Source organism: Rhipicephalus microplus, chromosome X (assembly GCF_043290135.1).
Source record: "Rhipicephalus microplus isolate Deutch F79 chromosome X, USDA_Rmic, whole genome shotgun sequence".
Lineage (NCBI taxonomy): Eukaryota > Metazoa > Arthropoda > Arachnida > Ixodida > Ixodidae > Rhipicephalus > Rhipicephalus microplus.
Window position 1 is genome coordinate 280,703,770 of NC_134710.1, and position 144,179 is coordinate 280,847,948.

Below are 144,179 nucleotides of genomic sequence, written 5' to 3' on the forward strand. Positions count from 1 at the left end.
GAACAGACGGACGGACGTACGCAAGGGCGGAAGGGTGGAAGGACGCACGCACTGGTGTACGGACGCACGGAAGCAAGAACGAACTGATGGAGAGGCTGAAGGCCGCTTCACCCCGCTCATCCTTACTTATTCCGTGAATATACTGTGATTTTTTTAATTCAAACCAAACGAAGGGTATAGTGTGCACGTACACACATGTCACGTGGTTCAATTAACTGAAAAGAAGACCAGGAATGAGAATTGCATGATACATTTTGTCTGGCCCTTTTTTCACGCCGAAATTTTGGAGTGTAAGGTCAAAAATTCAAAAAAGGATTTCTTTTCGTGTTTTCGAAGCGTTCGCCCAATGAAAATTTTGGAAACTTCGTATGCTGGCTTTAGACACCCACAGATGACAAGGCAATTCATTTTTATCAGTTAGCAAAAATGTACGACTCAGCAGTTTACGTGATTGTTTACTAATTCGCAAAAAATATCTTATCCTATAGTGTGTATTAGAGAATGAAACTGTACAACCAGACGAGTTTCAAGCTTACTAAAAGTAAAGCAGTGGCTTCAGTTAGAGCTTTACTATCGCACGCTAACAGTCAGTATGCAAGTGAGCCAATAAATTTCAACTCTAAACAGCTTTTATTCAACCACACAAATTTCATAACGACACAAATCATCTGAATTAATACATAAAAAAACGAAACAACATCGCTGCAGTTATATCCGTGCGAAGTTGCCGTTAGAGGGAATGATCTTCTCGTGGATTGTAGCATAAATTAGAGCTCGCAGCGCACACGAAGTACGTCCTAAACCAATCTAGGCCTTGGTAAGGCACCCTTTGACAAATAAAGGCCCAAAACCTTCTAGCCCCCAGTTGGCGAAGTGACCGCGCAGCCGATGGTGTCGATGCACATGGCGCCCGCCACGACAATGGACGAGAGAACAGCATTCACATGTCGCCATGCAAAGGTAAGTGCCCTAGCTACAGTGAAAAAAAAACAATTGGCTCTGGTGAGCCGCAGTACCTCCGGCGGTGGAGAGGTCAGCCTCATAGCGGTGCTGCACGACTTGCCGTCCGGATGCGGTGTTCTGCACATGCTCCGCCATCGTGCATGCCGGATTTTGCCTCGGCTTCCTGGAGAAATAAAAGGAGAGGTATTTCGTTTAGCCGGGCATGTAGCGCGTAGACAGGATAACCGCTGGTCGTTAAGGCTAACTAACTGGATTCCCAGAGAAGGAAAGTGGGTAAGGGGGAGACAGAAGGTTAGGTGGGCAGATGAGGTTATGAAGTTTAAGGTATATATTGGCAGCAGCAAGCACAGGACCGGGTTAACTGGCGAAACATGGGAGAGGCCTTTGTCCTGCAGTGGATGTAGTCAGGCTGACGACGATGATGATGATTTTGTTTAGAACCGAGAGATGAGTACAACCAAAAGCGCCAGCTTTATGTGTTAGTAAATGATAAACTTTTCTTAGCGAATGAAAAGCCATCCGGCTGTCTCAAACTTTCTTGCCTTTTCATGAAGTATATAGACTTATTGATACCCTTTCCACAATTGTGCCGACATTACTTCTGCATTGACTCCTAATGGCTGCTCAAGGGGAATCGTGAATTTTCGCGCAAGCAGAAGTATAGTTGAAGCGGCATTCGTTGTAGCGAAGTTTCACTGTAGTCAAATCCCGTACTAGTATAAATTTCCATCGGTAATACTTGCTCGCGGAGTGGAGTGGAGTGATCGGTTTCTACAAAAGCAGTTTCCTTAAGGTTACAATTGATGAAAATAATTCCGAACGGTCAAAATAGGCAGTGTGTAACCTTTTAAAGTCAATGCCCAGTGCGACCGTTAAAACTAAGTGATGTGCCAGACAGACAGACAGACAATGAACTTCATTTGATCCAGAGGAGCTTTCGCGGGAACCCCTATTGGGGACCCGAGGAAGCCGCTGGCGGCGTCCAAGTCGGGGCTGGGACACCGTGATGTTGAGCCCTTTCTTGGGCCTCTGGATTGCCTGGATTTGTGCTTGAAGCGATGGGCTCCGGAGTGCTTCTTCCCAGTCGGCGTCGCTGGATAGAGGGCCATTAGGTAACGCGGGGCATTGCCAAAGCATGTGCGCTTAGGAACAATAAATTTCATTACATTCCGGACAACTTGAGTCAACTCAACGTCTGTGAAGATACGACTAAGAAGGCCCCGCGAGGGGAACGAGCCCGTCTGGAGCATTCTAAGTGTAATTGACTGAGACCTATCTAACTTCAGGTGAGGAAGAGGATATGCTCTTCTCCTTGGCCGATAGTGAGATGTGATTTCAATAAACGTAAGGAGTGGATCGTTATGCTGGATTTTATCTTGACCCCATAAGGCCTCTATGCCGCCGCGGCGCTTTAGATCTCGCGCACGGTCATGGACAAGCTCGTTGAGGTTAGGTACGTGCTGATGAACGTCCGCACTCTAGAATGGAGGCCGCCTACCGCGCTATGTTACCCGACTCAAAAGCTTTGATGGCTGCTCGCGAGTCTGTTAACATGGTGGTGTGTGAGCGGTCGGTCATGGCCAGGGCTATGGCGACCTGTTCTGCAACTGCGCTCGTAGCAAACTTGACCGAGGCTGAGGAGCGTAATTCCCCGTTGCTGTCAATGACTGCCAGCTCGAATGTGCTAGAGTTGCCGTACTGAGCCGCGCCGACAAAGACAGTCGATTCTCGATTCTCGGTGGCGTTCTGTAATATCGCCCGTGCTCCGGCTTTTCGCCTGCCTACTTTGTGTTGCGGGTGCATATTCCGAGGGAATGGGCTGACCACAAAGGTTTCCCGGACCTCCCGGGATAAGGTGATTTCCCGTTCAGCAAGCATTCTGGGAGCCATGCCAGCCTTGTCCAGGGTGCGTCTTCCTGCCCTGGTTTACAAGAGCGTGACCACCCGGGCGGTGACCTGCGTTTCGATCACTTCATCAATCTCGTTCTGCATACCGAGTAGGCTTAATTTGTCAGGGCATGTGGTTACTGGTAACTCTAGCACCTTTTTGATGCTCTTACGGATGAGAGTGTATAGCTTATTTTTTTTTGTTCTAGTCTAGGTAAGCACCGATGCTACATAATTAATGTGGCTCATTAGGAAGGCTTGATGGATCCGAAGTAGGTTGGCTTCCCTTAGTCTCTTTCTGCGTCCAGATACTCTAGCAACAAGTCTCAGCATGCTTTCGGTTTTGGCCGTGATGTGCATCAGGATTTGGCATTACACCCTCTCCAATCAGTAGTCCTAGGATTCTGACTGAATCTACTCGTGGAATGCGCTGTCCATTTCTTGCAAAAAGGGAGATGGGAATTTGGTCGAGGTGTGGAAATCTCCTAACGTCTTGTCTGGCTGGCCTGTACAGTAACATTTCTGATTTGTTTGGAGAGATTTGGAGGCCTGTGCCTTCTAGGTAGGATTCCGTTTCATCTAGGGCTGATTACAGCACGTTTTCTACTTGTGCGAGTGATCCTTCCGGGTACCAGATCGTGATATCGTCCGCTTAAAGCGAGTGGCCTATATTGGGCAGGGATCTGAGCCTCTCCGATAGGCCCTTCATGACTATATTGAATAACAAGGGGGAGATGACCGCCCCTTGGGGAGTGCCTCTGTCTCCTAAGGCGAACTCGTCTGACTTGTGTTGAGCGATCCTTATAGTAGCCGTTCTATTCATCAGGAATGGCCTAACAAAGGCCTAAAACTTTGCTCCCAGACCTAGGCTGTCCGTGGCCTGCAAGACAAAGCGATGAGATACGATGTCAAAGGCCTTGGTCAGGTTAAGGGCTAAGATCCCCCTAACATCCCTAGTGCTGTTATCAAAAATGTGCTTCTTAGGAAGTACCATTACATCTTGTGTGGAAAGGCCAGGCCTGAAGCCGATTATGTTGTGTGGGAATAGTTCCTTGCGTTCTATGTAGTTCGAGATCCTATTGAGGATCGCATGTTCCGCTACCTTGCCTACACATGAGGTTAGCGATATCGGCCTTAGGTTGTCAAGATTTAAGGGCTTACCTGGTTTCGGAATGAGCACAATCGAGGCCACTTTCCACTCTGCCGGCACGCTTCCACTCTCCCAAGTCTTGTTGACCTCTTTCGTTAGCATCTCAATTGACTTGTCATCCAGGTTCCTTAACAGTCTATTTGAGATGCCGTCTGGTCCTGAGGCTGACCAGCTATTCAAGTTGTGAAACGCGGTCCTAATTTCAGACTCCGTGAAGGGGCCATCGAGCTCTTTTACCGTGTCACATTCCATTTCAGGATACCCTTCTGAGCATTCTGCCCCTAGCGGGAGATATCTATTCGCTACCTCGTCTAAGAGCGTTTCTTCCGTTCCAACCTCTTGTCTGTGCTTGTGAATTAGGCGGAACAGTGTCTGTCTTTGATTGCCTTTGGCCTGCGGGTCATCTAGCATGTGTTTAAGAAGGTTCCATTTCCCCCCTGTACGCATGCGTCCATCGACTGCTGAACAGATCTCATCCCATTGTAGCCGAGCTAACTAGGTGCAGTACTGTTCGATCTCTCTATTAAGTTCCGCAACCCTTTTTCGTAACCGTCGGTAAAGCCTGTGTGTTTTCCATCGCCTCAAATTGGAGGCTTTGGCTTCCAAGAGATGTGCGAGGTGCGGATCCATCCTGGGAACATCTAGCTCGGTTTGAATAGTTTTTGTGGCCTTTACAACGTCTGCTCTTAGTGTCTGAATGAGTTCGCTGAAGCTGTCGTATCCGCCCGTGTCCTCGTTGCTGAGCTTTCGGAAAGCATCCCAGTCCGTCACTTTATTTTCCCTGGCCTGGGGGGGGGGGGCTCTGACCTGAATGGTAACACTAATGATGAAGTGATCGCTGCCCAGGTTTTCTTGCTTGTTATCCCAGGTTGTTTGCTGTAAATTTTTCATAAACGCGAGATTAGGGGTTGTGTCTTTGGCCACCGACGTGCCCAGTCTCATGAAAAACCGGGGATGGGTTATGACTGTTAGCGTTAGGTCATCGACTGCCCGCGCTAGATTTATGCCCTTAGCCGTTTGCCTGATGTACCCTAATGCGTTATGTGGGGCGTTGAAGTCTTCCGCGATTACTAACGGTGACTGTATAGCGAGTGTAGCGGCCTTCGTAAACAGGGAGTGGAAGGACTGTCTCTGATCGGATGGTGGGCTGTAAACATTTAGAATGAACACGCTTTGTTTAAGCCACCTGTTAGGAATAACCTCAATGAAAAGCGCCTCCATTCTGCCACGACCTGGCTTAATGTCATGTACAGCAAATGCGAGCTTTTTGCTCACAAGCATAGCTATACCTTTCTTGAACTCCCCCCTTGCCGCCACCGATTTGTAACCAGCGAAGGTTGGTGTGTCGCACATTCTTTCCTGTAGCAAAATTACCTGGGCCCTTTCTGCCTGAGCCGTAACTCACTGTTGCAGTGAAGTCTTGCGCCTTTGAAAGCTAGCGCAATTCCAGTGCCAAATTACTAGATTATTTTGAGTGCCAGCCATTTTGCTAGTTTTAGTTATATTGAACCTGCGGGGTCGCCCGCGCATCATCATTAACTGCAGCTTGTGTACGAACCTTTGGCCTGGTCTTAATAGCCATTTTATCCTCAAGTGCGACTACTTTATTTTCTATGTCTCCTCTTTACTCTCAAGTGCTCCCATGCGCAGCGCGAGTTGATTAATGCTTAACTGATTTTCTTTGGGAATCTTAAGTAACTCTTCTAGCATCTTGTTCTGCGAGCTTTCCACTTGCATCTCCGAGTCACTCTCATCCTATGGAGGTGGAGCTTTACGCTTGGCCTAGTTGACCTCGACTTTGGGTTCCTGCGTGCTTTTATGCACGGCGTTATCCGCCACGTTCGCGCCCTCGACTGTGCTGGAAATGGCCTGCGCAGCTGTATGCTTGCGTAGCTCTGCTTTGAGACTAGCAATCTCCTAACGTAACTGTTCAATCTCACTCTTTTCATGATGCTCCGGCGATGCCGACTGCATTAACGTTTTGGGCTTGGGCGTCTCCTCCTTGACTCAATCTGCCCATGTGAGTTCCTCCTGAATTCTCCTTCTAGACGCCGAACACCCTCTGGAACGCGAGCGGCTGTTGCACAGCTGCGCAGCTGGCATGACGGAGTGGCCTCTCCGGGGTGTGCCGGAGACACTAGGTGAGACGCTGGAGTCACGGGACTGCATTCCTAGGGCCATCTGCTTCTTCTCGGAGCGCCGGTGGCGTTGGCGTCGTCTCCTTCTGACGATGTAGGGGACTTGAAATCTGTCTTTGCATGCTCTTGCTGCAGTGGGATGTGGGCCTCCGCATAGCGAACACTTTGGAGTGCAATGATGATCCTCCGTTGGTGATTTCTGTCCGCACGTGCGGCACCACTTGCTGTTTGGATTAGGGCAAACGTCAGCACGGTGTCCCAAACCTCCGCAGCCGTAGCAGACCTCCGTGTGTCTCCTGTATAGTGTGCAGCGAAGGTGCCCAATTATGTGCCACAGGACACATAATTGGGCACCTTCATACCCTTGAACAATACTACCACAGCTGTGGTGTTCTTAATTCTTTTAACCTCGATGGCTCCTGGGTTGCGGTGGTTCACAATTCGTGCTTGGAGCTGAGCCTCACTGATATCCACGTCGACACCCCTTATTACACATTCGCACATGATATCGAGGGGAGCCAGGTACACGGAGACGTGGTACGTGCAATCGCCCAATCGAACTTCCTGCGCCTTTACGTACGAGCACGCATTCTTCTCCTGAGGAATACACACCACATAACTGTTTTGAGTGCGATTGGGACAAATGATGTCCTCTTCCATTTCGGCTGGAGCCAGGGCCGCCGCCATGGCCAGGGCTTGCTCGAAACGTATTTGACTGACCTTGGCCACATTCAGACCGTCCCTTGGTCTTACGTTGATGCGATCCGTGTCCCCCGGAAGTTGAGGGAGCCTCGAGGTGGCGACGATGCGTTGGTACGCGTTCCGTGGGGTGGCGGTGCGGCCACCGCCCTTTCGTCCGCCACGCGTTGGTGTGCGTTCGCGGGTAGTAGTCACCGTTCCCATTTCCTTGCTGTTCTTGCGGCCATATGCCGTCATCCAGCCGGGGCTGCTTGCTTCGTCCTGAGAGATTTCTTCTCCCTCCATGATCTCCACCTTAGGCTAAGGCGCCCGTGGTGGCAAGGTTAGGCCTAGGCCTACCTGCGCTGCCTCGCCGAGGTTAGGCTTACTGCGTTAGGGTTAGCTGTGCCATGGCGTGGTTGGAGCTGCACACACTTATAAAGGTGAAAAAGTCACCCACCGTAGAAAGGCGGGTGTTGGTCAAGTCCTCGCAACGCACTGCGTCGTTCAACACGTAATGTACTCGGTTTCGACGAAAGAAACCAACCGAAACATTGAAAAAAGCAGGAGCCGACATCAGCGCGTCCGCACTAGTTGGCGCTCCCTGGCGGTCCTCAAGCGCTGTGCCAAGTTTTTTTTTTCTTTTGGGGGAGGGGGGGTTTGGTTAACTATTTAGATACAGTATGCAAGATCTCCTAGGAGACAAGATAAGACAAGATACAGTATGGACTTGTGCCATTAGCTGCTGTGTCTTTTTTATTTGGCCATGATTCCAGAGGCATCGTATACGACGATCGGCGATTATGCTCCTGCAGGAGTAGTGTTGTTTTTCTTTCGTGAGACGCAGCCATGCTCCGAAAGTTTTCGGTTACTCAAACATTTCCACTTTAAAAACACTATAGTGGATGGAAGTCATTGACAAATTTACTTTATATTTTAAAACACGGAATAGTTTCAAGCTGCCTCTGCCCTATGTTTGGTCGAAGCTCGCGTGCTACTGCTGAGGCACCTAAATGAATAAGCGATTAGAGAAATATTCTTCCTTAAGGTATACCCTCGCCCTTTTTTAGGCTGAATGTGCCACCACCGACCTTATGAATACTACTTTTCATGCACTTCGTAGTTTTCCGATACTCTAACTGAAGATAAACTGCCGCATAAGTTGCGATCAGCTTAAGGCGACTACTGTGAAACGGGCTACAGCATTACCGCAACGAGCGAGGAAACAGTAACTGTGCTATCCACACTTTTTTTTATTCATATCGCATAACAGCACGAACAAGTTTTCGTAATTGAGCGGTGCCATCGATCAAAACCTTTTTATCGCCCGCTGCTGTATAAATATTCGTGCATGTGATGAAGTCGTTGAATGTACACAGTGGGTCACCACTTAGAGAACCCTTCTACTTTTTCCCCAAAGGATAAAGGAAACGCAGACAGTACGCAACTGCACGTATCCCTGAAACGAGTGGTCTCAAATGTCGCAAAATGAAAATATTGAAAATGGCTCATTCAAAAGGCGCCCTACGGAGTTAAACAATAGCGAACTTGTTTTGTTGTTGTTATTGATATGTACACACTTATTATAATTCATAATGCCACAACGTGTAAAAAAAGCTCTCTACACCTAATTGTAAAACACAGTATGCTCAAAATAACACGATTATCTTCATCCCTGTGGATGTACAGCGGTGCTCAACACCGCCATGTCATACCGGACTCCTCGCGTAATGCTGGTGTTGCGAAGTGTGCAGCATTGGCTCGATGTTTTCTTCCCGCCCGCATGGACGATGAGGTCGAAAACGACGTCGTCACTGGACATATCAGTGTGCGCGTAGAACACGTCGTCTTCAGCCTCGTCCTCACTGGCATCGAATGGCACTAAGGAAGCGTCCTTGTGAGATGGCAATTTTTCTGAGAAGGTGGGGGCACTACTGTTGAAGATACATTGGATATTGATGCCAGTTGGTGTACCAGTTCCCGTGGCTAGTATTGACAGGTGAACTTAGCTTACGAGGACGCGAAGAGCGTTGGAAGCCGGAGTCGCACGAGATGAGCGTGCGAACGGATGAAAATGACGATTAATCTTGCAGTGCAACCTGAAGGTGTTGATGATGATAAACTATACGTATAGCTCACGTCATCACCGGGGGGTTCGTCAAAAACAAATATTTAGGAAGTAGGGATTGCATATTTTTTATTCTATATATAATGCGTTTTAAAATGGTTAGAAGAAATTATTTAAGTAAATATGATATGTAAGATCAAACCGCCCTGATTCGATTAAGAACTTTTCTACAGCGGGACAGATATCTCGTTGACCACTTCCTAATGATTGGTTGGTTTGCTCCTCACTATCTCAGTGAAACCCACTGTGGGGGATAGGCCACGGATCAAACGGTGCCAGGTTCATAAATCTAATGCACTTATTGATGTGATAGTGTGAAAGTGTTGGTCATTCATTGCAGGTTTATTATGTAAGCCCGAAGAGGCTGCCAAGAAAATACAGGTGTCATTCTTTTGTTTTGATATCCCAATTTTTATAGCGTTGGCGCTTTCGTGAGTCGTCGACACTTAGCCATAATTATTATTCTTTTCAGCTATCTATGAAACTGTATTGTGAAACCACAGAGACACGATAACTATAAAAATTTTATTTGCCGCCTCTAGTAATATCTTATGGAGTTGGTGTCCATCAGAAATAGACGCCATCTTTTTGTGAAAAATCACCTAGAAATCATAAAACTGTTCTGGGTCAGTAAAAAATGTACCCCCTTCGAGTTGTGGCAAAGGTCGCCAATCTATACACTTCACCGTGTATCTAAAATATACCCGATCACATCATTTTTCTCTCTTAAGCTTTCTCTCTCCTTGGGTTGTCCTCCTCAGAACCCTTATAACTTTATAGATCATCCCTCTTTTTCCCCACCCCCATATATACATGCTATACTGTTCAAAACTGTGCCATGCTCTATTAACGTGCCTGTAAAGCCGAGAGCTTAGAAAGCTCAACTTCAGAACGGGGTGTCGCGTCTTCGACTGTCACTTACCCAAAAAACATTTATTTCAAGAATATTGGTTTCTTTTTATTTCTCTCTTTTCCTTTCTTCGGAGTTACTGCATTCTTCATCGCACAAATCTACACACGTCGCTTGGAAGCGAAGCAGAAGAGGAAGAAGGCGATGATGAAGCATCGCCACTTTCCGCGGTTTGTTTGTTTCTCAGCCTTACACAATATAACCGAACCCCCCAGTGGGTATGTGCCATATTCAGTAAACCTCAAAACAACAAAAACCATTTAAGACCAGCTGTTCAAAAAAAACTATTACCTAAGACTGCATGAATAAAACAGAGAACTTGCATCTTTTTTTTCAGTGTTATCTGCGTACTCGTTTGCTTGTAATGTCGTCTTTTTTCCCTCAACCTCCATTGTAATGACCTTCGCCGTGGACATAGAGTTTCATATATTATTAACTGGAGAGGAAACCGGAGTTGCAATCGTTCACCTTGATAGGAATTGTGGGAAGTACAGGCTTTGAATTGGATAGTGTTAATTAGCGAACTGTCTACGGACTTTTTTCTACAGTGTCAGTTTTCTTTTCCACGCAGTGTGTGTAGTGGGGCGCATTGAAAAAAGCTGAAGCAGTGCTTTTGCTGTACGAAAAGGCTGTCGACTGCAAGATTTTCAGATTTTCTGTGACTTTGAATCTTTACGAGTCGTATTTCACAGTTTAAACGAAGCGTCGTCTACTCAACTTGTCGCAAAGATGTAGCGTCTCATGCCAGAGCAGGATATTGCATAGAGTTCATGTTTTTTTTCACGAGCATGTCTTGCCTGAACTCACTTTAAATCGAGTGCAAAATAACGAGGAAACTAAGTAGATGCAGCGTCACGCCCCACTGACTCGACTTCACAACAAACCAGAGGTGCGTGATACAGACCACTGGTACTACTGGGACCGACGCAGCTTGCGTCGCAGAAGACAAAACGATAAGTGTTTCACACTTCATACTGTAGTGTTATTTCCAAGAACAGATAATGCATACTTTCTAGAGAAAAACAAGCATGTTGCTTTACAAAGGCTGTGAAAAATTCATTTATTCTTGACGCCAAATTCGGAACGCAATGACACAGCGATGCCTACCCTGGTGGTTGAATTTGCCTAACTTTCACTTTTGCCGCAAGGTCGAGAAAACTTTGTAATAAAATTTGCGCACAAATATTTGAAGCAAATTTAACATAAGTATAACTTCATATCCCTTTGTTTTACACTCACAAAAGAAGCGTGACGAATCTCAAGAATGTCATCTATATAAAACGGATCCGAAGCCTGAATTTCCTCTAATTCCCATGGGGGTACAAGTGCTGCTGAAGGAGCCGCAGTAGACACTAGCACCAGATTCCGCTCTAGGTAATATTTCATGAAACTCTATGGCCGAGGGTATCAATTATTGAACCGAAATGAAACGAGAATGCGTGTCGATGCTTGATAAAGTATCTGGGAACCTTTAAGCTTCACCCTTCAGAGTTGAAACACGATAGCGATATCTTGTCTCCAGTTCCTACTGTCTTCAAAATGGTCACTGTCATTGAAGCTTTAGCAAGCGGCTGCATTCTGGGCAATGGGTCATCATCTATAAAATCATCATCATCATCATCCTGACTACACCCAGTGCAGGGCCAAGGCCTCTCCCGTGGTGCGCCAATCAACCCGGTCTTGTTCCTTCCGTTGCCACGTTACACCTGCGAACTTTTTAATCTCATCGGCCCACATATCTTTTTATCTCCCTTTCGTACGTTTGCCTTTTTGGAAATCCAGCCAGTTACACTTAATGACTAGCAGTTATCCTTCCTGTGTGCTACGTGAAAGGCCCATGTGCAGTAATATTTCATGATTTCAACAAAGATATTTTTATCTCCGGTATGTTCTCTGACCCACTCTACTCTCTTCTTGTCTCTTAGACTAAATCTATCATTTCCTTTTCATCGCTTGCTGCATCGTCTTCTATTTAATTTGAACCATCTTTGTAAGCCACCAGGTTTATGGTCTGCAGATATGTACTGGCAAGATGCAGCTGTTATATGCTCTCCTCGTAAGGGTTAGTGGCAGATTACCATTCATAATTTGAGAAGGCTTGTGGATTGTGATCCACTCCATTATTTTATTTTAGCTTCTTCGCTCTCATGGTTCAGATTCGCATTTATTTTCTGTCTCAAGTAGGCCTATACCTTTACAAATTCCAGCATCTCTCAACTTATCTCAAAATTCTGTTTTCTGCTGAGACTGTTGCAAAGTACTTTAGTTTTGTGCGTTCTAATTTTCTGACTTAATTTGCTGCTTTGCATGTCCAGTTAAATAATTAAGAGCTTTAATTGGTCCATTCAGTTACTCATTAAGGCAATGTCATCAGTGAATCACAGGTTACCAACAAACTCTCCATTAACTCTTTTTTCTAACTATTCCCAATGCAGAGTCCTGAAAATGTCCTGTAAACGCGCGGTGAAAAGCACTGGAAAGATCATGTTTCCCTACCTTACACTCTTCTGTATTGAGATTTTGTCGCCTTTTTAAGGACAGCTATGGTGGCTGGAGATTCAATGTAGATTTCTTGAAGTATGTTTATATAGGGACATGAGCATTACTGCTCATGTCTCGACTGGGTCAAACGCCTTCTCATATTCTATGAATGATATGTATAGGGTTGGTTGCATTCCGCGCAGTTCTCTATAACCTGATTGATAGTAAGAATATAGTCTATGGTGGAGTAGCCTTTAGAAAGTCCTGCGTAGTCGTTTGGTTGATTGAACTCTAATGCCGCTTCAATTCTATTAGCTATATTTTTGTAGATAGCTTGTAGAAAACGGACAGTAAGCTCATCGGCCTGTAGTTTTCAACTCGGTGACGTAACCTTTCTTTTAAATTATGACGATGTTGGCGTTCATCCAAGATTGTAGTAACCTTCCTTTCAAGAGCCACTTTATGTATAAGCTAGCCAGTTTTTCTAGCACAATTTCTTCGCCATCTTTTAGGTGCTCTATGTTAGGTTTTTCTTAGGTTCCTAGGTTTCTAAGAGGAAAAACCTAGAAAGCCAAACCTAGGAAACCTAGGACTTTAGGTTCTAGGTTTCCTAGGTAACGTTTTCTAGGTTTTTCCTCTTTGCATTCTTTGTAAGCTTTTCCTACTTGCCCTGTCGTATACTGGTAGGATGTCGAATTCTTCTGAAATAATATTGTTTCTCACAGTATGATCCTGATTGCTTTGGCTTCTGTACAGTTTTCTGTACATTTCGCCGTTTTAACATTTTCCGAACCAGTGGTTTTTCCTCTTTGAATTCTTTCTAGGGCTTTTCCTACTTTCCTGTCGTATACTTTGAGGATATCGAGTTCTTCTGAGATAATATTGTTTTTCACGATATGATCCTGATTGTTTTGGCTTCTGTACAGCTCCCTGTAGACTTCTTCATTTTAATCCTCTCCTCACCAGCGATTTTTCTTCTTTGCATTCTTTCTAGGGCTTTCTTTACCTGCCCTGTCGTATACTGGTAGGATGTCGAATTCTTCTGAAGTAATATTGTTTCTCACGGTATGATCCTAGTTGTTTTGGCTTCTGTACAGCTTTCTGTAGACTTCTGCACTACCTTGGCTATTCTAGCCAGATTTGTTATGAAATACCTTCTTGTTCAGCAATGCCTACATCCAATTTTTGTCTATGCACAAGTTTGCCTTTGTAGTCTTCAGGATTGTGCAACTTTCTACAGCCTGCTTGATTCTCCTCATTATGTACTTTCTGAGTTTCGCTAAAAACGCCCTTTTATTTACTTCGATACCTCCACTAGCTCAATTTGTTTGTTGCCTTTGGAGCTATAACGCTTCGTCGTCTCTTAATAAGTTTTTTTTCGTTTCCTGGGTTATTTTGCAATTGTCCTTTCCAGAGAGCGTACCTTCAACTTCCATTGCACAAATTTGATGATACTAGTAAGATTATCGTTCATTCTGCCATTGCCATTGTAGGTTACCTCGTTTGCTGCCTCGAATCAATTTTGAAGCGGAACTCTAAATTCCTGTATTTTCCCTCTCACCATAATTTCCTTAATTGGCTTCTTGCATCTTCGCTTATTAAATTCAGGTGAGCACGAGCTCTTATCATTCTATTGTCTTTGCATCGGATCTCGTCAATTACTTCTACTTAATGTAGAATACCTCGGTGTGCCCATAGAATGACTTTTAATTCATTTCTTTAAGGATGCTTTAAACAAAATGCAATTGTGCGCTTGAAATCTTGTTGAGATGGCTATACACCCACTACGTGGCTGGAAAGGAAAAGGTGCAGTAACTTGTGTCTTTTGTAGTGAGTGGCCTGCTTTAAACCATCCATTTGTGGTAATTGCATGTTCCGACTCTCGTTCGCAGTCTTCACTTGTACCATGCATTATAATTGCGATAATGCATGTTCCATGGTGAAGCATGTATACAAGGTGCGCGTGTGTGTGTATAGCATGCAAGTTATTTTGAAGGCATTTCCAAGTAGAACAAGTTATTTTCACTGTATTTCAAACTGCAGGCGCGTGTCTATGTGGTATAACACTTGCTTGCCCCGCCAAAAACACGTGTTTGCTCCTCAATCAGACTAAATTCTTTTTTTCATTATTTTTCATCTGTCACGATTTTTCAGTCACTCACAAGACAACATTTTGCTCGCAACTGCCGACGCCGACCCCATAATTTCGGCGAAACAAGCTCTTTAACGCTATCCCGTAAATAAATTGTTGATGTGCGACACATGGTTTATCTTCCCAATAAGAGACATGTGGTCATAACAGGAACTTCTCTTCCTGGACAAGTTTGCTAACGGTAATCTAAAGCTCTAAAACCCATGCAGCTGTCTGGGCGGGTCTTTGTTTTTTGTCCCTGGCTTCTTTATTTATTTAAGGACGGCAGATTTAAATGACAGCATCAAAAACAGGAATGAGAATTAGATGGAACATTTTGTGTAGCCCTATTTTCATGACGAAATCTTCGAGTGTGAGGTAAGAATTTTAGAATGTTTTTTACGTATTTCGAAACGTTCGTTCGATCAAAATTTTTGAAACTTCGTATGCTGGCTCTATGGTAGCAACATATCACATTTAAATTCATTTTTATCAGTTAGAAAAATTCTAGGACCGTGCAGCAGCCTTCATAATCTATGATTGATTGTTAATTAATAGGCAAAAAATAATTTACCAGATAGTTTTCCTTAGAAAATGAAACGGCACCAACCAGCCGAATTTCAAGACTACTAAGAGTAAAGCAGTGGCTTCAGTTACTGCTTTACCATCGCACGCTAACAGTGAGTATGCAAATGAGCCAACAAATTTCAACTCTAAAAATAATTACTTCAATCAACAAGTTTTCTGTCGACAGGAATCATATGAGTTATTACATAAAATTACAAAATATGTCGCTGCAGGTCACTCCGTGCGAAGCTGCCGTTAGAGGGCATGATCGTCCCGTAGATTGTAGCATGTATTGGAGCTTGCAGCGCACTCCAAGTACATCTCAAACCAATCTAGGCCTTGGTGAGGTGCCCTTTGACAAATTGAGGCCCAAAACCCTCTTGCCCCAGTTGGCGAAGTGACCACACAGCCCGTGGTGTTGAAGCACATGGCACCCGCCATGACAATGGACGCGAGAGCAGCATTGATATATCGCCATTCAGAGATATGTGCCGTTGCTACAGTAAGTAAGACGTTTGCCTCTGGTAAACCGCAGTACTACCGGTGGTGCAGAGGTCAGCCTCAGAGCGGTGCTTCATGACTTGCCGTCCACATGTGGTGTTCTGCACATGCGCCGCCATCGTGCATGCCGGATTTTGCCTCGGCTTCCTGGAAGAATAGGAGGTGGGGTATTTGTTCAGAACTGTGAGATGAGTGCAACCAAAAGCGTCAGCTATATGTTTGAAGACTTCACCTGTCTCAAGACTGACCTTGGACGGATCCCATAACGGATATTATCAATTCAGCGAACAAAATGCTTGGTTACCTTCGCCGAATGGCTCAGTAACATGTAAGATTACATGCATACATAACGCTCGTGCGATCTAAACTTGAATATGCCTCTGCTATCTTTGACCCCCACCAATCTAATCTCACTAAAGCTCTCCAATCAGTCCAGAACCGTTCCGCCAGATTTACCCTTTCTGTGTACTCGTATCACGAAGCGTTTCACCTCTAACGTCTAAGCTGGAGCTGGTGCCCCTTGCCTCTCGTCGCCGCATCTCACGCCTTTGCCTCTACCACAGATTGTTTCACACCATGCCTCGTGACAGTAAGTTGATTCAACTGACTCCTCGTACATCCCGCAGAAGCCAACTGAACGCAGTAATTGCACCCCGTACCCGCGCCACTACATTTCATCAATCATTCTCCGTCAGAACTGCCCGAGACTGGAATGGCCATCCAAAAGATGTAGCACTTGTCCGTGATGCAACACGCTTCCGATATACTATAGAACATACATGAATTGATGCCTTTGGACTTGCCTTTGTGCAATGGATTGTCTTATTTTTTCGCCACCATTTGTATCTACAGTTTGTATTTTAGTGTTATTGATGTTTATTGTTATATTGTTTAGCGTTTTCTCTTCACTTAAGATAACCACTCCTCATGTAATGTCCCTCGGGACCCTTGAAGTACCAATTAATAAATAAAAATAGTAAATGACAAATATTTCATAGCAAGCGAAAACCCGTCCAGTTGTCTCAATCTTATTGCCGTCTGCGTCTTGGCGCCCTCGTGATCGTGTTAATAACTTGATAAAAACCAGCAGTGGCACAGGAATACGCGAGCGTACCCCATTTCATGAAGGTTTATTATTGATACCCTTTGTTATTGATATATTGATACTTTTTGATACCCTTTCCACCACACACTCTGGTCGATCCGTACCCAAGTACCATGGCTTGTGTTATATGGATGTGACACAGGCGCTTCACGGTCCACATCATGCAGAGGTTTCGAACACGAGAACATGCAGCCCACTGATCCTTTGGTCCCTTGGCCCGCACATGAAAGTTTTTGTCCTTTACCTTTTTTTACGTTTGTAAACATACTCGAAATATTTTTTTGCCTATTGTGAATAAGGTTTTGTTCTGGTAAGCTACACATAATTTGCCAGCCTTAAGAATATGTTTTTCCTGACGCACCTCACAAAAAATCACTTTGTTTTGAAATCGAACCACGTAACAGAAACCTGGTATTCCAGAATTGACATCCAGATTAAGTCTATTGTGGAGATGGACATGGATACATATGTTTCTCAAATAGTGATAATATACATTCTCCAGTAATTGCACGTATAGGAGATATGCCTAAAACCTTGTGATTTGGCGATGATAGCTGACTTTCGGTTGAACCCCTTTCCTCCCCCTCGTGCAACTTCCTTACAGTCATAGCCCTATGCGAATAAAATTTCGTGAATGTGTCTCTGTCACTGGTGCGAGATTGGCTCCCCTGGTCTATATCCGCCCAGCCTTTGGAAATGTGAAAGCACCCGCGTAAATGATTTCAGGTCGCAGAAATTGTGTGGGGGGTGTTGTCGGTGGGCGAAGTAACCAGATGCACGTAAAGAATTAAAATGACTGTGCGTGCAAAAGTTGAACACATTCAATCTGCATGGCAGTCATGTATTGTACTTAAAGCCATGCAAGTGCTTATAACTGCTTCTAAAAATACGCCATGCAAGCGTCATGTAAGCCCAACGTCAACAGACGTTACAGTGTTAACATTCTACTTCGATAGCTACTGTTCAGATCCATCCTACATACAGTGTTCGGGTTCGCAGTGGATTAGAGTGCCTTCCAAAACAATGTTTACCTGTGCATCTTTTTTTCGAACTTTCACTCGGGAGACCAAGTTGTAGTGCTTGGGCACTTGGTATGTACGACACATGCCTTACCACCGTTAGCTGGTTGCTATAAAGAGTTGATTGACGCAATGAATCCGGTGAGCTTACAGCAGTGTTCTCTTGAGTCTTCATCCGTGAGGTGTCAAAAAAAGCACTTAAAATATGAAGCTGCATGTAGTTGCCATACAGTAGAGTGAAAGCATCTTCACAGGAGGAACTTTGGGTTGCTATCCACGAATATACTCTGTGCAGTCTGACAGGCTGATGCCCGAAAAAGACAGCACGTCAAATAATTGAAGCGGTGAACAGTGTTACCTAGGCTGGCCCAAGTGTTAGCTTGCCTCCCATTGAGCTGCTCAAAAAAATAAGATCGATCGCTTGAATATGCAAGGAAGGGTAGCTTGACACAGATGGCATGTTATCATGCCTTGAAATCGGAAAACAATATTTTGGGTATAATTACCTTGCCATGTTTTCTATTAATTTCGTGTTCTTAGCTCAGCTTCACGTGTACCATTTGCACCTAAAAGTTTTCTTGTCTTACACATATTCGCATCCGTGCGCTGTTTTTGGCCGGTTTGTTTATTCGCGTCAACAGCCCTGTAAAATAAATTTTGCTGCAACGTGGTGCTGGTGGCTACGGGCAATCAAGAACAAATGTGCACGGGTGTAGCGAAGGTGAAATGCCAGAGGCCCGTGTACTGCGTGATTTCACTGCATGCTAATGAACAACGGATAGTATACATATCCGCCACCAATATAGGGGTTCCTTATGATAACATAGGAGCTTATGGACACAAAATACTATATTGCAACGGGTATGAGCCACTCGGCTCCTACCTGTTGCAACATTATTAAATAAGACCATTTATTGGAAGTTTACATTGTGTCAACGTCGTTCCACCATGTCTCATTGCTTTTGGGTGCGTTGGGTGCTTATGTGGCACAGGAGCAGACGCTTCCTGGCGAGAAAAATGACGTCTCCTCCATAACGCGAATGCCGACAGTACACCAGGTTACGAGTTTGTGATGAAGCAATATTTGCCTTGACGCCAACCGTGATTTCGACTTTTGACGAGGCATTTAAGGCATAAGTTTTGCCTTAAACTGGTTCAAAGTTTAAAGAAAGGGACACTCTTGGCAGCATGGAAGTCTACGCAAGCATCGGGTTGATCTCTACTGAGTTAGTAGCATTCAATAATCTGCTATATGAAGGTACCTGTAACTGGTAAACAGCCGATCGTTTATGCAATGAATAAGCTATCACGCAATTGCAAAATAAGTTTGCATAGGTTTGCGGACTATATCGCAGAAATTTCCACACTTCTAAAGGTGGCAGTGTTGTCTATACGCTATAATCACTAAGCAACAAACGGCACAGTGACAGCACCTGCGCAAGTTTTGAAATCCGTGAGATGAAAGGCCTGAAGGCCTGGGAATAATGTTTATGAGCACTTACAGCGTTATCTAAGTAAAAATTACACTTACGAGCCAAAGTGCGCCTCTCTTGAGGTTTTAATTCCACTTATCTGCATCATCATACGACATTAAAACAGCTCAGTCGTTTTCACGGCAATTTTTTTTAGTGAGCACCACAAAAGCAGAAACATCTTACTGCAGATGGCAGGCCAAGAGTGGAAATCATTCGCGATCTTTACGGTGTCTCACAAAAAAAAAGAAGGTATACAGCAGCACGTGCTAGCGCAAGCTTGGTGTCCTAGGCGCCAGTAAAAATGCGGATCACTGTGCAAGAAAAGGAACGCCCCTGCTAGCATTTGCAAGAAGCAACACGCTACGAAGTTTGTTCCGTGGAAGACTGTGGCCATTCATAAGATAATGATGTCTTGCCGTGGCCTTTACTTTGGTAAAACGGGCCGCTGCATGAATGACCGGTTCCTAGAGCACAAACCCCTCGCAAAGACGAAACTGGATGCAATCTACTGTGACGAGCACGAATCACTCCGAGTTTTGAACAGACGCGCATGTTCTGTAGATATTGTGATTTCCGCACCCGAAAGATATACAAAGCAGTCAAAATTCATTCCATTCAGCCAACATGTGTAATCGTGCCATCCATCGTAATATACAACAAAAAGATTATCCTCAATAAAGAACTTTGCATCAACTGGTTGAGACGGCCGCGCTGTGCCTCCATTTCCTTCATCTGCTTTACTTTTTTTCCTTTCCAAGGCGTATATACTTCTTCACACAAAACAAACACTCCTGTTATTAGCCAGTGCTCTGTCGAGTTGGCTTACTTCTTTCGTTTTCCCACACTTTTTTACGATGCACTCATTAACCTTCTTCTCTGTGATTACAACTGTATCTGCTAAATCCCGTGAATTCACAAAAGTGCATCGTTACTCGCAGCAATGTTCTACTGGTTATGTTGCTCGACCACTGGCCTCATTGTAGCGGAATGAAGTCGCAGCCACTGTGGCCACATTTCGATGAAAGCGAAACGCTAGTGGCCTGTGTACTTAAAATTCGGTGCAAGATGAAGAACAACGCATGGTCGAAATTGCCGGAGCCCACCACGACGGCATCTCCTATAATCATATCGTTACTTCAGGGCGTAAAACCTTACCAAATATTGTACCCTACCACTACATGTTGCACAAAGGGCACACCATTATGTCTCACAAGCACCATACAGTATTATAGTAAATATAACATATCTCGTTTCTCGTTCACAATTTGTTCACTTTAAGACGTTGTCTCACAATGCCTAAAATGTATCAGCTATTCCTTTTAATCCAGGCAATAATTCTTCTTCAGGGGGTTTTACTGCGAATTTAAAACACTCCAGGTGTATGTGGTATTATATACGCCGCCTAAAAAGCTCATGAAAGCTCTAAATTTGTAATTGAACTTGAGGAAGGCATAAAGATACTTCTGCGAAGGAAAAAGACGTATTTGTAGATGCACGGATCATGCCGTCTCGTCAGTTTTAACAAATTTTAGACACAGTTCATTCTTTACTCTTTTATGTCCCGCGATAGTTCAATATGAAGCGGTACATTGGGCAGCTACTCGTCTGAGGTGTTATTAGAGTAAATTGTAGGTAAATGTACCTCGTAGTGCATCAAAACACCACCACTGGGTTGTGCCATGTCCTCCGTGTTGTTGACGCTCTCTGCCTTGGCGAACACACATGGCAGTGCGTCTCGTAGGTGGATGGTAGTCTTTCAGGTCAAGACACCGAAGCTGTGCACGGCAGAGTCCAATGCGCCGCACTCGCTGACCTTGCGAATAGTTCTCTCACTAGTATCCACTCCACGTTTTCTTGGCTGCATCACACTGCATCGACAAAGCATGATCCCAGTTAGCGTGATGAACATTTTGCGAAACAGTATTTATTGCGGCTGCATTTCTGATGGAGGCGGAAATGTTGTAGGCCCGTGTGCTCAGATTTGGGTGCACGTTAAAAAACCCCAGGTGGTCTAAATTTCCGGAGCCCTCCACTACGGCGTCTCTCATAATCATATAGTGGATTTGAGACGTTAAACTCCCCATATCAATCAAATCAATCAATCAAACAGTATTTATTTCTTGCTTTTCTTGTCACGTCAGGGAAAACGCCAGTGGACTTATGCTTCAAATAAACATTTTCATATTTCTTTATTATGAGAGAATGTCTTATATTTGAGAATATGTGCAAGATCATAGTAATAAGAATTAATACAGTGAATTTCATTTATTGTTACTTGGCTTGCATAAGTCGGACCACACGGCAGCGCGAAAAAAATGGTAATCTAATGCGTAGAAGTGTAGCTACGCAAAATACGATATCTATAAAATACGAAGAGAAATTTTTCACGCACACTGCCTACAAAAATTATCTTTTGTAGAGTAGGCGAAGCTTTTTTGGCGCACAAACACACACATACGTATACACAAGCAGACATGCGCAAACGATAATCGATAGATACATAGATATACAGGTGTGTGTGTGTGTGTGTGTGTGTGTGTGTGTGTGTGTTTGTGTGTGTGCGTGTGCGTGCGTGTGTGTGTGTGTGTGTGTGTTTGTGTGTGTGTGTGTGTGTGTGTGTGTGTGTGTGTGTGTGTGTGTGTGTGTGTGTGTGTGTGTGTCGAGTAAGGCCGTCTAGCTCTTCATTTTTTCTTTTGCGACAGTTTCGCTGGATCTGTGTTGACACGGCGCTTCCATCAGTGACGGCAGGCTCTGGAGCAGTCGTCTCCTAAACACTGAAAAACGTGATATGAGACTTTGAGGGATCCTAAACACTGTGCAGTGCCAAAGGACAAAATACTTTAGAAAACAATGCAAATATTGCCTACAAGACATTATTCAATACAGTCATCATTTAACTGCATAATTTACGGCCTTTATTTTGAATCATTTTATCACATATTTTAATATATGGGCTAAAATATGGGCTAATGATTTCGGTTATTGAGGAAGAAAAACACTCTAAAGACTAAGAGGGTGCTGGGATTTCTTTTTGGGAGAGTATTTTCTCGTCCCATATTTAACTCTCTTTTCCAGAGTACATCAATTCTTGTTGAGGCAGAGTACAGTGATTCCTCCGAACGGGTCAAAGCACTCCAACTCAACAGAGTAGCATAACGCTGCCCGAAGAAGAATAGCATGACCTCACCGAAGAGAATGACCGTACATCTTACGAAGACAATAGTAGAAATCGAGCCGAAGTTGGGCTTTTAATTTGTTTTTGGCAGATCTCGGCGCGCTCGGATTGTAAGGATAGCTAAATACGAACACTATGACGAAAAAGAAGAAAAAAAAATAAGGTGAAAAATAAACACCAACTGAGATTTGAACCCTAAACCTATAGCCGTACTACAGATTGCTAGCCTATCACGCTAACTACTACACCACTTGACGGACGGCATATGAGCGTATATTTCTTTATGTCATAAGAAATGTTGGTGACATGTTAGCATTTTTTGTTTGGACGCATAGATTTGAGTGTCTCCACGCTTCTCAATACCAGCCGGACTGCAGCTAATGTGTTAACTGTGTATGTTTTGTGCTTCGTGAGATTAAAACGTCTATCCGATAAGTTCTCACCGTAGAAACAGGAAGATTAGCGCAACCAATTAAATGAACGTCAATTGCACAGACTCGCTAAGTGGTTAGTAATTTTTGCTTACGAAACATCGCGATTCTGGAGTGTACACTAAGCAATTTAGTTTTTATTTTTCACCCCCTTGGACATACTTATGGTCATTCTTGTTCATCTTTTATGACTAAAGCTATAATACTTTACTGTAGCCGTATCGTACGTTAGGCTTACGGCACCATCGCCCGTGTGCGATGGTCGCAGTGATAAACATAAATATTAATATAAGTATTTTGGTATAGACGTTTTAGTTGAGTTTAGATCATGACCAATTAAATGAGCTAGTATTAGCTTGTTTCCCAACACAGATCCATAGCTGAAAATGTAGATATTAGGAGTTACAAGTGACTTGTAGTGCGCTAAAATTCACTGGCGTGCTGGAAACTCTGTTTCTTTTAATAATCCTCTCTGTCGCATCAAAAAACAAATTTAGTTCGTTTTACTCTATATGTGTGTGGTTATTAAGTAGTGCTAATCACTCGCGGTGTGCCGACGCATTTAAGAGTAATCTAGGACTAGAGTATAATCGAGTTCTACTCTCGTATGCCTGAAAAGTGTGTGGGAATTTTACTCTTTCAAAGAGAGGAAGAGTAGAAAGCTGTTTCAATCTCTCGTTTCATACAGAGTGAAAATGAATCTCACCCTGTGTGATGTTTTTCGAAAGGAAAGGAGCAGCCCTTCGAGATAGGTAATAGTGCACTTGAAGTTGTAAAAGAATATGTCTACTTAGGGCAGGTAATAACCGCTGAGCCTAACCACGATATTGAAGTAACTAGAAGAATAAGAATGGGGTGGAGCACATTCGGCAAGAACTCTCAAATTATGACAGGTAGATTGCCACTATCCCTCAAGAGGAAGGTATATACCAGCTGTATCTTACCGGTACTTAGCTACGGAGCAGAAACCTGGAGACTTACAAAGAGGGTTCAGCCTAAATTGAGGACGACACAGCGAGCAATGGAAAAAAAAAGTGGTAGGTGTAACCTTAAGAAACAAGAAGAGAGCAGAGTGGATTAGGGGACAAACGGGGGTTAAGGATATCATAGTTGAAATAAAGAAGAGGAAATGGACATGGGCCGGGCATGTAGCGCGTTGACAGGATAACCGCTGGTCATTAAGGGTAACTAACTGGATTCCCAGAGAAGGGAAGCGGGTTAGGGGGAGACAGAAGGTTAGGTGGGCAGATGAGATTAAGAAGTTTGCGGGTATAAATTGGCAGCAGCAAGCACAGGACCGGGTTAACTGGCGGAACATGGGAGAGGCCTTTGTCCTGCAGTGAACGTAGTCAGGCTGATGATGATGATGATGATGTTTTGCGAGGGTAGAATAACACTTTGAACGGTAACTTGGCAGTTTTACTCCTGCGAGACCTTCCGCCGTTTTTAGAATGAACCAGTAGTTCATCAGTTCATTGCTGCAGCTATGTTCTAAGTAAGTTATCAGATAAAGAAACACTGATTCGAAAGAAACAGTTTGAAGAATGCACACATTGCTAAGTTTTTGTACTGATTTCGGGGAATTGCTGTTTCTTTCGTAGATAAATTATGGCCAGGATACTGAACCATAAGCTTTGAGCAGTCATCAATTGTTATTGTAAAACCCATTTATTGAAATTGCTGAGACCCCAAAAGTTAGCTTTTCACTTAGTGCGGTTCACGGTTATAGCTACAGCTAAGATGGAATAAATGATAGCCTCAAATTCCTGCGTTACACTGTACAGCATTCATAGCACAAATACAGGATACAAGCATCGAACTTCGCTATTTACGTTAACTCGTCGGCTTGCGATACACGTTCAGTTATGAGCTTTCTGATTCGTAGGGGCTCGTTAAATAATTACAGGTAAATATGATTCTATCCGGAGACAGAAAGAGTAGAATATATATTCAGTTGCAAATAAGGTAATTCGCTCACTTCCTTAACTCGTTGCTGCAGCGTTATAACATGTAGTATAGAAAGATGACGTGTACCTGTTTACGTGCAGCCATCCACTGTAACTTGACACGAACGCTGCTTTGTGGTGGGTTACCTTGACGGTCAGTGCTGCTTGCATGACGCTAGTGTCGAGGTGCCGGTCGGACTCAGCTCTCAGGAACAGTCTCGTCCAGGGTTCGTCCCCGCCGTGGCAACAAGGCGCACCGGCGCTGTTCCAGCATTTCGCCACATGGACCCGGCTGTCTGGGTGGTCGTCCTGAACGGCAGAGTCACCAGACATGCAGCACGCCTCGACTTCGGTGAACGCTGATTGCACGTCCAACGACATAGGGAGATGATTCTTGTAAGTTGGCGACTGTGTCAAGCAAGAGCACCCGCTGCCACCAAGGAGGTAGCGAGTTGCGCTGTCGCTTGGTGGACTGAGGCCCATTTCTGGTAATAGACCAACACCGTTTTCTTCCACAAAGACAGAAAACGCGTTCCAAAGCCACAGCCGCACGAGCCGCTCGTAGAAGCTCGTGAGAGCAAGGTTCTATTTGTTTGTTTAGATGAGCCTTACAAAATTTGGCACATACCCACACTTAGAGATTGCTTGGTTAGTTTGTTTGTTGAACCCAAGTCGGCTCAACCCACAACACTGCAGGGTATTGGCCATGGATCCAGGGGCAGTGTGACTTTGAAAAAAAGGGGGGGGGGGTGCCTTGCTAATAAAATAGAAAATTCTTTTATTAGCAAGGCACCGCTCCTTTATTGGCCGATCCAGCGTGGTTGGCTGCTACAAGTTAAAAACGTAAATGAATAAATCAAAGAAAACATTGACATGCTTTTCTTTTCACTATCAGTGCGCCAAGACCTCTGCTTAGAGGTCGCGTATAAAATATTTTCTCAAAACTGCATGTGGAGTCTATTAAACCAAGAAGAACACGCGTCCGGTGTGCCTATATACCAAAGGGAATGATCAAAATATATTCTTTCGTACTGCTCAGCCAATATTTCTTTACTGTATAGCGCTATACCAGTTCAAGTACTTTAACACTTTTGCGGCATACTTTTGCTAGTCAGCAGCTAGTACAGCTTCTAACTTTTTGCCGTTACCAATCAGGGAAGCGTTTTTAAGTGCAGCCACCTATATATGTTTCCACATTGTTTATTGATTTTGAATGTTGAGTCATTTTTTGTTGGTTAGCTAGTGTTATTTATTTATGCTTTGCTTTGCTGTATTTTTCTGTTTTTTTACCGAGTTTTAATCTTATTCTTGACTGTCACGAGCCACAACTTGTTTTTTTTTCACATGTTGTCCGTGGAACATACCGGCTGTGGAAGATTGGCCAAGAATTAGGTGTTTATATAAAATAGTTTGCAGTTATAGAATAATTAAGATTTTATATTAGAAAGATTACCGATGACCTACGAAATTTCGGTGCTTATTCTAACGCATATAACAAAATTAAAAAATAACTGATTCTTCAATTTCAGCAATACTGAGATTTTTCTATGTATATAATGTTGTAGACAAGACATCTGTGTTCTTGTTGCTGTTTTTTTTTTTGTTTTAGAACTGTCGTTTTAGAACCCGAAATTCCTAACTTCGTCATTTCTGAATGGAAGGGCCAGTCAAGTTGTCTAATGCAGCATTTCAGGGGGGAAGCTTCTTAGTGTCGAGCAATGTCCCCTGTCTGTCGGCGCGACACGCTTCGCACATACCCGCTGTGAGATGGCTGTACTTGAAGTGTTCACTAGATGGGCGCACAGACGGATGCACGGACGGACGCCCAGTCTAGCAGATGGACGGACAGATGGACTCACTCACGCACAAACGGACGCACGCGCGGAAGCAAGTACAACGGACGGAGAGGCTGCTTCTCCATACTCATCATGTTTCGCTCCGTCGGATATGCTGTGATATTTTTATTTAAACCAAACTAACTGTATGGTGTGCACGTATGCACATGTCATGCGATTCAATAAACTTTAAAAAAACAGGATTGAGAATTGTATGGAACATTTTGTTTGGCCCCATTTTCACGCTGAAATCTTTGACTGTAAGGTCAGAAATTCAAAAACAGGTTTTTTGTATTTATGAAACGATCGCTCAAGGAATTTTTCCGAAAATTCGTATGCTGGCTCTATGGCACCAACGTGACAATGCAATTCAATTTTATCGGTTAAAAAATGTGGGACTCAGCAGCAGCCTTCTAAATGTATGACATGATTGTTTGCTAATATGCAAAAAATATTTTACAGTATTGTGTCTCTTAGAGAATTAAACCACACCAACCAGCCGAGTTTCAATCGAACGAAAAGTAAAGCAGAGGCTTCAGTTAGTGCTTCACCATCACACGATAAAAGTGAGTATGCAAGTAGGGTAACGAATTTCAACTCTAAACAGCTTTTATTCAATCACACAAATTTTATATCGAAACAAATCATCTAAATTAATACATAAAAGAACAAAACAACGTCGCTGCAGTTATATTGGTGTGAAGTTTCCGTTAGAGGGCATGATCTTCTCGTAAATTATAGCTTATATTCGAGCTCGTAGCGCACTCCAAGTACTTCCTGAGTGCATTTAGGCCTTGATGAGGCGCCCTTTGACAAATCAAAGGCCAAAACCCTCTTGCCCCCAGTTGATGAAGTGACCGCGCAGCCGATGGTGTTGAAGCACATGGCGCCAACCACGACAATGGGCGAGAGAGCAGCATTCACATATCACCATTCAGAGGTACGTGCCCTAACTACAGTCAGTAAACATTTTGGCTCTGGTCAGCCGCAGTACCTCCGCCGGTGTAGAGGTCAGCCTCAGAGCAGTGCTGCACGACATGCCTTCCGCATGCGGTGTTCTGCACATGCGCCGCCATCGTGCATGCCGGATTTCGCCTCGGCTCCCTGGAAGAATAAGAGGTTAGTTATTTCGTTTGTAACTGCAAGAGGAGTGCAAACAAAAGCGTATGCAATATGTTTTATAAATAATAAATATATCTTAGCGAGCGTAAAGTAATCGGGCTTTCTCAATCTTTTTTGCCGTCTGCGTCTTGGCGCCCTCTTTATCGTGCGAACTTGATTTCGACCAAAAGTGAAACAGAGTACGTGAGCGTACCCCATTTAATGACGTATATAGACCAATAATTACCCTTTCCACCAATTACTGTGGCCCGTATCCACGTACCATGGCTTGTGTTACACGTATGCAACACAGGTGTTTCACTGTCCACACCAGATGTTTCAAACACGAGGACCACTGCGTAGATTGGCGTGGTGCTTAATGTATATGTAAAGACACATTCGCTGATTGGCAAAACGAAAAATAAACCGTAATCGTAACGGGGGACCCTTGAGCTTTGCCGTGAACAGTATTGAGAGGCTCGATTGCGCTTAGCTTTGAAGCGTAATAAGGCCTCTCTCTACTGCTCACGACGAAGCTCAAGGGTCCCACAAATCTTTGTTTATTTCCATTTATCTCAAATTCTGGCTCTGAAGCAACCAGGCTAAAACCATTAGGGGTTTATTTATGAAACAAGTTCTATATTTTAAAAACACTGGCATAGACACACAGACATACACACAACAAAACCCACGAAATCTTATCTGACCATGTTCGTGCATTAGACGAGCCAAGAAATTTGGCACCACATGAATCATGCGGATGTACTTACAAGTATATCAGCGTGATTCATACAGGCTCAGACTCACAGGTCCGCCTAATAAAGCTATTGTTTTTTTTTTTATTTATTTCTCCAAATAATGTGGAAAGGGGTAGCCATCGCCAAGTAACGGTGACAAAAACTCCTTCGTTTATTTTCTATTTCAATAAAAAAGTTCATCTTGTACTACGACGCTGTAGCATCGTAGTCCAAGCTATTAGCCCCACGGCAGCCTCCGAAATGTCGAGTTCAGAGGGCTGAGGCCAATAAAAATGACCGGAAGATTGCGCATGGCTAGCTTGTAGAAGTGTACTTGATTTATTATGAATGCATTAATAAAATGCGGGTTTATGTATTTATCTGCTCTTTATCTCTTCTTTTAAATTCCTCGCCAGTCTTGTTTTCATGAATTACTGTAGACGTCTCTCCTCAACGACAAAAGAGTAAATACTAGTCGTTCCCTGCTTCAACTAAACTGACGGGGTGCAGAAAAAGTTTAGTTGAAGCGATATATATATATATATATATATATATATATATATATATATATATAAATATATATATATATATATATATATATATATATATATATTTATATATATATATATATATATATATATATATATATATATATATATATATATATATATATATATATATATATATTATATATATATTATATATATATATTATATATATATATATATATATATATAAATTATATATATATTATATATATCTTTATATATATATATATATATATATAAAGCTGATCTGAGCCAGCAAAACGAAGAAACGTCGTTTTCAAAATTCAAGCACTGTCTGCGGCTTTCTATTCTCTCCCAGCAGCGTCACGACGTCATTCTCACACATGCATAGCGAAGACATGCTGAAAAACACGCTGAAACAACGCCTAAAACCGCCTTCATTCAGGAACCAAACAGTTGCATTAACACGTTAACTCCAGCAGCTGTCCGCTGTAAAAATTATTCGAAAACGCCGAGATGGAGGCAGGGTATCGTGGAGCGGCGACTTTTTGATTACTGTATGCCATTCTTATCATCCACCACTCGCGGCCAGTTGATTTCATATTGATAATGCGGACGAACAGTCTCTCTGATTAGTTACCACACTGACCAAGCGTGAACATAATGATACGCATGGGAATTGGTAAAGGCATCGTTAAACGGTTGCACATAGCAGCTACGTGAAGGAAACCATTAACTGAGCGACTTTGCATTAACATAGCAGCTTTGGATCGTCTGCGGATCGACCGCGTGGCACGACGGGGACGCTACGCTTCCCTTAGCTGTGTCAGCACAAGACATAACGTTCGGACTCGTGTAATGTGACAAATAAACGTCCCAAGGCTGGCTAATTGGGGTACGTCGGATATGCTACAGCTATATACGCCTGGAAGGCTGCTTTATCGACGCAGTTTGAGCGAATTAAGCGCGACTCGCGCGTACCTGTAAATAGGACACCACCGATCAGCCGCCGTCGCTTGCAGGGCCTATCCCACAATAAATACAAACGACCGAAATTTCAAGTAATTAATGCTTATGCGAGTTGAATATATATATATATATATATATATATATATATATATATATATATATATATATATATATATATATATATATATATATATATATATATAAATAAATAAATATATATATATATATATATATATATATATATATATATATATATATATATATATATATATATGTATATGTAATAGGCCCATGTTGTGCTCTGAGTTAAGTGCACGTTAAAAACCCCAGGTGGTCGAAATTTCCGGAGCCTTCCACTACAGGGTCTCTCATAATCATATAATGGTTGTGGGAGATTCAATCCGACATATCACTTAATCAACGCACGACTATTCAGTAAGCATGTGCGGACACCACACCACGCAACAGAAACGTCAATAATAAAACAGGCTTGCGTAGGCACCGATGACTCGTTTGCACCTGGCTCGACAATTCCTGCCGTTACCCCAAATAACGGGTGATTTACTTCACAAGGAGGAAAGTGTCCCTCCTTGCGGTGCCATGTAAAACCTTTTGCATACATTTCATCTTTTGCAGGAGCAAAGAGCCCTTTTCGTGGCAACTGCAAAGTAACTCGGGAAAACTTTTATGTGTGCGTGTACATCTCTGTGAGCTCATCTATGAGAGAGAACTAATCAGTGTCACGAATGTGTGCTCCTTTTCAGTCAGAGCTTTATTTTGAGCTGTAAAAGAGAAGTCAAGTTTAATGAAAACTGACTAGGCCAACACCTAATTAGGCCTTCATCGTGCAAAAGGTCACAGTCTTTCACCTTCTCCTTGGTCAGGTGGGTCTATCTGCGAGGTACAATTGTAGCTGAGCTTCCCACTGGTGTGGCGGCTTGGGCTAGTTGGTATGGCATGACGAACAAAACAACAACACAGAGACACTCGTGTCCTTCATCTTCTACTTGTCTCTGTGTCGTCGTTTTGTCCTTGTGCTATAACTATCTCCCACTGGTCTTGAGTCTGCTGTTTTATTTTTGGCTACGCTGCAAACTGCTGTCATCACTCCTAGTTACCATAAGCAAGGCTGAACAGATTTATCAGAGACTAAAGCGCAAACCTTTTGTGGCGCTTCTACTACGGAAGGACTAATGCATTCGTAAAGATTAGTCAGAATCATCGGCTAGTAGACTTCAATAAATCAGCGATGACGCTTTTCATTTTTAATGAAAGAAAACAATTTTCCTCGTGCAGCATATGCTCTGACTGGTCCATAAAACGGTTCCCCGTTCCCATCCATAAGAAAGCAAGTACAAGACGCTTTCCCGCCTTTTACTGTAACCCGCTTTGCAATGCTACAGTACAAGGCGTGAAAGTGTGGCATAAATGGCCCCAACCGCAAGGAACATTTCAGTGCAATCATTACAGCAGACATTTAAAAATAAATTACTATATTAAATTATTCCCTCGTAATATTTTTATTTCCCCGTAACAATATAATTGAGGGATTACTGTGGTCGAAAAAAACCTTCGCCTTGTTGTTGGGTTCCTCAGCTTGCAGCTGACATTGACAACTGTCAAAAGAGGGGGGGGGGGGCGCTCAGCCCCTCCAACTTTTCTCAGTGGTGGTGGTGGGAGGGGGGGGGGGCTTGAGCCTTCTTGCTCCTCCGGCTGATACGCTTATGAATCAGCTCTTCTTGACTTACCTGCTCTTCTATTTCTTCCCACTTTAACCTATTTCTGCCACTCTGCATGTTAATATAGCCTATGTCTGATTTATCTCGGCCCTTGAGCTTACATCCATTTCTTCTCCCACGGAAACCATGTGGCTTGAGTGCATTGTAGTCGGTAACTACCGACCACCACGCGCTCTGCTGATTGATTGATTGATTGATTGATATGTTGGGTTTAACGTCCCAAAACACCATACGATCATGAGAGATGCCGTAGTGGAGGGCTCCGGAAATTTCGACCACCTGGGGTTCTTTAACATGCACCCAAATCTGAGCACACGGGCCTACAACCATTCCGCCTCCATCGGAAATGCAGCCGCCGCAGCCGGGATCCGAACCCGTGACCTGCGGGTCAGCAGCCGAGTACCTTAGCCACTAGACCACCGTGGCGGGGCCACGCGGTCTGCTTGCTGAACTCTGAAAGATCCATCAGGGCACCTTGGTTGCTAGACTTTGCACCTGCAAGAGCTTTCCCTATTTGGTGGTTTACAAATCTGGCCGCTTGCACCATGATGCTGATTACCTCTCCCGGAACACTGTCGGCAATCCTGAGGACACCGACGCACCCAAGGAGCACTCCCATCTTATCAATGTCCTACTTCCTTAGCATTGGGGAAGGACAGAAACGGGATACACTGCGGTTTGACATCATCAGCCGTGCGGAATCTTCGCCAAATGACGTTTTCGACCGCCACTTTGTCCCTCAAAAGAGAATACAATACCGCCGCAACTTGCGACCTGACGAGAGTGACCTTCGCATTGTTGTACTAGCACTTGCGGCACTGTGTCCTCTCCGAACTTCACGACGCATCTACAGCTGGACACCTCGCACGTACGAGTGCGTACGGCGCCGTTTCTTCTGGCCAGGCCTTGCTCACTCGGTACGCCGATGCGTTGCCACGTGCGCATTATGCCAAAGTGCTAAACCATCGTCGCTGCTACCCGCTGGCCATCTTCAACCAATCGACATACCCGCGGAACCATTTTACCGTGTTGGGTTAGACCTGCTTGGTTTTTTTCCTACATTAAGATTGGGAACCTGGTGGATAGCCGCGATAACGGATTACGCTACACTCTACATTATGCGATCTCTACCGACAAGCTGTGCAACCGACGTCGCTGACTTCTTCTTACAAGACGTTATATATGTTTCACTATGCCCTGTGATAACTCCTCTCAGACCGCGGCCGTACATTTCTATCCCATGTCAATGCTAACATCCTGCGTTCTTGTTGCACACAACACGCACTGACCACCACTTACCATCCTCGAATAAATGGCCTCAAGGAAGTCAATGTGAACCAACAGCCTTTTCTAAGTAAAGTCACTGCACGGTTTAGGTTACTTTTATGACCATATAGGCACACGTCTCTTCAAGCTTTATGTTCACTTATATGCATGATCATACGACTTTCAAACAGCCCTCACTATGCGCTTGCTTTTTTTAGGAGCACCACAATAACAAAAAACATCGTACTACAGATGACAAGCCAAAAGTGACAGTCATCCCTATCTTTACGATGTCTCACAAAAATCAAGAAGGTATATTGGAGCACGTGCTAACGCAAGGTTGGTGTTCTCGGTGCCAGTCAAACTGCGGGTGCATGAAAAAGAACTCCCTGCTTGCACTTGCAAGAAGCAACACGCTAGGAAGTTTCTTCCATGCAAGACTGTAACCATTCATGAGATACCGACGTCTTGCCGTGGCCTTTACATTGGTCAAATGGGTCGCTGCGTGAATGACCGGCTCCAAGAGCACAAGAACACTCACAAAGACCAAACTGGATGTAACCTACTGTGACGAGCGCGAATCTCTCCGAGTTTCGAACAGACGCCCATGTTGCGTAAATATTGTCATTTCTGCACCCGGAAGATTCATGAAGCATTCGAATTTCCTTCCGTTTAGCTACCATGTGTAAGCGCACCATACATCGTAGTATTCAACAAAAGATTGTCCCCATGAAAGAACTTCGCAAATACTGATTGAGATCCCAGCGCAGTGCCTTCATATCTTTCATCTGCTTTACTTTTTCACCTGTCCAAGCCGATTATATTTCTTCACACAAAACAAACACTCGTATTGTTAGCAAGTGTTCTGTCGAGTTGGCTTTTTTCTTTGTTTTCCCACACTTTTTTTTACGATGAAGTCATTAATTTTCTTATCTGTGATTACAACTGTATCTGCTGAATCACGTGAATTCACAAAAGTGCATCGTTTCCAGCAGCGGTGATTTACTGGTTATGTTGATCGACCACTGGCCTCTTTGTAGCGGAATGAAGTCGCAGCCACTGTGGCCACATTTCGATGAAAGCGAAACGCTAGTGGCCCGTGTACTTGAATTTTGGTGCACAATAAAGAGCAATGAATGGTCGAAATCGCCGGAGCCCACCACGACGGCATCTCGCATAATCTTGTCGAAACTTCAGGGCGTAAAACCCTACCAAATATTTTACACAACTGATCATGTTGCACCATGAGCACACCATCATTTGCCCAGAAGCCCCAGACAATATTAGAGCAAAAATATTACATATTCCTTTCTCGTTCGAAATTCGTTCATTTTAAAACGTCGTCTCACACTGCTTAAAATGTACCAGCTACTCCTTCTAAGCAAGGCAATATTTCTGCTTCAGGAGGTCTTGGTGCGAAAAAAAACAAAATAACTGCAGGAGTAAGTGGTATTATGCCGTCTTACGGCATTACATGACGAGACGGCATTACATGGGTAATGCCGTCTCGTCAGTTTTAACAAATTTCTGGACACAGTACATTCTCCTCTCTTTTTCGCCCGCGATAATACAAAATGAAGTGGTATATCAAGCCGTTAGTCGTCTGAGGTGTTATTGAAGTAAAATGTAGGTAAATGTACCTCGTAGTGCATCGAAACAGCACCGCTGGGATGTCCATGTCCTCTGTGTTGTTGATGCTCTCTGTCTTGGCGAACACACATGGCAGTGCGTCTTGTAGGTGGGTCGCAGTCTTCCTGGTGAAGACACCGAAGTTGTGCGCGGCAGAGTACAATGCGCCGCTCTCGCGGTCCTTGCGAATAGTTCTCTCACCAGTATCCACTCCACGGTTTCTTGGCTGCATCACACTACATCGACAAAGCATGACCCTAGTTAGCATGATGAAGAAACTGCGAAACAGTATTTATTTCTTAGCGTTTCTTGTCGCGTCGGGGAAAACGCCAGTGGACTTGAACTCCAAATTGAAATTTTCCTATTTCTTTCTTATGAGAGAACTTCTTATATTTAGGAGTATTTGCAAAATTGTAATTATAATAAATAATACGATGAATTTTATTTTATTGTCATTTGGCTTGCATATGTCCGTTCACTCGGTAGTGCGGAAATAGCAATCTAAGGTGTAAAAATGTAGCTACGTACAAGTAAGATATCTATAAACTAGTACTAAATGTATTTTACGGATACTGCCATAAAATCAAAAAATAATCTTTTCCAGAGTAGTCAAAACTGTTTTGACGTACAAACACACACATACGTACAAATCAACAGACAACGCACATGATAATCGATGGATACACAGAAAGATGTGTGTGTGTGTGTGTTAAAACGTGATATTAAATTTTAAGGGATCCTAAGTATTGCGGAGTGCCTCTTGACCAAATTCGCAAGCAAACAATTCAAAGATGGCCTAGGTGACATTATTCAATAAAGTCATTAGTTACGCCAGGTATATACAGGCAAATTTTACGGCCTTCATTTTGAAGTATTTTGTCGCACATACTAAATTATGGGCCCTTTCAGTAATGATTTTAGTTATTGAGGAAGAAAAACCAGCAGTTTATCGGTTCATAGGTGCAGCTATGGTTTAAGTAAACTATCGAATAAAGAAACACTTCGAAAGAGACGGTTTGAAGAGTGAACACACTGCGACGTTTCTCTACTTATTTCGAAGAACTGGTGTTTCTCTTCAAGATACCTAATAGCGACCATACTAAACCTTAAGCCTAAAGCTGTCGTTAATCATTATTGTAAAACCCATTTTTTGAAATAGTTGAGACCCCAAAAATTAGCTTTTAATTTTGTGCGGTACACGGTTATAGATACAGCTAAGATAGATCAATTATCGGCTACAATTCTTGCGTTATCATTAACAGCATTCATAGAAGAAATGGAAGATACAACCACCGAACTTTGCTATTTACGTTAACTTGTCGGCTTGCGATACACGTTCAGTGATTAGCTTTCTGCTTCGTTGAGGTTCGTTAAATATTTACAAGGAAATATTATTCTATCTGGAGACAGAAAGGGTAGAATATCTTTCAATCGCAAATAAAATAATTCACTCAGTTCCTTAACTCGTTGCTGCAGCGTTATATCAAGGATTATAGCAAGATGACATGCACCTGCTTATACGCAGCCATCCACTGTAACTTGACACGAACGCTGCCTTGTGGCGGGTTCCCTTCATGGTCAGTGCTAATTGCATGACGCTAGTCTCGAGGTGCCGGTCGCACTCGGCTCTCGGGAACAGTCTCACCCAGGGTTCGTCCCAGTCGTGGCAACAAGGTGCACCGGCGCTGTTCCAGCGTTTCGCCACATGGACCCGGCTGGTTGGGTGGTTGTCCTGAATGGCAGAGTCACCGGACACGCTACACGCTTCGTCTTTGGTGTACGCTGATTCTACGTCCAACGACATCGGGATGTGATTCTTGTAAGTTGGTGACTGTGTCAAGCAAGCGCACCCGCTGCCACCGAAGAGGTAGCGAGTTGCGCTGTCGCTTGGTGGACTGAGGCTCATTTCTGGTAATAGACCAACGCGGTTTGCTTCCACGAAGACAGGAAACGCATTCCAAAGCAACAGCCGCACGTGCCGCTCGTACAAGCTCGTGAGGGCGGGGATCTATTTGTTTGTTTATTTGAGCCTTACAGAATATGGCGCATACCCACTCTTGGAGATTGCTTGATTTCTTTGTTTGTTAGACCCAAGTGGGCTTAACCCACCACAGGGGATTGGTCATGAATCCATTGGCAGTGTGACTTGGACTAAAAGGGCGAAGAGGAAGCTCAAAAGAGTTTTTGTTTTATATATACTAAATGAATAAATTGTGCAACGTCAACAAGGAATGGCATAAAGAAAACAATTTGAAACAAAATATTAAAAAATGGCCTGCATTTTATAGCTTCCATTTTTGTTGTTGTCGCTTTCATATTTCAACGTACTTGCGGCCACGAAGCATAAAAGACGAAGCGACAATGATGCACGTGTTATGTAATGAAAATAGAAAATATAAACAGGAAAAACACGTTTTGCGAGTGGTATTGAAACTGTGAGTCTTTTTTCTTTTGCTTCTTCTTTTCTCTTGAGTTATCCAACAAGGTATTTTAAAACTATCTACTGTAAATATTTTGACATTATGAACAAGTTGTTTTATTAGCCAGGCACTACTCGTTTCATGACCGATCCACCGTGGCGAAAGCGTCAAGGTAAAAACGTAAATCAATTAATCAATCAGTCAGCCAATTAAAACAACTAAATGCTGTTGTTTTCCCCACCGGTGTGCCAAGACCTCTTCTTAGATGTCGCGAATCAAATAATTTTCGAAAAACTGCGTGCAGACTTTTTTATACCAACAACTCGTGTCCCGTGTGGCGATATACCGAAGGGAAAGATCAAAATGTATTTTTCGTACTGCTCGGCCAATATTCTTTTACCGTAATGCGCTATACCAGTTCAAGTATTTTACCACTCTCGCGGCATACCTTTGATAGTCAGCAGCTAGTACAGCTTCTAACTTTTTGCCGTTACCAACCAGGGAATCGTGTTTCAGTGTAGCCACCTACGTTTCCACATTGTGTGTTGTTTATGAATGTTGTGTGATTTTGTGTTGGTTAGGTAGTGTGAATCATTTATTCTTTGCTTCACTGTGAGCATTTCTTTGTTTTTTACGGTCGTGATCATATTCTTCTCTCACGAGCGACATTTTGTTCTTCTCCTTGTTCACCTATTGTCCGTGGCGCATACGCACTGTGGAAGATTGGCCAATAATTGAGTGGTTTTATAAAATATTATCCAGCTTTATAATAATGAAGACTTTATATAAGAAAGATTTCCCATAACTTCGCAAATCGTGCTGCTTGATCTAATGCATGTATTTATTTAAAGAAAGTAATTTTTTCTTCAGTTACAGCAATACTTTGATTTTTACACGTATATACTGATGTTATAGACACGTTAAAACATCTGTGTTCTTGTTTTTATTTCTTTTTAAATTGTCACATTCCACTGCCACCAGAACCTATAATTTCACTGTTTTCTAAACTAAGCTTTCAGATAAGCTTTGAAAGGCCGCATATTCAGGTCGAAGCTCCTTAGGGTCGAGCAATTTTCCCTGTCCGTCAGCGTGACACGCTTGGCACATACGCGCTGCGAGATGGCGGTACTTGGAGTGTTCACTAGATGGACGCACAGACGGATGCATGGATAGATGCACAGACAAGCAGACGGAAGGACGGATGGACGGACGCATGAATGGACGAACAGACGGGTGGACGTACGCAAGGGCGGAAGGGTGGAAGGACGCACGCACTGGTGTACGGACGCACGGAAGCAAGAACGAACGGAGGGAGAGGCTGAAGGCCGCTTCGCCCCGCTCATCCTCACTTATTCCGTGGATATACTGTGATTTTTTTCATTCAAACCAAACTAAGGGTATAGTGTGCACGTACACACATGTCACGTAGTTCAATAAACTTTAAAAAATACCAGGAATGAGAATTGCATGATACATTTTGTCTGGCCCTATTTTCACGCCGAAATCTTGGAGTGTAAGGTCAGAAATTTAAAAAAAGATTTCTTTTCGTGTTTTCGAAGCGTTCGCTCAATGGAAATTTTGGAAACTTCGTATGCTGGCTTTAAGCACCCACAGATGACACGACGACTTATTTTTATCAGTTAGCAAAATGCACGACTCAGCAGTTTACGTGATTGTTTACTAATTCGCAAAAAATATCTTATCCTATAGTGTGTATTAGAGAATGAAACTGTACAACCAGACGAGTTTCAAGCCTACTAAAAGTAGAGCAGTGGCTTTAGTTAGAGCTTTACCATCGCACGCTAACAGTCAGTATGCAAGTGAGCCAACAAATTTTAACTCTAAACAGCTTTTATTCAATCACACAAATTTCATAATGACACAAATCATCTGAATTAATACATAAAAGAACAAAACAACATCGCTGCAGTTATATCCGTGCGAAGTTGCCGTTACAAGGCATGATCTTCTCGTGAATTGTAACATAAATTAGAGCTCGCAGCGCACACGAAGTACGTCCTAAACCAATCTAGGCCTTGGTGAGGCACCCTTTGACAAATAAAGGCCCAAAACCTTCTTGCCCCCAGTTGGCGAAGTGACCGCGCAGCCGATGGTGTTGAAGCGCATGGCGCTCGCCGCGACAATGGACGAGAGAACAGCATTCACATATCGCCATGCAGAGGTAAGTGTCCTAGCTACAGTGAAAAAAAACCATTTGGCTCTGGTGAGCCGCAGTACCTCCGGCGGTGCAGAGGTCAGCCTCATAGCGGTGCTGCACGACTTGCCGTTCGCATGCGTTGTTCTGCACATGATCCGCCATTGTGCATGCCGGATTTCGCCTCGGCTTCCTGGAGAAATAAAAGAAGAGGTATTCCGTTTAGCCGGACATGTAGCGCGTAGACAGGATAACCGCAGGTCGTTAAGGGTAACTAACTGGATTCCCAGAGAAGGAAAGTGGGTAAGAGGGAGACAGAAGGTTAGGTGGACAGGTGAGATTAAGAAGTTTGTGGGTATAAATTGGCAGCAGCAAGTACAGGACCGGGTTAACTGGCGAAACATGGGAGAGCCCTTTGTCCTGCAGTGGACGTAGTCAGGCTGACGATCATGATGATGATGATGATGATGATGATGATTTTATTTAGAACCGGGAGATGAGTACAACCAAAAGCGCCAGCTTTATGTGTTAGTAAATGATAAACATTTCTTAGCGAACGAAAAGCCATCCGGCTGTCTCAAACTTTCTTGCCTTTTCATGAAGTATACAGACTTATTGATACCCTTTCCACCATTGTGGCGACAATACTTCTGCATTGACTCCTAATGACTGCTCAAGGGGAATCGTGAATTTTCGCGCAAGCAGAATTATAGTTGAAGCGGCATTCGTTGTAGCGAAGTTTCACTGTAGTCAAATCCCGTACTAGTATAAATTTCCTTCGGTAATAGTTGCTCGTGGAGTGGAGTGAAATGATCGGTTTCTACAAAAGCAGTTTCCTTAAGGTTACAATTGATGAAAATAATTCCGAGCTGTCAAAATAGGCAGTGTGTAACCTTTTAAAGTCAATGCCCAGTGCGACCGTTAAAACTAAGTGATGTGCCAGACAGACAGACAGACAATGAACTTCATTTGATCCTGAGGAGCTTTCGCGGGAACCCCTATCGGGGACCCGCGGAAGCCGCTTGCCGCGTCCAAGTCGGGACTGGGACACCGTGATGTTCCGCCCTTTCTTGGGCCCTCTGGATTGCCTGGATTTGTGCTTTAAGCGATGGGCTCCGAAGTGCTTCTTCCCAGTCGGCTTCGCTGAATATAGGGCCATTAGGTAACGCGGGGCATTGCCAAAGCATGTGCGCTTAGGAACAATAAATTTCATTACATTCCGGACAACTTGAGTCAACGTCTGTGGAGATATGACTAAGAAGGCCCCGCGAGGGGAACTAACCCGTCTGGAGCATTCTAAGTGTAATTGACTGAGACCTATCTAACTTCGGGTGAGGAAGAGGATATTCTCTTCTACTTGGCTGATAGTGAGATGTCATTTCATTAAACGTAAGGAGTGGATCGTTATGCTGAATTTCATGCTGACCCCATAAGGCCTCTATGCCGCCGCGGCGCTTTAGATCTCGCGCACGGTCATGGGCAAGCTCGTTGAGGTTAGGTACGTGCTGATGAACGTCCGCACTCTAGAATGGAGGCAGCCTACCGCGCTATGTTACCCGACTCAAATGCTTTGATGGCTGCTCGAGAGTCTGTTAACACGGTGGTTTGTGAGCGGTCGGTCATGGCCAGGGCTATGGCGACCTGTTCTGCAACTGCGCTCGTAGCTAACCTGACCGAGGCTGAGGAGCGTAATTCCCCGTTGCCGTCAATGACTGCCAGCGCGAATGTGCTAGACTTGCCGTACTGAGCCGCGCCGACAAAGACAGTCGATTCTCTATTCTCGGCGGCGTTGTGTAATATCGCCCATGCTCGGGCTTTTCGCTTCCCTACATTGTATTGCGGGTGCATATTCTGAGGGAATGGGTTGACCACAAAGGTTTCCCGGACCTCCCGGGATAAGGTGATTTCCCGTTCAGCAAGCATTTTGGGAGCCATGCCAGCCTTGTCCAGGATGCGTCTTCCTGTCCTGGTTTACGAGAGCATGACCACCCGGGCGGTGACCTGCGTTTCGATCACTTCATCAGTCTCCTTCTGCATACCGCGTTGTCTTAATTTGTCAGAGCATGTGGTTACTTGTAACGCTAGCACCTTTTTCATGCTCTTACGGATGAGAGTGTCTAGCTTATTTTTTTCCGTTCTAGTCCAGGTAAGCACCGATGCTACATAATTAATGTGGCTCATTAGGAAGGCATGATGGATCCGAAGTAGGTTGGCTTCACTTAGTCCCTTTCTGCGTCCAGATACTCTAGCAACAAGTCTAAGCATGCTTTCGGTTTTGGCCGTGATGTGCGTCAGGGTTTTGGCGTTACACCCTCTCGCGTCAATCAGTAGTCCTAGGATTCTGATTGCATCTACTCGTGTAATGCGCTGTCCATTTCTTGCAGAAATGGAGATGGGAATTCGGTCGAGGTGTGGAAGTCTCCTAACGCCTTGCCTGGCTGGCCTGTACAGTAACAGCTCTGATTTGTTTGGAGAGAGTTGGAGGCCTGTGCCTTCTAGGTAGAACTCCGTTTCGTCTAGGGCTGATTACAGCACGTTTTCTACTTGTGCGAGTGATCCTCCCGGGCACCAGACCGTGATATCGTCCGCGTAAAGCGAGTGGCCTATATTGGGCAGGGATCTGAGCCTCTCCGATAAGCCCTTCATGACTATATTGAACAACAAGGGGGAGATGACCGCCCCTTGGGGAGTGCCTCTGGCTCCTAAGGCGAACTCGTCTGACTTGTGTTGAGCGATCCTTATGGTAGCCGTTCTATTCATCAGGAATGACCTAACCAAGGCCTGAAACTTTGCTCCCAGACCTAGGCTGCTCATGGCCTGCAAGACAAAGCGATGAGATGCGGTGTCAAAGGCCTTGGTCAGGTCAAGGGCTAAGATCCCCCTAACATTCCTAGTGCTGTTATCAAAAATGTGTTTCTTAGGAAGTACCATTACATCTTGTGTGGAAAGGCCAGGCCTGAGCCGATCTTGTTGTGTGGGAATAGTTCCTTGCGTTCTATGTAGTTCGAGATCCTATTGAGGATCGCATGTTCCGCTACCTTGCCTACACACGAGGTTAGCGATATCGGCCTTAGGCTGTCAAGATTTAAGGGCTTACACGGTTTCGGAATAAGCACAATCGAGGCCGCTTTCCACTCTGCCGGCACGCTTCTACTCTCCCAAGTCTTGTCGACCTTTTTCGTTAGCATCTCAATTTATTTGTCATCCAGGTTCCTTAACAGTCTGTTTGAGATGCCGTCTGGTCCGGAGGCTGACCTGCTATTCAAGTTGTGAAGGACAGCCCTCATTTCAGACTCCGTGAAGGGGCCATCGAGCTCTTTTACCGTGTCACATTCTATTTCAGGATACCCTTCTGCGCATTCTGCCCCTAGCGGGAGATATCTATTCGCTACCTCGTCTAAGAGCGTTTCTTCCGTTCCAACCTCTTGTCTGTGCTTGTGAATCAGGTGGCACAGTGTCTGTCTTTGATTGCCTTTGGCCTGCATGTCATCTAGCATGTGTTTAAGAAGATTCCATTTCCCCCTTGTACGCATGCGTCCATCGACTGCTGAACAGATCTCAACCCATTGTAGCCGAGCTAACTCGGTGCAGTACTGTTCGATCTCCCTAATAAGTTCCGCAACCCTCTTTCGTAGCCGTCGGTTAAGCCTCTGTGTTTTCCATCGCCTCAAAATGGAGGCTTTGGCTTCCAAGAGATATGCGATGTGCGGATCCATCCTGGGAAAATCGAGCTCGGTTTGAATAGTTTTTGTGGCCTTTTCAACGTCTGCTCTGAGTGTCTGAATGAGTTCGCTGAAGCTGTCATATCCGCCCGTGTCGTCGTTGCTAAGCTTTCGAAAAGCATCCCAGTCCGTCACTTTAATTTCCTAGGCCTGGGGGGGGGGGCTCTGACCTGAATGGTAACACTAATGATGAAGTGATTGCTGCCCAGGTTTTCTTGATTGTTATTCCAGGTTGTTTGCTGTAAATTTTTCATAAACGCGAGATCGGAGGTTGTGTCTTTAGCCACCGACGTGCCCAGTCTCGTGAAAAACCGGAGATCGGTGATGACTGTTAGCGTTAGGTCATCGACTGCCCGCGCTAGATTTATGCCCTTAGCCGTTTGCCTGATGTACCCCCATGCGTTATGTGGGGCGTTGGAGTCTCCCGCGATTACTAACGGTGACTGTCTAGCGAGTGTAGCGGCCTTCGTAAACAGGGAGTGGAAGGACTGTCTCTGATCGGATGGTGGGCTGTAAACATTTAGAATGAACACGCTTTGTTTAAGCCACCTGTTAGGAATAACCTCAATGAAAAGCGCCTCCATTCTGCCACGACCTGGCTGAATGTCATGTACAACAAATGCGAGCTTTTTGCTCACAAGCGTAGCTATACCTTTCTTGGACTCCCCCCTTGCCGCCACCGATTTGTAACCAGCTAAGGTTGGTGTGTCGCACATTGTTTCCTGTAGCAAAATTACCTGGGGCCTTTCTGCCTGAGCCGTAACTCACTGTGGCAGTGAAGTCTTGCGCCTTTGAAAGCTAGCGCAATTCCAATGCCAAATTACTAGATTATTTTGAGTGCCCGCCATTTTGCTAGTTTTAGTTATATTGACCCTACGGGGTCGCCCCCGCATCATCATTACCTGCAGCTTGTGTACGAAGCTTTGGCCTGGTCTTAATAGCCATTTTATCCTCAAGTGCGACTACTTCAATTTCTATGTCTCCTCTTTACTCTCAAGTGCTCCCATGCGCAGCGCGAGTTGATTAATGCTTAACTGGTTTTCTTTGGAAATCCTAAGTAACTCTTCTAGCATCTTGTTCTGCGAGCTTTCCACTTGCATCTCCGAGTCGCTCTCATCCTTTGGAGGTGGAGCTTTACGCTTGGCCTAGTTGACCTCGACTTTGGGTTCCTGCGTGCTTTTATGCACGGCGTTATCCGCCACGTTCGCGCCCTCGACTCTGCTGGAAATGGCCTGCGCAGCTGTCTGCTTGCGTAGCTCTCCTTTGAGACTAGCAATCTCCTGACGTAACTGTTCAATGTCACTCTTTTCAGGATGCTCCGGTGATGCCGACCGCGTTAACTTTTTGGGCTTGGGCATCTCCTCCTTGACTCGATCTGCCCATGTGAGTTCCTCCTAGATTCTCTTTCTAGACGCCGAACACCCTCTGGAACGCGAGCGGCTGTTGCACCGCTGCGCAGCTGGCATGACAGAGTGGCCTCTCCGGGGTGTGCCGGAGACGCTAGGTGAGACGCTGGAGTCACGGGACTGCATTCCTAGGGCCATCTGCTTCTTCTCGGAGCGCCGGTGGCGTTGGCGTCGTCTCCTTCTGACGATGTAGGGGACTTGAAATCTGTCTTTGCATGCTCTGGCTGCAGTTGGATGTGGATCTCCGCATAACTAACACTTTGGAGTGCAATGATGATCCTCCGTTGGTGATTTCTGTCCGCACGTGCGGCACCACTTGCTGTTTGGATTAGGGCAAACGTCAGCACGGTGTCCCAAACCTCCGCAGCCGTAGCAGACCTCCGTGTGTCTCCTGTATAGTGTGCAGCGAAACATGCTCGCGCCACAGGACACATAATTGGGCACCTTCATACCCTTGAACAATACTACCACAGCTGTGGTGTTCTTAATTCTTTTGACCTCGATGGCTCCTGGGTTGCGGTGGTTCACAATTAGTGCTCCGAGCTGAGCCTCGCTGATATCCACGTCGACACCCCTTATGACACATTCGCACATGTTATCGGGGGGAGCCAGGTACACAGAGACGCGGTACGTGCAATTGCCCAATCGAACTTCCTGCGCCTTTACGTACGCGCACGCATTCTTCTCATGAGGAGTACACACCACATAATTGTTTTGAGTGCGATTGGGACAAATGATGTCCTCTTCCATTTCGGCTGGAGCCAGGGCCGCCGCCATGGCCAGGGCTTGCTCAAAACGTATTTGACTGACCTTGGTCACATTCAGACCGTCCCTTGGTCTTACGATGATGCGATACGTGTCCCCCGGAAGTTGAGGGAGCCTCGAGGTGGCGACAATGCGTTGGTACGCGTTCCGTGGGGTGGTGGTGCGGCCACCGCCCTTTCGTCTGCCACGCGTTGGTGTGCGTTCGCGGGTAGTAGTCGCCGTTCTCATTCCCTTGCTGTTCTTGCGGCCATATGCCGTCTGCCAGCTGGGGCTGCTTGCTTCGTCCTGAGAGATTTCTTCTCCCTCCACGATCTCCCTCTTGGGCTAAGGCGCCCGCGGTCGCAGGGTTAGGCCTAGGCCTACCTGCGCTGCCTCGTCGAGGTTAGGCTTACCGCGTTAGGGTTAGCTGTGCTGTTGCCTGGTCGGAGCTGCACACACTCATAAAGGTGAAAAAGGCACCCACCGTAGAAAGGCCGGTGTTATCCATTATCGCGAAATCAATGAAATAACGTAGTACCAAGGTTACAATAGAGCTCGAATCTAGGTCCGCTGCGTGCCAGCCCCGTATTCTACCACTAAGACGTGCCGTTTTTTTTCTTAAATGGTATTACTACAAAAGTGGCTCACTTACATACATAACGTACAAAACACATAGGGTCATGTCGACAAATGTAAAATGAACGTTAAAATGTAAATATAGCCCAAGAGAATGTTTAAGGGTTATTTTAGTAGCTCACTTCATGAACTCAGCATACCAGTTCGGCTGAAACTGCAGTTGGTCATAGAAGTCCCTTAGCCACACAGTTTTTTGCATAAGGTGGCATCGCGAGGACACAACTGGTTCCACATACCTATACAACATGCAAGATTTTCATAAACTATGCATGCCCATTAACAATGGCATATCAACTCGCATGTCAATTCATTTGGGTGGTACGAGATAACGGATGCTATGAGAATTTAAATAGAGACGTTTATAAAGCCATTTGAAGGACATCCCAGAAAAAGATGGCGTCCTTTCAACTGTGAAAGCAATGTTCTAGTCTTTCCGGAAATTTGCAGAGGCAGCAGGTAATACAAATATCCCTTTGGCGCTTTACCAAATTTTTACAGGTATTGTTTCTGTATGCACTTTTTAAAAATGTATTGTTTATTGGTGAATAAGGCATCTTCGTTACACGTAATAGTGTGTCATGACCAGAAAGCGCAATATATAGTGAGCAGTAAAATGAGGACGGAAAGAGCACATCTAGTAGAGCACTATATAGGTCTTTTCTTCATTGTCGACAATGAGGAATTTATAATTGCTCATTGTCGTCAGCCCCTGTATGAATGTTTTCGCAAAATTATTTGAAAGTGCTTAGCAGATACAATGCTTCATAGAAATGACAAAAATCTTGACCACAAAGGCTGCTATACAACCCAGAAATTATTAATATTGCCACGTTCCATTTTCCAAGCTTTTGTTATCGTCCCAAAACACCACACAATTCTCAGCGCAAACCGCGCCTGCAGTTTTCGAGAGGGTTCCGGACTGTAGTAGATCATTTCGATAAGATCACGCCCACTGTGCGAATGGTACAGATTGATCTGGAACGTACGCCGCCGCCAGCGGTAGCGCTAGAACATTCGACGGCGGGAGTATAAATGCCGACGCGCTTCGCCGCTTGTCAGTAGTTGATCGAAGGCCGACGCTCCGTTCGCCGCTATCAGTCCGAGACTGCTATCTGTGCGAGACTGCTGCTGTAATTGGACTTTCCGTTTACCGGGCACAGGTTCGCCCAAATAAACAGTTAAATCCCAAAACGAAGTCTCCTGTCTTCGGCCACGTCACGACCCTTGACATCTGGTGGAGGTGCTGGGTACACGGCTTGACGGGGGCGTGCGGTACATGAACGAAGCAGCACCTCCACCAGATGTCACCTGACTTCAAAGGCGTCGTTGAAGGCAGTCAGCATCTGTTGGTCACCCGAAATATTTGCGTCGCAAGAGGAATTGCAGAGCTGCGGGGAGGCAAAGCAACGGTTATGCTCACGAATTTCAGCAATGAGTACAAACATGTGAACAAAGGAACAACGGTCGCATACATCGAAGAAATTGTCGAAGCCGCCAGTGCTTTCGCCCTCGCCGATTCTGCGGCACCTGCTCAGAGGAACGAAGCCCCTCCCATAGCTTTCGACGTCAATCCCAGACTTCCGAACGGTAAGCAAGAACAGCTCAAGGCCCTGCTCCTGCAATACGAAGATTGCTTTTCGTCGTCATCGAAAATTCGGCAGACCCCAATCACAAAACATCGCATCATAACCGAAGAAAATGCCAGACCACTCCGTCAGAGTCCGTACAGGGTTTCGACGCGAGAACATGAGGCCATAAAGAGACAAGTTGATGAAATGCTGCGGGATGACATTATCCAGCCGTCCAAGAGCCCATGGGCATCCCCCGTGGTGTTAGTGAAGAAAAAGGATGGGACCCTACGTTTCTGCGTCGATTATCGCCGCCTGAACAAAATCACAAGAAAGGACGTGTATCCTCTCCCACGAATAGACGACGCACTTGATCGGCTCCATAACGCCAAGTACTTTTCGTCAATGGACCTTAAGACTGGCTATTGGCCAATCGAAGTCGACGAAAGAGACCGAGAGAAGACGGCGTTTATAACACCGGACGGCCTCTTCGAGTTTAAGGTGATGCCCTTCGGCCTTTGCTCAGCGCCTGCAACTTTTCAACGCGTTATGGATGCAGTACTGGCAGGATTGAAGTGGCAGACTTGCCTTGTGTACTTGGACGACGTCGTCGTGTTTTCCTCGAGTTTCGTCGAGCATCTTCGGCGCCTTGAAGCTGTACTTCAAGCCATCAAGACTTCCGGACTCACACTGAAGCCAGAAAAGTGCAGATTTGCGTATGAAGAGCTCTTGTTTCTGGGGCACGTTATCAGCAAGTCTGGAGTTCGTCCTGATCCACGGAAAACAGCCGCCATCGCCGACTTCCCGCCGCCCACTGACGAGAAAGCCGTGCGCCGATTTCTGGGCCTGTGCGCCTATTATAGGCGGTTCGTGAAAAATTTCGCCCGCATCGCCGATCCTCTCACTAACCTTACCAAGGCCGACGTGGAGTTCAAGTGGGAAACGCCACAGGAACACGCTTTCCAGGAGCTTAAACATCGCCTCCAGACGCCTCCGTTACTTGCCCATTTGGACGAATCCGCCGAGACAGAAATACATACGGACGCAAGCAGCGTAGGTCTTGGCACCGTTCTTGTGCAGAGGGCTGACGGACTTGAAAGGGTTATTAGTTACGCCAGCCGATCGCTATCCAAAGCAGAAGCAACTTATTCCACAACAGAAAAGGAGTGCCTCGCCATCATGTGGGCTACGTCGAAATTTCGCCCATACCTCTACGGCAGGCCCTTCAAAGTTGTGAGTGACCACCACGCCTTGTGTTGGCTAGCCACTTTGAAGGACCCTTCAGGTCGCCTTGCACGATGGAGCCTGAGACTTCAAGAATATGACATTACTGTCATTTACAAGTCCGGCAAAAAACACTCCGACGCCGACTGTCTCTCTCGTGCGCCTGTCGACCAACCGCTACCGGACGACCCGGATGACGACTACTTCTTGGGAACGATCACTACCGACGACTTCGCTGAACGACAGCGGGCCGACCCGGAACTTAAGGCCCTAATAGAATACCTCGAAGGCAGGACCGCCGAAGTCCCGAAGGTATTCAAGCGCGCACTTGCGTCGTTTTTTTACGAAACGGTCTTCTACAAAAGAAAAACTTTTCACCGCTTCGGGCTAAGTACCTCCTTGTGGTGCCTTCAGCTCTGCGACCAGAACTCCTGCAGGCCCTGCACGACGATCCGACGGCAGGGCACCTCGGTGTTTCTCGCACGCTCCCGAGGATACAAGAAAGGTACTACTGGCCGCGTCTTACCACCGACGTCACTCGTTATGTAAGGACATGCCGGGACTGTCAGCGACGCAAGACACCGCCGACAAGGCCAGCGGGACTTCTGCAGCCAATAGATCCACCTTGCCGACCTTTCCAGCAGATTGGTATGGACCTACTGGGGCCGTTCCCGACGTCGGCTTTCGGAAACAAGTGGATCGTGGTAGCTACCGACTACCTCACCCACTACGCCGAGACAAAAGCCCTGCCAAAAGGCAGTGCATCCGAGGTAGCTAAGTTCTTCGTCGAAAATATCGTCCTACGTCACGGCGCCCCGGAGGTCCTTATCACCGACAGAGGAACGGCATTTACTGCCGACTTAACTCAAGCGATCTTGGCATACAGCCAAACAAACCACCGCCGGACGACAGCGTACCACCCACAGACCAACGGCCTCACCGAGCGGCTTAACAAGACAATCGCCGACATGCTGTCAATGTACGTCGATGTCGAACACAAGACGTGGGACGTCATTCTTCCGTATGTGACCTTCGCATACAACACGGCGGTGCAGGAGACGACGCAAATATCTCCATACAAATTGGTCTACGGAAGGAGCCCGACAACGACGCTCGATGCCATGTTACCCAACGTCACCGACGAAGAAAACCTCGATGTGAGCGAGTACCTTCATCGCGCCGAAGAAGCCCGACAACTTGCGCGGCTCCGTATCAAGAATCAACAGACGACCGACAGCCACCGTTACAACCTTCGACGAGGCTTCGTGGAATACCAGCCCGGTGAACGTGTTTGGGTGTGGACGCCGATACGCCGACGTGGACTAAGTGAAAAGCTTCTGCGACGGTACTTCGGACCGTACAGGGTGGTTCGACGTCTCGGCCCACTTGATTACGAGGTTGTCCCCGACGGCATCACAAACTCTCAACGACGCCGATCGCGACCTGAAGTCGTCCATGTCGCACGCCTCAAGCCGTTTCATGCGCGTTAACAAACTGAAACAGTGTTTTTTTTGTATTACTGTTTCATCGTAATTTATTCATTGTACTTTCTTGCATTATTATTGTACCTTCATCTTTAGTTAAAGCATCGAGACGATGCCTTTTTCCAGAGGGGGGCAATGCCACGTTCCATTTTCCAAGTTTTCGTTATCGTCCCAAAACACCACACGATTCTCAGCGCAAACCGCGCCTGCAGTTTTCCAGAAGGTTCCGGACTGTAGTAGATCATTTCGATAAGATCACACCCACTGTGCGAATGGTACAGATTGTTCTGGAACGTACGCCGCCGCCAGCGGTAGCGCTAGAACATTCGACGGCGGGAGTATAAATGCCGACGCGCTTCGCCGCTTGTCAGTAGTTGATCGAAGGCCGACGCTCCGTTCGCCGCTATCAGTCCGAGACTGCTATCTGTGCGAGACTGCTGCTGTAATTGGACTTTCCGTTTACCGGGCACAGGTTCGCCCAAATAAACAGTTAAATCCCAAAACGAAGTCTCCTGTCTTCGGCCACGTCACGACCCCGTGACAATATTAATGCCATTCATGAAACCAAGGAAGTGTGCGTGCAGTGTTTCCCCAACTAGGGTTTAGAAAAGACTCTTGAAGGCCGCTCTTATAGCTTTTGCTCTGACTACTTTGCGCCTTCCGCCCAAGCCTGTCTTTTTCTAACAAATAAAACGAAGCCCTAACTTCGTAACAATCCTTCCGGCATGTACATACAATCACAAGCTGCATAGGCACAAGATTACAAGGTTTGATGGAGTGTAGCAAGCTGAAGGCATCAAAGCAGCGTTGTATATTTCCCTTATCAACGTTCCATTAATCTTTGAACATGGTGCCTACGCTGCTTATAGATATATAAGCCTGAAGTCCCGTCTTCAATAAAATCGGTTGACTGCTGGCACGTTCGTTTGTCTTTCTTCGTGATGAAGCGTTCTCTATGCCAATATTTAAAATAAATCGATATTCATAATAAAATTATTCCTACATTTGATGTTTTCTAAGTGATGAACATTGATATATATACTTTTTCTCCTGTATAATTTTGTCTTTTGTTTCCTTGTTGTGAACACAGCCCCATAATTTTTTTACTTATCTCGAGTGACGTAAATTCGAGTTTTTGTATGGCTGACTAGATAATAGGGCTTCAACACACTCTTGTATACTGTTACGCATGAGGACGAAGCTGACAAAGACCGGTCCACGTGCTTGTTGTTAGGAGCATCTGGATGGAAAACGACGACGCTGAAAGAACCGACCTGCTTCCGACCGACCAATCAATCCACGCTGCATTGCAGGTACTAAGACAGAAATAAGGACCAAGGCTCCACACGTGTTTGAAGCTGCCTAGGTCCCAATGGCATAACTGTTTCGAAGGTCCCAAATCGCAGTCGGTGAACATCAAGGAAGTAACATTCTTTTCTGCGAAAAGTGAAGGCGAGAAAACGTGCGCACGAGCTCGGCAGACTAGTCGAGTGTTATGGCTACATGCAGATGGCTGCTAGCGTCGCTATGCTGGAGACCGTGCCACACGACTGCTGCGGCGCTGACGAACACACTGCTCGACTACTCACGCTGAGGACTTTCAGCGGATACACGATCTACCCGGAGTTCATCGTGTTCTAGCCATTGCGATGGCTCTGCACGAGGGAGTTCGCCATGGTGGTGTTCGTTTTTTATGGTGGGCGGAGCGCTCGCCATGAAGAATGCCGCTATGGCCACCTCTCAGCGACCAGTGGCAGCTCCGACGCCATGGTGGTGACCAGTGGGGACCCTGACGCGAATCTTCTCATACGACAGAAACAACACCACAAGCGGGCATTCGACTCCATCTCCAAAGCGCTCAAGCGTGACGAGGAGAATGACAATCTGAAGAAGTTGGCCATCGGCCTCTACCGTAAGGGTATCGAGGAACTAGACAAAGGCATCGCAATCGACTTCTCTTATTGAAAAGGTCGTTCAATGGAGCGACTGCACAGGCTTACTGATAAAATGAAGTTTAACTTGCCATGTCTAAGGACAGTCTAGGCTTCTTAGAACGCATGGTAAAAATAGAAACCTCCGGCGATTACTCGTCCTGGCATGCGGGTGCGGCCGGGTCTCATGCCAACCAGAAGCGCCTAAGATGGCCGAAGGCCGTAGCCGGTCATAACGCAGCCGCAAAACTGGGTGGTCCCTTGTGGCTTAAGGTGGCTGAGAATGACAATCCTGGCAGCCAAGTGAATGACAAGCATCGGCACCACCTCGGTCGCCACGTTCGGGTGTTACGCTGAGCAATTAGGTCGCAACGGCATCGCGGCTGGGAGAGGCAATACAGGCAGTCACTCACGGCCCCAGACACTACCACGGAACATTGCGGTCGGGGGTGCTCGGACGACGGCCAAGTCCTCGCCACGGGTTTCTTGGCCAGCTGCCAATGAAGCTAGACCAACACATACGGCAGCGAGGCGGCGGCCTAACCAGCAGCAACCAAACGCACAGCAGCCTGCGTTTTTTGAACATCAGCGCCGCCTCGCTAACTCCGAAATACATCGGTGAGGGAGAGAAGCTAGTTTGTGCTTTGTTTCTTGTTGCACGAGAACTGCAGCCTAGCATTATCTTCATTCACGAGGTTGACTCTATGCTCAGCGAGACTAAGGACAACGAGCATGAAGCTGCACGGAGGCTGAAGACAGAGTTTCAATCGAGTTTGATAGGATGCACACAGGGAGTGTGGAGCGGATTCTTGTGATGGGGGCCACGAACACGCCTCAAGAGCTCGACGATGCTACTCTCAGGCTTTTCGTGAAGTTGGTCTACGTGAGGCTGCCAGACGAGAACACTTGGCTAGCACTTCTAGATAAGGTGCTCAGGAAGCAAAATAGCCAATTGTCACTAGACAAGCTAAGCAAAAACGCCGCTCTGGATCCCATAAAAGAGCTCAATCTTCAGCAAGTTTGGTGCGTCGACCCCAAAAAGATGCGAAATATAACGCTCGAAGAGTTCATTACCTCACTGAAGAAAGGCGGCTTAAACGTGTCGTCACAGAACCTAGAGTTCTACGAGCGCTGGAACCAGGAGTTCAATGACAAGCCCGTCTGACGTCATCCCTAGCGCACATCGGCGAGTCTACCATCCCTATCTACCTGTGAGTTGGCAATGCAGATAGCGCAGGTTCGCACAAGCACGCCAACGACTCTAGCTTGAGGACGGTGCTCGTGAAAGGACGAACTTCGGTGCAGCACCAGCTGGGCATACTGCCCCGAGGCTGCCACTTCCACATTATTAGTTAATTACGTCGTATATATATATATATATATATATATATATATATATATATATATATATATATATATATATATATATATATATATATATATATATATATATATAAATATATATATATATATATATATATATATTGTTGAGACGTTTATTAGCGGACACTTGTCGACGATGCTTTACAGCGACAGTCAATGCGGGTACCGACTCTCTGCACGAGCTGCTCTTCCTCTTTCTAAAAAGGGCAACCCACTAGAAGGCGCTGAAGAGGACGACCCACTGTTCGAAGGCTTCACCACAACTACCCCGGGTACGAAGAGGGAGCCGCCTGGCGACCTAGCAGCTGGTTACTATGAGTGGGTCGTGGTAGGCTTTGACGCGCTCCACGTTGACAATGTCGCGCCCTCGACGGCGCACGTCCGAAGATGGTTCGATGGGTTTGATCAAGTAAATTACAGGGGAAGTGCGGTCGACGACACGGTAGGGGCCTTCGTATTTGGGCAATAGTTTTGAAGATAGGCCAGTTGAAGTGGTAGGGATCGAGAGCCAGACGAGCGCTCCAGGGAGGAACATGGGCGCAGTAGTGCTGGTGTCAGCGCGAATGCCTTTTTGCCGCTCTTGATCATGCGCTGTAAAGGTCCTTGCAAGCTCTCGACACTCTTCAGCAAGCTTGGCTGTAGCAGAAATAGGCGCCCACTCTGACGGATCTGGCTTGTACGGAAGTATAGTGTCGATGGTGTGCGATGGGTGCCTTCCATATAATAAAAAGAAAGGTGAAAAGCCAGTAGTGCTCTGAGGGGCGGTGTTATATGCGTAGGTGACGAAGGGTAGAATGCAATCCGAATTTGTGTGATCGGCGGCGACGTACTTGGAGAGCATGTCGCCGAGCGTACGGTTGAAGCGTTCAGTGAGGCCATTCGTCTGCGGGTGGTAAGCGGCATTTTGCGGTGAACAACGTTGCACTCTTTGAGAATGGCTTCGACGACTTCAGACAGGAAGACGCGGCCTCGATCACTGAGCAGTTCCTGAGGTGGACCGTGTCGCAGCATGAATCGTTGGAGCAGGAAGGAGGCCACATCGCTCGCTGTAGCCGCGGGGAGAGCGGCAGTTTCGGCGTATCGCGTGAGGTGGTCCACAGCAACAATGGCCCAGCGGTTACCGGCCGACGTTAGTGGAAGTGGCCCATACAAATCGATGCCAACGCGCCCAAACGGCCTGGAAGGGCAAGGTAGAGGTTGCAGACCTACCGGCGACAGGTGCGTTGAAGTTTTGCGGCGCTGACATTCTATGCAGGAGCGAACGAATTTCTGCACATAGCGGTACATGCCGCGCCAAAAGTACCGTTGGCGAATGCGCTGGTAAGTCTTAGATACGCCGGAGTGCACACATTGCGGATCAGTATGAAAGAATTCGCATATGTCAGAGCGCAGACTGCGGGGTATGACTAGTAGCCACTGGCGGCCGTCACCGCTGTAATTGCGTCGGTGGAGAAGGTCGTCGCGAACGGCGAAATGGTGGGCTTGACGACGCAACGCGCGAGTGGGTGTAGTGGATGGATCAGTCAGCAAGTCTATCAGTGAGGCAATCCATTGATCCTTGCGTTGTTCAGTAGCAACGGCATGAATGCTAATGGAAGAAACGGCAAGGTGAGACGCTGAGTCGTGGGCATTGTCGTCAGGCAAGGGAGAGCGCGACAGGGCGTCGGCGTCAGCATGTTGCCTTCCGTTGCGGTACAGCACGCGGATGTCGTAGTCTTGCAGGCGAAGTGCCCACCGGGCGAGACGGCCTGAGGGATCTTTCAATGATGACAACCAGCATAGTGCGTGATGGTCGGTGACTACATCAAATGGGCGACCATATAAATAAGGTCGGAACTTGGTAAGGGCTCAGACGATTGCCAGACATTCTTTCTCAATGACGGTGTAATTAGTCTCGGCTTTTGTAAGCGTACGGCTTGCATACGCCACGACATATTCCGGGAACCCTGGTTTGCGCTGCGCAAGGACAGCGCCGAGACTGACACCACTGGCGTCCGTGTGTACCTCTGTAGGGGCAGTAGGGTCGTAGTGGCGGAGTATGGGAGGCGACGTCAGTAAACGACGGAGCGTTGTGAATGCGTCGTCACACTGTGATGACCATGAATGGAGAGGCCCGTTACTACCGAGGAGCTTTGTCAGCGGCGATACAATAGACGCGAAGTTTCGGATGAAGCGCCGAAAGTAGGAACACAGTCCTATGAAACTGCGCAGTTCCTTGACGGATGTCGGCTTGGGGAACTCGGTCACGGCCCGAAGCTTGGCTGGATCGGGGAGAATTCCGTCCTTGGACACGACGTAGCCAAGTATTGTCAACTGCCGAGCTGCAAATCGGCACTTCTTTAAGTTCAATTGCAGACTGGCGTCACTCAGACACGTTAAAACATGCCGCAGGCGTTGAAGGTGCGTGGAGAAGTCCGGAGCGAAAACGACGACGTCATCGAGGTAGCACAGGCGCGTGGGCCATTTCAGGTCACGCAGAACGGTATCAATCATGCGCTCAAAGGTGGCAGGCGCATTGCACAGCCCAAACGGCATGACGTTGAATTCGTACAAGCCGTCGGGAGTGACGAAAGCGGTCTTCGGTCGAGCGTCCTCAGCCATAGGTACTTGCCAGTACCCTGAGCGCAAATCTAGAGATGAAAAGAATTCGGCTCCTTGCAGGCTGTCAATCGCGTCATCCACGCACGGTAGTGGGTACACGTCCTTACGAGTGATCTTGTTGAGACGTCGGTAGTCCACACAGAACCGCACAGAACCGTCCTTCTTTGCGACGAGAACGACAGGAGACGCCCAGGGGCTGTTAGAGGGTCAGATAACATCGCGGCGTAGCATTTAGTCCACTTGCTCGTTGATTACACGGCGTTCTGTGGGAGATACGCGATATGGACGTTGCCGTAGTGGTGGTTGTGCGCCTGTGTCAATGCGATGCGTAACAGTGGATGTGCGGCCGAGAGAAGATTGAGATACATCGAAAGAAGAGCGGAATTCTTCCAACAGGGCCAGAAGCTGGGAGCGCTGTACCGGCGAAAGGTTGTCGGCAATGGAAGGACCAAATACATCAGCGGTTGATGAAACAGATGTAGAAACAGCACTAAGCGTATTGGAACTTCGGCAGTGCGTGTCATCAGGTTGATCCATGACTTGTGCGTCTTCGATGGGTTTCACGCTGCCGAGACATTCCCCTCGCACCAACGTAACACTGTACGGGGATGAGTTCAAAACAAAATTAGTGGTGTTGCCGCGAGTTACTTGCACGGTCGCGAAAGGAACCAGCAAACCTTTTCTGGTGAAAACACGGTGAGATGGTGAGAGGAGTGCAGCGGTGTCTGAAAGACTTGCACAATAGACCGACACCGCCGCGCACGAGTTTGCAGGCACTTGCGTGTCGTCCCTGACGAGTAACTTGCTTGCAGTAGGTGGACTGTCGGCCGGCGTCAAAGAAGAGAATGGTGTCAGCTCTATTTCTGCTGGTGCGCAATGAATGACGGCGTCGTGGCGGGAGAGAAAATCCCATCCTAGGATGACGTCGTGAGAGCATGAAGGAATTATGATGAATTCGACGGCATACATCACATCCTGAATCATGAGGCGGGCTATACACATCGCTGTAGGGTGAATGCTTTGGGCGCTGGCTGTACGAAGGGAGAGCCAGGAAAGTGGCGTGGTCACTTTGCGCAGTAATCGGCTAAGCTTTGCGTCCATCACGGATACGGCGGCTCCAGTATCTACAAGGGCAGATGCACGAACACCATCCACAAGCACGTCTATCACGTTCGATGGTCTTTCCTGAGGGCTTCCGCAGTTCGACAGCGTCGCAGCCCTTGCCTCGTGGACTGCGACGACTAGTTTTCCTGTTCACCCTCTAGTGGACGTGGCCGCATCGGCGACAGTGAGCGACGTCGTGGAGAATGTGAGCGGCGCGCGTAGATGGAGCGGGGCGAGACGACGGTGACGTAGGTGGTGGTTGGTCATAAAAGCGGCTCGATTGGCTGGGAAAATTGGAGGCGACCTGCGGTCGCTGCACACGATTGCAGTAGCGTGCTACGTGACCGACGCAACCACAAGCAAAGCAGATGGGGCGATTGTCCGCAGTGCGCCATCGGTTCGCGGGTCCCGTCCATGTCGAAGAAACCGATGGGCGAGCCGGCTGCTGATATAACTGCATAGTGGGCGGCACACAGGGCACGTGGATGACGTCGGTATATGTAGGTGGCACAGTTTCTCCGAAGGCCTGGGGTCTGGCGATGGTATCGGTGTAACCAAGAGGGCCAGTCACAGGAATCGGTGGGGGTGGCCTGGCGACAACTTGGGCGTAACTGAGTGGTGTAGATACTGAAGGCGGCTGGTGATATTCTGGAACGACCTTCGCGATTTCCTGCTGAATGGCTCGGCGGAGGGGAGGCAGAAGTGTGCTTGACGACTGTTCAGCACGTTGCGGGGAAGCAAAGGCCAGTAAAGAGACCTGGCGGGCAACTTCCTCACGCACGAATGACTTGATTTCAGCAAGCAAGGCGGTGTGGTCCGGAAGCTGTTGACAAGGCCGAGAGATCAGCGTCACCTGAGGGTGGTCGACGGGCCATCGAGCGCTGCCGTCGCAACTCCTCGTAACTTTGGCAAAGTGTAATGATCTCTGCCACAGTGCGAGGGTTCTTGGCCAGGAGCATGGTGAAGGCATCGTCCGCGATGCCTTTTAGAACATGGGTAATTCTGTCGGCCTCTGACATGCTCGCGTCCACTTTCTTGCACAAGTCAAGGATGTCCTCTATGTAGCTTGTGAAGGACTCACCGGTCTGCTGTGCTCGTTCACGTAACCGCTGTTCGGCTTGAAGCTTACGAACGGCAGGACGGCCGAACACGTCGACGACGGTGGTTTTAAAAGCGGACCAAGTGGGAAAATCGGATGCGTGGTTGTTGTACCACATGCCGGCCACACCCGCGAGGTAGAAAACCAGGTTGCCGAGTTTACCTACCTCGTCCCAATGATTGGGGACGCTGACGCGTTCGTACATAGCAAGCCAGTCCTCGACGTCGGTGCCATCCGCGCCGGTGAAGACAGGAGGGTCGCGGATGCGGGGAACACCGGAGCATGGCGTCGGCGCAGCAGGAAGCGTTTGCTGTGCGGCGTCTTGGTGCATGGTAGAAGGCACGGTGCGGGATCGAAGCTCCAGGGGCATCAAATGCTAACCGAAGGTGTTAGAAGGGCTCAGCACTCTCCACCAAATTGTTGAGACGTTTATTAGCGGACACTTGTCGACGATGCTTGACAGCGACAGTCAATGCGGGTACCGACTCTCTGCACGAGCTGCTCTTCCTCTTTCTAAAAAGGGCAACCCACTAGAAGGCGCTGAAGAGGACGACCCACTGTTCGAAGGCTTCACCACAATATATATGTATATGTGACGTATGAAGCGATGGTTGGTAGAGGCAGAGAAGGAAAAAGTCAGAATGGAATAAACATGGCGTATGAGCCAGGAAACGTCGCGTATATATATTTATATATATATATATTTCATGAATATTGTTGTTATCGATATTTCGCTAATATACCTCGGTATACTATTTCGATAATATACCGAGGTCGTGACACGATTCTCGCTTAAAGTACGAAAGGCTGCAGGTTTAACTCTTGGACGAGCTTGTTTTTTTTTTGCGGGGTGTCCAATGATTTCGCCCATTCGAGAGCTTCTTTTTATTTAGTTATATTATGTTATTTGTTATTACGGGTGTTTCCTCCGTAATCATGTTTATTCCTTTTCATGCGTGACTGCTTGAATAATAAAACCTATTGTCGTATTGTATAGATTTCTTTATTGTTTTTTAGTTTCATATTTCTGTTTTGCTTAGGTATTGTTATCATTGCTAAGTTTGGGTTACTTTGGTCGGAAAATCTTTATCGAAAACTTCGAAAGTGTAAGAGAAGTTTCGGGTGACACATGTATATAATTAGGTAAGATAGCCTATGGCAGGTGCACATGGAGGTTAGGCATGTGGCCGTGTATTTTCGAAGTGTACGTAAACGTTACAATAAAAGTTGTGCTACATAAAACAGGACATGTACACACCAAAATGAAAAACAAGAATCAATGCGCTCAGGGCAGAGCGCTTGACACGAATATTTTGAAGAGAGAAATAATTTCGTATTTTTGTGTAAAACGGTAATAAAAATAGTTCCAAACCGCTCATTGAACTGTATTTGTATTCTTGGTCATATAGGGTGCTGTAGACCCCAGACGATACCATGCTTTCATTTATGTCAACGAAAATGTCCGTGTGTTTGCTTTCTCGGTTTGTTGATGGTTCTTAACGAACTGAGTATGATGTCATGGTTATTTAAATATTTCGACAGTTCTCGAAGCCATATTTAGCTCGTGCAATTCCGACTAAATGTTTAATGCACTGCTGAAATATATTTATGTTTTTTATTGCGAAGTGTTTTAGCGAACTTAGGCTACTCCGAGCGTATCTATCTATCTATCTATCTATCTATCTATCTATCTATCTATCTATCTATCTATCTATCTATCTATCTATCTATCTATCTATCTATCTATCCATCTATCTATCTATCTATCTATCTATCTACATCTAACTCCCCTGTCTTTTCGAGAATAGTATCAATACAATAATTGGTATAGTATAACATGACTGTATCGCGAGCATAGTGACCACACATTAAGTCATTACATGTATGTTACAAATGTCATTATTCACCAATCATGGTCCTGCTGCTTTTGCACTGTTTTCGTTCAGCTTACATATTGCAAAACTGGTATTGTATGACATGACTACTTGGTGTACAAAAGTGACAGACGCTAACGTTGAAATTATGACATGCATGTCATGTAAGTCATGACCAAACGACATGCTCATGGTGTGTTAGCACTCGTTTTCTATGCTTAACATATACCGAATTAGGCATTACAGGACGTCTATGGATGACGAAGGTATATGACTGGTATAAACATGATAATCGTGACATGCGTGTTATGTAAGAACGTGGCAACATACAACGCTCACGATGCGTGCTTGGCCATTCCGCTAGCTTCACATATAGCAAATTTGATATCTGTTCACGTGAACAGACGACAAAGGTAACTGACACTTCCAAATATGATAATCTCTATATGCGTGCCATGTAAAACATGAATAGGTTCTATACTCATAGCACCTTCACAGCCATTTTGCTGGCTCCACATGTACCAAGTATGGTATATGTGGACGACGAAAGTAAATGGACGACGAAAGTAAATGAGATGTCTAAACATTAATTAGGGCATATAAGGCATGTACGGCCTATTGAGGTCCGCCTCGTAAGGTTTCGCTGATTTTAAAGTGACATATTACCTTTCCTGTTTGTGCTTCGCATATAATCGTTATTCCCTGTACATCATATCTGCCATTTTTATGTTATTTGCTTTGTTGTTTTATAAAAATATTTCTCGAGTACGACTACAGGGTTGGTCGCTTACTTCGAATAGAGGCTTTTTGACTCTGGAAAAAAGCAGCGTCATCAAGAGCGGCCTTATCATTATGTATATCTACCTGTCGCACAGTAAGCAATCTCGCTGGACAAGTTATTCTAAGTGCATAATAATCCCCTTTGTTTGCCTTGTGCTTTCAGTCTCATTCTTTTGAAAACTGAATTGTGCAACGGCCTTCATTACAGTGAAAAATTCAGCAGATCAACCTTGCCTTAAGAATTTATGTTATGCCGATACTGAGATTGGAGGGTGGCTGTTGTAATTTTTTTTATTGGGCGAAACGTTTCTTGCGTGAATAGGTCTGTGTTCTTCGCGTGAACTGTTAAGACAGATACACTAGAATTGACATTTGCGTATGAAGGCCCAGGCAATCTTGCTTTTCCAGTGCCTCGAGCTGTAGATCCACATTGCGTAATGTTTTATGGAGTTAATACTATGACTACTGCGATGATTGAGCTGAACGTATCATACGTACATACGTATAGGGTGTTCTTTCTGTGAACTCGTAACACAGATACATTAAAATCAACATATGCACATGAAGGGCCTAGAAAATTTCGCTTTTCCAGTGCCTCTAACGGTGGACTCTACATCGCGTCATGTGTTATTGATGGAATGCAAACACTGCTGTGAAAACCTTGCCTAGATACGTATTTGATTACCTCGAGCCCGAATTGAGGAATGGGTGTGGCAGCTTCGTCAAATTGAGGATCTGAGGACCGTAATGCCAGCAATGAAATTCTGGAGCGAAATATAAACCTACCGGAATGCAAATGGTGATATTCTTATGCAAGACATTGCAGACATGGCAGTGAAATTTTTTTCTCTAAATCTATCTTTAATTCACTGTCGGGTATGCCATAAGATTATTTTCGACACTCACCTGTCATACTGGCTCTGTCATACGACATTTCAACAAAACGTTATAAGGCTAACATCGCCATGTAAAAAATACCTCTCCCACATCTCATATATGGGTCATTTTGAAGACTAGGTGTCTGGATTGCTGACGAAATCAATACCAATATACGAAATGTATAAAATCTGGGTGCCGATCCTAAAGTACAGTGATAAGCGTTTACATAAAATGACTTCATGAGGTGTCTTACAAAAAGGCAAAACAATGTCTTAGATAAGTCAGATCTGGTTATTTAGGCAAACTAAATGGTGTGATTTATGATAGGCGAGAAAATTATGCGTGCCTCTGTTAAGAATGCCGCAGACAGAAGAATATGGGACGATGAGCGTCACGTGCGGGATGCGGGCTGCTTTTAAGTTGGTCGGGGGGCACCTGTTCGCAATGCCTGACGTCAAACTAGAATGTGCAAATCCTAAAACAAAAGCGCGAAAGTTCACGTTTCGCACAAAATACGATATAGGTAACGGTGGCGTAGTCGATGGGTCAAATCGCTGCTTCAGCCAGAATCACACAGACAGACATATCAACGTTGTGTGCGTGCTTGTAAAAGAGCTTTCAAAACCGTGGTGAGCGCATCACTCACGTTGGTGTCAGAAACCGAACATCACTTCAAAGGCTGCCTGGACAACTCTAGAAATGCTGCGGAAGGTCGGGACTCATGAGCACTTTAAGTATTCTGCAAGCTAGTCAACTATTCTGTCATAAATCCTTGCAAGTGCTTCCTAAATCTTCGGCAAAAACCATACGCAAGCGTCACACCGGGGCAACATATAAGGAGGTGACAGTGTTGACTCACCGCTTATATATATATAATGACAATAAATGTGTACATAAAGCTGCGCTAGCTTTATTGAGGTGTTGCGAAAATATCGCTAAGACCACCTCAGTTATGATACTTGCATAAAAGTAATATAGCGGCGAATTCGTTCCGATGAAACGGACGTCTCTGTTCTAACCTGAGTACCTATATTACATCGGGGCTTGAGCTATCCCTTACGCATCTGTGCATACGGCGTGCCTTGTAAGCCCACAATGGGCACATTTCCCGATTTTCCTGAATACTCTAATCTGTCTCGTAATACTTAGCTCAATGCAAAAAATATACATCCGCCTTAGGCTGCTATTTGCTTACTGCTTCGCCTGAAATTGATTCCCACACTGCATAGGATCCTCCGTAAATTTAAGCATGGGGCACCGGCGGTCATAATGTGCATGCTTTCATTGCATACTGTCCTTTTATGTCGTCTCTTGGCGTCATGCAGGCAAAATCATGTATGGAATAGACATGACAGCATAAGCACGTACAGTGTAGTATACAGAAGGGCTGGAAAGGTAAGGGAGGAAAGGTGATATGAGGATGACTGCAAGCAAATGCACAAAAGCAGAGTGTGTGTCAAAGCAATGTACGGCGTCACGCAGGCAAAATCATGTATACGAGGTGTCAACAACATTTTTATGTGGAGTGCCTATTTTCTATGAAGCTGACAAAGTTGGTGCCACATGGTAAATAAACGGGGCCGCACGGTAAAAAGCCAAGGCAAGAAGTTAAGGAGAGTAACCTAAGGTTGGTAAGAACACCATATGGCCACATATACAGCAAAGCATGAGAGTGGAAAATGGAAGTGAAGGTGTGGATGAGAAAAAAAAAGGAAACAAGGGTGAATCGTTTCATAGTCTAATGCGGAACATCATAGGAAGTATTTCGGAAAATAAAGTACGGCTTAGTAGAGATGTTATTGCGAGGAAGAAGGAAATGACAGTGAAAAGGGTAGAGTGTAGCTTATCGGCGAGTATACCAAAGGGTGGAAACTGAGCGTTAGAAGGACAAATGTGAGGTTGGGGAAGATGGTAAGGAGGAGGAACACAGCATAGGCATGTATAATACAGCACTGCAAGCGAGTGTGAATGCGATGTGTTGGGATAATGAGAAGAAAGAAACGCAATATAAAAAAACGCCCTTAATACATGACAGACCTGTGCAACACCGCTGATGGACTAGATGAATGTTAAGGACACTGCATTGGTTAAGCACTAAATTGCGATACTAAGAACACAGTAATAATTGCGAAAGTGGTTAAGAACTTTTTTACATGAACACGCATTCACCCGCCATAAGTTTCAGCGCAGTGGACCTTTTTTTTCAAACTTACGTGACTTGCTGAAAGGCTGGCCGAACAGCATTGATGAAAGCACGCTGGGTTCACGTACATCAGCTGCGCCATGCACGTGAACGGCTGTTGTGACAGAAAGTAAAATCTTGAAGCCTTTCGAGGTCGTCATGTTTGAGTGGGTAGACTGCAAAAATCGTGAATTCTTCCAATGCAGGTTATCGTCATTATGTCACACGTGAATCACTATCCTTGTTTTCCGCCTGATTCTCCGTTTTTCCCATTCGCAAGTTTTGGTGGTTTTCTTCGAGAGCAATCGTATACCAACTTGCTTAACAAACAGGTCCAATGTTCCATCACAATGCCCACAGGCTCGAACTATTCATTACAGTTGTTTCTCCCTTCGTCAGGTACTCAAAGGGGACCATCGCTACAGAGTTTCTGTGCTCAAATATTGTAGAAAGTCTCTGTATTATCATTCCGCTTTTGTACATGAATTCAATGTCGCTAGCGTAGTTTTCTAAGCAAAACCTGGAAGTTGTTTAGTGACATCTTTCGCAAATATTGCCACACATGCTCCCTTCTTTCTGTGTTTTATATTGCTGGCCCATTGCACATGTAGATTTTGTTTTGCGCAAATCTAGCCAGAATGTCTGGGCGCCTTCTAGAAAATCTTGGCAAATGACGTTAGACATAAGCACGCAAACACGTACAGGTGAGTTGATTTTAGAAGCAACGTGGCCACAAGTGATATTTCTCGAATGATCGAGGACACATTTATATATGCCGACGCTCGTTACCACAATAAATAATTACCAACAGCGAACCCCTTTCTCGCTGCCATCTTTGTATAGAGTGGCGGCGATCTGCTTTCCATTTCGCGGCCACAATTTTGTCAAAATAGGATTTTCATCTAAGACGAACGCGCTGCCACCGACGTCGCGCCACAATGATGTGACGATATACACAACCTGTTCTCGTACTTCAATGTTAATGACGTTATCTTACCTTTTTTCGAGATGACAAGCTTAGAGAGCTGTTTCCTTTCGGAAAACTGGGGACCAATAACAGTAGCAGGTCCTTGCGATAAGCATGTTCTCATTTCATTTTTTTTATTATTTTCAATGTCAAGTTTAATTTCTTCCCTACTCCACCACGTGATTAGAGGGGGGATTATGGTGAGACTGGCTTGCCCCCACCCCAAATGAAAAACCCTATATAACTGCAAAATAGCTGTGGGAAAAACACCAATGACGTCAGCTTCATCTGCTCGAAAAGTTTTTTTACAAATTCATCAACGTGTCTCAATTTTCTCCATTTATTATATTTTTCACTATTGCTTTTCTACTGTAACAAGACTAAGACCGACTCGGAAAAGTAGACGTACATATATGTACAGCCTGTTAAGCGAGCAGCGCCAGTCATATATATGAGCTCGCGCCTGTCTGTCTTCTTTGCCCTCTATGCCACTGACAAGTAGGATAACTTCTCGTGGCGAAGCCACTGTTTCGGGGCTTTTAAGGTTGTTATCTGACGAAATCTTGTAGGGCTTGATTCGCGAAACGTGGACACGATCACTGGACTGCACAGGAGATGATGTTGGGTCGATGAGGCAGATCTCATGGTAACAGGTGTTACTTAGCACAACACATTGTAAGTTCCCATGTAACGAGACAAATGTTTTTCTGATATACTAACCCGATGAGGCCAACAGAGTAAAACGAAGGTACCGAGAACTTAATGTACGCCTTGATGTTCCGTATCGTAGTGAGGCTGTTGGTTGATCTGCGACGCCATCAGCCGAGCGGTGACGAGCTGACGTGCATGAGCGGCTCGCGCAATCACGCCGCGGGCATACTTGCTGGTGGTCGAGGTATGAATGGATATTCCTGTGCCCAGTCGTAAAGTCAGCCCTCTTCCATACAAAGATAGAATGGCGAAATACTCGCTGTGTCATGACGAGATGAATTATATGCGAAAATTGCATAGGGTAAGGCAAGGTCCCAGTCTCGGTGGTCGGGCCACACGTGCATAACGAATATATTTCTGAGTGTACGGTTAAAGCGTTCTGTGAGGCCGTTTGTTTGAAATTTGTAAGCGGTGGTCAGTGTGTATTTCGCGGAACAAGATATCAGCTATGACTCCTGATAGAAATGTACAGACACAGTGTGTGAAGGGTTGTCTCAGGGTACGGTTAACCAATATAGCTTCCCGTCACAAGAAGTAAGCAACGTCGGTTGCACAGCTTGTCGGTAGAGCTCGAGTAATACCGTTGCGTGTAGCGTAATTTACAATCACGTCTATTCATTTTTTCCAATGTTAATGTAGGAAAAGGAAGGAGCAGGTCTATCCCAACACGGTAAAATGGTTCTGCAGGTATGTCAATTAGTTGAAGATGGCTAGCGGGTAGCAGCGACGGTGTTTTTTCGACGTTGGCATACCTCACACGTGGCAACGTATTGTCGTACACTCTCTGTCAGGTGCCGGATAACGAACGGCATAAAGGTGGCGCGCTCCTGCGTACCGACTAAAGTTCTGTCTATAGTGAGTCCAGCAGTAAAAAATACCCGTGACAGCCGCGCGGTGCAGATGTAACGCCGGTAAGAGCAGGTGCAAAAACAAGAAAACAGAAAAAAAGGGGAGAGCCACCGTCTTTGTCGTGCCAGCTTGCAGGAGCCGGCATGAACTTACGCAGATTGGTTCAGCGATAACAAATGAGAGCCGCAAAAATAAAAAAGAAACGCCCCCCACCCTCCGCCTCACCAGCTCGGCGCCCGGCGCCGGCATCACGTTCACCGTCGCCTGCATGCCGAATCATTCGTGCGTCGCCGTTTCGTCCCGCTGTCTTGTGATGATCGTTTTTTTACGAAATGATCTAGGACGGAAACATTTCCCAGTGCCTTATAGCACACTTTATTGAAGATATCATAAATCTCTTTGCATTTGGCTAAACTAGGTCGCAGTGTTTCTCTTTTGATTTCGATAAAAGAATACAAACAACTTTCCGTTCATCAGTTGTTGAGGTACAACATTGTGTCATGCTCTAAATAAAAGAGTACTAGTGCTTGCGCAACAACTTACCGAAACACTGACCTATGTATGTTGATGCTCGTGTTCTACGAAAGACGTTTAACTGGTGATTTCAGGAAAGCATGGCAAAAAACAAACAAACCGAAGGCAGCAAGACAGAGAAAGATCAAAATTGAAAATCGATTTGTTGATGTATGCTTAGCGGTTGCATAATTTGATGATAAACATCAAGTGCAGAAGTCAGGTGCAGAAGTCAGCAGGAGAGCTATGTCACGGACATTTGCTCACTTTTTTGAATATTAAGTACAGACCTCATATTTCAGCATGGATTTGTAACAGTGAACCAAAACCAAAACAACCAGTGTACTAATAGGAGATAAAGTATTAGCTTCGGAAATCTCTATTTCCTAAAATGTAACTGCATGCAGTAACAATAAATATTTCAGGGTTGTTTTGCACTATTTTTTGAAACCCACTGCAGGCGGACGTTTTCAAAAGAGTTGTGCAGAAGAATTTTTTATTTGAAGGGAAACTGACCTGTCCACCGAAACCAACCTGTATCACGTGCAATTATGTACGTGATAGTTGACCTTGGTGTGCATTTCGCCGTTCACTTGAACAACGGTGTGACGCTGGATAAAGTTAAAGGTAGCCAATCCCCATAAATGAGATCAGTTAAAAACTGAAACTGAGCGAAAACCGCTCTATTTTGCAAAATAATGCGCATCAATTCTAAATGCATAAATAAGTAATCGTCGATATGCTAAAAAGGCACTGCTGCCCCAGCGTGCAGCTCACGGCAGTTCGCAAGTACGAAATGCAAGTGTTAGTGTAGGCATGCTAAAATACATATGCAACGATTCGTGCGTAAGCGCATTTTCTGTTCACACAGCTGAGAATAGGCTGATGTCACTGACACGCGTGAACCTCCCGACACAAATCAGAGAAATTGCTCACAGCACACGCACGTGCAAGACATGCACGTATGTTTCGACAGCCGAACACAGCCTCGTCCGCGAATTAAGCACTAAAACGGCGCACAAACACACGTTAATCATTCTTGCTTATCGGCGCTCTACGAGCCGAAGTCGGAGCAGAAAGTGCTCACTTTTGTTGGCTAGAGTTCATGAAGCCCTACAAACTATTCGCTGATCACCTGCATGCATATGGCACAAAAACAGTTCAAACTTCCACCGACGGTTTGCAAAAAGCCACATAGTAGATATATATCCCCCAAAAAACTCACAGCTTTGCCGATAAGGCGAAGAAATGAACGCGATAGCAGCGAATTGAAAAGGTCACGCGCAGGATTGAAAGCAGATGGAAACATGCCTCCAGTTCTCAACGCACAATTGACGCACGAAACCCACTCACAGGTACGGATGCACGCGAATAAGCGTCTCTTTGTTATTTTGCTGTGTCTAAAGAGCGCGCGCATTTCACAAAAGTAAACCGCAATGATTTCAGTGACCATTGTGCACCAGGTAACTACATCAGAATTGTTCCAGGTAGAGCCTGAGGCCAGCGAAGGCATACAACCTTCCCCTCCTCGCCGCCGCGAGATAAGGGCGAATGAAGGAGCGTCGCTCACTCACACGCCCTTATCTTACCGGGTAAAGCACGCGTAGGAGATTAGAGTGGGCGCCACCGCGCGATGTGGCATTGTTGTTTTGTTGTTCTGATGCAATGTCTTCTCTCGGGCACTTGACAGAATAGTGTCTACAGACATTTGGCTGCTGTCGATACGTGCAAGAATGGATGCTAACAACTGTCTCTGGATGTCATACATGAACAGTCGCACAGGGTGTGGTGTAGCGTCTCTTCGCAGTGGCAGGCATCGCAGAGAGCGTTGCGGCCATTTCTAGCACAAAATAATAAGATTTCGTAAATGCAACTCCTAGCCATAAGCGATGAAGAAGGGTCGCTTCTGTTCGGTCGAGCCCAGTGGCCATGCGGAGAGCCATCACAGAGGACAAGTGGTGTTGACGATTCGTCTCGTTGCTTGGTGGGAACCATAGTGAAAACGTGATTATTGCAATCGCAATAAAAGACTCGCCTTCATGCGGTGGCGCTGTGGTGCAATGGGTAAGACATCTTCTTCACGTGTATGCGGTCCCGAGTTCGATTCCAGAGCTGTGTGTGCTCTGCATGTTAATCTCGCAGATGCAGATGATTGTGATACTAATGGTTTTCTAATTTGCCTGTAGTCATAATACCCACCACATTATCGGCGAGAAACCGCTCTTAAAAGTTTAAAATAAGGCTTTCTTTTCCACCACCGCAACAGGGCCGGCCGGCCTAAAGCCAGCCGGCCCTGTTGCCTGCGGTTAGGAAATGTATGGCCTGCAGTTATGTATGGCCTGCAGTTGTATGGCCTGCAGTTAGGAAATGTCATTCCTAACTGCAGGCCATATCTTGCCAAGAAAAATGTCACCTTAAATCTCGGCTGATCCTTGTCCCGGCTGTTCTGAAGGCCACTTCACATCAGGCCAGTTTCTCTGGGACACAGTTACGGAGCCGCATGAAAGCGGCGATAATTTGACATGATTTTCTGCTTGCAGGCCTGTAGTCTAGCCAGGGTTTGTCCAAGAGTGTACCAAGTGCACAAGACCTGACTAGAAGAAACGGCGCCGTACGCGCTTGATAGTGAGGTACATGCCAAAGTGTCCAGTGGTGGGGTGTCGAAAATTTCCGTTAGGACACATTGCCACAAATGTTTAGACACATCAATCGGAAGGTCAGGCCCGCTATTTTATGGTGGTACGGGAGTACATTCATGCCGAGGGAAAGAAAATAAACTTCATCAGTGCGGTGATTTATTTATGACGCTGAGAGCACGCCCAGCGACGTGTATATAAAGGTGCTGTAAACGAGAAAAATGAATGAGGCTTCGCCGTCAGTTGTCTCTGGCAGAAGTTATGGTCGAAAATAGAACAATGAGGGAAGATGTGTATCCTTCTGTTAACCGTGGTGTGCGAGAGTGCCAACTTCACATACTGTTAAACAGTTTCAAAGGACGAACAACTAAAAATAGGGCCTGACATGAGTTTCTCGTGAAGTTGCACTTGCTTTACCTTCTGTACAATCACTTTATCAGAAAATCATCAACGTGCAAGTCCTTCGCTAAGTCCCAGATATTCCGTAATAAGCATAATGAAAGCGCTAGCTGAATTCTTTTGCAACTCTTGTACACCTAAATATTGATCCTTCCGACATGCTGAAGCAGAAAGAAACTACCTTCACAATATAATAGCAAACAATCAATCACAACGGCTTCGTATCCTATGCAATATAGATTCTGTTATCAGAAGTTCTGTATTACACAAACTAGAATGATCTGGTCGAGGGGCAAAAGCTCGCAAGGGCACTATTAGAGGAAGGAAGGCGAAACAGGCACAAACACACAAATATTTTATTTAGGGCAGAACCACAAATATGCGCATAATATCATTGAGAATTAGCAAACAATAATCCTAAAGAAAGTATCGGGGACGTCATTACTAGTAATTGTATAATAGAGTGGAAGAAAGAAGTGGACGAAAACAAGCGGGGCCACCAGCAGCGTCTGAACATGCGCCAAAATTTATTTTCGTCCACTTTTCTTTCTTCACATTTACATTAAAATGACTTCAAAAGCATCCCCTATTCTTTACCTGGCATCATTGTCTGGAAGTCTTTATTTGTAATATTAGAGCGAAAGCTGTAAAACGAGGTGTGACGTCGTATTTGTCGGCCGCCGCCGCCATTGTCCGTAACAACTCTGGCGAAATAAAATAAAACCTAGTACCAAGGACAAATTGGGGTTCGAATCTAGGTTGGCTACGTGCCAGCCCAGTATTCCACCACTGAGGTATGCCGTTTTTTTTCTTGTATGGTATTTAGTACAAATGTGGCTCATGTATATACATAGCGTACAACATACATAGGGTCAAGTCGACAAATGTACAATGAACGTTACAAAGTAACTCACACACAATACAATGTCTAAAAGGGTGTTTGAGTAGCACACTTCATGAATTCAGTATATCGTTCCGGCTGAAATTGCAGTTCGTCATAAAAGCCCCATAGCCACATAGTCATTTGCCCACAGTGGCATCGCGAGGACACAAATGGTTCCACATACCTATAAGACGTTCATGTTTTCTATGAACTATGCATGCCCATTAACAACAGCATGTCAACTGGCATGCTATTGCATTTGGGTGGTACGAGATAACAGATGCTATGAGAATTTAAATATAGACGTTTTTGAAGCCCTTTGCAGGAAGTCCAAGAAAACAATGGCGTCCTTACAACTAATAAAGCAATGTTCTATTCTTCCCGGAACTTCGCTGAGGCAACAGGTAATACGAATATCCCTTTGGTGTTTAACCAGGTTTTTACAGGTATTGTTTCTGTATACACTTTGTGCAGTAATAATAATAATAATAATAATAATAATAATAATAATAATAATAATAATAATAAAAGTTTATTTTCCATCTTCGTGAAATACAGATGGGGGGATTGTAGAAAAAAAAGCCGTCTCCGGACAACTTGACCAGCCCACAACGCTGTGTATTTGGCCGTGTGGGAATATTAGTACAAATATTTGACATATAAATATAAATGCATATATACTCCTGCACTTTTACATAAGTACACAAAACAAACCACACAAACACGCATATATACATACAGGGGCATGCTAGTGTTTTAACATATTTCAACAAACATTTTCCTTTTGAAAGGCAACAAAATCTAAAAGTTTGAGTATTGCGCATGAATCTATGCAGAAACCACATGCATCCTTTTAAGATCTTTTAAAGAGGCCGTATTAAGATCAAACTGCGTCAATTTATAGCTGTTTATTAGTGCGGGTATTTTTACTGGAGCTTCTGTTTTCCGTAGTTTGAACGTGGTGTTGGTACTGACCTCTCTCCTAAGAGTCTGGTACCATAAATTGGAGTTTTTCTTTGAATTTAGGCAAGACTACGTAAGTTGTTTATGTTCCGATATTGATCTCTGTATATGTGGCTCAAACGATATTGGTACAGATATATGCAGGGATCACGCCCGAGTTTTGAAGAAAGTTATTGTCGACGCTGTGTAAGAAACGTTGTATGCATTCCGGATATACTTTTTTTTTTGTAACAGAAAAATACATTCTAGATTATGGAGTGTTGCGTTACCCCATACCATTTGACAATAGTTTAAATGGGATTGAAAAAGTGAATTAGATTGTAAGAGTTTAACATATGTGGGAAGAATGTAGTATAAGCGACCTACTACCATTGTGATTTTGCTTGCTTTATTTAGGACGTAATTTCCATGATGATCCCATGACGTGTTGGGAGGAATGATAACAGCCAAACATTTGAAATTTTCGGTAATTTCAATACTTCGGGAATGTAACATGTTGTCTTGATGTGGAGCTTTGCGCTTGTTCTTTGGCCTGAATATGTTTGCTGTTGTCTTCCCCACATTTATTTTCATTTTATTTAAAGCAGACCACTCCTCTAGATTTTTCATAACATTTTTACATTGTTTTGTTAGACCATCAATATCATTTCCAGTGAAAAATATGCTCGTGTCATTCCCGTAAACAATGAACTTTGCCTCAGGGCTAATATTGATCATATAGTTAAGATAGATAATAAAAAGTAGAGGCCCAAAGAAACTTCCTTGTAGCACTCCGCAATGAACAGATCTTAGCTTAAAAGTAAATGTCTTGGTTATTGGTGAAATCGGCAATTTCGTTACACGTATTGCACGTCATGACCAAAAAGTTCAATATATAGTGAGTGGTAAAGTGGGGCCGGAAAGAGCACATCCAGGACAGCAGAATGTAGGTCTTTTCTTGAGCTAGAGAATGAATACTCAATGGAAAATCTGTCAGAAAACGCACTGATTCGTGTACTTCACCCATGAACCATTGCAGTTAAAGAGGTGATGAAAAAGTAGTAGGTACCACTAAAATTGGTGAGACAACTTCAAAATTCCCTTGCAAGAATGTTCTAAGCAACAGATGAGCATGGTCACGAAAATAGGAAAAGCATTACACGACTTGTCTACTAGAGACATGTACCAACCCCAAGACTACCTGCTAAGACAGGTATAAAAACATTGTATCAATTCATTGCTTCACGGGTTGACAACAATATAAAGGTAGCAAATATACGGTGAATTTCTGTATGTAGACCCTTGAACAACAAACTATTTGCAGTACGTAGAGTATTTTGTTGTCAGAAATAAATTTCTTGTTTTATTTCTGCCAAAAAAAGAAAGGTTATGAATAATAAACGTCAGAGCAAAGCGTTTTAGGGTGGGTATACTATCGTTATAATAATGTGCACATGATCGAAACACATCTAATGAAGGCCTAGGTACTTTGGCGGAACACAAGACCAACCTATTTCCTGAACTGTTGTTTTTTTATATGTCCGTGGGCCGAACTACAATATATTTGTGCCCCTAAATTTTTTCCTAATTCTCCTATTGTTGACACCACAATTTTTATACTAGAATAATCTGTGCAAAAGGATGCTAGGTAATCCGCATACGCTAATACCTTTACCTCTTTCCATAAGCACTAAAACCATGGACGTTGTTAGATGAAAGTACAATTAAGCATAGTTTATCCAAGTAAAGAGCAAAAAGCATTGGCGACAAGGAACAGCCTCGTTTCACAGACGAGTAAACAAACAGGGGTTTTGAAAGATAGCTAGTAACAAATAAACTGGTTGAACATTTATTGTAGTGTCATTTTAGGCCTTTAAATATAGTAGAGTATTTTTGGCATGTTCGAAAAGAGAAAACAAAATAGTGTCCAACCTGATCAAAGGCTTACGCTACGTCTAGTTATAGTATTTCTAGTTGCCCATGTTACTGTGAACAATGTTCCAATACTGTGCGAGCAATGTTTACAATATTCTGCATTGAGCGACCTTTCAGACCACAAGTCTGATTGGCACCATTATGTAGTGACATTGCAAATTGAAGTATGTTTGAAAGTGTCTCTGCAAAAAGTTTGTAGTTCACGTGGCACAATGAAATTGGTCTGTAGTCATCAACGTGACGAAGGTTTTCTCCATCTGAGAACTTTGAGAGTACAACAGTGTTGCTTATAATAAAACAGCGAGTAAGCATCTCCACATTCAAAAGCAGTACCGAGCACTATAATGATTTCAAAGTTCTGTAAAACTCGTCAGATATTTTATCAAGCCCTGGTGGTTTCGACAGTGGTACCTGTTCAACAACAAGTGCTATTTCGTCTATGGTGAGTGGCTCACTAACAGATTCACATTCTTTGTCAAGTGCCTGGCCGCGGTGGTCTAGTGGCTAAGGTACTCAGCTGCTGACCCACAGGTTGCGGATTCGAACCCCGGCTGCGGTGGCTGCATTTCAGATAGAACCGGACATGTTGTAGGCCCGTGTGCTCAGATTAGAGTGCACGTTAAAGAACCCAAGGTGGTAGAAATTTCCGGAGCCCTCCACTACGGCGTCTCTCATTTATATGGTGGCTTTGGGATGTTAAACCCCACATAATAATCAATTGTTTGTCAAGTTAGAAGAGTTGCTAATGACCAAAACTTCGTACTGAACAAATCTTAGGAATAAGTTTCAAATTTTGGCATAAGTAAACTTCAATTATTGAGTAATATTTCTGCCAAGTAAAGTCCGGTATAAACTTGATTTTAGAGTTAGAATATTCATCGAGTAATGCTTGACGTGAGGGCTCCGCTGAGATAGAGAGATAAGCTCCTCTGAATGCGAAATACGAGTAATGCGGGATCCAACACGGACACCTCTTTAACGTAAAGCGTCATGCCTCTGGGGTGCATTTTTGGCGTTTTGAAATTCCGGCTGTATAGCGACCAGGGGCTTCGCGCTCAAATTCATATAGCCATGCCAGTGCTTGGGACATATTCGCAATCTTGACCTATGTATGTTCGATGCTGGGAAAAGAATCGTATTTTATGAGTAATAAAGCGTTTTGGAACAGCAAAGGATTGATCGATATGTTGGGTTTAACGTCCCAAACCCACCATATGATTATGAGAGACGCCATATTGGAGGGCTCCGGAAATTTCGACTGCCCCTGGTTTTGACTGCAAAGCAAAAACCAGGCGTCACATAATGCAAATAGCGTAACGCGTGGTTCATCCAATGCACCAACCCATTACAGAAGCTTGTTTTTGATTATCTAATAACTGTGGCGCCTTCCTTCTCTCCTTCGCTTTGCTATCATAGACAATGGCACGTACCCACTTTGGGGGATTGGCCAAGAATGCAACGTAGAGACTGGTAAATGTTATTTTAGGTAAGCTATGAAATTTAATACCAAAAATAAATAAATGAAAGGCAAATATACGAAGAATATTCAATTTAACTACAAGTAATATGCTTTTGAGTGGGTATTCCAGACTGCCATAATGACCTGACGGGAATAATTTTGAAAACTTAAGTTTTATTCTAACGAAAGGACTAATAATTTTAAGTACATGGTTAAAATGGTAATTGTTTAGTATTCATACTCAAATTACACACTGCATCAAAGGCATCCCTGTGGCAGAATCGCAAGCCTAAGGCACCGAAGCCTAAAATATTTTCCTCCAATAATATCAAGCCTAACTTTGTAAAAGGAGTAATTAGAAATTGAGCTCTGATACGAGAATATTTTGCACATGTGAAAAAGTAATGTGCGATGTGTTCCAGTTCTCCGCAGAATTGGCAGAAGGGTGATGTTGTCTGACCAGCCCTGTACCTATATAAGCTTATTGAGATAACACGACATCGAAATCTGGTGATCATCACTTCTGATTGTCGAGAATGGCTTCACTGCAATTTTCATGAATATTTTAGATGATTATATTTCGTCCACGTGGTTATTTCTTCAATCCTATTTGTATGGTTAGCTGATCTTCTAACCCTGATTGCGGTGAACTGTTGTACCACCGGGAGAACCTGAATTATCGGGAGATGTAGGGAGGATCGGGCTAAGGCGTCGGCCACTTCATTTATGGTAACCCACAGTCACCTGGTACCCATACTAACTTTAGGTACTTCAGCTGAGACGGAACTTAAAATCGTAAAGTCGTCATGCCCCGAGAGGTATAAGAAGTTGTAAGAGCTGTGCATACCGAGAGCAAATCAGTAATTATTATTGCTCTGTTCTTATTCCACGAAAGTTTTCGCAGTGCCACGGTGATAACACTAGCTCCGCCTCAAAAACAGGAGTGAAATCGAATAGCCTCACAACAAATCACCAGCCAAGTGATCATGAGACTATTTCTACACCTGCACTTTTCTCATTCACCGAAGCATCTGTGGCTACTAGGTTACATGTCTGCGTATGCTGTAAGAAATCTGCTAGCCTGTTCTCTAAAAATTTCCGGGATTGAAATTTAGATTGTGGAGGAAAGATCTCATCGTATCTTATATTAGGATATGGTTTAAATTGTCAGATGCAACTACGTCACAAATGTTGACATTTATACTTTTCAGTTTCTTTCAGGCAAAATTCCTCATCGTCGTCAGCCAGTGCATGAATAACTTGAACAAATCTACTGCTAGTGTTTAGTGGATACAATACTTTATAAAAAAAACGACAAAAGTCACCTTAGCGAATGCTGCTCTACTACCCAAAAGTTATTAATAATAACGCCACAGTTAGTATCCAGCAAGTGTGCTTGCAGTGTTTGCCCAACGAGTGTTTAGAAAAGGCTCTTTAGGCCACTTTTCTCGCTTACGTTCTGACTGAGCTGTGCCTTCTCCGCAAGCCTCCCTTTTTTTCTAACAAATAAAACGAAGTCCTAAATTCACAACAATCCTTCCGGTATGTATATGAAATCACAAGCTGCATAGACACAACGTTACAAGGCTCGATGGAGTATAGCAAACAGAAAGCATCAAAGGAGCTGCGGAATTCTCTGTTATCAACCTTCTATTATTCCTCGAACATGGTGTTCACGCTGCTTACGAATATATACTCCTGAAGCCCCGCCTTCAATAAAATTGGTTTTCTGGCGGCACCTGCGTTCGTCTTATTTCGTGATGAAGCGTTCTCCTTAGCATTAATCACAAGAAATAGAACTTTCTAATAAAACTAGTCTCAGATTAAATGTTTTTAAATGACGAACATTGATATAATTAGTTTTTGCTGTATAACTTCGTCGTATATTTCCTTTTTGTGAACCCAACCCAGTATTTTTTTACTTATTTCAAGTGGCGTAATTTCGAGTTTTTGTATGGCAGACAAGATAGTAACGCTGTTGTATATTGTTGCGCATAAGGACGAAGCAAACGAAGACTGGTGCACGTGCTTGGGGTTGCAAGTATCTAGATGGAAAACGATGACGCTGAGAGTTCTGACCTGTTTTCCTTCCGTCTTTGTTACGTTAATCAATCAGTGATACCGGGCGTTAGTCAATCCAGTCGGCATCACGATACTATTTCAGAGGTACGAACCGAGGTTCAAAACGCGTTTAAATCTGCCGAGGGCCAGACAAAACAACTGTTTCGCCAGTCGCAAACCGCAGGCTATCATCATCATGTGAGTAACATTCTCTTCTACAAGAAGTGAAGCCGACAAAACGTGCGCACGAGCTCGACAGATTAGTCGATTGGTATGGCTGCGTGCAGATGCCTGCTAGCGAAGCCCCGCTGGAGACCGCGCCACACGACTGCTCCGGCACCAACGACCACGCTTCTCGGCTACGCACACAGAAGGCCGTCGAGAGATACGCGACCTACTCGGTGTTCGCCGTGTTCTGGCTACTGCGATGACTCTGCACGAATGAGCTCACCGTGTTGGTGTTCGTTTTCCGCGGTGACCACGGCGCTTGCCACGAAGAACGCTACTGCTGCTACCTCTCGGCGACCAGTTGCAGCTCCGACGCAACGTCAGCGTCCAGTGGGAACCCTGACGCGAATCTGCTCATACGACAAAAACAAAACCATAAGCGGGGCTTCGACTTCATCTCCAAGGCGCTCAAGTATGACGAGGAGAATGACAGTCTCAAGGAGTTGGCCATCGACCTCTACCGCAAGGGTATCGAGGAACTTCAGCAAGGCACCGCTATCGACATCTCTCAACGAAAATGTCCTTCATGGGAGCAAGTGCACAGGCTTACTTATAGGATGCAGGAGAACCTCGACATAGACAAGGACAGGCTCGACTTCTCAAACAGCATGGTCAAGGTGAAACACCTCTGCTATTATTTGCCCTGGAATGCGGTTGTGGCTCGGCCTCAGGCCAACCAGAAGCGCCGAGTATGGCAGAAGGTGGCTCCCGGCCAGGACGCAGCCACAAAACTGGAGGGTCCCTCGGGGCTAAAGACGGCCGAGAGTGGATGTCCTGGAAGCCAAGTGAATGACAAGCATCGGCGCTGCTTGTTGCCACCTCTGTCGCCACATTCGGGTGTTACACTGAGGAACCAAGCATCAACGGCATCGCAGCCGGAAGTGCTGACGAGGAGGAAGCGAAATAGCCCGTTGTCACTAGACAATCTCAGGTACCTGACAAGGGCTACCAGTGTCTACTCGGGAAGTGACCTGACGGCACCAGCCAAAGATGCTGCTCATGGTCCCGTTAGAGAGGTCAATCCTGAATAAGTCCGGTGCGTGTACCTCAAAAAGATGCGAAACATAACGCTCGAGGATTTCATGACCTCACTCAAGAAAGTCCGCTGCAGCGTGTCGTCACAGAGCTTAGAGTTCTACGAGCACTGTAACCAGGAGCTCGGTGACATCACCGTCTGACGCAAACCTCAGCGCTCGCCGTCGAGTCTACCGTCATGATCTTTGTGTGAGTTGAGTATCCGAATAGCCCAAGTTCACACAAGCAGGCCAATGACTCTATCCTCAGGACTGTGCTTGTTAATGGAGGAATTTCTGTGCAGCACCAGCTGGGCTTGCTGCCCCGAGGCAGCCACTTCAACATTATGATTTATTACGTCGTATATATACATGTATTTTCGTATCCTTCTGATGACTATTGTTGTTATCTATATGTCCCTAATATACTATTAGTTTGTGACAAGATTTTCGCGTAGAGAGCGAGAGGTAAAGGATTTAATTTTTGGACGAGCTTGCTTTTTATGGGGCCTGCAATGCTTTTGCCTACTTGACAGCTTCTTTTTAATTAAGTAAGATATGTTGTTTATTATTACTGGTGTTTCCTCCCTAATTATGATTATTCCTCTTAATGCGAGACTGCTTGACTAGAAAAACATATTTTCGTAATGTGTAGGATTCTTCAATACTATTGATTTTAGGTTTCTCTTTTGCTTAGGTATTGTTATGATAGTGAACTTTGTGTTACTTTGGTTGTGAAATCTCTATCGATTACTACAATGATGTAAGAGAAGAATCGGGTGACACACGTTTATATTAGGTAAGACAGCCTGTGGCGGGTGTACATAGAGGTTAGGCATGTGGACGTTTAAATTCGAAGTGTACGTACATATTACATTTAAAATTGTGCTAAATAAAAACACTACGTATAGTCATCGAAATAATAAACCAGAATCAATGTGCTCAGTGTAGAGCGCTTAACTTAACTATTTTTTAAAGACAGCAATAATATCGCATTTACTGCGGAAAATGGTAGTAAAAATACTTCAAAAGCGCTCATTGGGCCGGAATCGTACTCTTGCTCTTATAGGGTGCTCTAGGCCCTAGACGATACCATACGTTCATTTATGTCGGTGAAAGTGCATGTAGTTTGTTCTCTTTCTTGGTTTTATTGATGCTTGTCAACGGACAGAGTATGATTTCTTGATTATTAAATTATTCGACAGTTCTTGAAGCCATTAGGCTCATGCGTTTCTGGCTAAATGTTTTCACGCAGTGCTGCATTTCATTCATGTTTTTAAATATGAAGCATTTCATATCGAACTTTTGCGACTTTGAGCGTATCTATCTATCTATCTATCTATCTATCTATCTATCTATCTATCTATCTATCTATCTATCCATCTATCTATCTATCTATCTATCTATCTATCAATCTATCTATCTATCTATCTATCTATCTATCTATTTATCTATATTTCTATCCGCCTACGGCCTCCAACTCTCCTGTACTTTTGACATTAGTATTCATACCTAAATTGATATAGCATAACATGACTGTATTGTGACCATAGTGACAAGTCATAACAATAAATAAATGAAATGTACGTCATGAATGTAATAATTCACAATTTGTGGTCCTGCTCCTTTTGCGCAGGTTTCGTTCACATTACACATTGCGAAACTGCTTTTATATGACATGACTACATGGTAAACACAGGTGAGAGATGCAATTGTAGAAATCATGACATGCATGTCATGCAAGTCATGACAAAACGCCATGCTCATGGTGTGCTCGCGCTCGTTTCGCTATATTATTATATACCGAACTAGGCATAACAAAACGAACACGCATTATGAAGGTATTAGACTGGTGTAAACATGACAATCGTGATATGCGTGTCATGTAAGAACATGGCAACATACAACGCTCACGATGTGCTCGTCCCCATTTCGCTAGTTCCATGTATACTAAATTCGGGATCTCTTGACTTGAACAGACGGCAAAGTTAATTGACACATCTAATAATGATAATCATGATATGCGTGTCATGTAAACATGAATAAATTCTACACTCATACCACACTCGCGGCCTTTTTGCTGGCTCCACATATACCAAGTATGATATCACGTGACGTTAACGGACGACAAAAGTAATTTAGATGTCTAAACCTAAATATTAGGGCATATAAGGCTTGTACGGCATAATTGACGTCCACCTCGTAACGTTGGGCTGATTTTAAAGTGACATATATCATTTTCTGTTAGTGCTTCGCATGTCAGTGATTTTTTATGTACAGGATATCTGCCAATTTTTTATGGTAGTTGTTTTTTGTCATCATTATATATTTCTCGACTAAGACTAGAGGGTTCATCGCTCATTTGCCATAGAGGCTTTCTGACTTTGGAAAAAAGGCAGCCTCATCAGAAGCGGTATTACGAATATGAATATGTACCCGTCGTGCAGTAACCCATCTCGCTCGACTAGTTAATCTATGGAGTGCACATTACCCAACCTTGTTTTCCTTGTGCTCTCTGTCTTTTTATTTTGAAAATAAAATCGTGGAAGAGCGTTGCAATAAAATGAAAATTCGGCAGATCAAACGTGCCTTGGGAATTCATGTTATGCTAACGCTGCGACTAGAACTGGCAGTTGTATATCCTTTGTCGAGCGAAACGTTTGTTACGTAAATACGTCTTAGGTGTTCTTTGCGTGAACTGTTAACACTGATATATCATAAATAACATTTGCATACGAAGGGCCCTGCCAATCTTGCTTTTCTAGTACATCGAGCTGCGGACACTACATTGCGTGATATTTCCTGGGGTTAATACGATGACTGCTGCAATAATGGAGAGAAATGTTTCTAACGTAAATACGTCTGAGGTGTTCTCTGCGTGAACTGTTGACACAGATACATTAAAAATAACGTTTACATATGAAGGGCCTAGCCAATCTTGCTTTTCCAGTGCCTGTAGCGGCGGACTCCACATTGCGCCATGTGTTATGGGGGAATGCGATGACTGCTATGAAAACCTTGCCAGGAGACATATTTGATTGCCTCGAGCCCGTAATGCGGAGTAAGTACGACAGCTTTGGCAAGTTGCGGATGTGAGCACCATCATGCCCGCAATAAAATTCTGGAGCGAATTATAGACCTACTGCAATGCATCTGGTGATGATCCTATGCAAGGCATCATAAACAGGGGAATGGAACATTTTTCTGTTAATCCAACGTGATTCCACCGTACGGTATGTCATGAGATTATTTCCGACACTCACTTAAGCGCGTTTGAGTATGATGCGGACATAATATCGGACATGCGTCAGAGGAGATGATCTGGCTCTGTCAGACTGCGTTTGAACAAAACTTAAGCAGGGTGACATTGCCTTGTAAAAAATTGGCCCCGTATCTGCATGTTAATCTGCGAATTTTGTTGAAAGATGATATTCTTGCCTGTGGAGAGACTGAAAAAAACATTTATTTGATGTTCTGTGCAAGAAAATTGGTGAATCGTATTCCGGAGGGGCTGCGCTAGGGTGCCTCGAGTGTACAGCGGAGGCAAACGAGCGCATAGAGTCAAGTCAAACGTGAGACATGACCGACATCTGGAAGTTCTTTTTGGAAAACAAATCACGTGGCCTTGAGACGGGCGTGCGTGCCCGTCTCAGAGGTGATATGGTGTAGAACGCAAGGCGACGGGTATGTGCCGCCACCGTCTCGTCTTAGCAAAGCGTTGTAAACAGTCCCCGTTTCGTGCAAGCGTTGCATGGTCAGTGCAGCGTGATAAGCGCTACGATCCTTAAAATTACATATGTATGCCTTTTCTAGTAAATGACGAACATGCAGAATATATATATGTTGTTATGGTGCCTCAGATATGCGAAATAATTGCTTTTTACTTGACAATTGGACACGTATGAACGCTGGTTCTTGAGCAACATTGGTGGGCGCTGCGGATGGGGTCGGCCGTTCGGTGTATCGGCTGGTGCTGTTTGGAGCATGTGGTTCGCGGTAATGGCGGACAAATAGACAAATGTATAGACAGCCAGGCAGTCAGACAGACAAACAAACAGACAGACCAAAGTTTTTCGTGGAAGGTTTCAAGAAAGACTATTGTCCTTAAAAAGCATACGCAAGCGTCATACCAGAGAAACAAATTGCAGCGGCAATGTTGACACACCGCTTGTATATGTATAATGACTAGAGACCGAATTATAGGCAAATGCCTATTTTGTTGCTTGCGTTGCCACTGTGCCATTTTGATATATGAGCATGAATTCGAGGCTAAGCGCTTTTATGGTGATTTATGGTGCCTATAACTGCCTATTTGGGGTGTTCGTGCATAAATGCCTGTAAGTGCTTCTAAATGCCCGTTTTCCAAATAAGCGCCATATGAGCGCTGTTCAAGCCGGAATGTTGTTTTCAACCGTGGTGTGAAACCGTTATCTACGTAAAAAAGGCAGCATTGATATTTCCAAGCACTAAAAGGTACATTGAAAGCAAAGTTGATATTCTGCGAGTGATTGGAAGAGGAGCATGAGGATTGCTAAAGACGCTATTTCTGCAGCCCTAAGAGGGAGAACGTCTCAGCGTCTGCATTGGGAAGAGAAGAGAGAAATAGCGATGTGGAAGGAAATTAAAAGTGACGTCTATGGCCTGGGACATGGCGACTGCCTTCCTGTGCGCTGAAGGAACGGCAGAAGCGCCCTGAAAACCTGAGTGTTGACGTTGGAAAAAACGAGCAGATTTTTCAGGGCTGCCGTGGGTAGCTGGGTAACGAATAAAAAACCAAGAAGGGCCACTTATGAAATGCACTTGTTGATTCCGTGGTGGCGAAGGTCACCAAATTGTTAAAATTTATACAGCGAAACCTGAGGCAGGCGCCGGCATGCTTACAATGAAATGTGTAGTTATCATACATTCACCGCATGCTTGAATACGCTTGTTCCGTATCAAATCCTTTGTCATATGTCTTCAGGTGACAAACATGAAAAAAAAACAGAACAGGGCTTCAATGTTGGTCCTAAGCCATTACTCGAAAATGGCAGCTGCAACACTATAAAAACTCAAGTTGGACGGAAATTTTTATCATCGCGTCGAACTAAACTGCGGGTAAAACTCCTATGTGAAGGTTTTCATGGTGAAACTCACATTCGAAAATGAATCTAGGTACACAGTCCTTCACGTAATGGTATTTAAGAATTCAGAATGTCGTATCAGTTATAATTTTTCTCCTAATTTGTTTTTTGTTAGTTTTATGGCAGAACAAAATCACTTATGGAGAGAAGAAAGTGTGTTGTGTCAATGAAGGTGTGTTTTCTTTGACATTGAAACCCATCTGCTGCTTTGCGTTTGGATTAAAAATGTGATGTGCATGTGGCTTGTGTTTTGTTTGTGATTTACTTTTTAAGCGTCCTTCTCTAGGTGACCTAATAAGCTGTAGTTAGACACTAGATGTTCTTATTCGCACAAGCAGTTATTCGCATTTACTAGAGAGCTGTATTATTTGCTAAGAAATTCGCTCTTGCCGAAGTTCTTCTTAACCCTCAACATCTAGACTCATAGATCAGCACGGCAGACACAAGTTGTAACAATATAAAGGCTATAATATGCAAGTGAAGAAGCACACAGCGTCTTTAGATTGCCTTCGCTAAAAAGTTAGGCGTGCAATCAGAAACTAGCTTGACTATTTCTTATATTCAGCAAACTTCACACAAGCATTTACATTTGCTACAGGAACATCTTTTTTTTAAATGAACTTCCAATTATGAGAGTATGGGGGGGCTTCTTTTGGGCTAGGTACGCATACACTGGCTACTTGATTCCGGAATCAGTGGTTCTAAGCTACAAAAGTACTTTCTAAAAAAAGCATAAAAATTAACAATGCGATACCATGCTGAAATTTTAGATTTTCTGGTAAAAACTTTCTTGCATCGTGTGCCCTTAATGAGCATCACAAGACAGTGGCTGCATTGAAGCAGTGCCGTGGTGAATTGCTTGAGGGCATTGATAGTACCATGAAGCATCACTTCTGTCCTCGACACTCTCTGGTAGGCACGCTATGTTTGGAGTGTCTGTTTGGGTATTAGTCCACTTATTTGGCTTCTCCAGTGACTTCGCAAAGCTTATCTGGGATGACGGGTGCTAGTTTGGGTGGTGATGCACCTATGGTACACACTGGTGTGATCTCTGTGATAATATCGGGGTTGAGAGCTTTGATGGTACTATCGAGTGGGAAGTACGAGGTCATCAAATATGTCAGCAGCAGTACTTTTCTGGAAGAAGTGTCAGCAATGAAACGAAAAAACAATTATGTTGCCATACCTACTCACGCCTAATGCAGTGGACTGCATCGTGTACGTCGACTCTGCCCACACGTTGACACCTTTGACATTTGTGAATTACTTGTGTGGGCGAGTTTTGTCATGTGGCAGCATTGAAGTCATAAATGGCTTTGGAACACAACGTTGTGAAAGTGGCTTGGTAGTTGTGCCTATAAGAAAAGTTGTGGCTGTTATGACTAGCAGCGCAAGGCCATGGCTTCCAAGCGATGCTCATTGACATACCATCCAAACGTGGTGCACGTCCTGCCAGAACGCAAGAGGTGTCTGTGTGTGCAGCAAGAAACACGCATCAGCGTCGCTGGGAAAAACAGCCTGCGTTTGAGGAGATGCGCGTGCACAGGTGAAGGGTATGAAAAGTCCGTCGCGTGTTCAGTCAGACCTCGCTCACCGGCCTTCACTGGCCCTCTTGTGGGCCGTATAAAGGCCAGTCTACTCGCCTAGCTTTCCAAGTATTGTAAATATGTGAATAAATCGTCTGTCCTTTGTGTGAGCAAGAGGCCACACAAGAGTTCTTCCTTGCACGGCGCCTGGGTGTCCGCCTGCAGTCCCGCTCCTCTGTCACATATCTGGTTGGCAGTGCCAGGATTCGTTTGGACGCGCTTCGTGTTCTTTCCTGCTTTCCTTGTACCGATGCTGTTGAGTGCTCACTTTCGATGGAGATTCTACCAGGTGTTTTCGATAGATGGTGATGTTTATTCATGGGGTAGATTGGTAGCTGCTTGTGAAGGCAGTGTTTATTAGAGGTACCTTCACAACAGTTAGAGCCATAGATGTCTGCGTGGTGTGACCATGGATTTGAACACGTTAAAGAACTAGATTTAGTGTCTTTGTGTGAGAAGCTCCGTATTGACGTAGCAAGCGTACAAAAGAAGCCACAACTAATACAGGTGATTAAGTATTCCACCATTGATGAAGAGAGGCTTTGCGAGAGTTGGGAGCTCATGCAGTCCAGGCGCAAGAAAGCCGAAGAACGGGAACAGCGGCGCTTGAGAAGGAGACTGCCAGGCGTAAAGAGGAAGCTGGTGATCATGAAAGGGAAATGGAACGATTGAAGCTAGGGCTTCGTATGGTCCTGGCGAAACGTGCTGGTAATCATAGTACAGTAAGTTCAAGGATTCGTGATACAGCTACCACGCGAAACATTGAGCGCGAAGTTGAGCTGGCTGGTGAGTGCGGCATTCATTGGCAGTCGGAGATGACAGGTGTCGCAAGCATGACAGATTGTGAAGATGACTCGACCGTAAAGGAAAGTTTCGCTCGGCTTGAAACAGATGTGTTATCTCCAACTAAGCAGAAAGAGTGCGCAGGTGCACTCGTCAAACCAGAAAACCCACCGGAGAGGCTATCATCACTAGATAGCGACGTGGATAGGCAGGATTGCCGTAATAATACATTGAGTAGTACAGACAGTCCCGTCTGCAGTTACGTGTCACTGAGATGTTTGAGGCAACATCAAAATTATTCGACGTATACTTATATAGGATACAGGAATAAATTTGCAAAAAGTGGCGTAGCAGGTGATAGCAGATTGCCAGAACACAGTTTCTACAGTGGCGAGAAGGCCAAAGCATTATCTAAGGTTTATGCTGTTAAGAAAGGCATTTCCCCAAGAATAAGTAGTCTGCCATACTTTGAGCCAGATGAAGGCGTTTGGGCGCAAACAAGGGTCGTTCAGACGCTCCTTTCTCTGTGTGCGCAGAGACAAATTTTTTGGTTAGTTTCATGTCTTTGCTGGAAATTGAAGAAAAATTCCACAGAGTGTCACGTTGGTGTAACATGAATTTGAACACATGCGTTGAGACGAACGCGCTTCAAAGAGCCTTTCTTTGCAGGGTTGGTTTAGTGTGTGAAAATGTTAGTTTGGGACACTATCACAAAAGTGTCACGTTAATTCACTGGTCACTATCACAGTGTAAGCTACCCTGTACAAAACGTTAAGCAGGGAGCTCAGAAATAACTTCACACGTATCACAAAAGCATCACGTTAATTAACTGGTCACTATCACAGTGTAAGCTACCGTGTACAAAACTTTAAGCAGGGAGCTCAGAAATAAGTTCTCACCTAGTGATCTTCGTGAGAGCGAGTGCTCTTCATTATTGGTATTGGCTTTGAGGGCACGGCTTTCCGCTTAAGCCGTGTAAAGTTCAGCTACGCCTACTGGCGTCACAGCTGAGCAAGCAGGGCACGATGAACCAGACAGTCAACGGCGGCTTTTTCGCCTGGATTCATGCCATGGTCGAGCAGGCAACAGCCAGGTATCAGTGACACGGCCGGGGCAGCTGTGAATATGCATGTGTGAACCCAGTGGGCGTGGCTGTGCGGTGCACTTTGGCGCGCCAAAATGCGCTTGTTGTGCGACGTGCTTTGTGCTGTGCGATGCGAAGGTGTGCTGTGTGGTGTAGGTCTAAAGGTTGTGGTTGACAATCAGTGGGACACCCAAGAAGACGCACAATGACCACTTCAAAAAGTGGCGCCACTGCAGCTCTTACGTGACCTCTTCGGATGGCGGATGGCAAATTATGACTGGCAGAGCAAGACCACGGCCTTCAAGGGACGCTCATTGGCATACTGTACAAACGCGGTCCGCGTCCTGCTGGAACGTGACATGTCTATGTGCGCTGCAGGAAATGCGCATCAGCGTCAAAGGGAGACACAGCTTGCGTTCGGAGAGATGCGCGTGCATGGGCGAAGGGTATAAAAAGTGTGTCAGGAGTTCGCTCAGAGCTCTCTCTCCGACTTTCACTGGCCCTATTGTGTGCCGTGTAAAGGCGAATCTGCTTGCCTAGTTTGCCAAGTATTTGCCAAGGAAGCAACGAAGACATACGTGATGCTTTTCGGGTTTGTCCGTGAGCAGACAAACCTGACAAGCGGGTTTGAGCGGACTCAGGCTCACTCATGAAATACATTTTGCCTTTGAGATTCTCTCAGACTCGAGCTCACTAAAATATTACTCATTTGAACTCGCCCAGACTACGGCTCTATTTGAGTCTGAGTGAGCTTACTTTTTAGTTCGTTACCGTGTATTATGCTTTCTGACCATTGTACCAATGATCTTTAACACCAACATTTCATGTAATTGGAGTTCTACTAGATGCTTATTCATCTTTTATATTCAAGTACGGAGTATTGATGCTATTAGTTTAGTTAGGACATTTTAAAAAGTGAGGACTAGTACAAGGTATTTTTATCAATACCTATTTGGAAAAGAGATTCCGGAGGTGGTAGGCGTTGGGGCATACCTATCATCCCCCTCCTCCTCAGTAAATATAAACTCTAGTCAACAAATATTGGGCTGGCATATGAACACTAGTACGTTCAAGTGTGTGTGAGCTGGCATGATGAGTATAATGAGAGCTGGCATAATGCTGAGGGTGATGCTGAAGTTGAGTAAGTAAAGACAAATGACGATAAAATTGTGGATTTCACTCAAACTAGCTGAAAAAATATATTTTGCCTTTTGGGCTCATTCAGTGTCAGAATCCGAGGAATTTTGTTCAACTGGTCTCACTTGGATTCCAACTCAGTAATATTCCACTCCCCCTACTCACTCAAGTTAAGCCTAAAGACTCAATATGAGTCTGAGTGAATTAGCCGACTCATGATTGAGTTTGCTGACCTATGTTCATGTGCGAGAGCCATCAACAATATTTATCTGATAGTTTTTTTGTCGTGATTTTGAGGTGTACCTTTGGCTTATTGACAATGCTGCTACCATAATTCTGCGACTGTAACTTTGCCTTACTTCGGATGCAGCTGTTACAGCCCACAACTGCACGCACTTCCTCGATTGTCAGCTCAACTGCTGTGATAACTAATTGACTGCCTACTGTGCCACAACTTTTGGCGCAAGCTCCCTATAAAATACTTCTGTATTTGCATGTACGTCAGTGGCTCCTGCACATTAGGTAAACTGTGCTAATCTCTCCAATTTTTGCAGCAATATGGAGGATGCAGTGCTCTTTTGCCCGAAGGAAGGGTGGAAAGCCCTGAAGCTGCATTTATCTGTGCCACATCAGCTGCTCGGTCTTTTCATGGCATCTCTGCAGTCATGGGTGAGTAAAGGAAGCTGGCTGCCATGCAGAGAAAACGAAAACTTGACAGCAACACTTGAAGCGTGTGCTTTCCACCTCGAATTGAAAGCATCATCGAGCACTGTGTGGCCTGATTTTCTTAATATTCAACTTCGCTTTGCTTTATATTTGCTTCCTTATGCTTCGGCACCACATTAGCGAACTATTTTGCACTGTTCCCATATTATAATTCCATATTTTTGGAAACGAGGCCTAACAAGTGTTAGAACAAATAACTTATTTTAATAATGACTAAACTGACATGATGCTTTGTTCCCAGGTAAAGTGGCTCATAGCTATAACTGACTTCACCCCTAATCTTTGGCAGCGATGGTAGTGTTGTAGCAGCTATACTCAGTGACAACTTTCTGTGCCAATGAAGGGCAGGCTACGAAATTAAATTGAGCGTGTGCCACCGCTGAAGAATATAGTCCCACAAATGCATCTGTCTTTTCCATGTGAAGATATTAAAAAGCAACATTACTTTACTTTCTATAGTATGCTGTTTTTATTGAAACTGCATGAACCAAGGAGATATGAATATTTGCTTTGCTTCATGAAGTGTTAATTTGTGTTTTTTAACGTCTCAAAACATTGCACGTTTTAGATGCACCTCACAGTAAAAATGGCATATTCATCTTTAGGTGAGTGGTTGTCACCCTCCCGCTATTACGATGACCCGCCGAAAGTGCTTGTGTCAAATTTCACTCACAAATTGCTGTGTGAGCAGACGTAGCCAATTCTATTCAGAGGTATTATTCGAACATGACCAGTATTCGAAGAGCGAGTCGAGACTAACATCTTCGCGGAGGACTACATGTGTTATAGCTCCAGCTCCCGTAGCTTTCATTTCATTGCCACAGAATGTTGTCCCCGTGTATAGCCTGACTTAAAAAGACGGTCATGACTGCATGGACTGTGTCATGCTGCTTTGTAACTATGCTTATCAGTAGTTACATATACTATAAAGGCACATAATCTACGTTCGAAACAAGATAACCACTCTCATATCATCGTAACAACTGTTAAACAGATGCAAATGTCTCGTGCTTGCAACTTCAAGCGCCCCCTAAACCACTCAAAGGTCGAAATTTAGTTGTGGTGTTGCAGTGCAGTTGTGTACAAATATCACTGAAAAGTTTTTTGATGCATTTGATGACAAAAAATAGGCTTCACCGGTTTTGTTCTTTCCGTCTATACCTAATTCTTCAGATTTATTAATTTATTTCATATACAGACACTTCAGGCCCTTCCCGTGCCCATGCAGGAGTGAAAACAAAGAAACACGTTGACAGAAATTCGACATACAATTTGACATTACGTCAGTGTTGCTTGACGTAATTTTAAAATGTACAACACACATAAGAGGAAGCGTAAATATGCTTACACAATGGCGTGTAAGCATACAATACGGTATGCTTACAGTAAAGCAACACAATGATAATGTCTTCCAATTTCGAAACGACACTTTAACCAAAGCCTATATAACAAATACTCTAAAAAACACCTCTAATGGCACAGAGTTGCCCGTCTATTCAGGTAACATATTCTAATAAGAAATTGCTCGAAGAAACAAAGAAAACTTATGCAAATAATTTAGGCTAATCAGTTCCCTAATAGTCTTACCGTGATGAATTCCCGCTGAGTGTTTGAAAGGCTCTTGAATGTAGTGTTTCCGCGACATATTGAAGTGACGGTAGTAAAGCTGATAGAGGAATTTTAATCTAGATATGACCCTACGCTGCTCGAAGGTTTGAAGGTTTGCTCGAGTGACGCGAATAGGTTACACTCGAGTGTAACCACATAAAGTGGTTACACTTGAGTGACGCGAATAAACTGAATGAATGAAGCGCAAAGCTAAATTTTCTACTCTTTAAATTTTACTTTTTCAGTGTTCTTCGTAAGGGCTCCAAATCACATCTGCATACTCCAACTTAGGTCGTACTTGCCTTAGTGCCTTATAAGCGTTTAATTTCACAGCAGAATGAGTACTGCGAAACTTTATTTTCAAAATGCCAATTTCTTAAGTGCACCCTGACAAATGTTATCTATGTGTGTTTCCCAACAGAGGTTGCTTGTATGTATGACGCCTAAATATTTAAGCTTATCGGATCTGTTGAGCGTAGCATTACCTAAAAAATAGGTAAAGCCGAGAGACCTCTTTTTGTTCATGAATGTATTAAAATTTGATTTATTGATTGATATGTGGGGTTTAACGTCCCAAAACCCTTATATGATTATGAGAGACGCCGTAGTGGAGGGCTCCGGAAATTTAGACCACCTGGGGTTCTTTAACGTGCACCCAAATCTGAGCACACGGGCCTACAACATTTCCGCCTCCATCGGAAATGCAGCCGCCGCAGCCGGGATTCGAACCCGCGCCCTGCGGGTCAGCAGCCGAGTACCTTAGCCACTAGACCACCACGGCGGGGCTATTAAATTTTGTCGTAGTAGCATTTATTCTTAAACCCCACTTTGTACACCATGCCTCAATTGAGTGCAAGGCATTGTTTAATTTAATTTGGTCATCGCGGGTTTTAATAGCTGTGTATACCACGCAGTCGTCCGCAAATATTTTAAAATGAATCGGGGGTTCAACAGTAAGATAAATATCATTTATATATACTAAAAAAAGTAGAGGGTCCAGTACAGAGTCCTGCGGGACTCCAGAGTACACATCCAACTCTTCAGAGATACACTCATTCATGGCGACACACCGTGTTCTATTTTTTAAATAACATACTATCCATGCAACTACTTTTCGTTGAACGCCAATTGAGAGAAGTTTTATAATCAGATTGGGATGGGGGACGACATTGAATGCCTTTGACAAATCTAGAAATACAGCGTCAGTTTGACCACTAGGGTTTAGTGTACTAATTAAGTCATGAGTTATTCCAGATAGTTGGGTAACAGTTGACTAACCAGATCTAAAACCATGCTGTTTGGAATAAAGCAAATTGTTATATTTGAGGTGTGTAATGATAGCCTTCTAAATAATATGCTCGAAAAGTTTACAACAAGTACTCGTTAAGGAAACTGGTCTGTAGTTGCTAATGTCTAGACAAGAGCCAGATTTATGCACGGGAATAATTTTTGCCGAGCGACAATAATCAGGAATAGTCGAAGTGCGTAGGGACAAAGCGTAAATTTGATGCAGATATTTAGCTACCCATGCAGCATATCTACTTAAAAAAGTATTGGACAGTTGATCGGGGCTAGCTGATTTCTTCACGTCTAGTTTATGCAAAAAGCTGAGTACACCATCCTCTGTTATTTCTACTTCAGGCATAGGACAATCAAAAACGTATGACGGCAGCACTGCGTGCGAAGCTGTCCGCGTGAACACAGCTTTTCTCTCCTCCTGGCCAATTGCGCCTCCTCATCGTGCGAAGAGGTAGAGGAGTGAGTGGATGAACAGGTATTGTTGGTGATGAAAATGTGGACATCACAGTGAACCGTAAGAGGCAGAGCACCGCTAAGTACTGGACCAGAGAAGGGATGGTTTCTAGGAACTTCAAGGGTGCCTGTTACTTCTAGTGCTGTCGCTTTTGGCAATTTTGATCGTGATGACTTCATGAACTCGATGCGCGTGTTTGCTTGAAATGTTAAAGAAATCATCAGAGTTTGTTTAGGAGACCTATAAGCAAATACTTACAGAATTATGCTTTGTAGGCAAAGAACATAACCTGCTTACATCTTGTAGCTGCCACCTTACTGCAATGAGTTTGTAAGGTGGAGTACACATATTAAAGGAGCACTGACATCAAATCTCAAGATTGAGATGTACCGATTGTTCGATCACTTGGTATGCACAGGTCTTTTTGGCCAAATTTGAATGGCGTCCGTCGCATCAAAGTTTTTTGATTTCGACGCCAATTAGTGTAGAAAAGCTTGGAGAAAAAAAAACAAAAAATAGACTGCCCTGCAACAACGACACAAGTTCTATGTGTTCGATGTGATACATTCCACAAATACCATCTTGAGTGACGATACACTAGTAAAGATGACGTCGACGATCTCTGAGTGTATTTGGAGCTGACTCCTAGCCATGCTCTCACTAGTGGCTCTCCTTGCTGTGTGTGTGCGATTATCGTGTCGCATCGAATGATTTGCGTTGTGCTCCACTGCATGTGAGTATCATTATCTATTGCGACAGTACGTGCCAGGATATCGGGGAACCACTGTTTAGTAAGAACATGCACATCGAGTTGCGGAAAAAGCGGAAAGTGCGTGGCGTTTCATGGCATTCCAAGCCCCGAACCTTAACACAGCCAATGGGTTGACTTCGTACTCGCCGGACAGATAGACTGGACACCTGTGAAGAACAGCCGCATTTTCTCTCTTCACTTAGCGTTGAGCTGATACAGGGTGAATCCTGTGTTGGCGAACCCGTTTGGTTTTACTGGCAATACGAGGCCTCTTCTCGAGGCCGGGGTTATTCCTACCGTGTGCCCTGCTTCAGCTGAAAGCAGCGATTCACTCGTCAAATGTCCGCGGCATGAGGTGTGAAGTTTGTGTTCCTGAGCTCCGACAGTACGGCCTGGACTGATAAATACATTGAATTGATTGATTGATTTGTGGGGTTTAACGCCCCAAAACCACCATTTGATTATGAGAGACGCCGTAGTGGAGGGCTCCGAAAATTTTGATCACCTGGGGTTCTTTAACGTGCACCCAAATCTGAGTACACGGGCCTACAACATATCCGCCTCCATCGGAAATGCAGCCGCCACAGCCGGGAATTGAACCCGCGACCTGCGGGTCAGCAGCCGAGTACCTTAGCCACTAGACCACCGCGGCGGGGCAAATACACTGAATTTAACGCGGAGCTTGTCAAGTAAGGATCGTCGCGAATCACGGCGATACCCAATTACAGCTCATTGTCATCCTCAATACCCGATGTTGACCGCGATGACGGCTATGACAAAAATTATGGTGACAGAAGCATGTATACGCCTTCATAAACATGGCTGGACTAACTGACTGTACGTGCGCTTCTAGCAGACGAAACGCCAGTGTGACGTCAGCGTTTTTTGTGAAGGCGGCATCAGCTGTGCAGCGGCCTCGATGTGGCCACGAGGTTGCGCTGCCTGCACCTAAATTCGGTGGGCTTTCCACCCATTTTGAACCACGTTCGATAGCGAATAAATTTATCAATATTACAGATACTCATTGTCACTCAGATTCGTTTTAGGTCGTTAATCGCTACTAAGGAGTCGATAGCTACTCGTTGACGCAAAAATATCGAGATGAGTAAATTTGATGTCAGTGCTTCTTTAAGAATGAAAAAAAAGACTGAAATTGACTGTCTTAGTGGTTCAATGTCAGCAATCTCATACCTTCGAAAAATATACTGAACTCCTAATACGGCTGTAACAAAACCATTCACAATGAATCTGTCGTAATGAAAGGCAAAAGATTCATATCTGTCACCTTTATTATTACAGGAACAGGCTGAGCTGCTGCACTTTGCAAGTTTGCATGCTTCTGAGAGGCGGGTGGACATCTACTGGTGGTCACAACTTTACAAGCAGTGTAGAATAGTTCATTCAGATGCTTTATTTGCATGTTACGATGAGAGGGGTTTTTAAAACAAACAAAACTGACGTCACTTTGCCCTCTATTGCTGAAAAACACTCAGAATAGTTGTGATGCAGGTGTTACTATATGCCTCTTTCTTTTAAGCAAATAGATTGCCTACCCAGTGTTTTAAGTTGATTTTCAATAACTTATAAATGCTCTTAACATTTTAGCGACTGCACAAATAATGTATGTTTAAAGCATGTCATGGCAGACATGAATACACTTGGTAGTGTGCTTGAATAATGCACAAGAACTAATATACCGAATATAACATGCAGCGTGCACCTAAATGCCTCCAAAAGCATGGTAAATATACATCGACAGATTTTGCTTCTTTCCAACTAAACATTGTGACTTATTTAGTATGTGAGAACAAAGACCTTCTACAATTTTTAGCTCATCTCATTACTTGGTGGTCAAAAAAAGCATCAGTAATATATCCTACCCTTTTCAGCCCATTCATCTCTCTGAAACCCTGCATTTTGTTCGTCTTCATTTTGTGAGTCATTGCTTTTCCTTAGGTGTGCTTGTGTGTGTGTGCATGCGTGTTCAGAAGGGGGTACACACCACCTGTCACTGCATGTGGTGTGTATATTTTCTATTGTTTGTTGCAAAAGATGCCTTGTAGTCTGAAGCTGGCTGAATGAATCAGTGTTAGAATGGGCCCTTGTAGTGCTTTCAAGTAAGATATGTCTCGCAGAATCAATCATTCTGCCACTTGAAAGAGGGATGTCCACACGATGTGGGGTTGAATGCGCGAGCGCGTTGCGTCTCGGACATCGAGACGCACCGCGCTTCCCATCGCCTGTCACCGCCTCCTGCCCTGCACCTCATCAGCGTTGGTCGGGCCCTCTATCTCATCGTGAGGTTTTGGAACTTTACGCTTTGAACTCGCGTTTGTTGTTTTCCTCATTCGGTCAAACACTCTTGTCAATGAATTCCCTTACTTTTTTTCTTCTAGTTCAGTGTTGTAGGTTTTTTTTTTTGTGTTCGTCATGAACGTCGTGTGTGTCTTTTACCACGTCGTCTCTCAGAGTCTATTTTCTCTTGGCATCGTACGCAAGATAAACGTGACAAACCTAGTCCTGAACATTTTCATTACAAGGAGATGTCCGCTACAATGAAAGTACTTTTTTCAAGCACACCGCGAAAAGAAACCGAATTTATAAGAACGGTTAAAATGCCATGAAACCATTTAGGTTTACCAGTTCGCTTAACGTTCCATTGTGTTATAATGCAAGAAGTACGCGCACAGACACAAAGACACAAAGTCAAAATCACGCGCATACCTTGGGATATTCTAATCTCTGACTGTGTTACCAGTAATATACACGCAGTTTCGAAAATTGTCCCTTGAATACCCGACGTAGCAATAGCAAGGTGATAGAAAACAGCAACAAGGCTTGCATTATTGACGCTGCATACACGATAGGCATTCGTCAGCTGCCAGTTGTCACTCTTTGTTCTCACGGTTCATAAAAGTTTTCTTTTAGGATCGCTTGGAAAAAAAACGCCTTTCATTCATTTCTAGAATGGTTCGTACACTGTGGCACGCAGGACAGAGTCACCTTGCGGGACTTGCGACGAATCAGATGGGCGTCAAGGCAGCAGGCACCGCGTGCAAGTTTAAACAAGCGTGGCGTGTGCCAAAAATGGTGGACGCGCGCGGCGAAGCAGCGTCGACCCTTTCAAAGAATGACCGTGACTTTGAACGGGGGCGGGTGCATTGAGGCACTCCTAGAATCACTGTATATACAGTACCTCTAGGAACTTCATGTATATTTGTAAGTCGTAACGAACTGCAGCGCCTTCTAACGGCTGTCTGCAAAGCTCGAGAGCAAGCACTGCACATGTGTGCCTTTTTTACCTCCTAGCTCTCTGGTTCGCCTTCTTCAGCAGCGCGCCCCCCGGAACGCCAAAAGAAGCGCATGGTGTCACTCTTGCTGACACTGCAGAAGTACCGAGGGATGATATCGTGACAGACAATTTCTTCTGGTAGTGCTCAGTGCGTGCAACAATCGGCGCTTTAGTCTCAGGCACTCCACTGCGAAAACAAACATGCATGCAGCGTCAGTTTTTCGAATATGCATCTTTGCATTGAAGGTACTAAAATGTTTTCATTTGTGGAAGACATGCACGCTGGAATTTTTCGCTCCCTATTCAAAAAACATCCATCATAGGAATGGTGGATTCCACCAACAACCATTGTAGTGGACTATGGTGTTGGAAATATTGGTGGCACGTGATTTATTTTGGCGTATGGTGGATGCTTGACTGCCAGCAATGGTCGAGCATGAGACGGTGTCAGAACCACCATACCTAGCTGTCACTAAAACATAAAAATAATTGTATAAAAAGCAATGTGAAAATCACCGTTAAAAAAAGCAAGCGATCTGGAGAACTCGATTTTGCAACCTTCGGATCCCCAAGTGGACACACTCACCACTACGCCATGCTGACAAGTGCAAAGCTCACTGTGAAAAGACTAGTGGGCTTACTAACGCACCGTTCAACTTCAGTAGTTTATATCACTTACTCGACATAGACGGCATCTGAACCTACTAATGAAATATGCACATTTATTGAACACAGACAGCTGCTGCCTGAAACCATTGCCACTGTGATATTGAACCAGCGATATGTTTTTGTTACAATTCATAACTGCAAGAAAAAAATAAAACAAGTGGACTGAGGAGCAGGTACACTTTACCGGCGGTTACTGCAAAGTTTATTATCTGTTTCTCGCTCGTACCGAAGGGCAACATCTGCTCAGGCTTTATATGACGCCTCTAGGCTAAATCTATAGATACGCCCACACAACTGATTGAATACTATGATATTTTTCGCGCAACGTACAGCGCAGTCAAGCCAGCGCGCTGATAGCTATCTAGCCCCACCGCGGTGGTCTAGTGGCTAAGGTACTCGGCTGCTGACTCGCGGGTCGCGGTATTGAATGGTGGCTGCGGCGGCTGCATTTCCGGTGAAAGTTGAAATGTTGTAGGCCCGTTTGCTCAGAGTTGGGTGCACGTTAAAGAACGCCGGGTATCAAAAATTTCTGAAGCCTTCCACTACGGCGTCTCTCGTAATCATATCGTGTTTTGCGACGTTAAACCCTGCATATAAATCTATCAATCTAATAGATCTCTCGTTATTAAAAAAATACTTAACGGTTTGACCAAAACGAATGCAGTGGGCTGGTCAAATTGTGCCATCATATTGGTTCAGAAAGCATACGAATTGACATGTCTGTGTTCTGGCATGAAAGCCAGAGAAGTGCCGGCGAGTGCGACCGGCGGCTGTCGGTGAGGGGAGGCGTACGTTTGCTAAAAGTGCTGGAACCGCGTCGCATCGATGTTTGTCGCTTCTTCCGCAGACACCGCACAAAATAAATATGCTTCATTTAGGGTAAATAATGCCACACTTGTGCTGTATTGTCATTCTTACTCGTAAAAATTGTATCTTATGATACCCCTAAAACACCGATAACACTTGTACGAGTTTGGTCGGCAGGCCTAATCTTGGCAGCAAATAATGGCGTTATAACAGAAGAAGAGAAGTATCACTCACTTGGGCTCGTCTCGACGCATGTCGATGGTAAACGTTCATGCATTTTAGCGTCGCCCACACTTTATAAACTTAAAAGGACGGCTCAAGTAATTGATGCGGAAGAATTGACAGAGTTGCGTTCCTAGCGTGGCAACATCAAGTGACCGCTGTATTCTGGTCTACCGCTGAAGGGACTATTATGAAATAGAGGCCATTTATTTCTCGACAACTGTGCGACGATGTAACACAATTACTGTCACGGCTCACAGTGACACCTTAAGTCTTCTAAACATCCCAAAAAAACAACACATCGCGCATGTCAAACCTAAGTAAGTACGTGCACGAAATGTAAACATTTACGACTGTATTCTACGCTCCACGAAATTGGAGTGTTGTTGACACCACAGGCGTATTAAAAATCACGTGCTAAAAAGCGCAATGACCGGCGTTGCTTTCATTCAACCGTAAACATATTTTTCTGCGCATTCGAGAGTTCAACACCACAAATAACTGATTTTGGATACTTCCATGTGCTTTTTTTATCATGCCACCATCAATCAAGCTTGTTCATCAAGCCTTCCACCAAACACGTTTCGTATCGTCACCCTAAGCTGGCAATTTCTGCTGTCAACACCATTGGCTCGCCAGCAACACCGCCATGCGCTACGATTTTTTCTACTCTCGCCATCATCAGCCATTAGGACGACTACTGCTACCACCATGTCTACTATTATTTCCACCATATCGACCAACGATTCAAGCACACAAGATTTAAAGTTTTCAATAGCTCTGTGCTCTGTGGCAGTGTCTTGCGGAGCATCTAGAACTAATGCGTAGAATACGGCAGGCACCGAGCACTAGTAGTGTAAATTGCGTGTTTTCATTACAACCGCCCGGTTCGGTGCTACTGGCATTTCGGTACGTGCGCTGTTGAAGAGAGTGAACGAGAAGGCTGGTAGGTAAAAAAGGATGTGAGTGCGCAGTGCACGACCTCGAGCTCCGCAGGCAGCACGTTAGAAGGCGCTGCAGAACAGGTTGACACGCGCTTCCACGGTACGCAAAGTCTTTACCGCCACTGTACATGGCAATCTTGCCGGTCAAAGTTACAATCATGCGCTCAGTCAAGCTGTTTGTTTAAGGATGGTAAGGGGACAAGTTCTGATAGTCAGACCCACAAAAACACAACAGTTCCTGGACAACATCTGCTGTAAACTGCCATCCCTGGTCACTATAATCAGGACACAAAAATGGCACAGCTTGCAAAGTACTGATTTGCATTTTCCAGAGCTTGGGCTAGTAGAAACGCTGGTGAACTCGGTGCATTGTCCGAGCAAAGCCTAGGTGACCTGATTTTATGTCATTCTTAAAGGCGCGGTGATCTCGCGTCTAAGGTTCTGGGGCACGGCGAGAAGAAGAGCACCTTCAGCGGTATAGTTCTTCTTGAACAGTAAGCCTGCGGATATTGTGAAAGGTGAACTCCGTGCTGCTGATGGAGCGGGATGAAGAAGCGTCATCAAGAAAGGGTTTATTTAGTTCATGTTCATGCTTGAAGGCCATGGCATCGAGAAACTTCATTGATATCGCAAAAAAAGTATTCATTCAAGTCATATTGCCCATCTTTGGTGCTTGCTGATGGAAGCCTAGATAAACAGTCTACACTGGTGTGACAGTGATCACTCTTGTACGTGAGGGAGAAATGGTATTCTTGTAGCCGCAATCCGCAGCTAACTATCCGGCTGGTAGGGTCTCGTAGTCCAACCAACCAGAAAAGTGAATGGTGATCGGTGACTATTCTCAAGATGCTGCCGCACAAGTATGGTCGAAACTTCAGAATGGCAAACACAACCGCGAGGTATTCTATTTCGGTGATGGTATAGTTCGGTTATGTCTTGGTCAGTGTACGGCTTGCATAGGCGATGACCTGTTAGCATCCACTATGTAGCTCTATAAGTACCGCGCCAATGCACACAACACTAACATCGGTGTATAGTTCAGTTGGTACCTCAGGATCAAAATGGCGTAAAACTAAAACACGGGTCAGTAAAAACTTTAGCTCGCACAGCGCCTACTCAGCAGTCTATGCAAAAGGTTCCTCCTTGTGTAGCAGAGATGCGAGTGGATGACCTATCTTGATGAAATGGTGGGAATATGAGCGAAGCCCTGAGAAACTACGGAGGTCTGTCACCGTCTTTAGTTGCTCAAAGTCACCGACGGCGGCTAGCTTTTGAGAGTCGAGACGGATGCCTTCTTTGTCGACAATAAAACCCAGGACAAGGATGTGACGCTCACCAAATGAACATTTTTAGAGTTATGGATAAATTCTGCATGGCAGTTATAGACGAAAAAAACTTCAAGCCGTTGGTTGTGCTTGTGGTTTGTCTTGCGGCAAATGACCACATCACCAAGGTAGCACATACATACGCTGCGGTCAGACGCCCAAGACACATTCCTAGGCATGTACTATTGAGGTGGTAGATAAAAAGAGGTAGTATGGGCAGGTGGTTGCCAGTGTGTGGTGTCCTGTTTGTGATGCTGGTATGCATGATCTCGTGCTGGGCGTTGTGGACGACGTCTGTAGTACTTTGCGATGTGTCTTTGAAGACCACAATTGAAGCAGACAGATGCGCTGCGCTGGTGGTCGTTGTTGTAGTACACACGTATCCGGGTAATTACGTAATCAGAAGCCACTCACCGAAGCAGCATGCACTGCTGACGCAGAAAGCTCGTCCCCTGAGGTGGCTGTGCCATGGTGCCCTCCACATAGGCGTCATCGAAAATTGGGTGGTTGGTGTACGCAGGTCGTGACCAGAAGACCAGTACGTTCAGACAACGCTCATTCAATGCACACGTGTGACACACGCAGCTGTCACTTCTGCCTTGGAAGTGAGCCAGTCCATCGCACACAACTCACCCTATCATAGCGGCAAGGTTGTCAGAACAAGAGACGTCTATACTTGTGACGTTGTTTAGGCAGGCAAACTTGGGAAATATCTATTGCGCTTTCAGAGCTTCAAACGCACGGCAGTGACGTCTCAAGTTGGATGGCTTTGTGACGTCTTCGTTAGAGATGAGAAAGTTGTTAAAGCCTTCGGCAATTCCTTTGAGCAGATGCCCTACTCTTTCCCGTCTGTCATGTTTGGGTTCACAATTCCGCAGAGCTTCACGATCTCTGTGATAAAGCTAGCTTGTACACGTCTCTCGACGTAACTGTGCACGTCGCGAAACTGTCTGCTCGGCTTATTTTCTTTGTCGAGAGCGAATCACAAAAGTACTTATGAATCTTATGGACGAAGGTCTACCAAGTTGTCAACATTGCCTCATTTTTGTTAAAGCACAGAAGTGCAGTTTCGGTGATGTACACAACAACTACAGTGAGTTGTGCAGGGGCATCTCATTCATTGAGACGGCTAATCCTCTGATAGCGCTCCAGACAGTCATCGGCGTCCTCATACTCTCTTCCTGAGAAAGTGCACTGATGCTTCACGCTCGGGTGTCTTGTGAAACAGCACTCCAAGCTATAGAAAGTAGTTGAGTGCGGTGGTGACTCATTGCACGCAGTATCTTCAGGAAATGCACGCAGAAGTGTGATGACGCCTTTTTCGAACGCACCACATCTACCGAAAATTTATGGGAACAGTTTGCTTGTCCAAAGCCAAGGGGGTGAAAAGGAGAAACGCGGGTACCCCAGGTGCCCTGAACAAGGGTTCGAAGTTTCTTGAGCCGTCCACTACAGCATGCTTCGCTTTCATATCGTAGTTTCGGCGCAAGAAACGCGTAAAAACATTGGCAAATATTGATCACCTTCCCGATGCTTTTGATAAACATGGTATCCCACATAATTTGAGCCCAGAATTCGAAAGTGAAAGGCACTTAGGAGGCGAGTTGAACCAAACGCATACTACTCGCACTAGCCTGTAGGTACTCCGGCTATTTGTTATTTCTTCCCATACTAAGTTTTTATAAATCTTAATTACCAATTTTTCAATTATGGACTGTAAACTCAAGATATAAACACTGAGATGTGGAGCACTTTCAGAAACCACTGACTAAATTGTTCGATGTACGATGCGTCTCGTGCTGTTGTTTTTTTTTTTGTATTGTAAACAAATCCCGTGAAACGTGAAAAGAAGCCGTGTGACGGACCGCTAGCGCACTGCTAGTGCTGCTATAGGCTTTCTTTAAAACCCGTAAAAAACAGCAGCGCTAGACATATCGTACAGGAAACAATTTTGTTGGTAGTTTCTAAAAGTGCTCTACCTATCAGTGTTCATATTTTGGGTTTACAGCCCGTGATTTAAAAATAGGTTATTAAAACCTTAATCTTTAGTATGTTGGGAATTAAAATGTAGCCTGAGTATCTACAGGCTAGTGCGAGTTGTTTGCGTTTGGTTCGATTTGCCACTGAACTGTCTTTTATTTTCAAATTTTTGGATAAAGGTATGTGGGACACCCTGCATGTTTGCAGCACAGATATTACCAACGCATTTGTTATCAGCTCATGCTCGTGCTAGGAAGCGTGGATGTCATGCATGATCATTTTCAGCCCCGTGTAGTCTGTTTTCTGTTCTTTTTTGGATAATGGCATAAAACGCATGCGCGCTTGGCGCAATATATAGCTACATTTCATGCAAAATTGTTTACATCGCATCCTCGTCTTGATGACAAAGCACACCCCTCAGTAGGGTCGATTTTCACCGTGTCCACTGCATTCACTTCACGGGTACTTTGCGAAGTCGTAGGGCGACTGTCCGACGTGTGTTGAAGCTCTGTAGTCTGCATATATTTACCTGGTGATGAATTATTTGGCTGGATCATCAGGACTTGGCGGTGCTGCTTCTATGTCCATGACACAACTACGTGGACGTGGTTCTAGGCGCCGAAGCCATGAACAAGAAATGCAGACCCACCGGATGCCAGTGCCAGAATCGCCGCCGCCTTCATACGAGGAGTCAATGCTCACCGCCAACGTCCCCCCTTCCTTCAGTGACAACGATGCGGCGCCTGCTGGAAGAACTGTTGGAGACATCGGCCACTCAGCGAGGAACCTGTCTTCTGAACGTCAAGGCGGAGAGTTGGAGGAGAGCGACGAACAGGTTTTACGTGAGCATGTTGACTTGCGCCAGCGGTGTTTGCGGCACTTCGAACGTTGGGGACAACGGTACTTGTGGGTTGTTATTGTTGTGTTTATTGGCATCATTCTGTATGCGACGCTGATACATTTTTTCCCGAGCTTTTACGTGCGGCAGAAACACTCGACTGCATAAACGCGCATCTGAACATGAGGGCTTAGGACTGGTGTATGAGTGTGTGCGTTCTAACGTGGGTAGCCATACTGGAATAGCAACAACTGGTGTAGTATGTTCTGATTCACAAGTGCTTCCATAGCAAAAAGAACCTTCCATCACTAGAAACAATCATGAGACCGTGTAAGTGACTTCTTGTTGTTACATAGCGAGGCCATTATGTCTAGTGTTCTATTTTAGCAGATACAAAAGCTTTGACGTCTTTCTCTGAAACGTGTTTCCGGAGTACAGCTTCATTATTCTTTTTTTTTTTCAGTTCCTTTGCCCTCCGTCTTTCCGTTTACGTCCTGTAAACATTTTTTTTCCTGACTCAGGTTTTAGCGCCCACGCATGTTTTTCTAAATTGTAAAGGGAGTTTCAAATTGTCACGGTGATTTTACACGGTTCACTGAACATCGCACTACACGCAAATAAAGTGTGCGAAGTCTTTTAGTATGTCTGACGTCGTTGCCTCACTTATTCACTGGTAGCAGTCGCCGCACTAACCGATATCCCAGTAACACTTAATCCTTCTGCTGAAGCTTGATTGTGTCATTCATCGTCTGATGGAGAGCATTTCCGGTAGTACTTCTTATGCTTTATTGGAGCAAGTCTGTTCCATTGGCAAAGTGGCATTGCTCCAAAGTCAATCTAAATAGGTCGCGAAAGTTGGAACAAAATCTGGTCTGAAAGCTATTGCAACAGACATCAACAACCACGTGACGTTTAAAGGGTGACTAGGTGAGAGTGGGGACAAATAGCTTCAACCAAAAATTAAATAAACGTTTCTTTATTTTCAGTATTTGTAATTTTGCTCGTTAGATTACCTTAGTAAAACTTTGGTCTTTTGTATGTGGTTAGCGCCAATTTCTTTGTTTGGTTTCAGAAACAGTGGGCACGTGATCGCACTCCCGTAACTGGACCAATAAATTGGGAGGCGTATCCAAGCATTATGCTATCAGAGCTTGTGTTTAGTTCGGTGAGTTGTTTTGTTCAGCGCTTTGCCAGGCCAACAAAGCATCGCGCATATTTCAGTGATTTCCTGCGTCTCTTTAGAAGTTTACCTATTTTTATGTGCAATTCATAGCCACAACTAGTTCATAGAATGCGCAGATAGTTGCTCTTGTGACTGCCGACTGCTTTCTCTGGCGCACAGCCGGCGTGCCCTCACCTTTGGTGACTGCGAACGCCACAGGGCTAAGCAACAAGACACTGTACTCGACGGCTGCCAAAGCTATATTTTCAAAGGTAATGTCTCACTGAAGTGCTTTTCAACGATTGGGCAACGTGAGTATTTAGAGGCGAAGCTCCTTAAGACCTTACGATGTCTGCCGTCTCCCATCTGTACATAACACCATGTAACCTTCAACTTATAAGCAACAAAGGGCGCTGTGGTTAATTGTAGATGTAATGGCGCTCCTGTCAACTCTATATATATCACTATTTCACAAACTCATCCACACCAGCATGATGCCATCTGTTCACCTTAATCTAGCACATCGAACTTCGAGCAGACTACATAACACCTTTAGCTTATCACGCATGTAAGGCAATACTAACGCTTTCAGCCAGTCGGCTCTTTCACGAGCTATTCGTTTGTGGAATGTTTTGCCAGATGATCTTGCGTCAGAACAAGGCCACACAAAGTTCTATCATACTCTTAAAAAATACTTATGTACCAAAAACTGCTCTATCGCATCTTCGTAATCATCAGTGTTTATAGGACTGTTGCAGATGTTTTTGCACTATTGCTAGGTTGTAGTTACTGTCATATTTCTTTTGTATTTCACCTTCACCTACTGTAATTCACTTTTCTAGTATGTATTTTGCTTACTTGTTCATAAGTTGAACTGCATTTTCTATTTTAATAAATATTTGCCTATATATGTATAGATATATATATGTATATATATTCTTCTAACATATCTGTACCGCCCCCCTTACACAATGCCCCTCGAGGGATCTGTAAGGTACTGTAAAAAAATGATTAAATAAAACTATATATATATATTATATATATATTTATATATATATATATATATGTATATATATATATATATATATATATATATATATATATATATATATATATATATATATATATATATATATATATATATATATATATATATATAACGCAGAAAAGCGCGACGTGCTGAGTGTCAGCGTCGCCGTCGACGGGAAGCTACCGCGGAGACAAAAAAGAAGGAAGCGGATGCAAAGCGGCGCCGGCGACAACAAAGTTCTACATCACAGACTAGGACTAATTAAGCAAAGGCTAAGCGGGAAAAACGCCAAGCTGACGCGCAGTTAAGACAACTTGAAGCGGATGCAAGACGGCAACACCGACAAGAAAATTCTACACCAGAGACGATAGCTAATGAAGCTGTAATTATGAAGTCAAAACGTAACCCGGAACTCGGAACATCATATCAGCTATAGAGAAGAATCACCGCTATATCACAATCGGTCTCAGCACTATCTCTTAGAATAAAAAAATGTATAAGTATCACAACCACAACAAGTCTCAGTACTATCTCAACTTTAATCACCATAATCACCTCCGAACGCTTCACCCCATAATTATCTTCAAGCAGCTTCAAATGCAGTGATTTCTTTCATTAATATGCTATTGTGCTTGTGAACAGTTGTCTCACAATTGCCTCTGCAAAGTTTCTTGCGCACATCGCAAGTACGTTATATGGCTAATAAATAACTTTGCTTCCTCAATCTTTTTCATTTTTTCCCTCTCACAAAATTGGCGTGACAGAACTAAGGCGCAATGAAATTGCGTAAAAATAAAGAGACGTAGTGGTCCAGCAATTAATAAAAATTTTAATTTCGCGCCATGTAGGGCAAATGCCCGACATCGCTACCATTTCCGGTTGTGACGTCATTTTCTTTGCTGTTAGTTGCCCACTTCTAACATGGATGGCGATGGTGGCAACGAGCCGCCGGCTACTGGATTCATGGGCTTCTATAGGAAGTTACGCTACCGGTTTAAATATACCTTGAGTTCTCACTGTAATTGCAGATCCAAAGCAGCTCCGTTGCGAGATCCACGGATAACTTTTTTCCCTTCAGCGAAAAGCGGTGGATTCTACCGGAAGTCGTAAGCATCCCTTGCTCTGGTACACTGCCAACTGTGGGCAAGCCAACGGTTGCGCCTCGCGTCGAACTATACAGCGCTCAAGTTTTGCTAGCGTAACGTCACTGTCCAAAGCATGCGCACTGATGCAAACAGGAGGAAAAACACCGTGTTTCATCCTGACCTTATCATTTGATCTATTGGTGGATCGCTTTCAGCTGCCCTCCACAAGAGTGAATTGCTCTGCCGCCGAGTTCATCAGCCACTCTGAAACTCTAATTGGATGACGCCGTTAGTTATGGAAGCAAGCGTAATGGTAATATTATCTGGCGCTTCGCCTATCTGAATCACTATATAGTTACGAGGCATGCTGTAGTGAAGGTGGCTCGATCTCGACCATGGCTACTGCCAATGAATTGACAGTTTTTCTAGACATACTGGGCCAGACAGCTCGCAGACTTCCGCTCGAAATTATTATTATTTGTAGGGTTTAACGTCCCAAAACTATCATATGATTATGAGAGACGCCGTAGTGGAGGTCTCCGGAAATTTTGACCACCTGGGGTTCTTTAACGTGCACCCAAATCTGAGCACAATGGCCTACGACATTTCCACCTCCTCCGCTCGAAATGTGCGGCCGTCATAGCCGCACCCTTTGTGTATCAAAAAAGCGCACTTGTTTTTTTGTTTTTTTTTTCACTTTCTGTGCTGCCATAAATCGGTGGCGATATATTGGAGCACGCTGCTTTCAGGGTTTCGTGTTCACTGAGCGTCAAGAATTATGCTTAGGTACGAACTGGACATTGCGATTGTACATTTTTTTCTTTTTGTGTGCTACCTAAATTATGCTCGCATGCTACTTGCCTTATGTTGAATCTGGATAACTTTGAGAATGCTAGAAAAGGAGTATGAAAATGAAGTGTAAGATGTGAATTTTTTGTTTTCGTTTAGTTCTTGTCGGAATGACACTGCCACCGCCAGCTTGGCGCCGTCGAAACAGCTGTGGCTCGAACACACGCACGCAATCAGGCTTGCTTTCACACCGCGCCATGATCTCGGTGTCGCACGGACATTTTCGCTCGCGATCAAGGCCAGTACAGATCGAGTACAGATCAGAGGTTAGCCACTCAGCGATTGAAAGTATCCATGCAACGGGAGCTCCGACTACATTGTGATCAAACCAGCGATCAAGCGCGTCCGTGTCCACTTGTCGGCGCCCTCAGGTCCGCGTGCTCCGCACACTGTAGTCCATACCCACGCAAGCAAAAAAAAAATAGAGAGAGAAAAAGCAACAATGGTCTCCTCAGTGAAAAGCATATGACACAGTAGAACATAGAATATTATTGAATCAAGTAAAGTTTTATTATACTTCTAACTATTTGGTAAGGTAGTTTAGGAAGTTCTTAACTGAGGAGAGAGTTTTATCGTTTACTAAAGTGTAAATTTTCATGCTATATGGTAATTCAATAAAAATAAAGCTTAGTTTTATGTATACATCAGTATGAGTAGTTTTTTCTGTTTTATCGGCTTAAGTTTTATACAGGATGGTTGGGCTTCGTAGAAGCACTTGTTGTACCAATACATGTTTAAGTGTGCGAAGTTCTTTTCATCGGTAATGTTTTTCAAAATACATAACTAAATCTTGCAAAACTTTTGCCTAACGAAGTTCCTTTCATCGGTAAAAACGTTTTTCAAAATACATAACTAAATCTTGGAAAACTTTTGCCTAACTATATATTAAAGTAGCTTCTGCAGAGGCATTTCGAGCGGATAAATGTAAAAAAAATATTCTAGCTACAAATGCTTCACACTCTAAAAAAAACGTTCTGCATCGGTATCTTTTCCGAGACCTTCAGTGGTTATTTCTCCAAAATTATTCATGATTTCTGATCAGTTTCTTCAGCAGAATGGCATTATGAAAGCTTAGCCTGTCAACCTCAAGTGTGGCCATAGTTACAGATACTTTATCTGTGGGTTCGGCACTTGCTGAAAATAGCTGTTTTCAATTATTACATGGCTTTGGCACGTAAAACTCCAGATAATAATTGGTATTATCATTATTCTCTATTACGTCATAAACTTTTCTTTATTTCTTCCTTACTCACGCAACTCTTATGAGATTAATCTGTGTACCGGGCCACAAAGGGCCCCAAATGAATGACGAGTGGCGAAATAGCAGGTGCTCCGGCGAAAGGCGTTCCGAGTGGTCCGATATTCTAAACTATAAAGACATCAACCCTCATGATTCGTGACAGATTGAGAAGGCGAGCAATAACTTGATTCTGCGAAGTCATTTATCACTCACCTAAACCATTATTGACACCTCCTGTTATCTTGTGTCACACACTTCGGGTGAGACCCCATCGATCTAACATCGACGTGTGGCAGACTCGCAGGCTTCCACTTTACGCTTCGGCCTACGACACCTGAAAGGCCTCGAAGTAACACATCTCAAATTTATTTTCAGGTTGGTCGACCCGTGCGGGGTTGCACGTGTGGTGATGTGTGGGCCTGACCGATGCATTCATAGAGCAGACACGAACATTTGATTATACACAAACAAGCATTTATTTAAAACAAGGGCAATAGGCAGGAGATTAGAAAAACGGAGGAAAAACACTGGTACGCGATGAACAAGAACAGCTTTAAAACAAACTATGCTCTAAAAGAACACTACAACAGGTAGGGACAAAAGACAAATACATAGTATATTGTTAAATTAACGTCATGAAACTAAAGAGGATACAAATAAAATAAATAGAAAAAGATCATGATCGCGCTTTTTAACGTCTACAGGCATTGCAGCGCACACAACTACACTTATTGAAAAGCTTATTATATTTAACAAATTAAAAAGAGTAACAATAAAAAGTTTGATACGGACCTGGCCAGATCTTAGTACACGTAGGGGAGTTGACGGGGGGTCGCTGAAGATCTCACCGGCTTAGTAGACGACGAGGGTGCCCGGTATTGCAGCCGTCTCAATACGTTGGCGGGTCACTCCATACTCGCCGCCTACGCGAGCCTCGTGACACTGACGACTACGCTTCTTGCTGGTTGCGCGTCAACTGCCGAATGCCGACTTCCAAGCAGTGAAAACTCTTTCGGAACGTTCCGTCTCCTCTCGAGGTCATCTCTTTTTTTTTCTCGAACGCATGTCTCTCCTTTCGGTACAGGTGTAGGGAAGACGTGGCGGCGCCCCTACGGCGTCGTTAGTCGCCGGATGTCGTCTTCTCAACAAAAAAGCGCCCTTTCTTAGACAATTGGGCGCTCGGGCAAGCGGAAATTGCAGTCGTTGGTGACACCTTGGCATAGCTATATCTGGTCAACACAAAAAGTAGTATAGTTACTCGTATAAAACTACACTCTCACGTTTCGAAATTGAACTCTAGTTTATACGCAAACAAAATTCGGCAGATCCCACGTGCCTGGGAACCCGCTTTATGCAAAGCATGCGGAAGAATGGTGACTGTGTAGCAATTTTTTTATTGAGCGACACGTCAAAAAATAGCACTAAACTAATGTACAAATGTCGCACACACAGACTTACGTTGAAGAGTTGCAGATGCTTATGTAACTAGTTGTTTGCACTTGCGCCACGATGCCATCTGGAACATGCACATTAGCAACACCAGAAGCTGATATTAGGCACTGATGCTCGCGAGGATGCTTGCCCTGAACACTGCTACATAAATCAACTTCAGCGCATGGCAGATAATCACATGTGACGTTAACCTGTCGTGATGGCTGTACCAAATTATACATATGTAATGTTTATAAAAATTGTGTATGCAGCACTGAAACCGCTGTTACCGTTTCACGAAGATTAGCGTCTATTTCAAAAGTAGTTCAGAGACCTGGCGTAGCTTAGTAGTAAAATGCTTCATTGGCACGCAGAATGCTTGGGTTTGATTACAGCTGGCGCTCGTCAGATCGACGCTACCAACGTCGGGTATTTCTTAACACTCGTGCGTAAAAATTGCCCATGTGTGTTCTCGTCGTTCCTGAGCACGTACAGAGTGTCAATCTCCTGTGGCAAATGAGAATCTGTCTAGCCGCTAAAACGTACCATATCGCTAAAAAAAAGAGAACTTGCTTTGTGCCATTATGCAAAAGCGGATACAAGTCCTGCGAAGAAAAGGTATCCTTATTTCAGAGCTCCCACGGACCCCTGCAAGGGTGGGCACGAAACATAAAGAGAAAAGACAAGGAGCTTGGCGAGACGAGTGCGGTGTGTACGCGACATTTTGATGACCGCTATGTCAACGTGAAAGCGCGTGATCAACGGTGAGGTCGTAGAAATTGATCGCGAACGACCAGCATTTCGATTTTTCTTCAAGGTTGTGAACTAGTACCAATCGGTTGCACAGTACATAAGCGGCGGCTCACTGGGGATGGGATAAAGTTTTATGCAGTCACCAGGCTGCAACTTTTTCACAGTCACTGAACAAATAAAATGGCCGGAAAACGGGACAAACAAAAACACCTGAAAATGCGGCGGTGCCAGTAACAACAGTTTAAACCTCAGACAAGAATTCCGATTTTTTTTCTAATTGCCATTGGAAATAGGGGCACTGAGAAATCGTAGTTTGCATCCACCTGTTATTTTTTTTCCTTCTTCATGGTAATGTATGTACCTTCGGTTTGTAGCAGCTTCCTGATATATGTTCCATATATATTCATTCCTCATGTGTGCATGACCCTCAATTTATCGTAGGCTGATTCTCATTTTTTAAAAGTATTTATTTTATATTGTTTATTTTATTGAGATATACCTGTCTTTCTTTTTTTTTACTCTTCACCTACATTTTGCCTCAAAACACTTGTGTTTGCGTCTTTTTATCTCGTTGTTGTATTTTTTAAGTAAGTGCTGTTAATATACATGGATATTGATGTATTTATATTCAAACGCAACTGTGTGGAAAAGAATGATAATAAACTCGGCCTGAAGCCCTGAATCTCCTACATTTTCGTTCCGTACGCGCTGTATATTTCGCTTGTATGTGCTGTTGAGATAAAAATAACCAGATAGCATACTCCAAAATTCTGTTGTTTTTTTTTCTTTGTTTACAATTTATCTGCGTCCTCTCTGACGAGCACAGCGAGTTTCTACCGTTACCACAAAGTTTGGCTACAACGAGAAACACCTGAGAGCGCGGACTCGGAAACGTAAATGCCACGCGCCAGCGAGCGGTCGCGTCCTCTGGTGGCTGTATTGCAAAATCTTTCAGCTTTTCCGCCTCGTTCATGACTTAAAATATTGGCAGCTTGGGCTAGTTTATATGACATGACGATAGTTATAGCGCAAGAACAGAACAACGACATAGAGACAAGAGACGTGTCGTTCGTGTCTCTTTGTCGTCGTTCTGTTCTCGCGCAATAACTATCGTCGTTCACGAAACCTGGAAAACCTTTCGAGCCACTATAGCCAAAAGTATCTATAAAAGTTCACTGTAGCACAAGTATCATAGTTACAGACCCGTAGAGGTAGATCGCATTTGCGTACTAAAAAAAACTTTGTTATTGCATTTAAATATAAACAACATACGTATATATATGTCACGCAAATACTTACAGCGCAAAATATTTTTTTTTCAATTTTATGGGAAGAAGTAAAACGTTAAGTTTGTGAAATTTAAAACGTTCGACGGTGCACGGAAAAAGTGAAGGCAAAAAGGAAAAAAAAGAACAGCATCGGTCATAACCACCACAAAACACTCATGTCTTTTGAATAAAAATTATGCAATGGTTGATGCAGACATGTACAAGCGATATTTTATTGCAATGATCGACGGCCCTTATGCATAGGCCCTTCTGCTTAGGGGGGGGGGGGGGGGCGGTGGCCGCTTTTCCTTTTGCCACTGCAGAGGGGGGCGCAAAGTCAGCCTATCCATAGAGAAATAGGGAGAGCATAGGCACAGCGACCTGAAGGGGGGGGGGGGGGGGGGGTAAAATCACCTAGAATTTTGACTTTGCCCCCCCCCCCTGAATTGATGTCAAACTAAATAGACCGAAAATAGAAATTTTACGTCGTGGGACGCGCACGTGTCGGCCACGTTTCAATCTCTCTCTCTCTCTCTCTCTCTATGTATATATATATATATATATATATATATATATATATATATATATATATATATATATATATATATATATATATATATATATATATACTGCCGCAGTACGACGCGAACAAAGCACAAGTGCGCCTTGAGGCAGCGAAAGCAGCGTGTTCTCAACAGCAGAGCCGCAAGATCTTCTTCTTCGTTCTCAAATCAAGCCAGATGCCCACTACCTGGTGTCCACTAAATCCCCCCATCATCGTTTTTGTCCACATGTAGACACGGGTAACAAGAAGGAATCCATTCACAGGAAGAGCAAGGAGTTCGTAAACATAAAGTAGTGTCCTGCAGGCAACATGTAGGATGAGGAACTATAAAAGTCATGTAGGACATTAGTAGGAAACAGACAATATATTGCCTGGACCACCATTTTTATGCGGCTATACCCGCAAACCAGCGGCCCATACCCACCCGTGGGTATGTGCCACTGTCTGACGGGAAGTGTTTGACGACGTATGCGACGGGATTGCGACATTATTCATTGATTGATAGATATGTGGGGTTTAACGTCCCAAAACCACTATATGATTATGAGAGACGCCGTAGTGGAGGGCTCCGGAAATTTAGACCACCTGGGGTTCTTTAACGTGCACCCAAATCTGAGCACACGGGCCTACAACATTTCCGCCTCCATCGGAAATGCAGCCGCCGCAGCCGGGATTCGAACCCGCGCCCTGCGGGTCAGCAGCCGAGTACCTTAGCCACTAGACCACCGCGGCGGGGCTGTGACATTATTCATGTCTTGACAAGCGCGTCGCATTCGTCAAACCATCTTACCCTCTTATACTAATTTTGGTTAACGTCAAGTAAATGGCGTGACCACGAAAAAACCCAAATGTAAGCGGCTAGATAGATAGAAAGATAGATAGATAGATAGATAGATAGATAGATAGATAGATAGATAGATAGATAGATAGATAGATAGATAGATAGATAGATAGATAGATAGATAGATAGATAGATAGATAGATAGATAGATAGATAGATAGATAGATAGATACGCTTAAATTCCCCGAACTTCGCTAAGAAATGCTCAGCATTTAAAAGGTGGTCTGGCTCCTTCACCTCTTTGCGAGTCTTTCAACAAGGATGAAACAACTGAACTATATTTCTTACCATGCATCCGCTTCAATTTACTGAGGGGAAACATTTTCAAAATGGTGTTTTATTGAATGTGATTAGATTTTATCATTTCAAATATTCTATGCTTGGGAGCCCTTCATCGTCATTGTCACTGAGACCTCCGTTGTAAGGTGAAAATTTTTAAAATGAATCAGGGCGGTGTTGACCTGAACTATCTAAACTAGCTTCAATAATTTAGGTGAACTATTATATGAATCATTGGTCAATGCATTGCCTATGTGAACATTTTTTATAATTATATCGTTTCTTGGTCAGTCCCCAACAGTGGGCGGGAGCCAGACATATAGAAAATCATCGTCATCGTCATCATCATCAAAGAGTGGAGCAGCTTCACGAGGAAAATAAATAAACAGAAGCGATGAGAAGAAACGAACAATAGCAAAAATAAAAGTGACTCCACCCGTATACTTCAGTGCACTTTCAGAAGAGGAGACCAGTAAAAGTGTAAGCACCACTCGGCACAGGCAGCACCAGAAAGCTTGGCCGCTTTTGTGATTGTTATAAATTGTTCAAGAAAAGATTCCATGCAGGACAGGAATAGTAAATCTTGTACTCGAACTTACGTGAGCACCAGAGATTACACTGTAAAGTTTGATCACTGATGTAGAGAGGATTGAGAGAAACTAACAATGGGTTCTGGTGCCAGTTCAATCACAACGAGCATGTACTCTCTGTGCTTCATGAGCCGATACATAGACATGTTTCTACCACGTGGCATACTTTTGACTTATTTAGGGCGACGGTATTGTAAGTGAAATTCACTTCACAGCATAAGCACAGACAGCACGAGTACTTTTTAATTCACAAGTTGAAAGCGGCTTCTCCCAGTATCTCATTCGACAGATACGTGGCTTCTTGTCTAACGTGATATATTAGTTTGCGTTATCGCGATTCGAATTGCAGTGTTGGATCGACCACACACCTACAACTTATTTTTGATGCGTATAAAGCCTTATTGTGGTGCACTGCTTCCTATAGTTCACATCTTTCTCAAGTAATGAAAAACATTTTACAAGAGCACTACACATCTCCAATCGCTGCAGTATGTTACTGCGCCATTTAGAGCATGTCAGAATATTTTTTCTAGTCTGTAAAGCTTGGCAATTCACTAAAATTCCTTGACGAACATTGTAACAATGACTCTAAAGAAAAAAATCTTCAATCCTGAATTTCTAGTGATTAGGCAGAAATAGTAAAATTTTCATTCAGCGGTAAGATAACTCCATTGCTTTGTTTTCGCCAGCCTCGTTTTAATGTTCGCGAAATTTAAACATTATCACATCACTGCCGTCGAACGCGCTGTGTTTAGTGTTCTCAAAAATTCCTTTAAGGAATTAATAAATACTGTGCGCGATTGATTTGATTGATTGATATGTGGGGTTTAACGTCCCAAAACCACTATATTGCCACGAACGAAATAACAGAGACATCCACGAATCGATGTCTTGCCCGCACCCAGACCAGGAAGCAAAGTTCTCTTCTTTCTCACCTTCCAAGCAATTTCATGCTACAGTTGACAGCTCATACCCATTTGGCTGTGACATTATTTCCTCTCTTCGAGAAGCGTCGTCTCGATGCTGGGGATGAGCACTGAAAAAAAGGAGAAAGAAAGGACCCTACTATGACTATAACAACTGCACTGTAAGGTAAAAACAATGGGTTGGTTTCACAGAAGTACTGAATAAAGAAAGGAGGTAGGACACAACACACATCAAAAAGAAACAAAAGTGTCAAAAATAAGTATTCATTGTATAATAAGTCAGTCCACGTTCGATTCACAACACGAGAAATATGGCTTGAGCCTTGACACATGTACCACATCACTTTGTGGAAACCGACGGGAACGTCTTGAGGTGCCCTCAGGGGAAATTTCGTATGTAACGTGGCTGAGTAGGCGTAGAACTTTGTACGGACCGAAGTCGCGCCGCATGAACTTTTCAGAAAGACCACGCTGTCGGATGAGGGTCCAAACCTGAACTTCATCGCTTAGTTTGAAGGTAACCTCTCGGTGTGTAAGGTTTAGCAGCGTGCGTCGGCAGTTTAGCGAGCCTGAATACGGCGTCGGGCGAGTTCACGGCCCTCCTCGGCGCGTTCAGCGAATAAGGCAGCGTCCGCGTTGAACATGCCCAGGTTGTTGGGAAGGAGCATTGCGTCGAGCATTGTAACGATCTCTCGACCATGAACTAAGCGAAATGTGGTAAAACCTGTACTCTCTTAGACTGCTGTATTCTAAGAAAAAGTTCAAAAGTTACGTAAGGGTGTATATCATCCCAAATCTTGTGATCAACGGCCACATACATTGACAGCATATCTGCAATTGTCTTGTCGTTTGTTTGGGGGTGATAACCCATTGTTTTCAAATGTTCTGTACCACTTAGCCTCAGCGTTTCTTGAAGCATCTCTGTGGTGAAAGCTGTCCCTGGATCAGTAATTATCACAGCTGGCACTCGGGGACGAAGGACGATGCTAGTGACGAAAAACTGGGCGATTTCAGCTGCGTTAGCTTTGGGCAGGGCCTTTGTTTCATTGTAACGAGTTTAAAAATTGGTGGAAACCACAATCCACCGATTTCCAGAGGAATACGTGGGAAACAGTCCGAGCAAGTCATTGCCAATTTGATGGAATGGTGTTTTCTGTGTGGTGATAGACTATAGTAGTCTTGCTTGTCGTACAGGTGGAGTCTTACAGTGTTTGCAGTCACGGCATGTGCGAACGCTCTGCTTTGCTGTCTCCGCGAGGCGTGGCCAGTAGTAGGAGCGGCGAATTCTTCCCAAGGAACGCATGTAGCCAAGGTGTCCGGATGATGGTTCGTCGTGACAAGCATGTAAAATATCATCACGAAGCGAGCTTGGCGTGACCAGTAGGTGAGTAGCCAAGGCATGGTCGAAATTCTTCTCATAAAGGACTCCATCCCTGATGCAGAACGAGGCCAGCGAGCTTGCGAAGTTTCGAGGAAAACTGCTTTTTCGGCCTTCGAGGTAGTCAATAAGCAGGCTTAGCTCCATGTCGTCACGTTGTTGTTGAGGCAAGTCGGTTGCTGATACAGAGGAAAGGAATGTATTGTCCTCTTCAACGTTTGCGTTCGTATTTCGGATTGGCGCACGTGATAGACAGTCAGCATGGTGTGTTTGCGTCCTGACTTGTGAATGACTGTAGCGTCAATTTCTTGCAGTCGAAGGCTTCACCGTGCTCGATGACCGGAAGGATCTTTGATGTTGGCGAGTCAGCACAAAGAATGGTGGTCGCTAATTACCTTTAATGGGCGACCGTACAAATAAAACCGAAACTTTGTTATAGTCAAAACAACAGCTTAGCATTCTTTTTCTGTTGCAGATTAGTTTTTCTCTGCAGATGATAATGTTCGACTTGCATAGGCAATCACGCGCTCTACGCCATTTGGCCATTAAACCAATACAGCTCTAATATCGATGTTTCTGGCATCCGTGTGTAGCTTTGTGGAAGCGTTGTCGTCAAACTGACCGAGTACAGGTGGGGCTTCGAGATGGTTTCGTAGCGTGTCAAAGGCTTGACGCTGATCCTGACCCCAAATAAATGGTACGCCGTCTTTTGTAAGGTCACTTAGAGGTTCAGGAATTTTTGAAAAGCCTTTGACAAAGCGTCTATTATATGCGCACATTCCCAGAAATTGGCGGAGATCGCGCTAGTTTGTTGGGACAGGAAATGCGGCAACAGCTTTCGTTTTCTCGGGGTCTGGGTGTATACCGACGTGGCTGAAAACGTGACCATGAAACTTCAGTTCCTCGAAAGCAAAGTGTCATTTATCAGGTTTGAGGGAGAGTTCAGCCGTTCGAATCACCTGAAGAACTGTCAGTAAGCGCTAGACCTCCTGCACAAACCTGTCTGAGAAGATGACCACATTGTCCAGGTAAACAAGACACGATTGCCAATTAAGCCCAGAAAGAACCATGTCCATAATTCTTTGAAAAGTAGCTGGCGCCAAGCATAAGCCAAAGGAAAGGATCTTGAACTCGTGGTGTCAGTCAGGAGTAATTAAGGCGGTTTTTTGTGGTCGAACTCATCAATTATATTTGCCAAAAGCCGCTGCGTAGATCCGCGGAAGAAAAGTAACGAGCGTTTCGAATGCGGTCCAGTGAGTCGTGTATTCGTGGTAAACGATACACGTCTTTCATTGTGATCTTATTCAACTTTTGGTTGTGGACGCAAAATCGCAGGGTATGATATTTTGTCTTTACTAACACAACAGGGGACGCCCAAGGACTGGTTGATGGCTGGATGACATCGTCCTTGAGCATCTGCTGGACCTGTTGGCGTATAACGTCTTGTATTTTTTGCGAGACTCTGTAGGCGTGTTGTCGAATGGGTCTCTCGGCCGGATCGGTGATCATACGATGTCTGGCAAACCATGTTTGGTTCACTTTCGAACTCGTAGCGAAGCAGTCCCGAAATGAGTCGAGTAGCTTCAAAAGATGTTCCCGTTGTGCGGACGTTGGAACCTGGTTTACGTCGAGAGTGCTTGCGAATGTCATGGCGGAATGGTCGCATGACGAAAAGGCCGATAATGTTGAAGAACCAGGGACGTCGGCAATATCCTCAAGGTATGCGATCGCAGTGTTTGGTAGGATGGCGATACTCCTCGCTGAAATTCGTGACTAATAGGCAAGCTTTCTTCTTCCTGGACTGAACAATACCTTGGGCAACGGAGATTTGTTGTGCAAAAAGTAGGGACAAGTTTCCTTCTGCAATTACAGCATAGGGGACGTCTTGGTCACATTCAACGCTGATAAAAAGGCTGCTGCGAGGAGGCAGAATAACAGATTCGGAGGATACACGTAGGGCAGCCTTCCATAAGTTAGTGTTCTCAGGTTCAGGATGAAATGGGTCCTCGAACGACACCTGCAAGTCTTGTAGGTCAATAATTGCGCCATATTCACGAAGAAAGTTCAGTCCCAGAATTAGTGGACGGGAGCACACAGGTAATACAAGGAAAGACCCTGTGAACGTCGAAGCACGGACTCGAACACAGGCTGTGCACATTCCAGTCAGCGTTACGAGGTGGCCCTCTCCCTTGCGCATCAGGAGTCCTTGCCAAGGGGTAGTCACTCTCCTCAGTTTGGATGTCAGGGCGCTGCTCATAATCGAATAATCGGCGCCGGTGTCGACGAGGGCAGTGACGACGTGATTATCGACGTGTACGGTGATGTCGGCGGAAACAGTCTTATGACTTTCGGAAACGACTGAAAAATCAGAACGGTCTTCGTCGGGTTTTTTCCTCGAGGGAAGCTCTTTGACAGTTCGTTGGGACGTGGCTTAGCCTCCAGGAGCCGCAGTTTCTAGTTTCCCCTGTGGGCACTCGGTGATCACCCTCTGATAGGAGCATAAGATTACGATGGAAAGCTAGGTGACGTGGGGCCGCGAGGTGATGGTGATCGTGATTGGTGTCGTTGACCAAGGCGAAGAGCTTGCTGGCCCGTAAGGTACGCTTCGATGTCGCGAGAACACTCACCGTAACGCGGGCACCAAGCATCAGGGTGGAAACTACGGAGACCAAGTTGGCGGTACTGGCCGTTGCGGTAGACGTGACCCGCTTCGCCAGTGTGGTAGCAGAGTGCACGGATGGTTATACGACGCACGCCACACGCTAGCCTTTGTGGCGTTCGGTCACGATCCAGACGGATGATAAGTGGGTGCACTCGGAAACCTGAGGCGGGGGGCGGAGTCGAAGAGGTGCCCTAGAATAGAAGGATAGCCTGATCCATTGTCCGCATAGTGGGATCAGGAGCATGTGGTACAGGAGATCACAAGGCCGCCGCATAAGTCAGCACAGGGGCCTCAGGATTTGTTGGTGCAAGTGGGGTGACAACCTGTCTGATCTCATTTCGGATTAAGTCAGCGAGAGCATTTACGGGTGATTGGGGTCTCGCTGCTCGGAGTGGGCGCAGCTAGTCCCGCACGACGCTTCTTATGAACTCTGCGAGGGCATGCCTCTCGCTGTCAGCCCTGTTAAAGCATGCAGTGTTGACGTCGTGGAATTTACACTGTGATGACCGATGCAGGAGAGTACGCTTCATTGTTGTTGCCTCATTTATGAATTCAGCCACAGTCGCCGGCAGATTGCGCACGAGTCCAGCGAAGAGCTGTTTTTTTACGCAACGCAATAAATGCCGCACCTTCTTATCCTCGGACATTGCAGGTACGGCATGCTTGAAGAGTCGAAGCATGTCCTCGACAAACATCGAAACTCTCTCGTTAGGCCGTTGGTTCCGAGATTAAATGGCCTACTCTGCTTTCTCCTTCCTTTCGGCGCTGTGGTACGCATCGCGAAACTGTTGGCTTAACTCTTGCCACGTCACAAATAAACTCTCGTAATTCACGTACCACGTTTTTTGCAGTCTTCCAACGCAAAGTAAACTCTCCGCAGCTTGCGAGCTTCATCCCATTCATTGATGCTGGCAACTCGATCAAAGTGGTCAAGCTAGTCATCAACCTCGTCATAAATGTCTCCATGAAATGAGCGTGGTGTTTACGATGCACGAAAAAAAAACTTGCGGGAGAAAAAAATAAGCGTCGTTGGTTTGACTTGCCTGGTTTGTAGTCGAGGATGCCATCTCGTCATGAGAGAGAGGACCGTATTCGGGAGATAGTCCTCGCAGGCGGCAACTGCTTCTTGCCGTGGAAGCTGTAGCTGTCTCCAAGTAGGTCGGTGTGTCAGCTGAAAATCTGGAGCCGAGGCGCATTTACCCCACTCCTCCACCAGTGCCACGCACGAAATAACAGAGACAGCCACGAATTGACGTCTTGCCCGCACCCAGACCAGGAAGCAAAGTTCTCTTTTTTGACCACTTCCAAGCGATTTCACCTTACAGTTGATTGCTCATACTCATTTACCTGTGACAAGACAGAGAGAGAGAGAAGAAATGTAGGAAAGGTAGGGAGGTTAACTAGACTATGCGTCCAGTTTGCTACCCTGCACATAAGTAGGGGGAGAGGGCAGTAAATAAAAGAGAGAGAAGGATAGACACATGTCACATCACACACACAATGCCGAGTTTCATAGGCGGTCCCTCAATGAAGTTGCTGTCAAGTATCTGAGGAGGGCTCGTGTGGCTTTCTGTGCTGATGTGCTGCGCGACCAGGCTTCTAAGATCTTTGCTTCATTAAATGGCCGGTCATTGAGTCTATTTAAGGCACACTGGAGAGTCCGACGATCTTCATCGAATTGGGCGCAGTGGCACAAGAGATGTTAAATTGTCTCTATACAGTTGCAGCTTTCACACATGGATGAATCTGCAAGGCCAATGCGATGGCTGGATGACTTAGTAAATACCTCCTCAGTCCACAACTGGCACAGCATTGTAGCGTCACGTCAAGAAATATTGGATGGCAGTTGTTTTTGGAGTAATGGCTTAAGGTTCTTAGAGCGATGATTGGAGTCAAGGGGAGAATGCCAGTGCGCAAGCATGGCGTTATGCGCGATGTGACGAAGTTCTTTAGCTGCGTCTACTCTTGACAAGGGTATTAACAGTCTGGGCGCTCAAACGTGAGCACATCGGGCAGCGTCGTCGGCGAGGTGGTTGCCACTGAGGCCACAGTGGCCCGGCAACCATTGCAAAAAAATGTTTTGTTCTTGATCAGCGGCTCGATGACATATTTCATTAATACAATACACCATCTGGTGGTAGTTTCCACGTCGTAGTCTTCGCACGCATTGAAGGGCTGCCTTGGAGTCGCAGAATATGGTCCATCTACTAGGGGATTCTTGCGTAACAAACTCCACAGCGGCTCGAAGAGTGGCGAGCTCGGATCCCGTAGATGTCGTGACGTGTGATGTCTTGATTTTTACGGTGACTGATCGAGATGGTATGACAAAGGAACCTGTTGAACTTCTCAAGACTGAACCATCCGTGTAAACATGAATTCGGTTAGCATACGACAAATGCAAAAGGTCCAGTGAGATCTGCTTGAGAGCTGCAGATGACAGGCTTGCCTTTTTAGATATCCCGGCACTTCAAGGTGCACAGTGGGTCTTTTCATGCACCACTCTGGAGATAGTGGTATGGTTGCGGGTGAGAATCTCCATGAGATGGAATTCTGGTTAGCCGCAACAACTTTGGAAAACGCTGCCTTTGGTCATTCTAGTGGCAAGTTAGCAAGGTGGTGGTTAGGTTCTCTTGATATGTGATGGATCTGTGTCCGGAGTGTGTTGACAGTTATATATGTCGTGATCGGATGGTCTTTAGCAATACCAATTGTTGCTAACGTATTAGCGCACCGAGGTAGCCCCAAGCATGTGCGGAGGACTTGGCCTTGAATGCTTTGCAGGACCCTGATGTTAGTTTTTCCAGCGTTGGAAAGCACGGGCGTGCTATACCGCAAATATCCATAGAAGAGCGCTCTGTACAGCTGAAGCATAGATGGCACTGATGTGCCCCACGTTTTACCAGCGAGAAATCGCATCACGTGTGTGATAGAGCTGAGCCTCTTCTGTGCGAGATGTGAGCACTCCACGAGAGATCAGTGTCGATAATGACACCCAGGAATCGGTGACGTCTCGTATACGAAAGGTTCACGTTGTCAATGGAAACAGAATAATAGAACATGGGCTTGCAGGTAAAAGGGACTAAGGCGCACTTCTCGCTGGAAATCGTGAGGCCTCGAGCATGGAGGTACGTCGACATTATTCTCGCTGCTTTTTGGAGGCGTGCACGTACCTGGGGTCGTGTCACTGCTGAAGCCCAGATACATATATCATCAGCGTATGTAGAGAGATTGACTGATCGAGGTAGACTTTGTACATGGCCAATGATCGTGAGATTAAACATCGTAGGGCTGAGAACCCTGCCTTGTGGAACGCCACGAGCGGTGTAATGATCAACGGTGCGGCCTTCCGCAGTAAGCACGAAGAAAGATCTCCTCTGTAGGTAGCTCTGAATCCATCGAAACATCTCTCCACCGATTCAATGTTAGTCAAGGCATCCAGGATGGCATCGTGCGTTACGTATATGTATATGAGAAACGGCGTAGTGAAGGGCTCTGGAAATTTTGACCACCTGGATTCTTTACCTGCACCCATACCTGAGCGCACGGGCCTACATCATTTTCGCCTCCATCAAAAATGCAGCCGCTGCAGCCAGCATTCTATCCCTCGACCGGCGGGTCATCAGCCAAATACCTCAGCCACTAGACCACCAAGTCACAAAGGAAGGCCGCTTGAACAGGCTATCGGTCACCAAGATGGACGTTAGGCGATGGTAAAATGATATCGATATTAAAAAAAAGAAAAAAAACAACTGCGAAAAAGTGGTTGCCACGTGCAAATGTGATACTAGACCACTGGCAGAATTCAACGCAGCGCTGGCATTTGTTTTTTTTTCTTCCATCGATAAGCGAGCAGTGAAACGTTGGTTGCAAATTCGACGCAAATAGGCAGAGCGCGCTTGATCTGTTCTTTAGTTGATGAACCATTATTGGGTGTGGCTCATGAACACCGTGAAGGGCAGTCTAGTGAGAATCAAACACTTAGCTCATTGAATCTATAGGCAGAACATTATTGCGAAAAGTGCTTGTTAGCGTTCAATTTTTTTTCGTTGTTTTGATATATTGTGTTGTATAATGCTGACACGGGTACCTTTTCCGGGTAAGTCAGCAGTATTGACGACATGCATGTGGTCACGCCTGAACTTAGACTCCTATATAGGAATTACTCTTCGAACGGCATAAATTGGTATTGCAACAAGACAACTAGTGTGTCATGGGTTAATATTCCCGATGAAAATATGCTGATCAGGAGATCACCGCATTGGAGCAGTGGTTACGGAGCTCGGCTGCTGACCTAAAGGTCACGGGTTCAATACAGGCCTGGTCAGTCGCATTTATATGGAGGCGAAATGGTAGTGGGCTGTGAACTGTGCAATGTCAGTTCACGTTAGAAAAAATCAGATGGTCAAAACTTCCGCAGCCCTGTACTACGGGGTCTTTCATGATCATGTCGTGGTTTTGGAACATAAATGCCCCAAATTTATTATGCTGATCAGGAAAGCAGAGTATATAGACTAAAGAAAGAACGTGTTAAATCGGTGTTGTTTCGCCTCACAAATATAGTCCTGAAATCTTGCATGCCGGTCGATTGTATTATCGACGCGCTTTCAACGCTTTCACTCAAGAAGGGCGAGCATGTTATCCCCGCGGGGCATTTTTGTTTTGTGGTTTGATAGAAAAGCTTCGAGGACCAAGAATTCAAAGAACGGAATGCAGGCCAGCAGCAAAGAAGTCCATGTAAGATATCTCTGTCGTTACACTGGCAACTACGTGCAGCCACACTCGGTCGCGTTTCCGCGTCTGCTTGCCTACCGTTTCGCCGTCTGTGCCGCGCACATCAACTCGCGCCGCTGTCGCGGCTGACCTCCGCCATTGATTGATATGTGGGGTTTAACATCCCAAAACCACTATATGATTATGAGAGACGCCGTAGTGGAGGGCTCCGGAAATTTAGACCACCTGGGGTTCTTTAACGTGCACCCAAATCTGAGCACACGGGCCTACAACATTTCCGCCTCCATCGGAAATGCAGCCGCCGCAGCCGGGATTCGAACCCGCGCCCTGCGGGTCAGCAGCCGAGTACCTTAGCCACTAGACCACCGCGGCGGGGCACTGCTGACCTCCGCCAGTCAGCAAGGGAAAGGGGGCGGGTATTAACACATATCTTATTTATGCTCGGGCGTTCATTCGTATATGTGCGTGTCAACACATACAAAGCTTTAAAATTGCGTAAGAAGTGCAAACGCCCCCTCCTCCGCCTATACCCCAATGTTGGCTAGTGAGGAGTACATCTCAGCAACGCACCATATCCGACGCCTCAAAGCGGAAAATCTACGTGTATACCGTTACTGCCACCAATTTCTAACAGTTGAAGTCGCCGTAAGCCGTTCGTTTTTGCCATTATTTTTATGAGGTGCTTTCTGGCCTAGTTTCGCATACGCAATTGCCTTTTTGGTACCCTCGCTGAGTACAGGAAAGGTGGAAGCGAAGTAAGCCTGTCTACTGAGACAGCCAATGTCGCAGAAAACGAAAACACACCCGCTTCACATTTATTATTCTAACGAATTGTCTATAACTATATGCTCTACTTTGTAAAATGCTGCTTTTATACCTGCAGGTAATCTTTTCAATTACGTCATGCGTGGATACAGGGAAATAAAAATAGTGTAAGTTCTTTCAGAATGATTGCAAGGGCAAAGAATTTTTGGTAATTCATCAGCGGCACCTGTTTTTCATCCCGCTCCTGCTTCGGTGTGATTGGGTATGCTGACATTGCCGTGACACCATATCCAATCACACAACGGAGAAGCACGGCATAGACATTTATGAATACAAAATGTGACTTCTGTTTTTTACGGTGCGCCTTGGTGCTAGAATACCAAGGACAACAGCATTCGTCCTCACTGTGTCTTACATTATAATTAGGATTCCATGCCTTCGGATTAATAAAAATGAATAAGCTCATGTGAGTAAAATGTTCCACCACTCTGTTTTATTGATCAACTCCCTTTTTAGCCCAATAGCGTTAACGAACTTCTTTCGAAGAAATTCCGGCAGTAGTCTTGGTTTCCGCGTCGTCGGATGTGAGCGAAAAATCATCATGTGCGTCACCGAAATATTAATAACGATGCAAATAGAATACTTAGCGATAACTTCTAGGTCAGAGTGGGGATCGAACAAGAGTCGTTTGGGTCCGAACGGAAATTGAACCCGCGTCATTTCAGTGCCAAATGGGTGTTCTACCGCTCGGCCAAGCGTCTGCTTGTGAATACATTGAAAATAACTTCCTCTGCTTGGATGCACAGTGAAAGTGACACATGCTTTACAAACACACGCTTCCTGTGTACATGCTTCACAATGCAACATGAAATATATCAGTAATAATGCGTGATACAGCGCCCATGGAAATCAGGCATCAGAACATGTGATTATCACAATTACTCCATGGTTTCAAGCTCGTAACCAACTACAAAACGCACACACGCTACTGCGCCTGTTTCCTTACGAATATGTAAAAGGCGCATAGTTGGTTCTAAAACATTTCATGCATTAGATGTTTGAATTGATTGATTGATATGTGGGGTTTAACGTCCCAAAACCACCATATGACTATGAGAGAGGCCGTAGTGGAGGGCTCCAGAAATTTCGACTACCTGGGGTTCTTTAACGTGCACCCAAATCGGAGCACATGGGCCTACAACATTTCCGCCTCCATCGGAAATGCAGCCGCCGCAGCCGGGATTCAAACCCGCGACCTGCGGGTCAGCAGCCGAGTACCGTATCCACTAGACCACCGCGGCGGGGCATTAAGTGTTTGAAGTACGCACTAGTAACAGAAGATCGATATCTCGTTTCACTCCTATAGGTGAAGCTTGAAGTTCCGCTAATTTATAATGAGCATTAGAACTTTGTTCCACTTCTATCAAAATAGCATGATCTAATCCGTCACTGGAACGGCGGCCACAACGGCGTAGGCAGATCTTTTTTTTTTGGGGGGGGGGGGGACCAGGCACCTTTTTGATATGGGTCTTTTTAACGCGATAGCATTAAAGAGCTCGTGTCGCAAGAATCCCGCCGTCCGTGTCAGCCCCGTTGGTTGTGAATGAAAAATCATCTGTGTGTCTGTGGCCGAAAAATCAAGTTACTATGGTCGCCGCGGGAGGCCGCTACTTCTCCACGCCTCCGCCCGCGATCACACTTAAGAAGCCGCGCATTCGAAAAAAAAGTGCTCAAGGTCACGAGGTCCAGTAGCTTTTTTTGCCCCTGCCACTCCTACCTGCTTAGCTTTCAGCGCTTTCGCCGGAACGAGAGTACAGATAATGAAATCGCAGCATGCGACAAACCTTTGTAACTCCACTCGCACTAGGCCGATTCTTGAAATTTTTGTGGCGTTGAACTCGTGAGGCAATGGGTTCTTCTAGTGAATTCATCCAATGGTTACTTGAAAGAGTGTTTCAGGGCGCCTTGAACGCATTTCGTTCGTCAGGTGTCTCAACGAAAACGAGACAACTCTGTGATTTGTAGGTGCATTTTGGTAGCCTAAAACTACGTCGAAAAAGGCCGGGATAGTGCAACCATCGTCGCTAAAAACACACAAGAACTTTGAAACAGCTCTAAAAATGAACAACTACGTGCATCTAGAAAAAAACATATCATGCCTTACCAGAAGCGTTGATCAAGCAAACAGCAAACGCTAGATAATGTGCTGCTATCTGTGAGGCATTGTGAGACTCTTTATGACCTCCAAGATGGCGAGCCCGCAGCGTGTATCTTTTAGGCCATGCGATTCTTGCATTATTTAGTTCTTTGTTTAATTATTTATTTAATTACAATTACTGCATCTTGCACAGCAAGATATTGCAGGAGTGAGTACCACACAAGATAAAATACAATACAATAAGTCACGCTAAATCACATTTAGTCGCAATAAATATAACACATATAAAGTATACACATTGAGTATACACAATGAAGTATAAACACTAAATGGGCCGAACAACAGGAAAGTATACACAGCTGATCAGTGAAGAAAGTTTGGCAATCGTTCAACGAATTAATCGTTTGACAGCTCGCGCAGGTCGCCCGGGAGACCATTATTCCATGTATCAATAGTGTGAGGAAAAAAAGAAAACTTGAAGCAATCAAAAACCTGTATGTACCCTTCGCGCGCTGTGTGTGTGTGTGTGTGTGTGTGTGTGTCTGTTTATGCAACACAACATATTATGAAGTATGCAGTTTGCGGTTGAAGGGCGCACTAGGGGTCGGATTTCGCTATCACGTTAAACTCTTAAAGGGGAAGCTTAAGAGTCCCCCAATTTTTTCGACTCATATGCCATAGTGAAAAAAAATTCAGGTTCGGGGTGGCACAGGCTTGGCGTGTCACCGCTACATGGCTACGCCATAAGTAAACCCGTTTGTATAATATGAACTGCACCTTAGTTTTGCTGTGATTCTACGAAATTTGGCTGGTGGATTTCTTCGACTCTTTTGAATGAAGTGTCCACCCACGTAACGCAGAACGTTGAGTCAACGTGGCTTGAATGCAACAAATGTGAGGCAATGTTAGACGGTAAAATATAACATTGCACCGACGTTTATAGTATTAGGTTGCCATATCACAGTATTTTTAATGTTGCAGCAACATTCAAATAATGACGTTGTCCTAACGTGTTATTTTTAACGAGGAAACAACATTAAAATTATCACGTTGCCCTAACGTGATGGTATTAGTGGGGTAACAACAATCAAATAATCACATTGCATCAACGGTGTATACAGACATCAAACCCATCTTTAACAGCGAACGTAGAGACAACATGGAGAACATATTCGCTGAAACATCCAATAACACACATGGCAACTTTTTCAACTTCGTGAACTCATTTGATTAAGGCGGTGGTCTCACTCCGGCGGCACGAACACATCGTTTTTGTCACTTTTCCAACTGACGTGACGGCTGTTCTTCTTGTCTTATATAGTTGGTTTATGTGTCATTGAAAAGCTTGATTTTTGTACATTTTAAACATATCTATTAAAAATAAGTAAGCTTTTAGCATTTGGGTAGGGAGAGCCAAGAATAAGCGCTAGTTACATGGTTTGGTCTGACTGTGTGTCAGTAGTGACCATTTTCTGAAAAATCTGCTGCAGTTACAGCACTGTTCTTTGCGCAGAACATTTAAGACATATTTATCTATTTCCTCAACGTAGCAATTATTCTAGCACATTTACTGTATTGCTGATTAGCTTTTGAAAAGAGCCATATTTAGTAAATGTCGATGCGGACAATCCGGCACCTATTCGCTAGAGAAAATTCATTTTCTGGGTGTATATGAGGGATAGCATTTTCCGTTTGAGTGCTTAATTTTATTTATGTACGCCCGCTCGCTTTTTAATTATATTGATCTAAATTGGGCTATATTCTCATTAAATAGACCTACTATGGCCCATTTTTGCGGAGAACTACTGAAGTTCGTTAGCTGAATTCGCACGCGGATAAACTAAAACCCCTGATCTATTTCCTCAACGTAGCGTTTTTCAATAAAGCAAGCAGAAATTCGAAACAAAGCTCGCAAATTGTCTTAATTTATAGAGCCGTAAACATCAACAAAATTGTTGTTATCTTGAAATAGCGCTGAAATCTAAGCATGCATAGCCTAAAATATAACAGTTACGGTCTCCTGGTATACTTATGCACACGAATCACACATAAGAACTGCAGGAATATTGAGAAATCTACATTATTCCTATCACTACAACGAAAATCTTCCCCTAGCGCCACCTAAACAGAAATAAGGAAAGCGCTGAATTTGAAGGTTCCCTTTCTACCCGAACGCGGCGTGCAAAAACATGTTGCTTCAGGAGGAAACGTCTTTTCAAACTTCAAACCATGCACCGTCATCTGTAAGTCTTCCTCCCCTCAGAGTATCATAAGGCTGCGCGGTACCGCGGGAGAGCGTGAAAACAGGTGGGCAGTATCCTCTGAGAGGATGGGGTGAGCGTCTTCACGGGAAAAGAAAGGCCGAATTCTTAGGAAGTCCCTCTTTTATGTGTGCACGTCTTTGTCGCCCTCCTCACCCCCCACGGACTATAGCGAAAAGCGAGGGCTGTGTGACGATAGTCAGAAGAAAGCAGAAAAACGAACGACAAACAAGCGATACGAGCGAACTGAGCAGACGTGCGTGGGTAAGGTATTTGTGAATATCTTTTTTTTTACCGTGAAATATATGGAGCTTCAGACGTGCTGCGCTTGTTGATATGAACCCATCACAACAAACAGCACAAACACGAAACGAGGCACACCTACAGGAATGAGATGAAGTCTGTTTTGTACTTTCTGCGTGTTTATTTCATTTATTTACTCTGGGGAAAACTATGGTGTGGCAGGAGTTGAGGACGCGTGTTCGCTTTCCGCCTTTATATACGACAAGCGCACATTTCCATAGCGCCAAAATGCGCGAACACCAATGTTCTGGAGTACCCCATGACGGCGTTCCTCATAATCACTGCAAACTCGCTCTAAGGGGACGCGGACGCCTGCAAACTCTTCTCTCGGAGTCGGCTGTGAATATCCGTCATCGGTTTCAATAAACCACAAAACCGAGCAATATTTATTCCGATGCTCACTGCATAAACTGGCTAAAATTATGCTACTGCCTGAAAATCTTGCAGATTTTTCAGCCAGTAACAACGAAGCGAAGTGGCATGAAATTTGCTGAATGCACGGCGTGGTGTAAGAAAGTACTTCGGGGCGGGGACAGCAATGAGGCACCAGAGCTCTTTTTTTTCTGCTTTGAAGCACCCGCGACAAGTGAGGTCCTTCAGGGAGGCAGAAAGGCGGATAACTTTTGACTATGCTCCCACTGAGCAGGTCTGGTGGGGGAGCGGCAGTGGTGAAGCCCATCTATATTTCCTATGCACTGAGGGTTTATGCCACTCAATCTAAGGATTGCAACGTCGAGTAGGGAACTTGTTGGTTTTCTTCAGTGCCAGTGTACAACACCATGCGACAAGGCACCTTGCCGACGCTTTCGCCTGAAGGAGAGAGAGAGAGAGAAAGGCAAAAGAAAGGCTTATATGCTACCTAACACGGGGAGGGGGAAGGGGAGAAAAAGAATAGAGAAAACTGTCAAGGGCATGCGGCACCTGCTGACAATTCGTCATTGGGAAATTTGCCATGTGGAGAACTGTCAATGCGTCAAGATAGCAGCTCCTTGACTCGTTAGCGTGAGTCATAAGGCTGACGAGTAGAAATAGCCAATCTTGGATTTACGCCTAGTAGTTCGAAAGGAACAGAAACGTTTCTGAAAAGGATAAGTTTATAAGAAAGTGTGGTGACATCGGTGTGCATAAAACATGTTTACTTGAGTGCGAAACATGCGCTTCGCATTCATGTAAGCAATGGAAGGCGCATTGCACTAATGTGTTGGAAGTGGGCAGTTTTGCGAGTGCCGGTCGATTCACGGGCCGTAAATCACGATGAAGGGAATGGTGGCCCCCCGTTTTGAAAAGTTCGTGCGCCCCTCTTTCGCTATAAGGAATTAATTTTAGCTCAAGAACACAGAAACACTCGAGAAAGAAGTGGGACGAAGCAGAAATGTCGGGAGCTGAGATATTCCTGCTTCCTGCCACTCCTTTCTCAAGTCATTGTTATTTCGCTCGCGCTAATATGCACTTATTTATATAGTGGTTGATGACGCAGGAAATTGTGCGAATTTCTGTTTCCCATGCTCGAGGAACGACTAAGCTAATCAGTTATTTTTTTTAAATTGTTTTACATAAACCAACTCGCCCAGCCACAAGTCGCTGTAATCCGATACTCGCTCGCTGTAATCCGACACCACATGGTAGCTGCGGCGTACAGAAGACGAGAGGTCCTGCAAACGGCGTCGCATCACCTTTCCGAAACGCGCTTGCAAAGTCGATGGGCTACTCTGGCATTCGTGTAAAATTGATTACAGCTTGACAGCTCGATGCAACTGCCAGTCAGTCGGCTGCCAGCTGGGGCGACTAACGAACTTCATTCAACAAGAGGCCGGAACGCCGTCTCCACGGTTGTTGGGAGTGGGGTCCAGTTCGTCTTTCCTCGATAAGAAAGCACGTTTGCGTATAGCCGGGCGTCGAGAGCTTGCCGTAAGCCGGCACGGCATGCACAGCATTTATACGAATGCGACAACCGGCGCATCACGACCATGTAAACGGGGGTAATGCGCTAGAAAGACGTATCGCACAAATGCGCCAGGCAGGTCTGGATTTCCAGGGGTAAGTCGACCCAGAGTACTTTTCACGACAAAGGAACGCCGACCACTCGTCGTGTTGGCTTTGTGTGCACTTCTCGCACACTACAAGACAGCTGCGAGGACAGAAAGCAAGAGCTTCTTGGGACTAAAGTCCACTAAATTTTTCTCTTTTACCTAAGTAACGACAACTGCCTCCTATCCCGACCCTCTCTCACACACAGCCGGTGTCTGCCGCCATGTGCTTCCTAACTAGGAAGACTTCCAAAGCCACGTACGTATAAGTAAATTAGCCACGCACCTATCAGTGAACAATGTGCGAACGCGACGCGCCTTTCTCCTCCAGCTAGTCCCCCGTCAATAGTGAGCGAGGAAGGCGTTTTACCAGGTGCTTTCATGGGAAGAAGGGGTGCCCAAGGCGACACCACTAACACCTGAATAGTCTAGATGGCCTCGCACGAGGGCAGGAGATGTGGAATAACAGCCACTATGCTAGCCTGAAGGTGCGAGGCAGCATGACGAGAAGGGAGGCGGACTGAGTGAGGATGAGGACGGACACAAAAATGCGTGCTCAGCACGGAAGGCGACAGTGCTGTAGTAGCGTGAGACACTAGAGATAGAACGCATTTCTGCCGCATCCTCTGGTGTCCACTGCTCGCGTAGAGGGCTTCTTTAGAGTTTGCTTAGCGTGCGCTGCGAGTGCGTGTAGGAGCACCTGCAGCACGAGTGCCTTGCCGGGCTTCACATGAGTCATGACAAATTATAAGGATAGAGCTTCACGGAAGAGGAAGAGAGCCGCCATCGCGACATGTCGAGCATGGGCAGCAGGTGCGTTTTCACACCATTCAAGGTAAGACCATTTTGATTACTGTGGTTTCTTTTGATAATAAAAGCGCGCAGCTACAGCAGCAAAAAGAAAAAAAAAACTTTATAGAAGCCTATTCTTGATACGGTGGCGAGCTCGTTTTGTACCCCAGATGCAATGTGGGCTCCTTAAAGGAAGGAAGGAAGCAGAAGGCAAATTGTCACGTTGTGGGCGACATTCTTTCTATGATCAGTTTTACGTTGCCAGCTACACTGCTATATACTTTACTCTATTTTATGTTGGCATGTTAGTTTTGGCGGCTATATATGTACAAAGACAAATTCGTTAGAACTTCTGTTTTACGGCTTCAGGTGAACAAAACTGTCCAATGCTATAGCCCGTACTTTGTCGCTGCAGCGCCTTTAGATGCGTGTACAGGACGCTGGACACGCAGTCACTCCTAGATAATGCGCGCCCGTGAGAAGAAAGTGCTAAGATGTGCGGACGTGTGAGTCTATAAAAAGCCTTGTTTCTTTGTGTATCTGAAATGTCGCTGCCATGTATCAAAAGGCTAAGGGTAGGTGCTTCTTAGCGCTGTGACGAGAGGTCTGGGCGAATCAGGACCTACAGCACGCTGTGTGTACGTCACAACGCTCCTGCTTGCGTGTTTGTCTGCTTGGGCGCCTTTTATTTGTCGTGACCTTGGGCTCCGTCTGTCTTTCTGACCTGCACTTGTCCGATCGAACAGCATATTTGCGGGCGGAACATTGAGCAGTGGTGGCAAAGCCCGGCATTTTTGTCTGGTGCTGCTTTTGTCGCAAGCACGCGGCGTGCTTGAGAGCTGAGCACTGTAACTGAGAAAGTGTTCTATAAAAGCTAGACTGTGCTCAAAGTAAAAAAAAAAGATGTGAGATGCACCCAATCAAATGATTCTGTACACACGAGCGCTTATCCCACAGCGCACGGACACGCGCGCACACAGCGTGTCACATGCCCTATCCGCCCAAACATCCTCTCAAAACGCTATAACGCACTTGTCAATCCGTAATGGTTCATATTTAATCCCGGCCACCCTTTTCTACCGTGAATATGCTTTTTTGGAAACAAATTTATTTAATTTATATATTGATATGTTGATTGATTGATTGATTGATTGATTAGGTTCAAGGAAGGCAGCACAAACACCTGTATCGTCTATCTTGCCTTTTATCGACATTCAAGCAACCCATAGTAGACGACTGTCGTGAGAAATTCTTTTCAGTAATTATCCCGACTGAGAAAAGGACTCGCCCTTTTATTTTAAGTTTTGCATCGGTCCCTCACCACACCAGCTTATTATTCATGCCAGCTTTGGAAGTCTAGTTGCTACGATCCCTGTGCATCTGGTGCTAGCTCACTAACCACTTGATGTACATTCATGTAAAATTTTCAGGAAGGCGAATTCGCCGGAGAGCAACAGAGAGCAACGCCAAAGCGCCGCCGGTACGCCATGCTTGGACGACAGTGGTTTTGCCAGAGAGGATGACGCAACGTCTGAATACTGGGACAATTTCGGCATCATCGAAGAGTCACTGCCGGGCCTGAGTCTGTAGACAAGCGTCACAACTCAGCCAGAGGAGCCGATCATCACCGGAAGAGGAGTTGTGTCGCTGGCCCATTTCGTGAATGCTGTTCGTAGTCTCGACGACCACAGCTGTCCTAAGCTGACTGGACGTTTTGCACTCGTGAAAGAACGGAGAGTGGGGCTCTGGTCGGAGCTCACGTTTACCTGCAGTGAATGTCAGGAAATCAGAAAGTTGACGACTGACCCCATCACAGAACCAACGTTCCTCACTGACAAAGCAAACATAGGAGTCAATGATGCTGCTGTTTGGGAATTCATGAGTATCGGATCGGGCCACTCGCAGTTCGAGGAAGCAATGGCAGTCATGGAAATTCCTGCTATGAGCAAAGGGGCTTTTCTAGGCCGGGAGAAGTCCCTGGGAAAGGTAAATAAGCTGATAAATATTTATTTTCTCTTCCTGAAGACGATGGAGGATGTACAGCGCTTTATTTTTAGTAAAATTCACGTGAAGCGACAGTGGCACGTGCATGGCAAGCGTTTTGAACGGGAGTACGGCATGATGAGAATTTCTCTGCAACATTTCGTCGTATACAATGAAACGATTGATCGTGAGATGTCAGGATTACAAATGAGCCAGTAATCGTCCTGTCTAGGAGTTCACTCACGCATTGACGCAATTACAAAGTGCGGCATCGCTATTGTGAAAACAATTTCGACGCTGTAATCTTCTGCAATTTTTGTTTTGTTGCAGTGCTGAAAAACTGTCCTTCTTGACCAAATGATAAACGCCCGAAAAGAAGAAAAAAACTCGCGGAAGAAGCTGGGGCTTTCTGTGAGGATGGCATAACCCCCTATATTACAGTGATTGTCGATGATGGGTGGTCACACCGCAGTCATGGACGGTGGTATTCCGCCAACTCTGGCGTCGCTGTGATTATAGGAGAACGCACGAAGAAGCTCCTGTACCTAGGAGTATGAAACAAGCTGTGCAGTACCTGTGAGCACTATTCTAGCACGGGAAAGGGCAAGGAAGACCATGTGTGCTACAAGAATTGGAACAAAAGCTCAGGGGCAATGGAGTTGAAGGCTTCCAGAGAAGCGTGGAAATGCATGGTGTGGAATACCGGACATTCATAGAGAACGGGGATTTGTCCGTTTTACATCAGATACTCACGAAAGTGGAGTACGGGCGCTTTGTAAAAAAGAGGGAATGTGCAAACCATGTTGCGAAATGTTACACCACTCGGCTCTATGGCACAGCCAAAGAAACAAAGGGCAGTTCAGCTTTCCTAAGTGGCCCTAGTATTAAGCGGTTAAAGAATGGTGCACGGAAGGCCATTAAGCACTACGCAAACGTTCTTAGAGATGTACAGGGTACTGCACAAAAGCAGCGTGCCCAGAAAGCCGACCTTACGCGCCAGCTTGCGGCTGACCTCATAAATGGCCCAAAACATGTTTTAGGTTGCCACGACAGATGCAAAGACTACTTCTGTGATGGCAGCAAAGGTGACAACATTTTTGATAGCATGCCTAAGGTGCTACAAATGAAACTAGTTACCGCTGCCAATATAATTGCCAAAAAGCTGACCGTCTTGTGACAGATGATACAAGTAATCTTGCCGAGGCAGTCATGGCACTGGTAGCCAAATTATCTGGTGGTAAACAGATCAACAGATGTCAAAAGGGCTCTTATGAACACCGCTGTTATGAAGCTGGGCTCAGCTTTCAGCTGGAGCCACAGTGGCACTGCACCACATCCAAGGCTGTAACCTGCAAGAGCCCCGCAGCCGTCTTGAAGCGCTACGCAAGCAGGAAGACGGCTCAGAAAGCAAACAAAGAGTCTCTCAGAAGAAAACTGTTTGAAGAAAATGGCCACCGGCAGCATAAGCGCAAGGAGTCTATGGTGAACGACTCAATGATTCATTATGGTCCGGATTGCCAGCAGCCAGACATGCCACCAGAGCAATATGCCGAGAAAGAATGGGCTGTTTTAGCAAGCCTGCAGGTGAATGAGAAACAGCAGATGAAAATTGAGAAGGCTACTCGAGGACAGGCGGATAATCCTACATGGCATTTTGAAAGAAACATGCGCCTAACGGCGTCGAATTTCTATGCAGTGTGCCGAAGGAGCGAGTAGACACCGTGTGACACGTTCGTGAAGACCCTGCTCTATAGGAAAAATTTCACCAGTGCCGCTCTTGAGCATGGAAGACAACAGGAACGTGTCGCACTCCGGTTATACGAGTAAGAAGTGGAAACTGCTGTGCAACCTTGCGGGTTATTTGTTTACCCAGAGTACGGATTCTTGGCGGCGTCGCCAGACGGAATAATTGCGAGCGACGGTATCGTGGAGGTGAAGTGCCCATTCACTGCGAAGGACATGGAGCCATCCGAGGCAGCTAAAAAGTACAATCAAAGGAGCCAAGTACACGAACCACCCAACTTGAGCCGCTCTCATAACTATTTCTACCATGTGCAAGGCCAGCTGCATATCACTAAAAGAAGTTTCTGCCACTTCGTCATCTCCACGTCGAAGGGTATCCACGTACAGCGGATCGAAAGAGATAAAGACTTTTGGAAATTCTGGATGCTTCCACAACTAATCAGATTTTACAGAGACTGCATGTTACCTGAAATTGTAGATCCCCGTACTACGCGCAGCATGCCCATACGCAGACCACAGTGGAATGTGAAAGCAATTGAGTCACACCAGCAGTTTAAACAAGCTTCGATGAAGAACAAGGAGGCAAAGCAGAGTGGCGACTCGGACATTTTCCACAGCCTTGAGTCGTAGGACTGCTGGGCGCGTGCACTGTCAAGAAATTCACCAATTGTGACGATGCTACCTAATGGTGATTTTGAGCGCACTTTCGTGTTGGGGCAACGCCAAGTGCGTCTGTAGTTTCGGCCTTGTGCAGTTGTAGCTATTTACATATTTCCACGCAAATTGCCAGCGCTCGAGCGTTACGCATACCACTTTGTGCATTGCAGGCGTCGCGAACCAAGCGAAATGCCGAGAGCCCCAATACGACAAGCGAAGCCAGCCGCAGTGCACGTGCCAGCCCTGCACGCGCGCGAGCTGCGACCGGGGGGGGGGGGGGGGGGGGCTAGCGAGCGTGACGGAGGAAGATGGCGAGGTTAGAGGCCAGTGGCGAGTGACATCGGCAGACTCCGCGTTCGCTCTCTTTCGTCCTTGTTCGCTCTATTGGTTACGCCGACGACGCCAACAGGTGCCGCCGCTCAACGCAGCAGTATGTGCGTACGAGCTTCGCTCTAAAGAACTGCACATTAGGAGAACGACCTTGTAAATATCGAATGGCAGATGCAGGCTCAGATTTGACGATAGCAAAGACTCTTGCTCGAACAAGCTGAGGTAGCAATTCACTTCCTTGTGTCGGGTGTGTCATCAGCCATTCACGTGCGTTCTGCAGCAGCAATGGTCGAGAGACATGACCACAGAAGCGCCAATGAACTTTCGTAAAAAGTTCGTTTGTGATATAGGATAACGGAAAATAATAATAAAACATACACCTTCATTCTCTGCTGTCACAAGTTCGCATCCGAAAGTCGGGATTATATGTACTTTTGCTTTGTGCGATTTCACATTTCTCTGAATGTATGCGTTGTAGTTCTGCGGGCTTTTTTGTGTTTGTGATGTTCAGGTGTCTTCGTGGCTGTAACCAAGTGCTGCCGACGCTCGTTTCGTACTAAATAAATTGTCACAACAACGTGTATTAACTGAATCTTGCTTACTGCATGACAGCCCTTCATTGCATAGCATATACACAACACTAAGACTCATTGCTTGAAGATATGTTAGCCGACATAGTTATTTGAATTGACCAATCATGCATCCAAAAGCCTTATCCACTGCGACAAGACCTTTTCTTCGACTCCTTTGCAACTATTGTATTTGTGTACTCATGTTTTTGCCTTGCATGCGCTTTACGAACTCGAAATGGGTACGACATAGAAGTAATACAAGCAGCGGCTGTGTAGAAAGATGCATGGGAGATGCACTGTACCATAAGTCTTCCTCTCCCTTGTTGCACTCCTGGGAGGTTTGTGTGAATCCGCCCCAGTTTTTATCATGAGATGTTTATAGAGCTTGAGGTAACGGCCCCAAATCTACGAACTTGCAGTCAATAACTGATTTGGGCGAAACGATCACTCTTCATGTTATTGCCACGACCTTTACAGGAAAAAAAAATGATGTTGAAATAGCGTACGTGAATCGAGAAGTCGTTCCTTGGACAAGGGAATAACGCACCTGGACCATTCAGGCCACGCATGTGCGAGTCTCGCTCATATGACACACAAAAGGTAATTGCTCCATTTTTGTCATAAAAATAGTTTGTCGACTAGTCCGATGCTTTGCGTACGGCAACGTGATAAATAAACGCTGCATCAACCAAAATAAGAATTCATGCTAGCCTGCTGAAGTTTCAATTCTAATGAAATAAATTACGCTACGTATAGTGGGGAAAACTAATGATTATGCAGTCGGCACGTGTTGGGCACCGTGAGTCACAGCGGCCGCACTTCTTAGCACGCGATTTGCCTAACTACCCGTTTTTTTTGTTTTGTTTTGAAAATTCGGAAGCTTAGGTCATACTGAGAGGGAAGTTACATAGTCAAATATAATTTGCCTTCTCCTTTCCCACCGAACCGCAACATGCTCCAGCAACCCCAATTATTTGTAGAACGAACTGTTCCGTTGAACCTCGCATGAATACTCATAGTCCAAGTTTTGATCTCCGTTGTATACATTGTTGTGACCTCCGCGATAGAGTTTTTCACTCAACCCCGCATTCCGGCACTGTATGGAACGTTGAGCAGCTGGCCAAGCAGGCTACGCAACCTACATGAGGGATCTCTTGAAAAGCAGCGACCGCAGGGGTCAGGGGCTAGTGAGCATGGAGAGAGATGGAGGTGTCGTTGAACGGGAGAAAAAAAAAGCCCCTGCTCAGTGCCTCATTTCTTTGAACCGTGTCAGCGCGATTTGCACCCCCTCGTCATGCAGTGTGGCGCGCCGGCACACATGTGGCAGTTCACCTCCGAAATGTTGGCCTTCCAGTCCTGACTTGACGGCGCCGTCTGGTGTTTTTTCCAGAACTACTCGCAATATGGTGACAGTAGAACCACCACCTTAATGGCTGACAGTGGCTAGTTAGTGTGCTTGAGTAAGAAATAAAAGCATGAACAATACATACAACAGTTCAGCCAATGCATTTCACACACTAGAACTTCTATGAATCTTATTTCTTTACATACATAAACTCTATGTTTTTATTTATTTGTTTGACAATACACGATTGCCGAAGTGCAGGAGACGAAAAACACCACCATGAGTCACCTGACTAGACCTCTATAGCTCCGCACCATACTTTCTTCGCACAAAGTGACTGCATTGGCGAAAAACACAACAACACAATCACATGGTGGAAACCATTGCGTTGCCTTCTTACGTCTGTAGCTAGATACACAAAACACAGTGAATTCATAAGTGAGAAAGATATGTGCAAGAGCAAGCCTTTTTGGACCCCGAATTTCCAGGCTACAAAAAGCCTGCCGTAGGAACGTTTCATCTTGACATGTGTGCATGCAGACTTGAAGAATAAATTACCTGTCTATTTTAGGTATTACTGTGTGGTTGTAAAAATAGCAAGGGAACCATTACAGTTTGTAGTGAGCAAGAAGTAGTTAAATCAAACTGTGCCTCTATATGATGCTTCACCACAATCATGTTTTAAAGAGTCCTTTCAGATTAAACACACAAGAAACAAATCTACTAAAACTGGACCTATATGCTTGCATAATGCAAGGCAACAGCCACAACAAAACCTACGATTGGCAAGAGTTATGGAAGAGGAACCAAAAGGAACCATGAAGCTAGAAAAACAGCTGTTTCACAGAGCCCTTACTTTTGGGGAACATAAAAAGCAATGCAATGATTTGAGAGGCTCTTACTCTTGGGGAACATAAAAAGCAATGCAATGATTTGAGAGGTGCCTGACTGCAGGCAGCAGCCCAGACCGCGCCGAAAGGCTACGGTCAGCCATCCTTGGCCGGGCTGCATGACCACGGGAAGCGATCGTGATTGCAACAGCCCTCTAACTGTCACTCAGTTAAAGATTCCTGATCGACGTTCAAGGATTCCTGATGGTCAATTAGGAGTGCTCTTACGGATTTGTTGACTGGGGAGCGTAATACTTACTCAAAAATTACAGTAACAGATGTGTTGCGAATGGTCATTGTGTCCTCGAAGACCATTGATGTGATACCACTGACTTGTTGTAGTGGACAGTGACTGGTCTAGCAGAGAGGTAGCAGAAATAAATCTTGAACTGCATGAAATGGACAAGATGGCCACCATTTACCTCTGTCAAAGCTTAGCCATGGTAAATATTCTGTTCGCTCATGTAGGTCATGTTATATCTTACTTTCTAGGCACCCGGCCTTCACTGACCATAGCGGGACATAACGCATTTACTCTAAGCATCGGCCACCATAGACACCTGGAAAACGAGACGATCGCAGAAAACTTTGACGCACTCAAGCGTATTTCTCCAATGAAGTTCTTCGAGTGCTCACTGGGTGTCGCCACAAATATGTAAGCCGCCTATTGCCCTGCACCTTCCGCATGACAAATGCAATACCCGGACTAGTTTTGCAGCTTCCACTTGCTAAGCCAAGGGTCCCAATAAAATAGCGTGCTGTCCAGATACTCAAGATGGTAAAAGCACAGAGGGGGTGGGTGAGGGGGAGGCAATTTCAAGTTTGAAACAAAAGAATTGGAACATTGAAAAAAAAAGACGTGGCGTGAGTTTTCGCGATAACCATATCACATGCTAGTGCTATGAGTACTCGCATATGTGAGCACGAATGAAGCAATTGTTCCGTGTGATCACTTCGTATACCACACCACTGTGCTGCTGTTCTAAAACTGGAATGAAAATATCTGAAGTATCATGTGCACAAACTGATAAGATTCTGACAGGTCTACCGTCGCATTTATGAAAGCCCAGTAAGTGCGCAGGTGGGATGTGAAATTTCTGTCACAAAAAGACTCCCAAGATCCCACATGCGTTTGTCTTAGAGGATTAGAATGCCGAAGCAGCCATATTTTTTCTCCTTCTCGGTCGACTATATTCCCTCGCCAAAGGCTTTGTGCACCTCATGTGGTTTGTCAGTTTCTCAGGGATCTGCCCAATTTAGACCAAGCGGTGATGACCCTTGATGACGTCATGATTTCAAAAAGTTTGGTGGTTTATGATGTCAACCAATGATTTTGTTTAGCACTTGTGTAGACAGATACAAGCACTTTTCGCGCTTGATAAGGCCTCCAAACTTTCCCGAATATGTGTACTGTGCTGTGTATTTTGTAGGAGCGTGCGAATATTATCACCTTTTCACACTGAATTGAATACTACCTAAGGCATATCAAACAAATACCCACTTTTTAGAATAAAAATCTGCGTTAATATGATATCATTAGATTTGTTGTTCAAAGTTCAGTGGGTGCAATGCATCTGTTTTACAAAATAATTGCAGTGCGAGTGGAACTCGTTTTTTAGTTGAACAAATTGACTCATATGTGGCACTAAGTCCAAGCACTGCATTCGTGCATGTAAGTGTGAGACCGCCATCTAAGTATGAATGTTGCGCTGCCTGACCTCAGCTTTCCCTCTATCGGCTCACCACGCTTGCACCACATCATGACCGATGTCACCATGATCCCCACTAACACTTTTGAAGGTTTTAAGCAGCTATGTGAGAATTAAAAAGAAAGTGGCAACTGATACATCTGTTCAGCGATGCATGAGGCTAGTAATCTTTTGGCTGGCTAATTCCTTCCGCCGTTCATGCCCATTAAATCACAATTTTTTCGCTCACTGCAAGGCATGTAAAAGGGTTTTGTGTAATGATAACCAGGAAGTAGTAAAAGATAGTTTTCCGGTCAGCTTCTGTATGTAGCGACGTAAGTATCAAGTGCACCATGCGCAACACCCACAGTATATGTGCAGAGGGGTCCACTGTTAAAGGTAACGCCAGAGCACGTGTGATCTGCTTTGATGTTTTTTGCAAGCTGTCACATCTATAGTAGCCACGGGATCAAGTAGAGGAGGTGACATTTAAGATCCCCTAAAACGGGTTTGGAAACCTCGCCAGCTATGGCTCGTGTCTCTCAACTTACTACATTCCCCCAGTAGGGTTTGTTGAACGAATATGAATAGCACCGGCAGTGAGTAATGCTACCGGCTGGAGAGTAAAGCCCCGAAAGGGGGGCTATCTTAGCACTTCTGTTGAAGGGAGAGTGCATGATGTAAAGCAGAAGTGGAGAAAGGGAAATAGCAGGACAAGACATCTGACATCATGCCCATCAATGTGCTGCCTCACAAAGACTGGTGTGCAGCTGCGGCCTGCTAGCAATGTTTCAAAAATACAGGCAGATCTTGAGAAACACTGAAAGTAAGTGGTTTATCGGAACAGAGGCAGCTCTCAAGTGGAATTTCAATGCTTTCGTCTTTTTTTTCTGTTTTTGTTCAGTGTGATTTCAGATCTGACAGAGGCATTTTAGAGTGATGCATATTAGAGTAATTTGTGTGTCAGAAAGACAGTTTGTTGTAAACTAAATGTCGTAAAATGCAGGTATTCGGTTGCTTTGCACGAGGCAAAATGTCGCTAACATAAGTTTTACCGGTATAATGACGGCTAGGCATTTTACGTGAGTTAGCCATGTTTTGCTGTGAATTTGTAGCTTAACATTATATACAAGGGAATACTGCTTCCAAGGCACTGATACAGTGTCTTCATGACGAAGAAGTACATAAAGTTTTAATCTTGTTCTAGAAAGTGTAGAGGAAAAAACTAAGGTTGTCCTATAGTAAAAAATTGGAAAATTTTACTCAAGGCAAATGCCTGAAATTGGATCAAGTTTGTTTTGATGCTTTAAATTTAGAAAGGGCAATCTGATTCAGTGAGTAGCACTGGTTGATCTAACTACTATTCAAACATTTGGTAGTCAACTGTTGCACTTTTTGAATTTACACTGGGGGTGTAGCCAAATAGAAGAGAAGCATAGATAACAATTTTCAAGAAAACAGTTCTCTGGCAATAGCAAAACTATGGGATGGTAGATAATTGACAGTCAACGCATGGAATGAATGCTGATTAGCTATGTTTATTTTGCCTGAGGAGGGAATTATGTACGCCAAAATAGAAAGCAAGTCTATAAATATTTATTTTTTGTTTGGATAAACAATTTTTTTTCTCTGGAAATATTTGAACATATACCAAATTAACATGGAAGTTAAACTCTACTCTTAGTGATTATATTATTGATATATATTATTAAACTATTGAAGAAATAAAAGGTATTATTATTATTATTATTATTATTATTATTATTATTATTATTATTATTATTATTATTATTATTATTTACTCCGACTTTACACAACAAAATATAACAAATCTACTCAGACATTTCACCTCCTAGGTGAGTGGTATCCTGAGTGTGCACTGGAACCCAATGTGTGGAGGTGACCAGATTCACTGATTGTCTCGTGTGTCTACTCATCCGGATGGAGGCCGTGATTGTTGTTGCACGCAGGCTGGTCACGACGGTCTAACCACGGCTCGAAAAACGTTCTCTTCCCTCTCTTTTGTTCCTGAGCCAGCGTCATCGAATTACCAATGTCGAAGGCATGCCCTATTTTCAAGCAGTGTTTGATGAGTTTTCTCTGAGAATGCGTGGTATTTGTGATGTCCGCTTTGTGTTCATAAAACTCCTTGACCACTTTCTGCCAGTTTTGCAAATATAAGTGGTGTCGCAGCCACCGCACAGGAACTTGTAAACAACCCTGTTTGGATCATTCTCTAGTTTTGCGGTGTCGCAGCCACCGCACAGGAACTTGTAAACAACCCTGTTTTGATCATTCGCCGGGGTGCTGTCTTTGGGCTTAGAAAGCACGTTTACCAAGGTACGATGATGCATGAAAATTGTTTTAATTGCCAGTGGACAAAGTGCTATTCGAACAAAGTCTGAAAAATTTTGCGTCAGATACAGAAACAAAGTGTTTTGTGTTTTTTCACGACACACTCTTTGTTTCCTTTTGCAAGTGTTTCAGGGTGTCATTGATAAAGCTGTTCGGATAATCCCTTCATTACAATTCACCAACCTCGTTTTCCATCTATATGACTGCAAGTGCTGATCAGCGATGTATGCGACACCACATGCACGAGTGAAATAGGCTGGAAGCGACCAACAGGGCTCGAAGAGCACAAAGAAGACATTGCAAAAGCCCTCCACGCCACGCAATATAAGACAAAACTAGTCGAACGCTGCTCGATTATGGGACACGCCTTCGACTTCAGTAATGAGAAAATGCTAGCTTGGTAACAAAATTGGGGGAAGAGAAATTTTCTCGAGTCGTGATTCATTAGTGTGACAAGTTGGCGCACGATAACAACCGCGGCCACAAACTAAGCGACATACGAGACAATCAGCAAACTGTGTAACCTTCACTCATTTGGTGCCAGGGCATACTGAGAGTGCCGGCTGTATATTTCGCGAAACATCTATGTAGTTTTTGCTATATTTTGCTGTGTTAAGTATAAGTCTATGTTTTT

General features: G+C 44.8%; 2 protein-coding genes across 3 annotated transcripts; one reads left to right on the forward strand and one right to left on the reverse strand.

The window, feature by feature from the left end:
* Positions 1-27,111: 27,111 nt before the first annotated feature.
* LOC119167908 (uncharacterized) lies at positions 27,112-109,237 on the reverse strand. 2 transcript variants are annotated; one of them, XM_075879239.1, is made up of 6 exons: positions 109,045-109,237; positions 63,694-63,838; positions 39,129-39,238; positions 35,982-36,202; positions 34,482-34,706; positions 27,112-27,624 (listed from the first exon to the last, which is right to left on the reverse strand). In XM_075879239.1, exons 2-6 carry the CDS (start codon positions 63,821-63,823, stop codon positions 27,480-27,482), a joined length of 831 nt encoding a protein of 276 aa, XP_075735354.1. In that variant the 5' UTR covers positions 63,824-63,838; positions 109,045-109,237; the 3' UTR covers positions 27,112-27,479. The 2 variants fall into 2 exon arrangements, with proteins under 2 accessions (XP_075735354.1, XP_075735355.1); XM_075879240.1 differs by lacking the exon at positions 63,694-63,838.
* On the forward strand, positions 77,340-78,588 carry LOC142776141 (spastin-like). The gene has a single exon (XM_075879241.1). It carries the CDS (start codon positions 77,803-77,805, stop codon positions 78,274-78,276), a length of 474 nt encoding a protein of 157 aa, XP_075735356.1. The 5' UTR covers positions 77,340-77,802; the 3' UTR covers positions 78,277-78,588.
* Positions 109,238-144,179: the final 34,942 nt, after the last annotated feature.

Coding starts and splice junctions, on each gene's coding strand:
- LOC119167908 (XM_075879239.1), bottom strand. CDS start 63,823: ATGACGACCTCGAAAGGCTTCAAGATTTTACTTTCTGTCACAACAGCC. Junction 39,239..63,693: donor CCAGCCTTTCAGCAAGTCAC/GTAAGTTTGAAA, acceptor TTATTTCTCCAG/GAAGCCGAGGCGAAATCCGG. Junction 36,203..39,128: donor TGACCTCTGCACCGCCGGAG/GTACTGCGGCTC, acceptor TCTGCCATTCAG/GACAACCACCCAACCAGCCG.
- LOC142776141 (XM_075879241.1), top strand. CDS start 77,803: ATGCAGGAGAACCTCGACATAGACAAGGACAGGCTCGACTTCTCAAAC.